At 43.4% G+C, this 114,301-nt stretch overlaps 6 protein-coding genes across 7 annotated transcripts in view; 3 read left to right on the forward strand and 3 right to left on the reverse strand.

The window, feature by feature from the left end:
- The window catches only part of LOC306706757 (dual specificity protein phosphatase 7-like), a 3,823-nt gene extending 3,275 nt beyond the window's left edge, over window positions 1-548 (reverse strand). The window contains exon 1 of the mRNA XM_079173946.1: window positions 1-548. This exon is cut by the window's left edge and continues 174 nt beyond it. Coding sequence (XP_079030072.1) covers window positions 1-196 — 196 coding nt within the window. The 5' untranslated portion in view covers window positions 197-548.
- Window positions 549-4,259: 3,711 nt separating this feature from the next.
- LOC306707879 (5-aminolevulinate synthase, non-specific, mitochondrial-like) lies at window positions 4,260-15,396 on the reverse strand (the record flags this gene model as incomplete). The annotated part of the gene is made up of 24 exons (XM_079175521.1): window positions 4,260-4,421; window positions 4,602-4,764; window positions 4,875-5,143; window positions 5,239-5,403; window positions 5,538-5,717; window positions 5,857-6,041; window positions 6,142-6,361; window positions 6,467-6,598; window positions 6,742-6,918; window positions 7,031-7,236; window positions 7,434-7,507; window positions 10,050-10,163; window positions 10,631-10,742; window positions 11,124-11,200; window positions 11,533-11,570; window positions 11,938-12,037; window positions 12,113-12,222; window positions 12,486-12,522; window positions 12,717-12,803; window positions 13,232-13,340; window positions 13,452-13,518; window positions 13,861-13,949; window positions 14,571-14,684; window positions 15,359-15,396. 24 exons carry the CDS (start codon window positions 15,394-15,396, stop codon window positions 4,261-4,263), a joined length of 3,024 nt encoding a protein of 1,007 aa, XP_079031647.1. The 3' UTR covers window position 4,260.
- Window positions 15,397-22,331: 6,935 nt separating this feature from the next.
- On the forward strand, window positions 22,332-44,090 carry bmp7b (bone morphogenetic protein 7b). Its single transcript, XM_079167074.1, has 7 exons — window positions 22,332-22,961; window positions 36,238-36,430; window positions 38,192-38,340; window positions 40,459-40,662; window positions 41,725-41,801; window positions 42,415-42,525; window positions 42,824-44,090. Exons 1-7 carry the CDS (start codon window positions 22,562-22,564, stop codon window positions 42,971-42,973), a joined length of 1,284 nt encoding a protein of 427 aa, XP_079023200.1. The 5' UTR covers window positions 22,332-22,561; the 3' UTR covers window positions 42,974-44,090.
- Window positions 44,091-45,593: 1,503 nt separating this feature from the next.
- irf10 (interferon regulatory factor 10) lies at window positions 45,594-51,227 on the forward strand. Its single transcript, XM_079174569.1, has 8 exons — window positions 45,594-45,985; window positions 47,382-47,577; window positions 47,757-47,830; window positions 48,252-48,309; window positions 49,058-49,162; window positions 49,252-49,638; window positions 49,817-49,935; window positions 50,848-51,227. Exons 1-8 carry the CDS (start codon window positions 45,821-45,823, stop codon window positions 50,950-50,952), a joined length of 1,209 nt encoding a protein of 402 aa, XP_079030695.1. The 5' UTR covers window positions 45,594-45,820; the 3' UTR covers window positions 50,953-51,227.
- Window positions 51,228-54,102: 2,875 nt separating this feature from the next.
- On the reverse strand, window positions 54,103-70,284 carry LOC306707264 (uncharacterized protein). 2 transcript variants are annotated; one of them, XM_079174657.1, is made up of 3 exons: window positions 70,057-70,284; window positions 55,359-57,098; window positions 54,103-55,081 (listed from the first exon to the last, which is right to left on the reverse strand). In XM_079174657.1, exons 2-3 carry the CDS (start codon window positions 56,937-56,939, stop codon window positions 54,608-54,610), a joined length of 2,055 nt encoding a protein of 684 aa, XP_079030783.1. In that variant the 5' UTR covers window positions 56,940-57,098; window positions 70,057-70,284; the 3' UTR covers window positions 54,103-54,607. The 2 variants fall into 2 exon arrangements, with proteins under 2 accessions (XP_079030783.1, XP_079030784.1); XM_079174658.1 differs by lacking the exon at window positions 70,057-70,284 and adding an exon at window positions 59,954-60,004.
- A 29,461-nt stretch (window positions 70,285-99,745) lies between these two features.
- cdh26.1 (cadherin 26, tandem duplicate 1) lies at window positions 99,746-109,153 on the forward strand. Its single transcript, XM_079178635.1, has 19 exons — window positions 99,746-99,813; window positions 101,971-102,030; window positions 102,144-102,236; window positions 102,336-102,491; window positions 102,582-102,726; window positions 102,827-102,996; window positions 103,104-103,232; window positions 103,322-103,507; window positions 103,595-103,851; window positions 104,332-104,477; window positions 104,583-104,813; window positions 104,906-105,127; window positions 105,563-105,684; window positions 105,799-105,873; window positions 106,604-106,669; window positions 106,888-107,007; window positions 107,633-107,671; window positions 107,857-107,928; window positions 108,392-109,153. The coding sequence occupies exons 1-19, from the start codon at window positions 99,787-99,789 to the stop codon at window positions 108,608-108,610; spliced, it is 2,535 nt and encodes an 844-aa protein (XP_079034761.1). The 5' UTR covers window positions 99,746-99,786; the 3' UTR covers window positions 108,611-109,153.
- Window positions 109,154-114,301: the final 5,148 nt, after the last annotated feature.

The following is a 114,301-nucleotide window of genomic DNA, read 5'->3' on the forward strand; positions in this document are numbered from 1 at the left end:
TGGTCCGGATCGGTATGTTGCCCTTCTTGAACCTCCGGAGCATCAGCCCCGGTATGGCCAGGTTTATGGCGGTCTCTATGTGGGACGACTCGTAGAGCTCGTGCGAGCGGCAGTCCAGCAGCAGCAGAGAAGTGGCCCCGGACTCCAACTCGAGTTGCAGCCATTCCACGCTTCTACTCGGCGTCACATTAGACATATCGGACTCAATATCATACTAACACGCAGAGCACGAACACTTACTACATGGTCCACCCAAACTACATTTCACCCGAGATAAAGACATAAAAGAAGCGTCAAACGTCGCTCCGCCGGTGCATGGCGCTTCTGCTTGAGCGAAGAGATTTCCCCTTTTTTTTTTTTTTTTCCTCTTCTCTATTTCCATCAGTCAGTGAGCCCGAGCTGCTCCCGGGCTAACGGAGACCTCATATCACACTTTAATTTACGAGACACGAGTTTAGATGTGAATGTGTTATAGCCAGTGATCGCCTTCATCAACTTCCACTACTCCGCATCGTACCAGGGTCCTCCATGCACATTCTCGTCTCACCATTCCGATGCATGGGAGGGTTTTTCTTTTCTTTTTTTTTTTTCTTTTTTTTTTAACTTGACAGTAGAGCTACTCGAGAGGGAGGAGTTTATTCCTTATGATTTAAAGTCATAGCAGAACTATCACAAACAAAAGTTTGGTCTCAATGGAATCACTCTGCCATGTCATTAATCATATTTATTAAACTAGTGTTTGTGATGTCATAGCAAGTTCAAACTGACTTTTAAGGAGGTTGAATGTCATCACTGACAATCATTAAATATCAGTCTTTTAATTGGGCTGAATTGGTTCTGTTCAGTGTAACCACATGCCCTTATGAAACTTTTCTTTTATGTATAGTTATTCATTTTAGCATTATAAATAACCCTAACGAGGTGTGTCAAGGTGTGCCACACAACAATAATCCCGCATCATATTTGCATATTTGCAACTTACATAATCGTCTGCTTATTGGGCGTGGACATGTTTAACAAATGAGCTACATGTGTGGCATCTTCTGAAGTGCTCTCATGACACCCATTTAAAAACAGAAATCCTGTGGCATACTGCACATAACTGTGTACCTATACAGTTATGTAACTTCACATAACAATACTAGTGATTCTACAACAATTATTCATTTATTATCAAAGCAATACAGTATTTACAATGAAATCACTATTCATTCATTATTTAGTACACAGCAACACGTGTCGATTGGTGAAGCAGCAGATCATTTCTCCACGGAAGTAAGTTGTCATATTTTACCGGTACAATAGTCGTTATCAGATCAGACACACCCTCGAAATTGCTCACTTCCTCTATTTTTCATCACCTTTTTCTTTATTTTCCCACGCTATATTACACGGTGTCGCTGTGCACGAGGGCCTTTCCTCACAATGCGACCACAACGCTCCCACGGTTGGCTACTGATGTGTATCCAGATGCAAGCGAGAGGGTGAATGTGGAGGAATACTAGAGCTAAACCTGCACACAAATGCTCTCAACCATGGACTGATCAGACAAAATAACAGGCACCTCACCACCATTTCAGCACCTGTCTTTGATAACCAACACACACACACACACACACACACACACACACACACATGCCTGTCCTCTTACACCGTTGCTGTTCCAGTAAAACTCTCATCCATAAAGTTCAGAGTTATTGGACCTGCCTTCAGATGTTTTGCACAAAAAAAAAACTGAGCAGCCTGCATCTACAAAAGACAGTGATGGATGAAGGAATTAACGCGCGGCAATGAGGTCGGACGACGCACAAAGGAGTACTTCCTGCCAACAACATCTTTCTGGAATTTTTTATCGAGATTTACTGGATTCACCGCACGCGAGGCACGAGTTATTTTAGGCGTAAGCATGACCTTGTTTATTAAATCCAACAAGCACATTATGCTGTTAGGCATGACCCGCTGCATACTATGTCTCAACTTCATCCAGACAGCTCGTATAACTGGAGAGTTGATTCATATTCTGGAGCAGAACTGTATCACTCGCATGATAGAGGTGCTGGTCACCTGACTGCTCCACTCCCACCTGTACACTTCGGTTACATAATGCAACCCAAACGTGATCTAAGGGTGACTGTGGTCTTTGATTTACAGAATCCCAGGTTTTGCATTGTCGAGTGCTGCTTCGAGGGCTTTTTTCACACATATACTGTATATATACATATATATATATGTATATATACTGGATCGGCACATGAACACATCCCTGTCACGTGCAGCTGTACAGCGGGAAGCACTGAGGCTGAGGCACTGAAGATGAGACAGGTGGGAGGGAGAGCTTGCTCTCCATTGATGTTTCTCTGCATGTGGGAGCAAAGGGCTTCTTATTGGACTAATTTTATCCAAACATGAAGATCAGAGGCCACGGGATAGGAAATGTCTAACATCAATAAAAATACAAACGCTATCTTATATGACAAACGACATAAAGTAACCAGGCTGCGACGGCGATGACGGATAAATCTGACATTTCATTTAAAATGCGTCTGTAATGTCTGCGACGCTGCTGCGATGTACACAGAAGTGTACTTGCTGCATTTTTATTACATATAATATGATCTCCCTTGCTGCATAGATGGGAAACACAATATCCTGTTCTCTATTGATAACATCTAGTGGTTCGTGGTAAAAGCTGCTGCACCAGCTATGAGTCATCTGCAAGGGGGGGGGGGGGGGGGGGTGTCTGGCCTCACAGGCCTCACAGCTCCGAACAGGAGAGCCAGGATGCCTCCGTGTGGTGAAAACCAAGAATGCCATGAAATGCATTTCATGAATGAACGACCAGATGCCCACAAATCTGCGCTTAAGCTGATTATACATGGTAACCACAAGGTTCTTCATTGAAAGAATTATTTTGGCATTTATCCAACATGTTGATTATGATAGAACTATACTCAATACAATCATTACTTTAGAAGGAAGACAATAACATGTATCCTACACCACCCTAGAGCTAAGCCGCATGCTTCTCCATCACCTGAGATATATATATCTACAGGAGGAAGCAATGCCACATTCCATCACATGTAATAACTGATGTGAGAGATAATCGTTCTGCCAGAGGCACTGCATGTAATGAAATAGTTCACATATACAGTACATGTATAGGGTTGACTGTTGCACTCCCGATACAGATAGCGATAGACTACCAGTCAGATACCAGGGTTTATAAACTCAAAGCCTAGCTGCATGGAAGTGGATCATTATTTTATGTGTAAGGCAACATCGGGCTTAACTTAAACATTGCTTTCCTAACTTTGTAAAGTATAACAAATAAATATAGGGAGATACAAACTACAGAATTGTTATTTATTATTGAAATAATAAATTATGCACCAGCAAGAATCTTCAAAATGACCGGATAATTCAAGTGTTTTTTAATGCAGCAACAAACTGGTCAAAACTTAAACAGGTATTCAACTTGCAGTACGTAATGTATACAAACATAGAATTGGATTGAATAGATCAGCCTCATTGTCACAGATACCCAGAGTCAGTATCCGTCTGCAGTCCAATATCAGTAACGCTGCATCCCTACGTGTGTGTGTGTGTGTGTGTAGCAGATATCCTGTGCGTCTGGATGAATGTTAAATGATAAAACAGTATGTAAGGCGTGGGTGCATGAGCGATTTGAGCTCTATATGTTCACTGGTTTAGAGAGAGTGTGTGATATGTCATGCCAATCCGTTATCTGATTCACTTCATAATTAAAGCTTATTCTAGCATGAAATGTTCAGATTAGATCTTTGTGTAACACATAATGTGCATATTAGCAGCAAATCAGTAAAACAACTCACATAGTACTCTAAGGTGAGAAGGGGTAATTATTTTCTTCAGAAAGGCAGCATAAATACTACTAGAACATCCCCCCTGCTCCGAAACAGCACTTTAAGAACCAATAAGAGTTAGTTAGCTAGTTAGCTCAAACACTTTGCATTTGCTTTTTAATAGAGGAATATAATTTACATTATGTAACTTACACATGGGACAAACCAATGTTCAAATATATGTATTCATAAAACTTTTGCAGTCATAATCAATACATTCAAAGTGAACACATGAAAGTCAATCAGCACTTAACCCACACATTTATTTGGTGCCACAGGACATTTTCTGACGCAGTGATAAGTTTAATGTGAATACAATAAATAGATTGAATGCTAGGAGGCGGGGCTTGTTGGGATTTCAGTGTTCAACGCGATATCAAGCCACTGCTGATATCGTGTGACTGAGGCCTGTGAAGTAGGACTTCTCCCTCTCACTCATCAGCTCCAAGTGAAGAGGCTGCCGACACAAGTCACACTCTGCTGAGGAGTGAGGCCTCAGCTCCATACCCACCTCCTTCCACGTCTTCACCAGCCGGTCTGTGGAGACGGAGCAGAGAGCAAACAGCTGAGGATACAACAATCTTTGACATAAATTATGGGTATGTTCTTCTTCTAATTGAGAATTTTTCGTTCATCACGCAATATAAATACACCTGCGACTGCTCAGCGCAACAGATTTTTTTTTTTTTCATGAGATAGGCATCATAGTGAGCATACCAACAAAGAAGAACATCATCTGGGGAGTGTGGTGTGGTGTGGGCGCGATGCGCAGCAGCTCCTCCCCTTTGGCCACAGTGGGGTAGTTGATCGCCTGGACGTAGATGTTGTAACGAGACATCATGATGTCGCAGATCTCGTTGTTCTTCTCTGCATCAGCCACCTGCCCAACAGATGCATCACGTGTCAGATTCACATTTCAAAGTTATGCAATTAAATAAGACTTGAATTCCTGCAGAGGCACTAATTGGACAAATGATTCATTTCCATTACCCGGACAGGAATAATGTGGCTCGGGCAGTGGACCACCGGGAGGCCCGAGTCCATCAGCATCTGCCGGAGCAGCTTGACGCTCCTCTGGTGTTTCCTCCGGAGCACCTGGCCCTCCTCACTTTTCAGGACCTTGATGGAGTCCTTCGCCCCTGCCAGCAGCATGGGGGGCAGGGAGGTGGTGAAGATGAAGCCTGCGGCGTAGGAGCGCATGGTGTCCACCAGGGTGCCGGTGCTGGCGATGTAGCCGCCCACGCAGCCAAATGCCTTACCTGGAAGGGAAACCCACAACAAGTCAGAGAGGCACATATGTAACTGGTGTCAGGGTGCTGCGATGGGTTTCACCCCCTTCGTTAGTTCTACTCACCAAGTGTTCCAGAGATGATGTCCATCTTGTGCATGACTCTGTCTCGGTCCCCGATCCCTCCTCCTCTGGACCCGTATAAACCCACGGCGTGAACTTCGTCCACAAAGGTAATGGCACCAAACTTGTGTGCAATGTCGCACATCTCTTCTAGTGGGCACACGGCTCCTGTAGAAGACACAGGGTTTATTAGATCACTTATCATAAAAATAAAAAGTACAAAAACTTGTTTTATCTGTTGTTTTTACATCTTTTTAAATGTCCTATTTAACTGACACTTGCATGGAGGGCTGTGTACTCACCGTCCATTGAATGCACCGTCTCAAAGGCAACGATCTTTGGAGTGGAAGGGTCAGACTTCTCCAGCAGCTCTTGCAGGTGGTTGACGTCATTGTGACGGAAGACAAACTTCTTGACCCCACTGTTTCTTATACCCTGGATCATTGAGGCATGGTTGCCGGCGTCAGAGTAGATTTCACAGCCTAGACGAGTAAACAAATGTTAAATACTCTACCACGGATGAATAAAGAAAATATGTCATCAAATACAATTGTTGTATCACAGCAAAAGGCATGGAACTTTAGGTCAAATGTAACATTTTCCAAGCTCAGTTTAATGTACCTGGCAGCATTTTTGCCAGAGTAAACAACGTGGAGTCATTGGCTACAAAGCAGGAAGTGAACAGCAGCGCAGCATCCTTGTTGTGCAGGTCAGCTAGCTCGTGTTCAAGTTCCACGTGGAATTTGCTCGTCCCCGAAATATTTCGTGTGCCCCCGGCACCGGCGCCGTGCTTTCGTAAAGTCTCCCTTGAAGAAAAATAACAAAGAGTTTCTTATATTAGAGTTTTACAACTATTATTCTCGTACCTCATCTGGGCTGACTCTGCATGTATGTGAGCCCACTCACATGATTGTCTGGGTGACTTTGGGGTGACGGCTCATGCCGAGGTAGTCGTTGCTGCACCACACAGACACGTCTCTCTTCACGTGAAGGGACTCCGAGTAGTCGTCTGCCATGGGGAACGAGGGGGCACTCCGGTTCACCGTCTTAAAAACCCTGTACGTGTGATCTGTCTTCTTGCTTTCGATCTTCCTTTCGAAGTACTTGTCGTACTGGAAGGTGACGACTGAAGGAGGGAAAGCGGGAGGAGGGTTGTTATGGAGGTTGAAAAAGCAAATCTGTTTGACTGTGAAGAACTGATTGTACATTAAGAAGAAATTGTCTTTCTTACCCTCGGGCAGATTGTCCTTTAGCAGGTGAGACACTTTGGAAGGCATGGGTCTAAAAAGGCTTTTTGGTGGCCCCGTGTTGGCCTCGTCTGCCTCCATAAGATCCACAACCGCTATATCCACGTCTTTCTTCCCTGTTTTAAGAAAGATGCACACCATTAACGATCTCCAAATCAATGCATGACATTCATTTCCTATGACTATTACATGTCACAAGGACCTTTCACAACTTACATAACTGACCTACTGTACGAGTATCCAATTACAGGTTGCTTACCTGTGCGCGCAGAGTGCATTTTGTGGACGTCCTCCTGCAGCTCCATACTGGCCTCCCTTACTACCCTGTTGTTGTTCTGCACCATTTCTGCAGCCAGGAACGGGCATTTGGAGCCTACAGCCTGGCCAGCAGGTGGCCTAACGTGACCCGGGGGCAACTTGACTGCATGCTTTTGATCTACAGAAGACAGGAATACGTTTCTAAAATCTGTCTACAAAATAATGAAAAAAAAACATCAGCATTTATTCAATTAACTAAAAACAGTTAATCAATATATAGGGTGCTTCACCATCATTTGTTGGAGTGCCTTTGGACGCAGACGCTGAAGAGGACAGAGCTCTGGCCGGAGGTCTGGAGGCCAGGTCCATCATCACGGGGCACTTCTGGGCATAGCTCACCAGCGACGACTTCCCAGCCAGCTGCAGGAAAACGCCGGGCACAGCGGTGAGGAAAGGGCACCGGCGGATCACTGCGTCCATGTGAGATCCTCTTGACCTGAATGAGAGGGAGACAAAAGGAGAAGCGTTAAATAATATGTCCAGATTGTTTTCCTGTGGGAAGAGACATCCATTGCATACAGTTTATACTAGCACGGGCGGGCAGTGTGGTTAAAAGATCTTCCTCAAAAATGTGACAACTGATGCAGTAAGATTTTCTACCAAAACTGCTCCCGCATAGTAATTGTTTTTTACCTGAACACATCCCAATCCACCCGGACGTAACAGATGAAAAACGTCTTGCGAAACATGACTGATTCCACACTAATCTGTGACCAGTGAGACTGGAAAGCAATGTTATATTTAATGCCCAAGAGACTACTTTAATCCACTCTGCTCTGTAGTCAGCTGTCCTTGACAAGTGGAAAAGGGAAGGCCTCTCGAGGACCTGTCTGGCAACGAAGGAGACGATGAAACATGAACTGTAGCAGACTTGAGCCCCCGCCATCCTGTTTATGTCAGAAACAGAGGCTGGATCTCATAAGATCCGCAACGTCGAACAAGACGCTCTCCGTTACATGTCTCTTTTCTGTATTGTTATTATTGTTACCAATTCATAAATACTTTGTTTCTAGAAATAAATGGCTCTGGAGGAAACTGACCTTGACCTAAAAACAAAATCATATTTTTAATTACCAAAAAAAGGACAACAGGTATAAGTTCTAGATAGATTGTGAACCATAATTAAATGCACACAAGAGCTAAAACCTGCCATTTACAGAGGTATATAATGTATAATAATATAATAATATTAATATACACAGTGTTCAAATGATCTCACAGTAACCAGTTGCTTTTAATTGGAAAATGACTAAATGATTGGTAGTCTGAAGCAAAAACTTCAACACAAAGATTGAGGAATTAAATGCCATATTTTGTTTAATCAGTTTTGATCAATAAAAGCTTATCAAGCCAAAGTTAAATTGATGGCAGACAAAAACAGTTCCTATCTTGAAGCCACGGACATCAGACTGGACCACATGGCCTGTAAACCATCCCTGTAATATTCCCTCATGCCGTTCTTATAATAACCCACCTGGTTTATCTTTTATAGTTTAAATGCAGCTCTTGTCTTCCACGACAGTTTCCCAAATTCTTCCCGATTCTTCTCTCACGTTGAGGAAACTCCAGCTGCAGATATTATAACACTTCGGTCACTGCGGTGACGTAGCAGCATTATGTTGCACAAGCAAGAAGCCACGCCCACCGGCCGTCACGTAATGCTGCCAAAGATCGTCTATTTCAAACCGGAAGCCCTCTACGTCCACTGAAGTGGACACACAAACTACTCCAAACAAGTTGCATAGAGCTGTTAAAATTAGCTCAACATCGTCCAACTATTTAAACTACTGCTCACGTGCGTCAATGACGTAATAGTCTGGAGTCGGAGCTGTCTGAGGAGGAGCAGGAAGTGGGAGGAGCCTGGCGGGATCAGACCTTATCGATAAAGGATTGAGTTTAGGTGTGAGCTAATTAGTCTACCTGCAGTCAACTCCACTGGCAACCACCGTTTGTCTGAGTGAAAATGTGAGTTTTCTTTACTCCTAGTACAGTTTGAAGTACTTTGATGTTTGTTTTAAATTCAGATGATTGTACATTGTGTGAATTCTTGTCAGTTATAAGATAGCCAGATATTTTCTCCTTATGTATTTCATTTAGTGTATATTAACAATAATACATGGTTCGCTTCCGTTCAGATAAAACCTCTGCTGTCCTACCAACAGTCCACGTCTACGATAAATCACAACTGAAGTGGACTCTTCTGCACGCGGCCCCTCCAAAGTGTTAATCACAGTACTTGGTTCGGCCCACCCCTCATACAGTCCGGAGTGGGGAATATTTTAGGGCTATTATGCATAAAACTTGTAAAATTGTGACTTTTTACTTCTTACTTAATCCGAACACTTATTTCACCATTAGTAATGGGCAATTTTTTAAATCATTAGTTTTTGTTGGGGTCCTTAACCCACGTTTCCCCTTTATTTACTCAATAAACTCTGATCTGAAAAAGCTGGTTGACAAAAGTATGGTTGACATTTTGTACTACTTGTCATTTCCAAGTGCCTTCATCATTTCAAGTGTTAACTGTAAAAATAAACGTTATAAGCTTTAACATTTTAGTAAATTATTTCCGAAGCAAAATATTTTCAGCACCATTTTTATTACTAATCATTGTAATCTACCCTTGTGTGGATATTTGTACTACAACAGCTATGGTTAAAGTAAAAACACGCATAAATAATATATTATTTATGCGTGTAAATGCTTCTTTATGCGTGGGAGGCAGTGTTCATATATGAACACTGCCTCCACCTGCTGGACGACAGACTGTATAAAAAGAACAGTAGCATGAGTTTATATATGTTGTGCATTAATTAAGCGATCCGCCTCAGTTACTCCAATTCCAAAACTACTGAATCATCCTTCTCATCTGCTCACATGTCGTCTTTGCACCAACATGCACAGTGGTGTTCAGTGGCTGTAAATCACGCAACACAATGCTGAAACAATTGTAGAATAATTAACTCCATGAATGAAAACCGATCCACACAGTACATTGTGTGTTTGGGAGCGTTGCAACAGCAGGTCCAAACATCTCTGGGAATATAAACAAGGCCAACAAGAACAGAAAAAAACCTAACAGGTTCTGACTTGTCAAAGGGGTTACAGGGTTTTAATGATGGGATGAGACATTTCACAATTACAAACCAACTTATTATAATTCAATCCATCTGACGAGGTCAGGACAGTTCAGTGGAAGATCTGTCTTCAGTTCCCTTATTCCACTAGGTGGCAGCATCGCGCTCATACCCAGCCCCCGTAGCGCAGCTTGTTGGGCAGGTAGATGCTGGTGAGGAAGTCGGGGGCTATGGCTGCCAGTGACTGTATTTCAGCCTTGACCTTACTCTGCTGCATCAGTTCCATCTAGGACGAGAGCAAACACGCAGCGTCAAGGAGCATGAAGGAGGAGGCCGTGCAAACACGCGCATAAATCCTCAGGCGTTTATCTCCGAGAGCCACTCCAACAACAGAGTGGCTCCTCTGCATCGGTCGGTACCCAGCGAGCTGAGAGTCCTCTCGCGCGCATTCCTGCGCCGTGTGTCACACGAGCAAAGACGTTACAACTGTATTAAACCTCTGAGTAAGAACACTTAGTGTCCTTTTGAAGGTTGTTTCAGACCAACATGTTCTCCAAGTAGGTGGAAGGTAAAGGTTGTGGGAAACTTATTTATTCAGACATGAGAACTACTCCCATATCTAAATAGGATAACGCTCGAATACGTTCATAAAATTAGATAAAAACTTTATTTTCTCTCAGCCTTACAACCAGTTTAATTGAAGAGATACGTTTCAGATACTTCAGTCAATTCTAAAGCAGCTTCCTGTCTCACCTCTCTCTGCCAGTCGGGTTTGCTGGTTACGTACGGCCTTTGGAGGAGGCTGCTGAGTTTGCTCTCATCTCTGCCGGTGAGGGGGATCAGGGCATCCTCGGGAACCCGCAGCCTCAAGAATGAAATGGGGATTTCTTTTTTACGACGCATAATAACATTGATTTCCTGAAAATGGCAGCAGGCGGTTCGGTTGATGGATGTCGTCCTTTCAGACTCGCGTTGAGTTATTATGTGTATGTTTAGGGAGGAACATAGGAGGGGGAACAAAAAAGTGCAGACTACAATTAAATGTATGTCAAAAAGCCCCTTTTGGCCTAAATCTGTTCGAGGGGACGTATACTTAAAACTCAATATGCTCTCGGATGCAGTTCCTAGAGGGAAGAGGAAAAGTGAGGGCGACAGCAACAGAAACCAAAACAAACAATCCAGATGTCCCCAGAATATAATCCCAATTAGAGGCAGGAGGAGGAAGTAGCGAATGTTGAGTCCAAACCTCTGGAGGTCAGAGGGGAGGAGCCCTAGCCACATAACGCTGGGGACGGTCAGACTGTGGGCCTCAAACGACATGGCCTGTGGAAAAAAAACACACAAAAAAAATGCTCATACACATAATGTATCTCAAATAAACACACTAATCAGCGCCGTGCCCACGGTGCGGTTAGGCCCAACACATGTTCACAATGACGTTAATGAACACGAGGATGATTACACAAACATCGCAGACGTCAACAAAGACACAAGATCAGTCAACGTTTTCACTCCGTACGTCGGTTTCAATATTCGTAGATGGATGAGTTTTTACTTAAAAGAGGGGAATAATTACACATTGCTAACCGGGAGACACTGAACAGGCCACATTGGATAATATACAGTATAGGAATAAGTGGCAGGGCAGGACTCACCACTGATCCGTACTTGTAGATGCACATGATCTCAATCCCTGAGAAAATCAGAGGGAGAGACACAGACACGCTGCAATCACCAGCATACCAGAGCAATTATCCTCCGAAATGTGTAACAGAGCTTAGAACAAAGTAAAGCATTACACATGTGTCTCGCCATGCCATGGGGAAAGGGTTAGAGGTACGGAGGCCGATTGGAAAGTGAGCTGTCCTGCCAGGACGAGATCACGCCAACGGAAATAACAGTCCGACGAGGCACAGTGACGTAGCGGACAGGTGCTAACATCTGCTGGCCTAGCTTCGTGTGTGTGTGCGGAGATGAAAGGACAGTCCGAGTGTTGTTAAACGGGTGGAAGTATGTGCGAGAGGTAAAACTGGTTTTGCACTCAGACGGAGGATGAGTACCGTGCGGGTCGGCGTCCACCAGAGCGAAGACGGGGATGTGCAGCGCATCCCAGAGCTTTCTCACCATCAGCCTGCTGTTCACGTCTGGCACGCCTTTACCCTAAAAACCACACAAAACGCACCCAGTAAGCATTCGAAACATTCATAAAGGCCTTTTTAAAAAAAGGAAACGCACCGTGATCATGATGCAAGGAGACATCTTGGTGCAGAAGTCGTCGTCCAGTAGTCTCTGGAACGTTGCGTCCTTCTCAACTATCATGATGAACTTTGCAGATGATACAATATCTGTAAACGATAAAGGAAAAGCAACTATGCAACTATGTAGCGTCCGCTCCACACACAAATATACTCGATATACAAGAACGTTGCGTCCTTCTCAACTATCATGATGAACTTTGCAGATGATACAATATCTGTAAACGATAAAGGAAAAGCAACCCTGCAACTATGTAGCGTCCGCTCCACACACAAATATACTCGATATACAAGAAATACATATGACATTCTCAGAGGTATCTAGTGACAATACACAGTGAAGCAAAGGATACTTCTAATCCCACGAATGTTTGATGAAACAGCAACAGCCTGAAACAAAACGTAGTGAAAGATGCCTAAACGTATTCTGTTATGTCATAAGCCTAGTGGTACTATCGTTTTTCCAAAATATGAATGTAAAACAAATATAAATGCTCCATAAAAACTCCTCAAGTCATGGTCGATGCAGAGTGTCTCTCAGTGCAGTAACATGAAGACTGTTTCAGTCGTTGGATGGAACTTACAGCCGAGCCGGAGCGGCAGTCGGTCCTCGTGCCGTCCTCCTCCAGATAACACAGATCCCCTGAGATTAAGCCCTTTGACGTGGCCAACTGGTGACATCACAGTTACACACACACACAAGTTAAAGCCTGCTCTTATTAACACTGCCTCTTTGAATTCAACTTTAATTCAATTTCTGTTTGATCAGAAACACACACACACACACACACACACAAACACACACACACACACACACACACACACACACACACACACACACACACACACACACACACACACACACACACACAGGTGTTTGTCAAGATAAGAAGCAGAAGAAAAATGCTTAAGAACACAGCACGGAACCAATTTCATCTGCGGGACTTGAACTAATAAAAACAAAGCATATCCAAAGGAATTTTGCTCCACGGTTTTAATGTCTGAAGCGTGTGTGTGTGTGTGTGTGTGTGTGTGTGTGTGTGTGTGTGTTTTCACACAGCGCACCGTTTCTCACACTAACGAGGACACACACGCTTACCACATGTAGTGATCTGCGAGGAACCTTCAGCATGCAGGAAATATCATCCACGATACTATCAACAGTCTTCTGTGAGCCAAACAGCTGTGTGTTGTTGTAGTAGATGTCTCTGTGGAAACAAAACGTACATCTTTTAAATTCACGAATAATTCAACGAAACGTGGATTTTATCGAGCTTTCGTGTTTCGTATGAAGCGTGAACTGACGACAAATAAATAACCTTTTGGTTGCAAACGAGTTGCTCTGCACAAGTTTGTAGATGACCAGGAAGATCTTGAGAATTTGCGCTTCAAACAGAGAAAACAAACTCAATGATTATAAACACTTTATTCACTTATCACATCTTTAAAAAGGACTCCAGTCTGTTCTTAATTAGGATGTGCATGTGGTAAACCGATCCCTAAAAGCCTCTTTCAACATATACTGTTCTCTGCCACTTTGTCACCTAAAACTAAGTCTGACTTTTACTGCCGTTAGTGCAGTTTAGGAATGTGTTCACAATGAAAAAAGAAATGAAAGCCACATGAAGTACAGTATAACTGTAAAGCCCTTTTTGGTTAAAAGGAATGTCGGTTGTCAAACAGAAAAGAGAAAACTTAACGGGAGGTGTGTGCGTAATATCTTCTCACCAAATTTAGCGACGGAGGACGGACGGTCGCTCCTAATGGTGGTGACGGAACTTCCTGAGCTCATCTGAAGCCCGACGGCCCTGTCAAAGCTCAAGTGGGAAGAACACGTGAAGCCATCAAAGAAGTCTACACAAACTGTGTATGCTACATTTAGTTTTAGAGCTTTGAAACCCCCCCACCCCCCCACCTGTGAGCCATCTAAAATTCCCCACACCCTGAGGGTGAAAACCTTTGGGGATTCGCACATTTGAAAGGGCTGAGAATGTGCTTTAAGCTGCGGCAAGGTTTGATCCAAACAAGACCAGACAGTCCGCTTTGTTCTGAGCATCAGGTCTCCGCAGCCTAGTCGCATTAAAGCCCTTTGTAAATTTGTGTTTGTGTAGGCCGGAGCTTTTCAATTCCTTATCACGCTGGCATCTTTTAAAAGCAGCAGGAAGTTATTTCAACTTCAATCTCTCTCTGATCCAAAGTTTAATTTTGTTTTTTCTACCACCTGGTTGCCCGTGCAGCCTGCTTACAACGTGTGTACAAGTGTGTATTAAACAGAAATCTGATCATCTTGTGTGGCCTATAGGTAAATGTTTATTTATTTCTTTACACAACACGACAGCATGTGTTTATCCTTTTAAAGGTCAGAAGGCTTAGACAGATGTGCAGTCTTCAAGGCGGGTAGGACATGTTTTCATGCAGCAGCGTGTTTAAATAGTTACCTGATGTTGGCCCAGCTGGATCTGTTGGGCAATGCCAGGACAGGGGCCTCGTCTTTGGAGAGACTCGTCACTATTCCCAGGATTACGTTTTCGATGCGGGTCAAAATGTCCCTCCTGGAAATAAAGATACAGTGCGATACTTCAGCAATATTGATAAATATTGTTATACTGTACAGTTCATTTGCTGGAAAATCTGAAACAGTCTGTGGTTAAAAACAATCAAGCAGGAGGGTGTATTTCTGAGTAATCCAGTGAATAAAATACCTATAATTTACTTTACTTTGAAAACTGTATATAGTTTGGATTCACGGAATATGATAGGACATTTTTAATTATTCAAACGTATTATTATGATTTATACATAAAACTAAAATACTTGTTACTTGTATAACCACTAAACAGAAACATATTTAAACTAAACGGTTATAATGTGGTCTACTTTGTGTGTGGAGTTACTTAGGGTTAACTAGATGTAGTAATTAAAAAATGCTAAAATGCTCAATTACAACAAGTAAAAAGTCTTACATGCATTTGATCATTATAAATAAGTAGCGGAATATGTAGCTACTCAAGTAGAGTATAAGTACGTCGAAACTGTAGATGAGTACAGTACTTAAGTAACGTAAAATGTAGGATACTTAGCTAACGTTACTTCTACGTGTAGCTTGCTGGGTACCCGGATGAACCGCTAACGTTACTTTTGCGGCTAGCTTGCTGGGTACCCGGATGAGCGGCTAACGTTAGCTAACCCAGTTTAACATCACGTTAGCTTAACAGCCGGAACTTACTGGCTGATTTCTTCCTCATTACGCCGGCAATCTGTCATTACTTCGACATTGTTCAGCAGTTCATTACGAAGGTTGTCAACTTCTGAAAACAGCTCTGCTACACGGGATGCCATCATGTATTTTTTTTTACGTAAGACGAGACGTAAGTGTATGTACAGAAATCATATTCATATGGATTCATATACACAATGTTCCCGCGTAAGGATATTGTGGAAATCTCGCGCGGTTTGCGCATGCGCAGCTGACTGATTAGTTGTTTTTTCCAGCCAGAAAGATTCACATTTGTAAAGTTGTTTTGGACATGAATAGACCATTAAAACTGAAAAATAATATATTAACTTCACTTACACCATGTTTATTACACATGATATGCATATATGTAGCTTATTTAGCATTTTTGAGTGGGTTTCAAAGGGAAAGTAACGTTAGATAAGTAACCTATATTTTTCGTTACTTAGGTACTGTAGCGTTACCTACAGTTTTGACTTACTTCTACTTTTACTTGAGTACATGTTCTGCTACTTAATGCTAATCTATTCGACTACATTTCAGAGCTAATGCACTTTTTAAAAGATCTTGCACTCCAGAAAGACTTATTGTAATGAAGTATTTTTGCATTTTGGAATTACTACATTTAGTTAGAACTAAGTAAAATCAAGGGCCAACTAATCTCCACACATTCAAAAATAGACCACATTATAACCGGTTTAGTTTAAATGTTTTTCTATAAACATGTCTTTTTGTTTTATTTGTAAACACCAAAACTGCTTAAAAAACCCCAATAAAAATAGTTAAAAGTGTCTTCAGTTGCAAGGGTCAATTGCTCCTCCATAATTAAGGCTACAGTTATAGTATGTTCTCCTTTGAAGTGTCTTTTCTTTTGCACCTGGTGTTTCCTCAGAGCTCTGACTGCACTATTGATCCTCATGAAGCACCTCTGAGCAACTGGTGCTTCCACCTGGCAGAGAAGATCACACAGATCCTTATTTTAAATATTATAGATGCACACACACACACATCTCCTGCATTCATAGGACAATTAAGTGTTGATGCCATTTCTTTAAAACATAAATCTACTCAGGAAGTGTAGTTGTGATATTATGACATTCTGCATTAGTAATATTTTTTTCAAACACATCCGTAGGTTTACAGCATTTAGCTGTACTTTCCTTCAGGGCTTTTCTCCTTGTAATGTGCTCAGCTCCACCTTTTCTCTCGTTCTCCTTTTCACCTGGCCTGAAGGGATCTGAGCACTTCTTCATGAAAGGCACAAAGTACAGGGTTTATATATACAGCCCTGTACATAGTTTATAAAATATAAATGCGTTGTATACTACGCAACAGTATATGACATATAGGCCTATACAGTATGTAGTATATCAAATCCTCATTACTTCTGAGTTTTGAATGCTAAATGTGCACTTTCTGTAAACAATCATTCAGCATTTGTGATATGCATGATGCTGCCTCTTCTAAATCAAACCAGGTCTCTTGTCTTCTTTACATGTTAAATCCTCTCCTCTATGGATTTGTGTGTTCAGGTTTTAGGTCGACGGATGTCGTTACAGCCGCATAGCAGCCTGTAAAAGACTGCAAGCAGCCACCAGGCTTCCTCTTCACGCTTACGGTCAGTGCGTATTTGCAACCTTCGTCCATTGTTAAGAGGACGAATGTGTGTGGGCCCGGTTAGTACCTCATTGGTGTAAGGTAGGAGACCTATTGCTGGCGGTGTTAAGAAAAATCCCCTTTAGCACCCTCTGTTTCACTCGGTAATGAGACCCTTCTTGTGAGCTTGCTACTACTTGTCCGAAAGTGTTTCTACTGTATGTGTGTGTGTGTGTGTGTGTGTGTGTGTGTGTGGTGGTTTGCGGTAGGGTGGGTGTGGGGTAATTGATAGCATTCAGAGAAACTAAATATTCTATCTGTCAGCCACATGGAAGTAATTTGTATATATATTTTTGACGATGGCTGTGTGTAAAGATAAAGCTGTGTTGGTTAGATGTTGTAAGTGTAGCTCATTCTGTATTGGAGCAGTTAAATTCACTATATCAGACAGTAATTGACTAATGACGGCTGTTCTAAGCTCCAAACATGTCAATGACACTACATGAATACGACACCTCGAGGGAATCACATATTGCTTCATCGACAACCTTTCAAAACCTGTTTTAGTCTCTTTGTTGCATTATGTTGCAGTCATGTCAATCTATTGTTTGAACAGAGAAATGTGCTTTAGATTCTAAAACTATTAGGTCATCCAGAGTCCCCACCTTCCAGAATTGCTGGCAGGCATGCTGTGTGTGTTTGCGGAGCCACTGCGGTCTTTCTTTCACAGTGTGAAGGCCTGGCCAGAGTGTGTGGGAGCCAGGATCTGAAGAGAAGAGGTCTGTGCCCCTGACCTGACCCTGAATATTTCCTAATGTGCAGCTTTACCAAAGGTTCCCCTTTCCCCTGAGTGGCTTTGACAAGCTGCTTCCGTAGTAATGGCTCTTAATTTCTGAGTAATTGCTATCTCTAAGTGATGAGGGACAACCCCTCACCCGAGCTGAAAAAAAAAAAAATCCTAACATGTGGAAGTTTGTGGGGGTCCTTTTTCTTCTGTTCCAGAAAGACTGAGACCCCTGCTGTTCCTTTGGGCCGGGAGAGATTTGTGTCGAGTGTGAGGCCCTAACCTGAGGAGACAGAGTGCAACGAGTCATGTGCTTGTCTCGGGACGAGTGTTTGTGCTGGGCAGGAGGGGGGAAGCATAAGGGGGCTGCAGGGTCAGAGGAAAGAGAGTGGGGGCACTCGCTGCAGGTGAGGGGGATTAGCTGCAGCTAGAGGCCCAAAGAAACTAAATACAGATCTGTCAACCTAATCCTCACAAATAGAAAACAGAGCTGCCCTCCCTTCACAATTCACATAGTTCAGCACATCCACCTCCTGCTCCTCTGCCCTCCTCCCCACTTCCACTTTCTTCCTCGGGCTCTCCAGCTCCTCTGTTTCTCATCAGCTCTTGGCCTGGGCCAGTCTGGCTATTCCGCCTCCTCTCTAATGGCTCCTCGGGCCTGCATCCACTAAAGAGGAGCTGACTGATCACCCAGGGTCCTCTCTGATTGACAGAGCAGCACAGCCTTACAGAGTGGTGAGAGCAAGAGTCAAAGGGGCAAGGCCTCTCTCTCTCCGCAGAGACAACAATCTAAACGGGACCTCTGCCTTGAGCTGCGTGGACCTGGGTATAGACCTTTTATCAGGCCCTCACACCTCAGTAATGGATGCTGATAAGTATGTGGCTAGGTGAAGAGACCAGCTCAGTGTCAAGCCTGGACTCTGTGCCGACGACACAAGTGACAGAACGCCTTGAGTGATAACATCCTGCGATGGATAAGCTTTACTAAGCCAGGCATTTTGGTAGGCTTAGCTAAAACGGTATCTCTGACTGTCAGTCACACCAACTATGACTGATGGGTCTGGCTGGACTGCTGAGAGCTATGAATCAGACCCAAGCGTCTCTGGTGTTCCCTCGTGCCATATCCGACTGCAGACAGACGCAGGTGTGACAGGACGTACCGGATACAGGCCAAAGTAGATACTGAGTGATGGCAGGGAGGATTACAAGGTGCAGCATTTCAAATAAGAGAATCCTGTATTCCTCAGCAGAAAATCTCTGCATGTCATTTTGACACGTGACGCTGTCGCGGCACTCATTTGTTATAGTAATGCCAAACTAATAATGCAGAAAATGACAATGGGAACGGGATTGGGTTGCAATTTGTATTTGGGTCTGAATCTTAGTTATAGTTATAGTTATAGATCTATTTCCTCTTATTTGTGCCGTCAGTACTGAGCATGAACAAATAGTTAGAACGCTAAATAAGTAATCTACCTGGCAAACCTTGAGTTTTTAGTTCTTTAGAGGAAGTGATGTGTAACTTGAATACATGCTAAACTAAATAGATGTGGTAAGGGGGAGAGCACCTGGATTCAATAGTTCAATAATGGATCCACGTTGTGTAAAATGCTATCAGACCCCAAACCTAAATGGAATTCGCAAAGTGAACTATTTTGAAGCTGTTTCATATTCCCACCCCCTCTCTTTCTTCTGCCTGTCTCACAGCTGCGTCTCATATGTTCACGAGGCCTCTGGAAGTGTGAGACACCAGAAGGGGGACATTTGCAATAGCTCAGCTCCACCTGGTTTGGCTGTTTTAACAGGCCGCTGGTTTGTGCAGTGCACACAGTGGGGTTACACCAAAAATGTAGACAAGGGCGGAGAGGATAGGCAGACAGGGTGGTGGGGAGGGGGGGGAGGGAAAAATGTGCTTCCACCCTCTCTTGTCCTTGCACCCCGACCTCACACTGCTTCATTTGAGGGTCAGTTTACCCTAAAAAAAAGTTTTACTGTATCGTCTGTGGGTCTGCTTGGTCAGACCCCCCTCCACGGAACCTCAGCCGCTCCCCCCCGCGTACACAGGCCTTCAAAGGACTGCTGCCTGCTGCTCTCTGAGGCAACACATGAAATAAATATTAATCTGACCTCTGACCGCGTGCTTTGAGCTCCTAAATAGAGATAAGCAGGCAGAGGGGAAAAGGCACCAACTCTTACCGTAGAAGAGAAAGAGAGAAGGATGTTATGTGGAGATGAAAAGTGTTATCTTGTGTCTCTTGTGGGGGGTTGAAAGAGGGGGTTTCGCTGCTCTGCTGTGTGGTCTCCTGTGGAGCTTAGTATCGTGCTCCAACCTGTTGGAGTGGGGAGGTGTGTATTTGTGCCGATTGTCTTAGATCATTGTGGGAAGAGTGTATGTGTGCACTCAAAGTCCCCGGGGCAAAATGCTGAATTTGAGCTAAATTTAAGATACAAATACAGCCGACAGAGAACAGGAAGAAGCAACCGATCATAAATATGACATGTAAACGTTTTGTGAGCTCACCTTTATAAGCCCTTGTAGTATAACACATCATAGTCACGGTTATACAGCTGTCCAATTCTCCACAGTTCTGCCCTCGAGTGATTTACTCGACTGGCTCTGCTGGAAGAAATGTGTCCACTGTCTTAATTTGCCGGGCAGCCATTATCAGTCTAGCCTATGCTTTATTTTACTACTTAATCGTCTTGAAAGTGTGAATCACTGCACGTCTAAATATGTCAGTGGTTGTCTGTAACTCAGACAAAATATTGAGTTCAGTGTGAAATACTTGAGAGAAATCACGTCCATTCTTTCGGCTGCTTTTTTTTCAGCTGTGTGTGTCGTCGACTGAAGGTTCAAACGCCATTTGTTTAGATTTTCTGCTTTAGTTTTCCTTGTCGAAGGCCCCTCAGTGCAGCTCACCCAGCCTGGCCTCAGCCTGTGCCCACTGTTTACTGTGACTGTCATCAGGCCCATGGAGGCCCAAACAAAGGGGGGTCTGTTCCTATTATTCTGCCCCAGGATCGTCAGTCCCTCTCTGGGCACAAACTGAGCCAAGGGCTTGTGGTTGTTGCAGGAGCACCGGGGGGGGGGGGGGGGGGGGGGGGCTCACCAACCTTACAGCAAGAGAATGAGTGTACGACAGCGAGAGTTAGAGAGAGAAAGAGGGGAAGATGTATAGTTATAACTGAAACCAGGACCGTTTCAAGTCCCCTGTCGGAAACTGCTGTAATGTAAACACCTGCGGCCATTAGCTGATTCTATCTGAGGCACCGGATAGAAATGTTTATATGTTACAGGCTACTACTGAAAGGCCATTTAAAAGCAAATAGAGGATTAGATATACAGAATGAGACGTGGCAGGCCATGTAAGCTTTCAGGCTTTAAGCCATGTTGAATTGTCATTGGGAAAAAAAGAGGAGTGTAAGGCCTTTGAAGGCAAGAACAACCACATTAAATGGGCAGGAAGGTGAGCTAAGTGTAGAAGACCCCAAGACACGCTCTGCCTCCTTTCCCTTCCTCTGTTTGCAATCATAGCTTAAGTCGTCTGGCAGCCTCTCTTGCTGTGCCATTGAAGTCTTAATTTTATTGTCGTAAAAATCACCTGGCAAGCCGTATAGCCCTAAAACATCTCAACTACAGAGGCTTTTAAAACTCCACTCCCTGCGCAGTGAAAATCTTTTCGGAGGTCTGTCTAGATAAAGCAGTGCATCTGAAAATCCCTCCGCCTGCGTCGCCCAACAGGGTCAGGAGCGTTCCATTAAAGTGTGGTGTTTAAGAGGTGCTGGGGCCAGGAGGGGCAGATGGAGGGATGAAGCAGCTGCCAAACATCTGCACCCCTGCTCTCTGTCTGCGCACCGCCGCCTTTGTCACAAACTTCCTGCTCCAGCAGTGGGGATAGGAAGCTTGGATATCTGCAAAAATGCAGCGTGAAATGGCCGTGGCGAGGCTGTGATACTGCCCCTTTGACATCAAAAGACGGCCGACTTTTACCATGAACCAAGGTATTCAGAGAGTGCACCTGCAGATCGCTGAGGGCAGTGAGGTTACAACTTGCATGTTGCAACCTCTCCCCCAGTAATGAAGTATACTCACCCACACAGGCAAATAATTACTGACTCATATGTAGTCTGTTATTTTCCATAAGCACACTAACACTGAAAGGCCTATTGTCACTGTCCGGACATCTGTCATTATTGAATCCACACAAACACGCAGGCCCTAGGAATTGTGGGAAAGGAATGACGAAATGTGCTTTTATCATAAACTGGAGCATCATGATACAAATCCCTTCCTGATCCTTTTTTTTTTATTCGTACAGCCACGAGTCTTTCTCAACTGGTAACAAAGGCCAACTTCGCTCTGTCCCCATTAGAAACCACAACACATACACACTCTCTCTCTCTCTCACACACACTCTCTCGCTCTCTCTCTCTCTCCCTCTCCCCCTCTCTCTCCTGCTCCTCCCAGCTCCCAGCGCCTCCTCACAACTTGTCCGTGTCTCTCCCGGTGAAACGCGTCTGCCCGCAGCCTCCTCTCTGCAGTTGCACGCTGCACTACAGTTGGTAGCTGTTGGCCGCAGGCTGCGGATGAGGACAGAAGTCCGCGCGAGCACATTTCTGCCCAGAAACCCGATCAACAAAAGGACTTTTGAAGTGCAGTTGGTGTTTCATTTGGGAGCACTCCCCTCAACATGAGGGTCCGTACCTGACGTTGGATATTGAACACAGGCCGCCTGTTGCTACAAGTTCAATATCCATTTTCTCCCCAGAGTCTCGGCGAACAGAACTGAGCGCAATTACGCACGGCGAGTACCATGGCACCGATTCTGGATAGACGTGCTCCCGCTTTGCTCTTGGTTTGGAGCTACTGCGTCCTCGCGGACACCGCCTTTACGAACTTTACGTTGGATAACGAGTTCCACTCCAGTTTCATCCACCGTCGGCTGAAGAGCCAGGAGCGCAGAGAGATGCAGCGGGAGATCCTGTCGATCCTGGGGCTGCCGCACCGGCCGCGACCCCACCTCCACGGAAAGCACAACGCTGCCCCGATGTTTATGTTGGACTTGTACAACGCCATGTCCACAGAGGGGGACGAGGACAGATACTCCTACCCCTACAAGCCCGTCTTCACCACCCAGGGGCCCCCGATAGCCAGCATGCTAGACAACAACTTCTTGAACGACGCTGACATGGTCATGAGCTTTGTCAACTTGGGTAGGCTTCTTATTCTCTCACCAAAAACTGTGAAAATACAATTTTACAGGATTTATAGACGTAGATGATGACAAATACGAAAGTCACTGTTATGCACCACTCAGTCCAGTCAGTCTTAATTCTCATGAAACATTTGAATAATAGTATTTTTATTATAAAAAAATACCACACTAAACTGTATTTTTAGTCATTAGGTGATTGTTTTTGACAGAGACATTAGAGGTGCCTAAAATATAAATATGAATGATTTTCCGACACTCACTGTTTTTACGTTGTTGGTTTGAGGGTTTCTGTAGCTGCTGTTAAATCTGTTGCTACATCTCTACAGGCCACTGCAACAACTTGAGAGCAATACTTGCAGTAAACACACTGTTGGTTTTTAGGACCCATCATTCTGTCAAAGGATATACGAGTCAAAGGTGATAGTTGTTGGTTTTTATCTTGTTACTTCCACTTGTATTTTTCTGATACATGCACACACAGGAGACCAGCACAACAACCACCTTTACAACATAATAACAATACCAAGAGTATCACATTCCAGTGTCCGTCTCTGTTAAACAGCTGTGCAACCAGCTAATGTCCAGGTGCTGCAGATGATGAACCAGCCAGCAGCTAATATGTCAACCATGTGTTATCTAAAGAATGAGTAAGTCAACAGTAGAATGGGTTCAAAGTGCACTGGGTCCTCCCCTCCACTCTAATCTGGAGACATCCCTTTAGACACTCGGAAAAGTTATTTTCAGTTGGTCACATTATCCACTGTTGGGTTGTGAGAGGCACATCACTCACATTCAATAGTTTTGTTTCGTTATGTGGTTGTTAAATGTTGTTCCCGGAACCAATGTGCTTATCTCATGATAATGTTTATTGAAATCAAACAGTCTGACAATTTTATTGCTGTCAGCAACAATCAGAGTTTGATAAGAGCAAATAATCCCAACATTAGCAGGCGGTGTCAGATTTATAGATGGATAAACACATCGTTGCCCCCCTCATGTTCCAGATAAGTACCTGTGTTTCATTTTAGTGTATTAACCTTTGCTATATTTTGGCAGAGAAAATAGCAAATGCAATTCTGAGCAGGTATTCTGCATTTAAATGTTTGAAATTCTCCGAGGGGTTTGAAGTTTGCGTTCAATCCTGGAAAGATCATTGTTGGAGTGTCTTGGCTAGAGGGAGGGAGGTGACACTGGTTCCTCCACTCACTGCACTGTGTAATTACTGCGGGAGCTGCTGCATTGTGACTATTTCTGACAGGCTGTGACACAGATGGATTTGACCACAGAGACTCGCAAAGTCGAGGACCGGGGCCACAGTAAGCTGACAAGGAAGAAGGGAGCTTTTGAAAGAGAGAAAGACAGACGACAGATGGTTGGGACTCGGTCAAATTTCTTTTTGCCAGGATGATGCTTAAAGCAGACAGAGAATGAGAGGAAAGATGGGTCACATCAGCTGGAGAGAACATTTAATTTAATATATTAGATGGATCATGAAAAAGAATAGTCACACAGCTTTTTCCTGTTGAGTCTTGTGGGTAATGTAATTACTGATGGCACTTGTCCAGGCTGAGTCTTCCTCACAATGGCACATGTGCAGTGTTTTAAAAATGCATCACTCATGTAGATATAAAGTGGGCATTTTGTCATTGAATCTGCCACGTGTTGCATCTGTCAGTAGGGTTCAGTGTTAGGTTTCTCATCAAATGTGTGTCCAGGCAGCTTGATTCAAAACAGCAGATACTAATCTGTGTCATTACCCTTCACAGGAGAGAGAGAGAGAGAGAGAGAGAGAGAGAGAGAGAGACACAGAGAAGTAAGCGATGGCTATCGAATGGATTGACTATTTCCTTTCCAAAATTCCTTCCTCTCCGCATTTGCTCATTGCGGGTTTGTTTTCTTATTTAGGTCGTCTGAGAGCAAAATGAGTGTGGCTTTTATTTAAAAACTGTCCCTCAAAGCTCTGCATGTCTCCATAACTGCCGTGCCAAGGTACATTACTCAGACTTTGTACACTGGTTGCTGCTTCCTGAGAGGCCTGCTTTTGTGCACTTTTAATTGTATATAAGGCTGAATACTATGGCAAGAATATATTTAATTTTTCTATGGATGCATCATAAAGCCACAGTGATAAACTAACTCATCGACTACATCTCAGTGCACCACACTTAATATTCCTATTTTTAAAAAGATTTGACTTGCTCTTCCTCTTCCTCCCTGAGTGCCACTGCTACACTTTGTTGTCAGCTTTCTGTGAGTGTTGCACACTCCAGTCCTGCTGCCAGCTAAGGCGGGCGTGGGGCTTTGGGACAGACCCCAGACCAGCGACGTCCTCTCACTGAGTCACCTCAGTTTAAAAGCCCAGCTGTGTAAATGGCTTACAGCATACATTCAGAATGTTCGCTGCTACACGAAACACAGGTCACCCGTGGCACTGGGTGTGTGCCGGACGTGCTGGGATGACACGCCAGCAAGTGAACGCAACACGCACATTCCCCGTCCCTCAAGTTGGCGACAGAAAAGTATAAAAAAGACCTACGGAAATAAAATAATAAAATTGGGCATTCTAACATGTCACTTGTCACATTTATATAAATCTGTCTGTCTGCACACACATCTATGCTCACACACACACACACACACACACACACACACACACGCATCCTTCTTGTAACTATTATTTAATGTAGTCCCAGTGGTCTCTGGCAGCATTAGCCCTCAGCCACTGTGAATTAAGGCATTTCCTCTTTAACAAACCACAGCTTCCAGGGTTTTTGGCCGCTTCTTTTGCCAGTGCTCCACTACAGTTCAGTTCAGTTCAAGTTAAACTCTCTCTCTCAGGCCAGCCACCATCCAGGCACACGCACAAACACTCACAACGCCCCAACCTGAAATTCCCATCTCCACCTCCCAGGCCACAGGAAACGGCTGTGACTTGGACGTCTGCTATTTGCATCCTGGATGACTGAAACGGTAGCAGCATCAACACCTGTGTTTGTGTGGGTGGAGGGGTTTGTAGTCTTTTACAGTAAAATGTAAGCATGAGATGTGTTAGTCACCGCTTCCTTATTTTGTCTGTACTCTTGCAGTCTGGCACAGATTAACGTAGCTTGAGGTGAGTGTCAGGAAACGTTTGTGTGTGTGTGTGTGTGTGTGTGTGTGTACCTATTGGGCTGGTCCTTAATTAAGTATATGGCTTATTCATCATCAGCGATCTTATCATGATATTGTTCTAAGTTAAAGGATAACAAAGCAACAATAAACACATTATTTTATTATATTGCCTGTCACTTTAATACTCTCTTAATCTCTGGCATTCAGCCCAAAGCCCATTTGTTTCTACTGAAACGGTAAATCCTTTAAAGGGAATAAATCACTTTAATTAGACATTCAACACTTTAATAACAGACTCTTATATTGTTTGTTTGTTTATCATATTCTATTGTAAGTTTTCTTTATCCTATTGCTCTGTGTTTATTGTCGTGCACCAAACACCAAGTAAAGCTTACTTGGCAATAAACCGTTTCTGATCCTGAATAATTTGTTGACAAAAAGAGAGCATATAGAATATCAGCAGACTTTTTAAAGATTCAAGGCTGTAATTCAAAACATACATAATTAGAGTTTGTGTGCAATTGCCATCACGACGTTGTAAATTACAAGTATTGAAAAAGTATCAAGCCATTGAAAGAAACAAAAGTGCGCTATACCCGGGTGCATTTAATTGCTGTGTTGCTGCTGTTAATCTGCACCAGATGTGATACATTTCACTAAACGGAGTTGAAAAGCAGCACACAAACAAAGCTCCTCAGCTCTCTGTCTCTCACTGTTCCACTATGTAACATTTTGCTCGTTATCTCACCAAATTCGAGCCACGACGTTGCACACGGTGACCAATTTTTAGTTTCAGCATTGTGTCGTGTCGAAAGCTTTGCCCTTATTTAACTGGTGAGTGGAGGCTGTGATCGGAGAAGGGAGAGCTATCAGAGCAGCCTTGGCTGCGTGAGTCAGTGCACTAGCAGGTAATTATCCTCTGCGTTACCTTGGTGACCTGACAGGGCACCACCTGGCCCTCCGCCATTCACGGCCCCTCCGTCTGCTCCCGTAGGAGTCTGCCAGTCGTCTCTGCTCTACAGAACGCGTTGACAGGAAGGCGACGGAGACCTGAGCTGCAATGTCCAACTGCTAGATTAGTTTGGATTTATTAGAGGCTTTGGCAGCGTTGTGTCACCGGCTCACACACACACACACACACACACACACACACACACACACACTCGCAGTGCTCGGAAAGCAGTTGTGTCACGCTGCAGTCACGCTAGAGGCACGCAGCTTTATTCTCGTATCTCCCGTTCATTCCCTCCCCACCATTCTCTCTGGTGCTCCTCGCATTCCTATTCACGTGGTGCTGAGGTTAATGCAGATGTTTCCCTCTCGCTGCAGGCCAGAGCAGCTGTGCAGAGAAACTTTATCTTTTCAGAGTCCAACTCATCTCGACCTCCACCATCACCGTCTGGCCCCGTCTCCAATCCGTCCCACACGCAGGACCATCTGATACCAAATTTCCCTCCCTACCCTCCTGAACAAACAGTATTGATTATCAGCACTGGCCTCCCAGTTTTAATTAGTGAGTTATCATACGGTCCCAGTGGTGTGGTGTGGTGTTTAGTCTCCAACCTCCTGCTCTGGCCCTCTACCTCCAGGGGTTTAAACCTCCCGTGCTTCCAGACATAAACCATTTCAACACTTTCTCAAGTTCTTTTGTGTGTTTTTCCACTCCCCACCTCTCTCTCTCTCTTTCTCTCACACATACATACTCTCTCTCTCTCTCACACACACACACACACACACACACACACACACACACACACACACACACACACACACACACACACACACACACACACACACACTTTGTTCTGAACCCAAAAACACAGCTTGTCCTTCCTCTCTACTTCATTCCTCACTCCGTCCCTCTCCCATAAACCCACTCACACACTCTTTTGTCCGTCGTTGAGCTGATGGACTTGTCCGTCTCGTTCTCTGTGTCTCACACTAGAAGCTGCTTCCCCTAATATGTTAGAGTTCTCATCACATGAGGAAGAGAAAACGAAAACACTAGCAGTGTTGAAGGCCAGTCATTCCACTGTGTGCAGCCTGTCCTTGACACTGTTCGTACGCCTTTCTCCCTCCCTTAGATTTATATAATCGCTTCTGTATACACTCCTAGTGAACCCAAAGCACATGCATGTGTGTGTACGCGTGCTCGTATGTGGAGTGAAACGCACACACTCTTTTGTTTTGCCCAACAGGAATGCTTCTGGAGCTAATTAGTGTTATTGAGTGCATGTTTTATTGCCTTCTGCTGGACATGGAGTGAGCAAAAGCAGAGGAATGTAACAGTTGGTACAGATAGCCTTCCTGTCAGGTAATTTCTCTTAATGCTCTCCACAGTTTGATGTATTACGCTGAAGTCTGGTGTGGAAATAAATAGCACAAATGGAGACAAAGAATCTCTCTTAAGCTTCAGGCAGCTTTACAAAGTCCTCAGCCAAAGAGATCCAGGAAAACGCTGGTTTCTTTCTTCCCTTTATTGTCTCTCAGATTCACCTGTTGAACCCAGGAGTCCAGAATGACATCTGGATGTACATAGCAGAGCCTCTGTGCTCTTGGCCAGGCTAAGGCACTTGCTGTGAGGGATGATGAAACACTCTGCGGGTGGGACTTGACAATGTGGCAAGTGGTCAAAAGGCCCAGATGTACTAAGCAGCGGGCGTTCTAGCTTTGTGATGGACGGAGCTCCTTCGCTGCCAGGAATGTTGGGCTCGCTTTAGTTTCTCTAATGATTTCACTCTCCTGCTCTTACTTTTTATTTGGTTTGTCTCCAAACGTAGCTTGAATTTGGTGTTAAACTCACATCATTTGTCCTTTTAGACAGTATGCGACCACTGCAAAATGCATAGAGAGAGCATTGATACTTTAAAGTCAGCTGTGAGATAACAGAATGAATAATATTCCCACCCGTTTAGCCACTTCTCTTTCATCTGGGTTACTTTGGCCTTGCCTTATCAGTGACCGGCAGCCCATAAGACTCCCCTGCACTTCTGTGACGGCGGGTACCAAGCAGTGAAGCCCAGAGAGCAGATGTGGGCCAGAGCGCAGCCAGAGATCCTGGGACCAACGGCTCCGCTGCTGCAAAAACAAATACAGCACTTTTTGCTTGGTATTGGGGCACTGAAAGGGCACAGGGGAGAGGAGGAAGGAGACAAGAGGAGCAGGAGAGGAGAGAGGAGAAGGGGAAAGGTGGATCAGGAATGTATGCCTTCCTGTATGCATTTCTTTAAACCGAGTGCATTTCTGTGTTTATTCCTTTTCCTTGTGGGAAAGTAATGTGCTTCAGAGTATTCGTTACGTGTGTGTTTGTGCATGGAAAACACTATTTTAGTGCCACTTACCCTGCCCAGCCACCAGCTGCACCGTGTGATGTGTGTTAGTTGTCCTAGCGGAAGATTGCGTTAGCGGAAGCCCGTAATGCCGACCAGATTCCTCAACAGGTTCCAACAGCCAAACCAAAGCTTGTAAAAGTCAAGCAACAACTGTATGTAAGTGATTTTAATAAGTGATGAAATTCTGCGCCTGTGCAGCGTGGAATATGAACTGCATGTGGCAGTTATCTGTTTATTTAGGCAAGCGTACAGCTGCGTTTCCTCTTGTGTTTCCTCCAAAGCTATTTTGTTTATTTAAAAAAAAAAAAAAAAAAAAAAAAACAACAGGCTGTAATTAAACAAAAATAAACAACAAGCTGTTCAAAATCAGGGCACCAATGTGCCCGTCATGTGTGCCCATGATGCCGTTCTGGGATGCAGGAGGAAATTGTAAAAAAAAAAGTTTAATGTAGACACCGGGAAATGTGTGTGTCTCTTTGTGCCAATGTGCGTATTGTATGTGAATTTTCCTGAGGTCTATAATAAGAGGCGGCTTGGCTGGTCGAGGAGGGTGTGGCCCCTGTGGCCACAAAATTAAAGAACATGAAAAAACAAGGGGATGAGGGGAAGAGTGCGAGGGGGGAAACGGAACGGCTGTGGTTCCACGTCTCCGAGTTGTTTTATCCTTTTAGTTAAGAGGAAGTGCAGATGGTTACTGTGGCATTAGCACAGAGAGATGCCTCGCTGCTTGGCACAGATCTGTCCACACCCCTTCATCCCTTTCTCTCAACACATTCTATCACGCCACAGAACAATGGCCGCTGAAGATTTAGGATGTGGTTTTCTTTGTCGTCACCGGTTGCCTTTCACTAAAGCCCAATCTCCCCTGACAGGCCTCTGAAGGGAACATGATGAAGTAGAAGTTTCCAATCTCGGAGATGACTCAATTTGTCCTGCAGGACCTTCAATCACCGTAGAATGGGCTCTTCAGACTCGCCGCTTTGGCTTACAGTAAAGAAGAGGTTCATCCCATACATTAAAAAACATAAAACGTACCACTAATGGTATCAAAGAAGCCTCGAGTTAGACGTGAAGATTGGTAATACTCTCTTGTCTGCCAGCAGCCAGATAACTTAACTTCACAAAGACTGAAAACTAAGGGAAAGACTTCGCCTGAATGCATCTGTAGGAAACAAAATGTGCTTCCCAGCACCTCTCAAGTTCACTAATTAACACGTTACGTTTCATTTGTTTTAATTTGTACAGTTTGGGTTTCTTTACAGGGTGTTATGTTATTAGGGATTGGCTTATTAGAGTCTCCACGGGTTGCCTGGCAACATAAAACCCTGCAAATTGTCGTTTTTGACACTGTTCTGCACGGATTGAACAAACACGATATTACTTGTTTATTAGGAAGCTTTAGAGGTGCTGGTAGGCAGATTTTGACCGAGTCAGGCTTTGTGCTAAGCTAAGCTAACCAGCTGATTGATATGAGAGTGGCGTCGCTCTTCTTATCTAACTCTCTGCCAGAAAGCGAACACGCGTGTTTTCTATAATGAAATTATTCTGCGTGGCTAGGGTACCAGTAAGGTCATTTGTGGTTCGGATGGAGCGACCCTTTAGCGCAGCTGCCGCGCCGGTTGCTCTGTCAAGGACTGAGGTGGAGGCTCTACAGTCGGACACATTCCTGTGAGTTCCAGGCTGTTGCGTATCCAGTATAAATCTCTGGTCCATGATGCCCAGCGAAGCATGAGGTGGAACCCAGCACTACAGTTTACGGGTGCAGAGGGGCGAGCATGTTTGATGGCTGCTGTGAGAGGGAGAGCGAGAGGTCACCAAAGCTGCTCAGAGTATAACCTCAGACCTCTCATTGGCCCTCAAGCTAGAAAACTCCGAAAGGTTTTGTTTGACCACAAGTCTTAAATGTAAAGACTCTTCTTCCTGTGGTTACTGCTTCTACTTGCACACAGGCTCAAAGGCGTGTGCACGTGATCATGCACACACACGCACACACACACACACACGCTGCGGTGAGTTAATGATCGTTAAGTGTCGGTAAGTTATAGCATGAAACTCCGCTGACCCTTTCCCAGGGAGCCAGCGCTGTCAGGCCTCGCAGCAGCACAAATACATCACACAGGCATGATGTCATCAGTAGTCGTCAGTGGGCAGGATGTTTCCTAACGTGGTAATCGCCCTACTGTGGGTAGTCACCCGGTACCCGAGAGATCAAACCCTCTGTACTCTTTATAGGATAAACATCTTGAGCACTCTGCCCCTTCCTTGCACTCCGTTTTTCTTCCCCACTCTCCATTTAGCTTATGGAAACTATGACTTACTTGTTCCCAACACTGTGCTTAAAACGTGGTTGAAAGGAAGACAGATTATTATGGTGCATCAATCAATTTTGCACGACTTTATGTAGTGTTACAGTCCGCTTCATTTACTTCCATATGGAATGATCTGACCCCAATTTGACTTATCGCTGTCCTAGTTTCTGGTTTGTGAATCAGGTGTGCTGTTAGAGTTAATAGGCTCTACAGGGATGCAGAATGAGGTGCAGATAATGGTTGCACAGTTATCTCAAGAGAACTGAAGGTGGGATGGGAGGAGGGAGGGAGGGAGGGAAGGAGGGAGGGAGGGGGGCTGAAGCTGTCGGTTGAGAGAAGTGAGAGTGGTGCCAGGGGTGAGATCCCCCTCCTGCAGAGCAGCGGAAGCGTGCGAGGCTGGACTGAGAGGTGTGAGGGTGCCGAACAGACGCTTGGGCTAATACGAGCCGTCAGTTTTGGCCGCTGCAGCTCCGGAGCTTGAGGTGTCGGAGAAGTGTCTTAGGTCTGCTGGCCCGGGAGAAAGGAGGAGGAGGAGGAGGAGGTGGAGGGAGGGAGGGAGGAGGTGGAGGGAGGGAGGAGGAGGTGGAGGGAGGGAGGAGGAGGAAGAGAGGGAGATACAAGTAGAGAGAAAAGGGAGTTACAGGATGGTTATATTTTTGAAAGTTCCATAAAACTAAAACCAACAGTGTGTTAGTACGTCTCTGAATACTTTCTGAATTCCTCAGCTTGTCAGTGGCCTCATGCTGCATTTGTTCTTATCAAAGAATAGATTTAGCTTTTTTTAAAAGGCTAGATGATTTCCCTTCACAAAAGAGAATTATAGTATTTTAGCAAATGTTACTCAAACAGGAGTAAATAGTGTATTTTTGGGGGACCATTTTCAGCTGCATATTTGGTGCGTTAGCGGGTTTTTACAGCAGTAGGATAGTGAACAACAAACGGCGGTGGCATAATCATGGGAATGAAGGAACACGTCACCCACTTTATATATATATTTAGTTTTTTGTGGCAAGAGAAATAAGCTCTACAATGCTTTGGCTACAATAACAATACTTGTAAGTAGTATAACATACAAAACAGACATGTTGAGATGGATTTTGATAACTAAAAAATATGTATAATATATAGTTAAATAAAAAAAATGGCTCTAAAATAGTGAACCTCAAATGTTTGTTGATTATTTTCTCGAAAAAGATCAGAGTTGTTAGCAGGCAGAGACTCTCGGTATTGAAGTACGTGATGAGGAAGCCGTAGGCCTTAAAGCATAAATCCTGAAAGATGCTAACGCAGTGTTCACACCGTAGTAACCCTCTGGTGACCAGGTGCTCTATAGGTTTAAAGGACCGAGAGGTCGTCATCATCCCCAACATCTCTGATGTGCGCTGCCGTGCACGTGTGTGGCCCACACAACTCAAATAATGTGGGCTAACTATGCACCGTCAGCAGTTTGTATGAAAAGCAAATCAGGCATCAGACCAAATGATAAAAGCAGCTCACTGTGTGTGTGTGTGTGTGTGTGTGTGTGTGTGTGTGTGTGTGTGTGTGTGTGTGTGTGTGTGTGTGTGTGTGTGTGTGTGTATGTGTTTGTCTCTTTTGCATGTGTGTGTTGTTGCATCTCTAATTATGGATTACAGAAAGCCATAATGATTGAGTTACCGTGCTGTGACGCACAAGGCCGCTCGCTTCACAGGAAACACTTTGTGATAGCTGTTTATGTGTGTGTGTGTGTGTGTGTGTGTGTGTGTGTGTGTGTGTGTGTGTGTGTGTGTGTGTGTGTGTGTGTGTGTGTGTGTGTGTGTGTGTGTGTGTGTGTGTGTGTGTGTGTGTGTGTGTGTGTGTGTGTGAGGAGCAGCAGCAACCGATCCGGACGCCGTCTCCTCAGAATGAAGGGCTCATAAGCCATGAGAGGGTGTGTTTGTGGTGTGCGCATGTGACACAGGTGGGGCGATGGCTACTCACATCCTCCCAGAGGAAGTCATAAATGCACCCGCTTGGCTTTGACTGTGCCTCTCCCCCTCATCTAATGGCTGCCATACTGCCATAATGGAAAGAGAGACAAAATTGTGGCAGAGGCGATACACTCTGTGGGCTACACTTTCCTTTTCTCCCAAACTGTAGAGATGAAATTCATACAATGAGGAGTGGAAATGGAAAGCGATGCGAGAGAAATAGTTAGTGTGGGAGTTGCACCGCGGCATCCAGCTGTTCTCACAAGCGAAAAATAAAGAGCTTTTACAGTGAAGGGGCGGCAGGGCTGGCTTTCTCCCCAGAGGAAGTGCACCTGCGCTCAGCTGCATGAGGAGGGAGAGGTCCCTGGTGTGGTGGAAGAAGAAGCCAAGCAACAAGAGAATGTGTGAGACGTGAAGTAATTGGATGGATAAATAAAATAGAAGTCCTTCCTTAATTATATTCATCTTTTGAACATTTGATCACAAGCCCAAAAGGCTGGAAACCAGTGGACAAGTGTTCAAGTCTAATGTTGTTCAGGGCAACACTTGGAAAGAGGGGGATTTGGTGAAAGCTGTGATTGACGGAGTGGACAGAAAGATTGGTATAAGTCGAACTCCATTGTGTCCAGAGTTGAACAGCTTTTCAAACCAGTCCAATGTGTCCCCCGTAGCAGTGGGAGCCCAAAGCTAATGGCCAACAGAGAGAAGAGCTGTCCCTCCATAGAAGAGTAACTAGATCCTTTTTTTACTCCTGCTCGGACCAATCATCTCTCAGTGCTGCCTTTTGTATAATGTCCTTCAGCAACTGGGTTTAATAGAGACATAAATGAAAGGGGGTGTAGGGGGAGAGAGTCCACAGGGAAAGCTACACAAGAGTGAAGAGGGGAAAGGAGGGCGGAGGAAGACAAAGAGGCAGGTGTGCAGTGAAAGAAATGACACGCACTGAAAGTGTAGTGAAACACGCATAACATTGCACACTTATATTAGTAACAGCTGGTACGCTGTGGTCAGAAAATTCTTTGGAATTGTAATGTGTGTGTGTGCGCACTAGTGTGACGATAGCTCGGCAAAGATCTTGCCTAAGTTCAGATACAGTCGACTCCGATAAAGAACTTGTCGAGTGGCAGTGGATGGTCGATGGTTGGCTGCTGGAGAGGGCTGTCCTCATACAGTTGATGTCTTGACTGTATTAGGACAGTAAACAATCATTCTAATGGCTCGAGGGATGTCTCTGTCAGTCTGTTGGTCAGTCAGAAGTATCGCAACAGCAATGAAATGTTGTAAAAACATTCGTGGTCTCCAGACGATAAATCCTAAATCATTTTGGACTTTTCTTTTTCCAGTAGCCAAATTATTGGAAATGTAATGTTCCCCGTATAGGATGAACTGTTATAACTTCTCTTTTTTGTCTAGCCTCATCATCAGGTCTAAAATTCAACGGTGTATGAGCAAATATCTGCAAAACTAGTGTAAGCATCAGCATGTTGGCATTTTAATTGTTAGCATGTTAGCTTGCTGATTTTGAGCATTGAGCTCAAAGCACCGCTGTGCCTACAGCCTCAGAGGGACTGTTGACCTTTTTTCTCGTTTCATGTAATCAATCATTTGGATATATAAATGTCAGGTAAACAAATATCAGATGATATTTTAAAAAAATGAAATGAAATTTTCCCAAGGCCTAGGGCTTGTTTTTCTGACCCCAAAACTCTAAGGTTAAATTTGCAATAATATAATATAATTTGGATCGCTATACTAAAAAAACTCAAAAAGCCACAGATGGTCTGGGTAGATGATGTAGTGTTTTCATGGTTTTCAACCGATAAATGATTTAGTGTGTATGTATGTGTTTGTATACGTGTGGGCGGTCTGTCTGACAGTGGATAAAGAGGGAGGTGAAGGGACAGCCAGGAGATGTTGAGAGACAAGGCGCTGACCCCTGGGATGTCCTGCTGGGACATGAGAGGAGCAGGGTCAGGGGGGCCACGTCTTGCCGGCTGCAGGGGGGGGGTGCTCGAAAAGCCGGGATGTGGGGATGAGAGAGAGGAGGGGACGGGGATGGGGTGCACCAAACAACGGAGCCCCCAACTCATGAGAACCAGATGAAGGGCAGACTGCATGACTCTCTGGGGCTACGAGAGGAAGAGAGCGAGAAGAAAGGGGCTCATAAAGCTGTCAGAGTCCGCCTGCATCTCTCTATCATGGCTCAGTGTGCACCACATGCATTGCTCCTAGTGCTGGTCTTCATGAATGTTTCAATCATAAGCCAACATGTGTACTGCACATCTATAGATGTTTTTAATCTGGGACTGACCCACGGTCTGACAAGCTTTATCAGCTCCTCGCTGACAGCTGTGGTTGATGGACTGTGTGGATAATATGTAGAAAATGGGAGAGGAAAAGACTTCGTTTTGTTTCTTTGTGAGATGCAACTCAATACTACACAGAAAACCTTTACTCTCTGTGTCTCTCTGCACACATTTTGAGGTTCTGCTCATGTGGAAAGAAGCAGCATTTTTTGTAATCCGTCTCATTTTTGTGGTTTAGTGTTTAACTTTTCATTTTTCATTTTGCAGTGGAGCACGATAAGGAATTCCTGCCAGTGCGGCGGCATCACAGAGAGTTCAGATTCGACCTATCACAGATCCCGGAGGGCGAGGCGGTCACTGCTGCTGAGTTTCGTATATATAAAGACTTCATCCACGAACGTTTTGACAATGAGACCTTCCGCATCAGCATCTACCAGGTGTTGGAGGAACACACTGATAGGTGAGCATTGTGTTTGTCCGTCAATCATGTCCAATTTCAATATCGCAAACTAACATGTAGATCTTTTTTTATGTTTCTAAGCAATAACTCTCTGGAATACACTTTCAATTATCTTGAATTTGTTTAAAACCAAATTCCTGCAAAACTAATGACATTCCCTTCAGTCTCCGTTGAAGTTTCGGTTCAGTGCTAATTAGCAAATGTTAGCATATTAACGCTTGAATCAGGCGCCAACCTCTGGATCTGAAAAGTGAAGCCAATGCTTTACTTTAAGTGCCTTAAACCTGCATTCTCTCTAATGGCCATCAGGGGGCGTCTCCTCTCGTTCAAAAAGAAGTCTGGTTGTATAGAAGTCTATGAGAAAATAACTCTACTTCTCACTTGATTTATTACCTCAGTAAACATTGTACACATGAGTTTATGGTCTCAATCGCTAGTCAAATAGACCATAAAGCAGGGTATGCTTTAGGGCGGGGCTACCTTGTGATTGACAGGTTGCTACCGCTATCAGAGCCGTATACAGCGTTTCTACGTCACTCCTCCACAGTCCAAATATACTCACCTCCGCTCACTGGTTTCAAAAAACCAAGATGGTGACGGCCAAACGCCAAACTCAAGACTTCAAAACCACAGTCCACTTCTTCTATACGGTCTATGACTTGAACCCAACTAAGATGGCAAACATAATAAACAATATACCTAAACGTCACCATGTAAGCGCATGCACGTTACCAAGACCCAAACCCACATCAGCTAAATGGAATTCAGCCATTGTTCATTTCAGTATTTACATCTGTGCCTTTCTCATATTTTATAGACAATAATACCTTTGTTAAAACATCTAGATATTCATCAGTGATTAAAATAAAGCATAAATTGTAGCCCTTATCTGGAAGTTTCTTCAATCGAAGGAGGTCTGAGCCCATGTGTCTGTAATCTGGTCTGTGCAGAAGGTGTATGTAACTCAGGAATGGCCCATGTCCTGCTCTCCTCAACCCCTCCTAAAGGTTTCTCTTGTCCAGGGGGAACAACACAGGCATTTATTCCTTTGCCAGAGACGGGCCTGGGTACATGAATGAACCAGAGCTCTGTGACACACTATCTGCCCAGTCAGAAAATAGGTCGGGACACATGAATGGCCACATGAAGAACAAGGGATTTTAGTCTCCGATGGTAAAAAAGTAGAAAATCCAGAGTTCAGTGTCGGACAATAGGACTGAATTGGATATGCACTATTTCACTTGCTACTTTTCACACAGTTTTTTCTCTCTTTCGCAGCTGTGTTTTTTTTCTCTCTCGCTATCTCTCTCTCTCTCTCTCTCTCTCTCTCTCTCTCTCTCTCTCTCTCTCTCTCTCTCTCTCTCTCTCTTTCTCTCTCTCTCGCTATATCTCTCTCTTTGGCTGTGTGGCTCTCCCACAAAATTCCAGCCAGTGATGGACTGTGTGTAGTGTATGAAAGGACCCGTCGTTTATAAAGCCATTATTGTCAATTAAGAAAATGAAGTGTTCCCCTGGGCCTCACCATCTGGAGCCCTCCCTCCCTCGCTCTCTTGCTTACTCCATCTCTCTCTCTTTGTTTCACTCCGTCACACTCCTCCGACTCCCTCTCTCTCCACTCTATTACTTTGCGCTCCGGTCACTTAGCTTTACACTCCATCCCATGGCTTCGACCTATCTTTTTTAATTGTGCATATAATCCCTGTTGACTTCTGTTCATCTCTGACTTTTAAAAGTGAATTTCTCTTCTGTGTCCTTCTCCAGGGAGTCGGACCTGTTTCTGCTGGACTCTCGGGTGATCTGGGCAGCAGAGGAGGGCTGGTTGGTGTTTGACGTGACGGCCACCAGTAACCACTGGGTCCTGAACCCTGGCAGGAACCTGGGTCTGCAGCTTGCCCTGGAGAGCACAAAGGGTGAGTGTCACTCAGATCAGGGTATTCCCATGGCCACGTAGGAAGGTGCTCTTTGGCGTGACGGGACTTGAAGCTGAAATGGATGGCGGCTTATATACAATAGAACGTTTTCAAATAACAAGCATTTGTTTATCGTGTTTTATTAAAGATCTTGTCAGTAATTGCAGAATTGAAATTCTCCCCCATTAAGTAGGCTACCATGAGGACGCCTCAGTGTTACAAATCAATCATTCTCAAGGTAGTGATCGTGGGCCAGCTAGTGCAGACCTTATTTTAGTTTGCATGTGTTGAACCCCAATGATCTGACGCAATAAGAAGCTGTGACATCTCCTCTTTTAACCCTTCCTTGGGTGATGAAGATGCATTTACACCCTTCTGACAGTGTAAACAAGAATTATAAGATTCATAAAGATATGATTTATTGCGCTGTTGTTGTATTTGGTTTGCTTTGCATTGCATATATATCTTAATTAGAAGTATTGTAGGTATTAGTTAAAGTCGCTAATTCAATACCACGAGTTATGCCCAGGCGGCAACCTCTGGTTCTGAAAAGTGAAGACAATGCTCAAGTGCCTTAAACTTGCATTCTTTCTATACGCCGTCAGATGGCGACTCCTCTGGCCGGAAATAGAAGACCTGTTGTAAAGAAGTTCATGAGAAAATTACCCTATTTCTCAATAAATGTATTACCCCAGGAAACATTGCAAACATGAGTTTATGCTCTCAATCGCTAGTTTCAAGTCTTCTTCAATACTGCATGATGTTCACTTCGTAAATTATGGTCCAATTATTTAAAATAGCTGGGTGTGCTTTAGGGCGTGGCTACCTTGTGATTGATAGGTCGCTACCAGAGCCATATTATACGGCGTCTCTACCACAGTGTCACTCCTCTGTATAGTCCATATATGGTCACTTCCGGTTGCCAAAAACCAAGATGGCGACGGCCGAAATGTCGAATTCGAGGCTTCAGAACGGAAAAAAAAAAGTCTAAAACAAAATGTGTGGTTTGCATAGCTGATAGCATTTATACTTAAAATGCAGTGATGAACACTGCTTTAATGAAAGCATGATTACAACAACAGTGAATGTAATCAGTTACCTGCATCCTTGATCAAACAGATCCAAATGAACTGCATCACTGCGATGTGAAGTTGATGGTGGTGTGACGTCTTAACAAACCTGAAGGTCTGCATTATAATACAACATGCACTGACTGAATCAGTTGATTCATTCCTAAAGCAAAGATAAATCAAACCCTGCTCCTCGTCATTCATCATCAGCCATTCATCCCCGTCTTCCTCCGTGACACCCTCAGCATCATCAGCAGGCTTTCACAAAACACACTGCGTTATCCCAAGGATAACATCTCAGCTGGAGTTTGTCATCACAAGGCTCGGGCTGTTAGTCAGTGGAAAACTTTATCAACAAACAAGAGCCCGTTTGAGAATATTATCTCTCTCTGGATGGCAGGATGTTACATGTCAGGTGATTAAAACAGACACTGTATTGCTTTCGTGTTGTGGGAGGGGAGTGTTGGAGAGGCTGTATCCAATCCACGAGTGTGTGTGTGTGTGTGTGTGTGTGTGTGTGTGTGTGTGTGTGTGTGTGTGTGTGTGTACGAAGGGTTATGGGTGAGCATGCACAGACAGGCACACGGGACATCCCGTCGCCGGCGGCGACCAGAAGCCTTGATTTACCACACATTGCCACACATATCAGGCACACATTCTTCTATGCGAGAGGTAGATAGACACTGCTGGAGAGCGCATGCACGAGCATGCACAAACACAAACACACCCACACACACACTCCCAACACAAGTAGAGAGAGGCTTTGATGTTCAGCGTTACGTTTTGTTCCCGGCATTTCAGAGGCGGAGAAGGGATGAGGAAAAAAGGGAAAGGAATTCACGGAGGGAAAAATTTGTGAAACAGGCAAAACGTGTGGTCGCAGTGAGGAAAAAGCAGAAAGACCACACACGTGCAAAATATACACGGACACGCCGAGTGGGCACACATTTATTCGATTTCAAGCGCATTGCCATGTATGACTAAAATCAAGATGTGTGTGTGTGACGCCAACACCTGTTGAACTGCGTCTCTCTGTCTCCCCCTGCAGGAGAGAGCATCAATCCTCGCGTGGCGGGGCTGATCGGTCGCAGTGGGCCTCAGAATAAACAGCCCTTCATGGTGGCCTTCTTCAAAGCCACTGAGGTGCACCTGCGAAGCATCCGCTCGGCGCAAGGGGGGGCCAAGCAGCGTAACCCCAACCGCTCCAAAGGGGCGAAGAACCAAGAGGCACTGAGAGTGGCCAGTGTGGCAGGTAAACACGCAAAAAGTGTGTGTGTGTGTGCGTTGTGTATACGGCCAGCGCTGACTCACGCTTGTGTATATTCCGTTTGTTGTTGAGTGTGTGAGGATGACTGGCCGGTCCACATGAGAAACTGACAGTGCAAACTCATTGGCATGCAAACGCAAGCTTCCACGATTACACAATACGTCCGGGCCAACAAAAGCACGCCGTTGGACCCGATGGGATTCCTGCAAAGACAAAAACACGTGATGCATGCTTTGCTTTAGAGGTGTGAGAGGGCTGTGTTTACGTGAAGCGCTGAAACATTAGACTGTAATGCCCGAGCTTCAAAAATCCCTCTGCTGTCTTTGTTTATTTGCACGAGCATTACAGAGCCGTCGGGGCCAAGTTCCCTGCGTGGAGGTGAGGCAGCGCAGGCTTTTATGGCAAGAACACATCTGCGTTGCGCTGTAGGGCAACCGGGGCCACAACACATGGGCCAAATGGGCCTGTTTGGAACTTTGGATAGCAGCGGTCTTTAACTGGATGATGAGAACCAGTTGCTCATGATCATTTCCAATGTGAACCGCTCTCAGGAACTTAATGTAGCGCAGAGCCCCAGAGGTCACCAGAGGAAGCGAGAGAGAGAGATACCATTAGATAGAAAACAGACGATTTTTTCTTTTTTTTAACACGTGGACGGGGTAAAGGGGAAAAGAAATGTTTGAAACGAGCGAAGAGAAAGGAGGGAGAATGAGTAAAGACTTGAGTTATGAAAAAAGGGGGACGAATCTACTCTGTGTTGCACATCTGTTTCATCCAGTGGAAACTCAAAGCCCAGCAGAGTGACCTTTTAAGCAGGGTGGCTCATTCATTTGAAACAATTACCAAACTGCTGCTGTATCTGGAGGTGATTTCCTTCAGCTATTGTTGAAATGTTGATGTTTTATATGTGGATATTGGCTGTGCTTAGGTCTGTTCTTTATCATCTCTAATTGGGGTTCTGACCACAGAATAGTCACTCTTGGAGCTGAATAATGGATAATAGCACACGTGTTGATGTAAAAATCTCTCTCTTGTCTTCTTCCTCAGAAAACAGCAGTACTGATCAGAAGCAGGCCTGCAAGAAGCATGAGCTCTACGTCAGCTTCAGAGACTTGGGGTGGCAGGTACGGAAAGCATTCCTCTCCCAGGTAGCCCAAATTCGCTTGCCCCTAACAGAAGCCTAAATCCGTCACTTCTGTTTGCAAGTCTTATCCAGGAATCCTGATAAATGGCGGACTAGAATCGGTCCACATAATACTTGAGTCCGAGCGTGTTGTTTCCAGCTGGATGTGCTCACTAAAATCTCTCTGAACTTTGTCCTCTCACTGTCCAGCTGCCACACAAGATGCGCTCTTGTGTCTGGTAACTGTACTCTCAGAGCAATAAGCTCAGGGTTTAATAAGCCCCGGGTTTGCTTTGTCTTCTCAGGGAGTAAACTTGACTTTTGGTCAGCCAGAACAAGCAACTGAACTATTTCCACTTGAGCACTTGCGTTTTTCCACATTCTTCTGACATTTTAAAGACCATTAATCAAGAAAAAAAATGGGCAGATTAAAAACTAATGACAATATTTGCACCTTTAAATTCATAGTTGAATTACTGACAATGTACTCTACTGTTTATTTAGTAAAGGGGCAATTACAACATAATCTATCATTAGAAAAAGGCTCATCAGGGGATGAAAATCCCACTTTCCCAGTTCTCCAAGCTGAATTTCTCTCCCACCCCCCCTCTCAGGACTGGATCATCGCTCCAGAAGGTTATGCGGCGTACTACTGCGAGGGAGAGTGTGCCTTCCCGCTGAACTCCTACATGAACGCCACAAACCACGCCATTGTGCAAACCCTAGTGAGTAACCATGAAAGACAGAAACCCCAGCAGTCATGTAAAGAGTCTAATCATCTCATCAACTGTCAAGACAATGTCGCCGCTGTTGGAACTTCTGCATTTAATGATCCAAAGCAGACGCAGATTGTCTTTTAGAGTAAACTGTCATCGGTGATGTGATACGGGATGACAGCTTAAAGGCTTTTATTCCCACAGTACTTTGAGTCAGTGTACGTGACGCATCCTTTTTAACCATTTGTCGACATTGATTCGTGTGGTAATGATGAATTTTAACATTTGAACTCCCCCCTGCTCCCAGGTTCATTTTATTAACCCGGAGACGGTTCCTAAGCCCTGCTGTGCGCCCACACAGCTCCACGCCATCTCGGTGCTCTACTTCGACGACAGCTCCAACGTCATCCTCAAGAAATACCGCAACATGGTGGTCAGAGCTTGTGGCTGCCACTAGACTGTTAGCATCTTCACATAGAGACACACACACACACACACACACACACACACACACACACACACACACACACACACACACACACACACACACACACACACGCGCACACACACACATAAGTAGAAAGGGCTTCCTCTTGCTGTCAGGCACCATTTGAAACATTGAGAGTGGATTACAAAGTGTAGTGCATGTATTTTTTATGAACGCTTTGAGAGTTCAAGACCGTCTGTGTGGGAGAGACTCGTTACACGCTTACGGCTGTCCTGAAGCCGACACGATGTCGTGTAAAACGACATTAAAACTCCCCGACACCAGTGCACACACAAACAAACAAACACGCACACACACACACACACACACACACACACACTCATGTTTGTGCTTTCTACTGTGTATACAAGACATTAAAAGCAGTGATTGTACTGTATATTCATTCACAGTCAACAATCTTTTGTTTATCTCAATAATTGTTATTGTAGTTAATTCTTTTACTGTAGATTTTATTATATATATATATATTTTTTATGACCCAGATGGATGTTCTGAAATTTCTTCTATGTACAATACCGTGTAAATATTTTTTTTTTTTTTCAAACAAAGCAAGAGCTGTATTTATTTCCTAGAATGTCACTTGGGGTCGTGTTTTCTCCCGTATGTAACGCTGCCTGTTCTCTTTCACACGGTAGTGCTCGCAAACTCTGAGAAAAACAAAGTTGACAGAAAACTGCTTTGACACGAATGTCGAGTTCAAACCCGATGCGCCTCTTTGTGCCTCACGAGTGCAACATGTACGCTGCACGCGGAAAGCGGGAGGCAATTAACGACAACTTGGACCCGTTCAAATGTCTACACATTTCATCAGTTGACGCGGTTCCATGTACCTGACGCACATTTTTATAGCAACAACCAGCTGAACTATCAGAGAGAGAGAGAGAGAGAGAGAGGGGGGAGCTTTGTACAAAGCATCTTGTTCTGTGTGCTAGACATTTTCAGGTTTATATTCCTCTGCTGTAACACAATCTGTCATATTTAAAAGGTCTATTTATTGAGAGCTGGCTAAGGTGTTCCACAGTGTGCTCCAATGTCTCAACCATGTTTTACTGCTGAACTGGTACAACAATAAACTGGGAGAAAAGCAACAAAGCCTCCTCGAGGTGTTTGATCTGGATACAAAGCAGAATTAATTTGACATGCTGGCTGGTCGTGCACTTCCTCGACACTTAAAATATTTGCTTGGACTATTGCTTCATCCTTTATCTGCTGACCTGAGATCTGTCTGAGAAGTGCTTCAATGTGCAAAAGTCAAGCTGTGTTTTCTCAGGTTTATGTTAAGGTGTGTGTGTGTGTGTGTGTGTGTGTGTGTGTGTGTGTGTGTGTGTGTGTGTGTGTGTGTGTGTGTGTGTGTGTGTGTGTGTGTGTGTGTGTGTGCGTGCGTGCGTGCGTGCGTGCGTGCGTGCGTGCTTGTGTGTGTGGTTTACGCCTGTGAGATGGATGTGGGTTTTTACGTCTTTGGCTGGGTGAATGTTTGCACGTGCATTTTAATGTATAGCACAGCTTCTGTGTTTCCGGTCTACTATAAAGCCATTTATAGTTATATTACTTTTGCCGTTGACGTGACAGAATTCATAAAAAAAGCCCTCGTTGAAGGTCTCAGTATAAATCCAATACAACAGTCCTGTGCTAATTATCCATTTATCTTTATTATTTTTAATTGTTCTCAATTGCCCTGGATTTGCATAACAAGCTGGATGTGTTTGCATCCTCCTCCGTACAGCATGTTAATATTATTTATTTCACAACACATTCTGCCTCTAGTACAAAGTTGCTTTGTTTAAATTAAATCAGGTCACTCTGTGTGGGAATAGGCAGTAACACACGTTTACATTGCCCTCTGCTGGGGAAAACTACTCACAGACAATGTCCCACTATGAGAACTTTTTTTATAGATATCTCTTATCGATCTGAACTTTGGAGTTGTATTGTCCGCCTGCTCAGTGTCTTAACCTGATCTGAAGAAACGAATACACCTTCAGTTGGCACCCTAAAGCCTGTGAGGAGGAGGAGGAGTTCACGGAGGGGAAAAAAAAAATCCCTGACACCCACATTCATTTTCACATGAGCGTTTCGGTATGAGTATGGCGTGTGTGTGTGTGTGTGTGTGTGTGTGTGTGTGTGTCGCTCTCATGCTGACTCGTTTTGGGAGGAAATGAAAATAGAATTTTCAAATCAAAAGAAAACATAACTTTATTTAGCAGGTTGTGGGTTATAAAGGTTAACTGCCTACTTGTATTGATTTACTCTTTCACTTTATCATAAGAAATATTTCGGCCGCTGAGTTTTGTGATCATTGTAATAATAGCCAAAAAGGGTGAAGACATGCTTTATGAAATGTTCCTCTAATACAACAAAACCCTGGTTATGTTTATGACTTCTTTACCCTTCAGGACAGTTTCTCTGAGCTAGTCCAGCGCCCCCCCCCTCCCCCTTCACACACCTGATAGAAAAGATTCAACTTTCGCTGCAACGCAGTTCGCAGAAGGAAACCGAAAGTATTGAACACGCCTAAAGCTTTCGCTTTCGCTTCCAAGAACGCATTTAACTTGAGTTGCGACTTCTGCGTTGAAGTTTGAGGTCTGTCTATTTTTTTATTATGTTTTATAAACTGCTTTAAATTATTAGTTTACAGCACTGCGATTCACCCCATTTTCGAAGCTTGAGCAGCATCAGAATAAAATATAGAATTGATTTGTTTCGCTTGCAAGGTGGGAACGTCGAGCCTCATGCATCTCTGACATTTGAACGTTTTTTTTTTTTTGTTCCTGTAAGACACCGGTCTCTGTGTCGAAAATGGAAGCTAAGATGCACATGAAAGAGTGGCTGGTAGCTCAGATAGAGAGTGGGAAATATGAGGGGCTGTGCTGGGAAGATGACAGCAAGACGATGTTCAGGATTCCGTGGAAGCACGCAGCCAAGAAGGACTACAAACAGACGGAGGACGCGGCTCTCTTTAAGGTCGGCGCTCATGTCATATTCTCTAACGTGGAAGTTTTGGTCAAGTACATTTTTAATTTATTATGAGAAAGAAATTGACCCAGAACGCTATGCAGTCTAAATTTGTAAAAGCGGTTGGATGAAACCAATTGTTCCCATTTTTTAGCTAAATGTATTTATTTAAAACCAGAACAAGTACATAAATTGACTGATGAAAAATAAAACCTCTGCACATTGTACCATGTTGAGCTACTTACTTTGGAAACAGGTTTATAGGCTAAATGCATATTAGTAGGTAATTATACATATTAGTAAGTAATTGTACTCTGGCCTGTTGTCTTGTTAAGCAGAAGTGCCTGTTTGTCTCCTTTTAAATCTCCCACACAGAAGCAACATGAACTGCCTAACTATTCAAAAAACATATTTGCTTTTATTCCTGATCGTTTGCAAAGGTTTTAAATAGCCCAAAGACAAGTTTACTTGCTGCCCCACCAAAATGTATTTGCCTCTGTCCAATAACTTTTTATTCATTTGTTAATTATTAATATTATTATTATTTCACTCTTTTTCAAAAAGGCTTTAAAATATAGTTGAACTGTGGGTTGATTGGAGAAGTTCCGTTCCGTTCTTTTTTTTTTTATTATGAAACTGTCTTTTTCTTATTTCTTAATATTGAGGAGTTACCTCTTTCTTGCAATGCTGTTTTTCAAGGCTGTGTTGCGTAAGTGTTTGGATTCTATTCCAAGAATAACCAGTTGGAAAAGACACTGTCAAAAGAAATGTGCTGGCACCTTTCTGTTTACAGCATTAACATGAGTGTCGACATTTAAATGCTTGTCACTGGGAGGCAGGAAAGCTTTAGATAATGAGTGAGGGAATGAAAGAAAGAAGACAAATGTGGTCGAAAGACTCTTGATTCTGCTGGTTTAATTCACTTAAAGGTATTCAGTATACTATAAAACTAAAATGTATTATCTTAGAATTAAGTACATTTAAATAACTTTGTTAGTTTCAATACATCTCACATTTTAAGTCATCTGAATCAGAGCCAATTCAGAACTTATTAGCATTAGCTAAAGTTGTATCAAGTAAAAATTACTAGATTTCCAACTCGTTCATCTAAATTAATTTAAGGAACAGATGATAACAAAAAGATTGGTGACTAATAGTTGCTGCTTTCACGCTGCTCTGGATGGAGCTTTAGTTAAAGCAATAAAAGAACAATATATATATTTCAGGTATATATACCCTTTAATTAAAGAAAAGACACTGCTATTACATTTGCTGCAACAATATAGTGTTCACATGTTGAAATATATGTGTTAAACCAGTTTTTTCATTAAATCATATTTGTTTGTTTTAAAAATTATTTAATTAAAATGATTTAAGTGTCTAAAATGTCAATGTTCACATTCAGGCCTGGGCTGTATACAAGGGCAAGTACAGGGAGGGGAGGGATAGAGCCGACCCCACCATGTGGAAGACCCGTCTCCGCTGTGCACTCAACAAGAGCACAGACTTCCAGGAGGTCCCTGAACGCAACCAGCTGGACATCACTGAGCCTTATAAAGTCTACCTCATCCAGCACGACAATGGGCCAGCCAGGCCAGCAGGTAAACACAAAGACAAACGCTCCTTTCCTTTCATATCGTCTTATTGTTTTTTTCCTTTTTTGGGGGGGGGGGGGGGGGGTGTCAATCAAAGCAAACAAAACAAAGATCGCCAATATAAAAAAGTGGCCTCTTTTGTGTGTCTTTTAATTGCTCTTATTGTCACTTGTTGCTCTCCTCAGAGTCTCCCCAGACTCAAGATCAAGTGATCCAGGATCTGAGGTCTGCAAGGAGCCCTGCCTTTCTGGACAAACAGGTAAGTTAATAACATAGAGCCAATATGCTATGAATTGACTAAAAGAACTTTGAACTTGCTGAATACTTAACACTGACAGTGACTTAATGCTAAGAATCAGTGTCTCATAAATAGGGCTCCTTATTTCTGTGTCTTCTGGTCAAATTTGCTTGTCTTTTGTCTTTTTTTTTTTATACCACTATGAGTCACCAAAACGTCCCTACCCTACATATGGAGCGTTCAACAATGCATTGTTTATGTAATTGCTTTGACGGACTTTGTGTTAGTGTCCACAAAAGGATTTCTTCAGACTATTGCAGCAAAAAACATTTGGGATGTGGCGAGAAAATCAAACTGGTGTAATCCTGTAAAAAGAAAAGATCTGATCCTTTAACTTTAACTTTAACGCCATGCTGTGCTAACCGAAATGTTGTTTTTGTAGCTTTGTTGTCAAAAGGAATCATTTCACAGAAGGAAAGAAGAAGTGAAACCATTCACTGGTAAGTGTTACGCACACAAACTGATCCCGTTCTATAGAATGCTTATGGAGGATCCAAAGAACAGGAAAGTCAAACGATCAAGTCATCAGAGGGTCACCATCCCAGTCGAAACACCCGGAGGAGCCAATTAGCGCTCACATCTAAAAGTAGTGAACAGTTACTGAGCAATCACAGACGAGAGCTGGTGCAGCTTGTTGCTGCAGTAACCGACTCTCTGGGTGTAATTGTTTGTTTATGTTGGAAACAGATTCAAGTTTGATGGACACAGATTTAAACAGGAAAAAAAGAAACGGACTGAGTGCTCAATTGGAAAGTTTTTCTCGGACTTTCATTTCACTTTGGCTGGGAATTAATCCGACACGTTCACGTTAATGAGTGCGTCAGTTAGCACCTCAGTGGCTTAAAGCGATGGCTGAGCCTCTATAACACCCCTGTGGGCATAGTTTTGGACATTTGGATCCCATTTGAGCGGTCCAAACAGAGCCATGGTCGCAGTGAAATCTCCCAACAGCTATTGGAATAGAATGCCATTCAATTTGGTGGACTCACAGTGTCGCTAACGTGGCTGCAGACTCTTGTTTGTTGCTTCCTGGACTCAGTAGAGTTTGTTTAAGGTGCTCTTTGGATAAGGATACATGTCGACAGGAAAATCAGAAGAAAACTCCAAGGCACTCTCTTTTAAAATACTTAAAATGAAAAAACAGTATGGATAAAGTTGTGATTGAATAATGTCTCTATTCTGCTTTAGATGATCTGATGAGGGAGCACATGTATTGTGAGCTCACAGAAAAAAAGACTCTAAATCAGAGCCCCGCTACTATAACCTTCCTCAGCCCTACACTTACTATATCAGGTAAGTTTACGGGATTATGCACAGAAAGAAAAACTCACTGGCCTTTGCGCTGTACGAACCTGAACACAAGTTCCCTTTTGTGCGTGCAGACTTTCGCATGCAGGTGACGTTGTTGTACCAGGGCCAGAGGGTGCTGAAGGTGACCACCAGGAGCCCAGATGGGTGCTTCATCCTGCAGGGCCGAGTCCCCTTGGGAAACGAACGGATCTACGGGCCCTGCACCGCCCAGCAGCTCTCCTTCCCCTCCCCGAGCTCCGTGTCCTTGCCGTCGTGGATGGCTGAAGCGATGAGCCGCCTCCTGTGTCACCTGGACAGGGGTGTGCTATTGTGGGTGGCCCCAGATGGGGTGTTCATCAAGCGGTTCTGCCAGGGCAGGGTGTACTGGAGCGGTCCCATGGCCCAACACGCCGACCGGCCCAACAAACTAGAGCGAGAAAAGACCTTCAAACTGCTCGATATACCCACATTTATCAATGGTAAGGCTGTGAATGCATGAAACAAAAATGTCAGCCACTGAAAAAGCAAAATATGATTTATTCAAAGAGAGGCAGATTATTTGGGATGCTTTATTGCTCACATTATTGCTCTATGCAAAGAGGGAATATGTCTGTGTGATCGCATCAGAATATTCCAATATGAAATGTTTGTGTGCAGAGCTCCAGAGCTGTTTACAGGGGAAGGGACCGACGCCTTCTTATGAGATTGAGCTCTGCTTCGGAGAGGAGTATCCAGACCCCAACGTGCCTAAAACCAGGAAGCTGATCATGGCGAAGGTGGGCAAATTTCATTATTTTTTTTCCGCTTCCATATTTACCCTGAACGCATATGTGCAGATTTGGGCTGTAGATGAATAATATCATGTTTAAACTGATGATTGACTCTCTGATAAACGCTCCCTTAAGAATTTCAGTTGCATCACATCAAACTATGTTCAACATTCTGAAGTCAAATTGATCCTCATCGGGTTCAGATTATTCTGTGGAATTACGATTACAGTTTTGTGGATTTAGCACCCGTGCAAAAGGATGTGTGTGTGTTTTCCCTTTTGTTCTCTCTCATGCCCGCATTTTAATTCTAAATGATCTTGTGTTGTAATTTTGCGGTGTGAACAGTGTGTCAGTGTAGTTTAATGACTTACTTACTTGGACTTACAAAGTTCTATATGATTTTTATAACATATTGAAAAGCATGCCAACTCTTTGATGAGAGATGCACCGATACTGATTCAAGATATCGGTCTGATGCTGACTCAAACAGCTGACGATGGGCCGATATGGTATTGGAAACCATTATTTCAATAAATTACAATTCCGTAAATTCATATCTATGTACTTAATTGTTACAGTTTGTTTTACAAAGTTAAGAAAGCAATGTTTCAGTCAAGCCTGATGTTGCCTTTCACATACAAGTATGATCCCAGTCTCTTCTAAGCAGTGAGTCGTGCAGTTTATTCATTTAATACCGGTATCAGATCGGTTCTCCGTATCGACAGATACCGAAAGCCCGGGCTGCAAAAGTCGGATCGGTGCATCCCTATCATTGACGTGCAACAATCCAGTCGGACGCTTCCTATTCCTGTGTGAATGCTCCCTGTCAGTGTGACGCACAGCTGTAGTATTTTCAAACCCCAGCAGAGGTCCTCGTAATCATACTGATCGTGTACCACGCTGTGTCCCGTTGGCCAGGTGGTGCCCTTGTTTGCAGAAGAGCTGCTGCAGAGGTTCAACTTCGGAGCGATTGAGGAGAAGCGGCCGACTCTCACCTCCAACACAGAGAGAGAGAAGATGTAGGACAGGGAAAGCTTTCCTGCACCTGGGCCGACATGAACAATATACAAGTGGATTAGTGAAGTTTTATTCCTTTTTCATGAGAGACATCCTCAGAGCTGAGCAAACAATACAGAGTATCATCAGTGGGAATGTATACATGATGACGAAACAATGGAGGCGTTGCATTGTAGACCTATTTGTGATGCATGAAGGGATTTTTTTTGTACCTTATATATTGTCCACAATAACTAATGGCAATAGGTATTATCTGTTGTTGAAGCAAAACTCTTCTTTAACCCAATAAAACATGTTGAAAACATCTGTCTATGTATGCGTGTGGGCCAAATGTGTGTGTATGCAGGATTGTCCTCAGGAGACCCCGCTCATCTGATCAAACCACTTCACACTTGGTGGGTTCATCGCTGGGGACCCCCGAGGGAGTGCCTTGACGAAGTTGGTGCAATTGTGACTCATTCAATATTAATAAACTTTGATTAAACAAGCGAACAGTCATCTGTGAAGCAGCAGGGGCGGGGGCGGGACTTCAGGGCACCTGACTCCTGGACGGTGTTGCCAGATTGGGCTGGTTTCCCCCTCAAATGGGCTACTTTTGAATTAGGGCTGATTTTGTTAACATTTGGTGTTTTTTTTTTTATATTGTGAAAATAATATCTTCAAACAAGCTGTCATTTTATGGTATAAAAAAAAAATATCAATGCAGTAAACCGTGTGTCCATTCACTCACATTATTTAATTTGGGAAATATTTGATAGACAGGAGTTGTATTAAATCGTCATTCGGGATAAATGAAGACCTGCTTAATTAACGTGACATCATCATCATTAGACAAGGGAATTTGTGTATTTGTTTGCACTCCTTGTGAGCTGCCTTAGCCTATTTATCTAATATTTTATCTTTGGTTATTTGATGCAGATATGAAGCTTTGTCTGCTTCTGTTCTGATTGATTGTTTTCAGTTTGACACGGATTTCTGGCACGGTTATGATTTGGGCTGTTTTTTCTTTCTTTCTTTTTATTAAATTGGGCGGGTTTTTTAAGTTGTGATTGGCCAAAAATGTGTCAGTCTGATCTGGCAACACTGGTCCTGGACCAGAATGAGTCCAACATGTCACCTGCAGCCTAAACAAACTAGTTCCCTGTTGCTGCGGGATACTTCACACAGATGGTGGATAAACTGGAGCATCAAAACAGAGTATTTCACCGGTGTGACCGTGAGTAAACTCATACTTGTATTTGTTTTTTTTCCCAGTCAGACTGTATTTCCTTTTCACACTGACGCTCTAACGTTACCGCCCGCAAAATACCTCCGCCACTCAGCCATTAAGGCTCTACTTTGAAAATCGCGGCGGTTAAATCAAAGCAAAGCGACTTGGACTGTTAGGAAATGACCTCCGCTAAGTGAAGGCTCGATTTCACTGATGTTTCTCACCGCGAGTAACCGCGATTTGGGTGTGTTTTTCCCGGGCGGATTAAGGGATTTATTTGGTGTTCCCAGACTGACGTCATCTTGCTTTACCTTTCGCCCTTTTTCTCCAACTGGAAATGTGTTTTACTTCATAAAAACTCACAATACCTGATGTTTGGATACATGTGAAGAGTGAAAGGGGGCATTAGGCACAATGTACAATGATTTAATAAATAATAATGCATCATATTTTATTTGTTGTGTTTTTAGAGTCATATATGATTCTGTCCAGTGACATTTCTCTGTTAGGTAAATGTAGTAATGTTGACTTCTAAAGTAGAAGTATACACTAAGCAGTAAGCTGTATAGTGCTTTTTATATAGTGAGTTAGAATAGTAACATATTTCAACACTTTTCATATCTAAATATCATAATACATCGATTGCTGTTGCGGGCCTTTTTAGTTGGGAGCTCCAGGCAGTTGCTTATCTCGCCCAATGGCAAAATCTGGCCCTGTTGTTGTCTCCTGTGAACCAGAGTGTATTTCACTGTTGTTTCTGACCGTGAGCCTTTGGTGTGTGACACAACTCTGTCATGGTAGCTGGATTGCTCAGGAGCAATGGAAGGTTGTTGGTGTTGAGCGGGAAGTTGTTTGTTTGAGCGGTTCTTGAAAGTTTGGCCTGTTCTGAACCGGCATGTTTTCAATGGTATTATTAATGAAAAATGTTGCCTGTTTTTTTTTTTTTGTCAACCTTATATTCAGCATCTGTATTAGATGATATTTTAGGTGTTTAGTACTTTACAACACATGCAGGGAATAAATTCACACCTCTAATTAAATCTATAAAGCTTTTTTTCCTTTATTTCTAGCGAACATCATAACAGATTCACAATTTTTAAAAATATACATTTTTGTAGCTATAACATTTAAAAAGAAAAAATCAACAGGTAAGGTTTTCTTTTTGAAAATAAAATACAAAAAAAACTAAAGTGAGATTGTGTGCTGAATCAGAGGAGATACCCGTATCTGAGTTTAAAATACTTTCATCATTTTCCCTGCCTTCAAACAAATACAGTACGTAAAAAAATGAGATGGGAACAGAAGCGTGCAGTACACGGGGGTCAAGAGTATTCACAAAGCATCATGTTCCAACGTGTTATTAGCACCATTACTCCTCAGCCATGCTGCACTTTTTTTACTCTTTCCATCATTCAGTTTTTAATGGAAAAACACCATGAGTGTCGAGGCGATGTGGCACAGACCTGTCTGTGTGGGTGGGATTGTCTGTTCCGCAGTTTTCATTAGTGTTCTCCCTTTCTCAGAGATAATGTTAAGAACATATTGGAGGGTAATGCCTTGACGAACAATCAATTGTTTGAAATGACTCCCAGTGATGAGAATTTAAAAAAAGGCGAAGAGTTGCTCATACATTCACCTTGCCTGCCTAGGCCGACATGTAGACATCGGCTCAGAAGCAAGAAAATAAAAAATAAAAAATAAATGCATTGCGAAATTGACAGAGAGATTGCATTAAATCTGTTTAGCATATTTACTGTATATAACATCTGTAATGTAATATATATACATATATATACATATATATATATATGTATATATATATATACATATATATATATATATATATATATGTATACGTATGTATATATATATGTATATATATGTATACGTATATATATATATATATATATATATATATATATATATATATGTCAACTTTTGTTCATATATATCTGCACTTCTTCAATAGCGTTTACTTTCATAACACTGATTGAAAATCGATACCCTGCAGAAAACACTGTCAGTAAGTAGGTGTGTGGGACAACCATTACAAAAACAGAGTGACCACAGACAAGTGCTTGATTGTCTCACCAAATGTCTTCAGTGTGTCAGTAAGGAGCCTTCTAGAGATCCTTCAGCTGCTGCTCCTCTCAGGGCTGTTCTAAGTAAGGTTGAGGGAAGGAAAGGAGAGGAAAAGGAAAGGAAAGGAGGATACAACTAGGGTCAGACTAGGATGGACTAGGTTAACATTTTGGGCAGCAGTGTGGACACCCGTAAATTGCGTTTTCTATTGTTTTTTTTAAAAATTCCTTCCCTGCAACCCTACCTTGAGGTCTCTCCATTGTTTGTCTTGGTGGGTGCAACAGAGACAAGGAGGGTGTGTATGTGCTTATGTGTGTGTGTGTGTGTGTGTGTGTAAGTATGCATGTAGACGTATGCATTTCCAAGATTCTACTGCCACTTCATTAGCTTGGAGCCATGAGGTAAATCCAGGAGGCTGTCATCAGTTCCAGTTGAGTGAAGGGTATCCGGGGCAGACCAGCGCCGTTTGCGTGGACGCGGCTGCTCCGGGGGGGGAGGCTCTACAGCCGGAGCACGAGGAGGAGCCGGCGCAGTAGGAGCTGGGTGGTGAGGAAGAGGGGGAGGAGGAGGTGGAGGCGGCATCTCCTCCCTGTGCGAGCTGCTGGGTTCTCCTGCAGCCTTGGAGGGGAAGAGTTGCGTGCGATGGGCCCTGGAGCCGGTACGCGTGTGTGTCCGGTGGGTTTGGGTTTGGGTCGGGGTGGGGGTGAGAGCCAGGCAGACATCCCCCTCCATGAGCTGGTGGCAGGGCAGGCCATACAGCTGCGTGGTTCTCTGGGGGCAGCAAGAAGACCAGCCTTTGTCCTTCACAAAGAACGGATACTCCACCAAGACCTTCAGTAACTCCTACACAAAACCACAACATTGTTACACACTCAACCAAGAGGTCTTTCATGACTTTCACTTATCATCACCACAATCTGACTTTGGTGTGAAAAAACACGTGTCAAGTGTTAATTAATTCCACCTGAGAACATCTGCAGCATAAAGTGTGACTGATTTGCATTAACACTCATCTTCATCATGCAGTTATTCATTATTAAATGATGTCTGATTATGCTTTAATGTAGATATCTGCCTCTCAAGTTATAAGCTGGAGCGAGTAACTAGAGAGAAAGCTGACCTGAGTGTTGCGGTCTGTGAGGTGGACCTGCAGGTGGCTGAAGCCTTGAGCGCTGCTGGGGGAAATCAGTAGCACGGTGCAGGTGCTGAGGTGGAACTCTGGGGAGGTATCTGCGCTCCTCAGGAAGTCCTCGGTCCGCAGCTCCTCTACCCGCTTCAATCGACCGCTGGCCAACTCGATCAGAGAACCCTTGGTGAAGTGAGGTAGGAGCGCGGGGGGAGATGGGTGAAGGGCCGGGGGTGAGGTGTGAAGATGAGAAGGAGATAGCTCCCTCCCTCTGTCTCTTTCTCTGTCCCGTCGCCTCTCGCGCTCACTGTCTCTTTCTTGGTCTTTGTCATATTGTAGGTGCTTCTCTTTGTCTTTAACTCTGAGTTTTTCTCTCTCTCTTTCTTGGTCTCTGTCCCGGTCTCTGTGCGACCTGTCATGGCTGTTAGGTAGACCCAGGGGTGAGTGTGGCGAGTTCCTTAGATTGTGCTGCCTGGGTCCTGGCTCCCTGTGCAGGTTGTACAGAGCTGTTCCTGAGGGGCTGTAGAGCGGGTAGGCCTGGACCTGAGGGCAGGGGTGGCACACCGATCCCAAGGAGTAGTAGATCTGGGCTTCAGCTGGTGTGACTCCGAGGGGGTCCAGCAGTCCCCCTCGACCTGCCCTGGGGACTGGTCCGAGAGGATGGGGACTGGTGGAGAGTAAGCTGGTCTTAACTATCCCATGCGAATGTCTGTCCTGCAGTGAGGAATGTGGCTCAGGGCCTTCCTGAGCTTGAGAGTCTGGCAAAAATGGCCCTCCTGTATGGACACGGGACGTTAGATCCTCCTGCAGTCTCCGTCCACCGTTGGTATGGGAGCTGTGTGGACCGATGTCCAGCCTGGTTCTGCTGCTGTCGTTCCCATAGTCTCCTGTGAGCAGAGGCCTGGAGGTCGAGGCAGTCCTGCTGCCTGGCCCGTCCAGGCCGTTGGGCCTCTTGCCCAGGTATCTGTGTCGGGCTTCGACAAAGCTTGGATCTTGAGGGTAGAGAGAGTGGTGGCTATACAAGTAGGATGGGGAGAAGAGAGCGGAGCTGTTGTCCCGCCGGCCGCTGTTAATATAGGACCATATCTCTCGAGAATCGGCCGGGAAGGGAGTCTTGAAGGAGGAAGCGGAGGAGGAAGATGGGGAAGGCGGCAAGGAGAGGGGCCCTTCCCCTCTAAGCCACCTGGAGTGGTGGGGCAGGGGTGAGGGGAGAGGATCATCTCTCCAGGCGGGAGACCCTGAGCCCCTCCTCTCGCCGACCTGCCCTGGGAAAAGGGGGAGAGAGACAGAGGGAGAGTAGCTCAGGTGCCATGGTAGGGGCAGGGGGAGGCCTGGTGCTGGAGCAGGAAGGGGTGGAGGAGTGTGTAGGAGATGGGGGTTTGGGTTAATCAGAGCTCGGCCCCTGTCACTGGCCTCCCTGCCTCCCTCCCCTCCTCCTCCTCCGCTGGACCGACTCCGGAGCGGCACGGGGGGTTTAAACTCGTCCAGAGGGATGTGGTGCTCTACCGATCCTTGCCGAGACTCCCTCTTCTTAGGAGGGAGGCACTCTTTGCCGCGGTCGGGGCTGGGATTCATGGGTGGGCTCCAGCGGCACTGGGGGGCCCCCTGTGTGTGGGTGTAGGCTAGGTCACATGGGCCTCACGGGAGAACGAGGGGCGCAGACAGAGGGGAAGGCTGCGACACAGCATCACTGTCAGATCACTGTTGAGTCTGTTGTACTGAAGCGCCACTCACCTAGAGAACGGATGAAAGAGGACAGGAACCGAGATGGGGGGGAGGTAAAAAAAAAAAAAAAGGAGGCAGAGGACGGGGACAGAAGAAAGAGAGATTAAGTATGAACATAGAAAAAAGGACAGTCTGTCAGGTCCTGGCATCAGCTGTAGTTAAGACCGTCAATCTGGTCAGACATGCAATAAAACATTCAGCATCAAACAGATGGCGAGAAATCAGCCAGTGACTCCCTCATATAAACTACTTTAGAAAGGTTAGAAACGCTTTCTGATAGCTGCCACTAAGTAGTCATTACCTTTTGTGCACTGCGGTGGGACTGAAACTACCTGACTTACTCGTTTCATTCAGACACATTACTCCCACATATGGACTAAAAATATATATTGCAGCCAATGAAGTTCAGAGGCAGTGCAGTATGTGTGAGTGTGTGTGTGTAAAAGCATAGACGCACACACACACACACACACACATAGATTGCTCACAGCAGGGGAGTTTTCATCTCTGACTCTCAGGGGATGATTGGAATATGTAGATATGTTTTTGTACCACTTTCATGAACCACCCCCACGACACCCCCGGGTGTTCTCTGTATTCTATACGAGCTTACTACTAGCAGCCCCCACCCCTTCTCTTTCAGACACGCACACGGACAGCAGCAGACACACAAATGCTCCCTCAGGCGGCTGTACTTACTCCCCCAGTGAAAGGCAAAGCTGGTCACCGCCCACCCAAAAGCTGACAGAGACACTGTTGATATTACCACCAGTTGTTGTGGATACAGGATATGTGTCTTTGCATATTAATTATGTGTCACAGCAGGGGTGTGTGGAAATGTGTGTGATTGTCTCTGTGTGTGTGCATGCATGTGTAATTTTCTTCTTTTATTATTATTTTTTTTTCCCGCGAGAAGTGTGTGAATGTGTTTATTTGTTTAGGTCTCCGTGTGTGTGTGTGTTTGTGTTCGAGTCCTCAAATGTGTCAGGGATTTTGCAGTCTTGTTTCATTCAGTGAGAAGTGCGGGGGAGCTCTACTTATTCTTCTCCAAACGTTTTAAATGAGCTCTTTTGAAGTGATGGCTGCCGCGCCGCCAGCCCAGCTGTTCCTTCCCTCCTCCACCACCACCACCATCACCACCACCACCACCACCACCACCACCGTCGCTGCTCCCGCCACCGCCACAACACCACAGCACCATGCTGCCACTCAGCCCCGCACTCACCCGCAAGTCTGTCTCAACAGCCTACCAACTCCCTGCCGTCTCACCATCCGCCACACTGTCTCCATGGCAACTGTGTCCACACACACACACACACACACACACACACACGCACCACACACACACAGCCACTCTGTTAGAGAGGTTAGATGGGGATACTCCATGGAGAGGCGGGTAAACTGTTGCTCATCAAGTGACTTGGTCCAAAAACAGAATAAGTGTTGGAGTGGAGCAAGCTGTTTGTGCATCTGAGTGGAAAAACTGCAAACTGGGTGGTGAGAGGAGGGGAATTAATTGTCCCAGACACTCGCATGATAGTGTGATGGAGTAGAACGTGGGAAACGCTTGTGATGGACAAAAAAAACATGTTGCTGTTATGATGTAAAACCCACGTCAAGTCCAATTTTAATTGATATCTTTTTTTCGGCTTGGCTTAAAGACAACACGGCCTTATGTGGGCTGAAAACAACCATTGACCTCTGGGGTTCATGACAAATTGCTACTCTCGAGAAAAAAATGCCCACAGACGGCTTCAACAGTCGGAAATCCTTCCTCGCGTAACCCGTACATATTGTTTCCATCATTTTCTTTCGAGAATAATCAGCTTTTCATCATTTAATTATGATGATTTTTATCAATCTATTAAATGTGACAGTTAAGATCGTAAGAGTATCACATCCAAACGTTTATAGAAAACTAAATAAAGAACTATAAAAAACTATAAATTAATTATCGAAATTCAATTTTGCCAATTGAGAAAAAGAGAGTCAGTAACAATACTTAAAACAATCATACATGTAATAGCTATATTCAAATGTTTTTTTCAAGTTCCACAGCGTAATCAAAAGGTCTCATCACAACTCTTCTCTGACTGCACAAGAACTAGAATCCAGATTTCTTACAACAACAATCTAGTTTCAGTATTCGTCCTCAAATGACTCCGACAGCCTAGTTTCGACAGCCCTTATGAAGAAGCCTGTCAAAAAAGACCGAATATAAACTCGCCAAAAAAAGTGGAAGAAAACAAAGAACATAATTGTGCATGTGGAGGAGTTTGCAGAGAAGTGTCTTCGAACAGAACACTCCTACACTTTGCAAACATGCACGCAGAGCTGGAGTTTAGCTGGAGCTATAGTGCATTTAAATATATAAAACCATACACATATCAGGCATACTTACATTGTACATTGCCATGTAATACAATTATAATATAAATGCAATACATCTCTTTAAGTTACTTACATTTTTTTAAGCTTCAATTAGCTTTTAGAATAAAAGGAACAGTTTGTTTTATATTACAAAGTGAAATGCTCACATTCTTCAACTTTCTCTCAAGGCATTGCCAATTTTGACACCGCTCCACCTCATCCCGCCTTTTCTCTAGTTGCATTTCTCAGGAACTGTCAAATGCACTATTTACTCATGACTGCAAACCTCACAAAAGCGGAACTACAGAATATTGCTATTTTTTTTCCTATTTTCGCTATCAAACAATAACATCAGCTGATAGTGTAGAGTTGCTGCCTGCGAAAGAAAAGCAGCAAATTACCGCTCTTTTAATCCGAAAAGAGCAGTTAGAGAATGTGGGAGCAGGTTGATGGGAGTTTCTACAGCACTTGCTGGGATGGGATGCGAGACTGACCTGAGTGCGGGCTGAGCAGACGTCCCAGTCTTGGCAGTCATTCATATTCCAGTCCTCCCAGAGGGTCAACCCACTCCTCAGCTCCTCACTGCGCTACGCTGCTCCTCAGCACCACTGCCACAAGTTCCAACACCCGCAGATATCTGCAGCCTCCAGCTACACGCTGCCTCTGATCTCTGCATGCATGAAATAACACCAGCGAGCCCAACAAACTGAGAGCCTGCTATCCGTCGCTCTCTCTCTGTTGTGTATGTGACTGTGTGCGTGTCAAGTGTGTGTGTATGCGACTGTGTGTGTGTGTGCAAAGGGCTGAGGAAATGAGTAATATCTAGCAGTGAGAAACATGTCTGCTATGCAGAGCCACACAGGCAGACCAGTTGCTGCTGCCGCCCACTTGCTTTAATCACTGTGAGGGATACAAACATGTACACACACACACACATTCTCACACAAACGTACACATACAAACAGTCGAGGATACAGCACATACAGATTATATACTGGGTGGTATATGTTAACTACATGCCCCCTTTGTACTGTCTGAAAGGTATGCTTTCCACTGAAGTTTCACCAGTTAAACTCTTTTTATTTAACATGAAAAAGTAATTAACAAATCAATTCAATCAATCATGAAATCGTTAATCTATATTTGTGAAGACATGTTGGCTCATAAAAGAGAGGGAGGGATTGGGGGGAGGCAGAGAGACCGTTGTTGAGAGACAGGGAGGGACGTGGTAGGAGGCTCATCATCCTACACACACTCTCAGACTTCGGCTGCCTCTGACTCAAAACCAAACCTCACATCCATCAAGCGCACACACACACACACACACACACACACACACACACACACACACGCATACATATACACACAATACTTCTTTTTGTTTATCTGTAGTTTTCGTCTGAATTTGTGTCCTTTGTTCTCATCAAAGCACTTTGTGACGAACCTGTTGTTAAAAGAGCTTTTATGAATAAATTTGATTTCACTTCATATTCACACACACACACACACACACAGAAACACACACACACACACACACACATTCACACAGGCTCATACGCTAACAGGAGCGCCGCAGGAGTGCTCTGAATGATTTGCCTCAGTGATTCAGTCGGTGCGAGTGAAGTGCGTCGGTATGGCTCGTATGGCTTATTAGGGCTGAATTGGTGACAGCGTAGCTCATTCACGGCAAGGAATCAGAAGCCTGTCAGTATAGAAAGCTACAAAATAATAAACGGGCACAAGGTTGAAAATGCAACTCTATTACCCCGTCGGCAAAGAAACAAGGCCAAACATCAGTTCAGACGCACTTATGTTAATTATTGCTGCAGAAATGTAATAAAGGAAAGAAAACGTAAATTGCAGTACGGGGAGAAATAGGATTTAATGAAGCAATCAAATCATTACTGGTAGTGAATTGCGAGGTCGAATATTTCAATATAACCCAACCTTGCAAAGACAGAGCAGAGAGCAGACTCGTATCCAACAACGTTTTGGAGCTGGAGGTTAACCTTCTAACTTCTCAACCTCAACAGAGTGGAAAGCTAATCAGATGTGGAAGTGTGTGCAGACACACCAGCTCGAAGGCCACACTGAAACGTTCTCGGCGAGGTGGCAATTGCCAAGAAAGTCTCCTCTGACATTTAGGAGAAGATTACTTTTTTATTTGAAGCGAATGCTGTTTGAAAATGATGTGTGCTGAGGTTGTGTGGGCACAAGCGCTGTCTGCTCTGGCATTTGCTGTTTTTGTGTGGGTTTATTGCAAGTATCACAATTAAAAGAGTATACTGATTTTTTTTTTTTTGTGTGAGTTTTGGAGTGTTTTGGATTTTAGATTAAATCGTTTTGAGAGATTTTGCTTCCAATAGTTAAGGGCCACATTGTTAATGTCTTAACAAAAGTAAGAACAATGTTAATTGTTGGGCTACAAATAAATTAGAAGGAACAAATCTTCAAGATTTCAAGAAAAAGAAAATCTGTACATAAATGCATTCATTTATATGCAATAAAAGGGAACAAAAGGCCAAGAATTCAATGTTTTTTACTTATTTATAAAAGCTGGTTTACAAACAGGAAATTGTTTCTGTTACTGTAATTATAATTTGTTTAAGATTTAAAAACCTTAACTAATTTGAAAGTTGGCATTATTTAAGAATAAAGCTGCCACTATAAAAAAAGTATTTTAAACCCATTATTTACTCTGAAGGTGACAGAGTTGGATTTTCAAATTAAAGTGTCCAACAAACGATCACACAAGACAACAAATAAAACATTTTATAACCAATATATTAAAAGTCATGGTTGCAAGTTGGTGAGAAATCATACTTTGTATATTAAAACATATAAAGGTACTGAAATAGGAAATAATAAAATGTAGTAAAGAAAATAAACTAATCAGCCTTTCGTGCTAATAACTAAATAAATATATTTATAAATAAATAGTTCTGCATAAATCATATCAGTGTTCGATATAAATGTCGACATAATAGTCCAGTCATAGTGAAAGAGGAGCAAATAGAGCAAAGACCGGGTTCATCAAAGTTCGTTTACTACTATAAAGAGATAAAGAAATGACTGTTGTGCTCCACTTATGCATGCACACTTTGATATTCAGCATATTGAACACACACACAGATCAACACCAGCTAAAAAATCAACACCAGCAAATACACAGTGGAGTCCCACTGTGCTGTCAATCATTTATGTGCACCACTGAGACTTTTCCTCTCTCTCTCTCTCTCTCTCTCTCTGGCTTACACAAACACACACACACACACACACACGTACAGGGTCGGGCCTAGACAAGAAAGGTCAGATGAGTCACCCAGCAAACCGAAGTGTCAAGTAGCAAAAGGGGTCAAAGTAGTCTCCTACAGCTTAGATTTGACATCGTCTCCTCAGCAGATTTTTATTGAACACGGGAAACGTTTAACGGTCTTAGCTTCTGCTCCTTTTCTTTTGCAATTAAAACAACATTTTGCCTCTTCTTTTTCTTTTGTTCTTTTTTTCCCTAGTGCGTAGCCTCGTATGGGGTGTCTGATCACGTTTCAGGCTGAGCGGGGGATCTATGATGGACGTCTGATGCAGCAGAAATTTGTTGCTGAATGTAACGGATCTGAAGAGAGGGGAGAGGAAGGGGGGTAGGGTTGGTAGAGGACACAGATAGATAGATAGTTGGAGTGGTGAGGGGAGGAGGGGAGTACTACTAGCCGTGTGTGGTGGCTTACTCCACAAGGAGCAGGGCTAAGCTGATAAAGGGACAGGGTGATACGGGCAATAGCTTATTGGGCAAAAGGCCAGGTCAGCCTTCAGGGCACTGGCCCATTCTACGACAGGATGAGCCAGCAGCCCGGCACGCAAAGATCCAATTTAAGAGTGACTCTTTCTGGATATGTGCTCAGTCATGAAAAGACTAGCACACGTTTTGCCTTTTGATGAAGGATATGAGATCAACAGTCGTGTGCCATCGGTGCAGCAAAAAAAATGATACAGAATACACCGCCTTCTTGTTGTCAACAGAGGATGCTAAACATTGCAAGAACAGAGCTGATTGGAGGAGAGCAGTACAGCGTGAGTGATGCAGACGAGAGGATGACGGCTGTAATGTATTGCCGGGTTAATCCCCGTGAATCCCAACTGGTACGGCCTAAGGAAGGCTTAGTATAGTTCTGGGAGGAAATCCCCCTGTGAAGTGGTACAGGCCATTAGCCCCTTGGGTATAAATAGGGCAGCTATGGCTCCTTAAGCTGGCTTTTACGCAATATCAGTTAAAAATATGACTTGACTAATTACATGCAGGTCAGCCAGTCAGCAGAAGCAAAGAAAAAAAAAGATCCTCCTCTTCCTCTGACCAGACTGCTGCAGAGTCTCTCGTCTTCTGCGCGGCGCATGCGAGTGTGCACGCAGAGGTCAGCAGGGAGCAAGTGGAAACATTAATAGGTATTCTGCAAACCTTGTGGGTGACATTAACTTGTTGTTTGTCATTCATTGACATTTAGGTGTCATGAGGAGTTTCATTTTTGCACTTTTCCACTGCCTCAATCTCTTCTGCGGCATTTGCACCAGCTACATTTTCAACCACAAAGAGATGACTTGGGTTTCATTTTGTAGGTATCGTAAGCATCGCAAAGTTAAAAAAAAACTAAACATGACACAAACATCACAAACAAGTGTGCCACTATTGGTTAAGCGACGGCAATTCTTACGCAACTGTAGTGATGTCACGTTCTGCTGATGCACAGTCATGCTTTTGTGTTTCCAACCTTGCAGCTCACTCGTTTTTTGTCCGAACTAGTTTCCCCTGCTTTTCAACATGCCCGTCTCACAGGTGACAGTCCCTCTCGCTAGTCTGTGACACGATTAGGACAAACTCCTCGCGCTTGATGCGAGTAGTACTCTCACGCTATGAGATCAGTGGCTTACAATTGGGGGGTGAGAGGGGAGAGAGAGAGAGAGAGAGAGAGAGAGAGAGAGAGTGTGAGACAGTCTGATGGGGGTGGAAACAGCTCGAAAAGAAAGAGAACAAGTGTGTTTGTGTGTGTGTGTGAGTGAAAGAAAAGAGGAGGGGGGGGATTACTTTTCATTTCAAAGATTTGTTGTTTTTGGCACTGTCCCCATGGCGACCGACAGTCAAACTGGGTTTTCTGTTAGTTCTCTAGTTTAGCAGCAAAATGTCAGCGAGCTGCATTCATACACGGTGATGACTTCTCCACTGAGAGAGCATGGCCGGGTCCCTCCTCTGAAGCTCAAGTGCCATTCATTTGCAGCGAGACTGTCTAGACTGGCTTCACAGATGCTGTCTGGATTACATTTAGCACTGCCGAACATTCAAGGCAACATTGCTATACACTGCCATTATTGCTATCGCTCTACAACCCCTCCCACATCAGATCCGCTGGCCAGCCACACGCTTGTTTACTCAACGCGCGGCGTGTGCTGTTTGTTGCAGAGGGTGCTGCAAATGATATTGAAATAGGATTGAGTGGGCTTAATGCTTGTTTTTAAAATGAAAATAGGGAGAGTCCCACTTGAGAGGGAACCTTTGTCACGCAGCTATTTATTAATCTCTGCTAATACCTACAGAAAAGAAAAGAGTTGAATTAAATTAGAGGAAGATGTTTTGCTGAGTGATTTTTATGTTGCGAAGGATTTAAAAAAAAAAAAAATGAATAGAGAAGCAAGGGCAGGGAAGGTAATACGCGACTTCGGGACAGGCTTTCAGGACACTATTGATGCAATAGGCTACAGGATGTCTCAGATGTTACACTTTCTGTACAGCGATGCCAAAACCGATACGGTGCAATTTGTTGCGTTTGTGCACGCTGGGTCTGTCTGTACGAGGGAGCAGATCTACTGATCCACTGGGCTCCGGCAGGCGGAGAGAGGCTGAAAAAAAACAAACTGTGGGTGTTAAGTAGTGGGTGGCGGGGTTGAAAGGTCGTTGACCCCTATTGTTGATGAAGTGTGGAGGAGGAGGAGAACACACTGCCTGATCATACGCAAGGGTTGGCAGGTCGGGGCCAAAGAAAACGGTCCGTGTGAAAGACAAAAACTTTGATAACTGACAGATTGCACTATGCACACACACACAAACACACACAGCGTACACATATCTTCACAAAGTACTTCACACTGTATGTGCGTCTGAACGTAAATGCATCATATGCAATCCCACCTCCCTCTCATGGGACACCCCCCACTGATAGGTGTGTCTGTCACCTTAAAGTAGTCTGGCGCGGTGTCAACTGTATTCAAACACCTGCCCCTGTTTGGGATTATTCATCACACTCCTGGCTCCTCGGCTGAGCTCCCGAGCCAATTCTCATACCCTTCAACGGTGAGAGTGCTGATCTGGGAACAAGTTGGCATGGAGGTTCCTTCTTGACTCATGAGCAAGTATCTTCAAAGAGATTTGTGCCAAAACAATTAGACTGACTATAAGAAGCAGACGTAGACGTCTCGATGTCACCCGTTTGTGGACTGCCGTTTTTAAGCCTCGAGTTTTTTGGCCGACGCCATCGTGTTTTTTTTGCAACCAGTGAACAGAATTGACCATATTTAGACTACGGAGGAGTGACGTAGAGACGCCGTATACGGCTCTGGCACCGACCTGTCAATCACAAGGCAGCCCCGCCCTAAAACATCCCCTGCTTTATGGTCTGTTTGACTCTAAATGGACCATCATTTACTAAATGAACATCATGCTGTATTGAAGACTTGAAACTAGAGACTTGGAAAAACGATGTGAGCTGCACTTTTCATATCAATTAAATGAAGTACAATACGAGCTTGTGTTAGGGCGGCACAATTTCCAGAAATGTTGCCAAACTTGACTCCCTCTCCGTCGTACAAGAGGATGACACGCAAGACGTGTTACCTGTTGGTTTGCCCTTACTGCAGGTGTGACTTTGTGTGATAGTGAGAGTGATTGTACATCATGCATCCTGCAATGACCCCGGCGAGCGAGAATAGGAAGCGGGTGATAAAGAATATGAATACAGAAGTAAGGTTACACGGGGTCATGAAGCCTCAAACGGGGTGGAAGACGGGAAATGTGTGTCAGAGCGAACGTAAATCATACGGCCCTAAAAACAAATGGACAGATCCACGTGATCATGCAAATGTGTAGTCTCTGCGTGAATGTACCCTTCACTCTCGAAGTTTTCCCTCTCTGTCTTTCACTTTCAGTCCCCCCCCCCCCCACCCCCACCCACCCACTCTCTGTCTTTCCCTTTCACTCAACTGGCTGGCTTTTTGAGAGCACACACTCAACGTGGGTGAGAGTGCTAGAGTATATGACTGTCGACACAAGGTGCAGTGTGTGTGTGTGTGTGTGTGTGTGTGTGTGTGTGTGTGTGTGTGTGTGTGTGTGTGTGCGTGCCTGTCTGTGTGGTGCTGTAGGTGGAGAGGCACAGCAGGGCGTAAAGGAGCACTGCGATAATGACAGACCATGCATTATATAACATGCAGATTGCATAAGGAGAAGATTATTTTAGGTCCAGATATTGAGGATGTATAAGTTATTTTTTTATTTTTTTGTTACGTGGGTGTGTACAGCACTATGTGCACCTCTAAGTGCAAGGATGTGTGTTTGTGTGAAAATGTTCTGAAATGTGCTTTTTCTTTTTTTTTTTGGTGTCTTTCGAGGAGTGTGTGGGTGTAAGTAAACTAAGTGTATTATGTGTTTGTAAGATGGGGGCATGAATGTTTTCAGATTTCTTTCATAGCTATCTGCATATCAAAACAAGTATGTGGGAATGTTGGCACATTTGTGCACAGTGTGCATAAGGGTGTCTTTATTGCGAGCTCCCACTCATTATCACTTTTAGACTTCAGAGAGATTCACTTTAAAGGGGCTGATTCTCCTTGTCGGGCGCAAACCTTGTAACTTCCAGATTTAATGATTTTCTTGTTTGAGCTTGCGTTGAAAAAAATTATAATTTAAAAAAACAGGCTCCTCTATGGGCTGAACAAGTTTTGTGGATCTCTCTCAGGCACAAGTAGGAGTAGGCGGTATACCGGTTTCATCACAAGGTTCACGTTGATTTTGCAACACCGTCATCACCGTCGTAAACACACATTTTGGTTTGGCAAACACACCAGAGGGAGACACGACACCTGATGAACTACGTCACCTCTGCGCAGGTTATACTGTCTATGGTTACGTACAGGCAACCTCCGTTTCCGTGTCACGGACTCTCCTGCTTTTCATTTTGCTTATTTGCTCGCTTTATCTTTTGCTGAATCTCTAGATGAACCCATGTGGCCCATGTGTCTTTTGTACAGTACTTGTCCCAACAGCGTCTACTCTGCAAACTCTGTCTACATGTAAAAGATGATGTCAGCTTTCAGTTGCTTTAGAGATGTAAATTCTTTTTTATGTAATATTCCCATTTTGGCTGTGGTGAAATAAGGGACAAGAATAATAATAAAACAACAGTAAATATGTGTACAAAAACCCTTCTTTTCACCCCCTTAATATTATTTATGGCTCAGCAATACACTCACAACACAAAACAACAGCACAGCTTTTGCTTTTAAATCTGAATGAATCATATCACATTTATATTATGGGGCAGGCTTCTCCTCCCAAAACATATGTAGGACTTAACCTCATTTTGTATTGTTATTTAGACCAAATAAACACATCTGTTATTTCCTTCCATTGCTAAGAAAAGAGTGTAAAGAGATTCATGTTTTGTATCTCTTTTTAATTTCGTAATACCGTGATATGAAATAATACCGTCGACGCAAAAAAAATGAAACAAATGACCCCCGTGATATACGTTTCGGGTCACATCGTCACAAGGTTGTGGTCGTACAGGGTGTGTTGTGTGGAGTCACAGAAGTGAGGCAGAGCAGATAGTCTCCGTGTGCCACTGCCTTCTCTTTGCGCCTCGCTCCATGCATGAGTGTGCCCCTGTAAAAATAGACCTCTTAAAGGGCCAGCAGCCACTCAACCTTCTCCCACAAGCCTGTTCTGCTCTTCAGGGTGACAGTACTCTAAGAAACATGGGATGGGAGAACATGCTGTATTTTCCCATTCAGCCCACAGAGACGAGTTGTATTTCTGTTTCCCACGAGACACAGAAAAATACCCACATTCAGTATTTTCTTTATCCTCACCATTCATGAGGGCACTTCTCTGTTACAATACCAGGGTCATAAAGCTTCAGTTTTATATAAGTAAGTTACCACAGTACACATATTAAGCTCTATTCAAGATCTGGGTTTTGAAGCCACCTGACTACAGCGGAGCCCCACCTTGGCACAAATTCTCACTGTTACACCACAGAGTGTTTTGCTCCAAATCGGGTAGAAATTGCTCCTTTGCATATGAGTCACACTTTGCAATTGTGCACTCAAAAGGAGCATTTCTTGAAGCAATCTCTCTAAGTGACACAGGACTTCCTGTACACTGCCGAGGCTCGTCGTCGTAATTGCGATAAGTGAATTAAGTCAGCGGGGACAAATGTTGTGCATCTCGCTTGAAAGACGTCTATAGCTGGGAACTCTCTGAACCTGTGAAGTGTTCCTATATGCAGCATATGGGGGTATCACTGCAGCAGAAGGACAGCGGCTGCTGTAGCAGAAATAGACATACAGAAATCATAATCGTGCACACCGGCGTAGTGTTTCTCCTGCGAGAATGGCGAGAAAAATGAGGAGGGCTTCGAGTGGAGTCGGTAATAGAACCACAAGCGATGCAGGAAAAACAAGACAAATTCGTGCGTTGACCATGTGGTGTGAAGTTGTGATTACAAATTAAAAGTACATCTCCTCTCATGTATCTTTGTACACTGGTTGAATAAGAAGTTACAGTAGATATTACAGATGCCTGATGCACACCTGCGCATCCTCTATTTTGATTGCACGAGACAACATCTGCACCTCCTATGTTCTCTCTCCTCCTTCCTCATTTCCCACCTCTTTCCAAATTCCCCCCCGCCCCCCCCCCCCCGCTGCTCGACTAACCCCACCCTCACCAATCTCATATCTGTTCCTCCCAGTTTAAGCGGGCTCCTCCAGGGCCCCTGGCTATCTCTGGACCAGGGCTATTTAAGCCCACTGCTCTAATTCTGAAAGTCCTGATCTGCCGTCATGCTGAGTGATGAACCTCCACCTCTCTCTCTCTCTCTCTCTCTCTCTCTCTCTCTCTCTCTCTCTCTCTCTCTCTCTCTCTCTCTCTCTCTTTCTTTCTCTCTGTCTGTCTTCGTCTTCCTCACACACTCCTTGACTGTGGATCTGTCACACTCTCCCTCTTGTTCACACTCTCTCTGTTATGCCCTTCCACGCGCACAAACACTCCCACACACAGGTGCCGATTTACATGAGGGTATACGCTCATTCACACACACACACACGCACACAGACACACACACATGTCAGGCACATTTTCTCTCCCTGTAATTAACCCAGCTCACTCTCGAGATGACCTGATGACAGACACCCCTGAACCTGTTTCCTCAGAGCATTTAAACGCACACAGCTCAGTGTGTTTATCCCTTCATTCAAAGTTGCTAACACACCTGCGCTCCCTCTCTCCCACACACACACACACACACACACACTCAGAGGAGGAAGCGGTGTGGTCACATACCTCGCCGGGTGCCTTCGCGTAGCAGAGAGTTTACTCATTGGACCAGTAAGCAGCAGGCACGTAGGAATATCCAGTTTTGAGTCTGCAAGCCTCTTCTTCCTCTCTACTGCTCAGCCTCCCCTTCCTTCATCCTATTCCTGCCTCTCCTCCTTCTCACTCTCTAAACGCCTCTTTGCTCTCTCTCTCTCTCTCCCTCTATCTCCCCGCGAGTGCGCTCTCTTTCTCTCTCCCCAGCTCGCATGATCTCTCCAACCCCCTCCCTCCCTCCTCCTCTCTTGCCGTCGCTCTAACTGACACACACACACACCTTCTATCTCACCCCTTACAACTTCAATCTACACTCATCCCTCTGAGTAAGTCTCTCTGACACACGGTGACACTTGATAACTTTTTTCCTTTCCCCTACCTAATATGCTCCCTCCCTTCCTCTCTCTCTCTCTCTCTCTCTCTCTCTCTCTCTCTCTCTCTCTCTCTCTCTCTCTCTCTCTCTCTCTCTCTCTCTCTCTCTCTCCCTCCCTGGGAGTGTATAATTAGACAGAGCTCAGTGGTAATACAGTCAGGCTCATTGTGGGAGCCTTAGCATTGCTGCTCATGTTTGGCTGATAGCCCAGCGGCTTCACTCATTAACCTCCCTCGAGCTGCAGAATGGGCCAGCCCACGGGCTCGTGCTATTTGCTGCAGCACCTCAGCCTCTTAGCCTGTCGGCCAATCGCAGCCCACGCGGATGATGGTTGGGGGGGGGGGGGATAAAAGGTGTGCCGGCCAGGCTCACGGTGTCGTAGGTGAGGGAGCTAAACATAATCACTAAGCATTGACATGTTGCTGCAAGTGAAGCGCAACACCAGCTGGTCAAATCTTGACACATCAAGGATTTCGTTCGCAGTCATAAGGAGTCACTTCTCTTTTAGCTTTAATCACTTGGTCATGATCTGCGTGCAGTGGCATCATGTGCTTTTCTTTGAAGCGTGAAACCACAAAAGACCACTCACACATCTTATTGTGAAACCACTGTGAGGTACGGGAATGTCCTGTGTGTGTGTGTGTGTGTGTGTGTGTGTGTGTGTGTGTGTGTGTGTGTGTGTGTGTGTGTGTGTGTGTGTGTGTGTGTGTGTGTGTGTGTGTGTGTGTGTGTGTGTGTAGCAATAAGTCATATGCTCTCTTCACTGTACTGCCTCAGTTCCCATCACAAATGACTTGGCGTTACTCTTTGAACAATTAAACCTTTCTATTAGTTTAGTTTATGTTCATTAGAGTTAAATGATATCCGGTCTCGTCTGAACTGCTCTGTGATATTATTGATATCACAATTGTCTAACTCGCTGACAAATATTTGCTTTGTGCCACACCTGGGCGAGTGCTTTCGCACCTTCGTCATCGTTGGGCAAAACATTTGACTCAGGTCCAGGAGCTGGAAGCGTCGGGAGAGGCCGGGCCATGAGCAGCTTTCAAGGCTGGGGTCTCTCTACAGGTCAAAATCTATGACCTGCAGTTAAGTGTGACTGTTTGTTTGCCTGTGATCGCAGTCCTCCCTGCTGGATTGAGCAATTGCCCTTTTTTATTTCTTACTATTATAATTGTTGTGTTTCGGGGTTTTTTTTGTGGCAATTGTAACCTTGAAAATAAATAAATGAACGAGACCAGCAGAGAGAAGATGGCTGTTTTTATATAGTTTGCTGCGGTAAAACAAGAGGTTTTCTAAAGGGAATCTGGTGCTCGGAAACACTACCACCTTCGTCCACAGGGGCCGCCAAACTTCACACACAATGAGAGTTCCTTGTAGTAGCTTTAAGTTCTGGGTAAACATAACATGATGTTGACCATAAATCAATATCAAGTGATGCCTTTCAAAGCCTTTCAAAGCTCAACCCACATTTGGTGATGACATGACAGCACCACTGTAACAATACCAGAAAAGAAAAAAATTGCACAAAGACAAAGAAATATTGAGCAGCGTATCAGTCAGAAAAAGTGCTCACACTCTGTTTAAACACTAAGGAAAATACAGTACTTTGATTAAAACAGTTGTAGTGAAAATACGAAAAAGTTCCATCCAGTAACATGGTTTAAAATATCTTATATCTCATATTTCTAGTACTGTATTTCATAATGTTGTTTGTACTTTGACAGGCAGCTTGAGCCTCAGTTGGGTAACTTTTAAAATAAAGATAGTGTCAAAGTGTCAGAGCCATAATTGCAGCTTCATGAATGCCTTATAACCTCACAGATCATATTCTCTTTTAATCCGCCTTGTAACAGTCATAGCTATTGTAAGCTATTCGCTCTTTAGACTTTTGAGTCATCTCAAACACATATACTTTTTTATGCTTGAAGAAAATAATTTTTGTTCCGTCAGCCAAAAAAAAATATCTTATACATTTTATTTCAATAAAGGTCATCATCATGTTTCTGAAAGTTTCTGTTTGACTGGAGCCCAGGAGTAGGAGGGAAGATTGTGATCAAACAACCAGAAAGAGTGGGAGGGTGTGACTACAGCACTAATCAAGAGATCACATGGTGTGTGTTTGTGTGTGCGTGTGTGTGTGTGTGTGTGTGTGTGTTTTGCTCTTGTGATCATTAGGCACCTCGCAGGCTGAACGTCTTGGTATCATTTCCTCTCTCCTTCTCTCTCTCTCCCATTCTCACTTCTGCATTCACACTACAACATCCGATAAACACCGATGTAAATAGAACTGGGAAGAAAAACGTTACTCTGCTCGCTGAGGGAAAATTTGTTTAACGGTCAAAAGTTTGAGTTGGTTCTTTAGCGCGTTGATGATGCTTCTGAGTCTGATGGACCACCATGGCCCTTATCTCGATTAAAAAATACGTACGGTAGTCGACATGTAGAGACAAATATTTCTTTGATCATGTTTGAAATGTGCCATGAATTACACACCTGACGTTTATCAATTCAAAACATAATTTTGCATGTCAAGAGAGTAACATTTTGTCGTAAAACTGTTGACGTATAAGGCTGGGAAAATACAGAATTAGTAAAACTACACACCCAAAAGGCCCTATTCACAGCAGCCATGTTGACATGTCATAGCAGAGTAAAAATAGGTGTGATTGATTCAATTAATCATACATTTTTTTCTATTTAAAATGTCAGTCATTCCAGTGAGCCAGCATGCACAGTACCACAGCCCTGGCCCACCTAAACGGATCAGGGCCATAGCTATTGTTATAAATGAATTACACCATGTTTTTACCCTGAGGCTGTGAAAAGGGGCATATAGTCATGTAGGTGACGGCTCTCGGTGAAGCTACGACGCCTGTGTGTTTTGTACCAGGATGCACTCGCATCAACTACGGGTCTCACTCGTTCTTTCGCTTCCTGGCTGTTAAAAAGAGTCGCTGGATAAAACGCATCAGGTGAGATCGTGTGAAATTTGTGCGTGGAACATAGTCGGGCTGGCTAGCAAGCCGAGGAAACGGCCATGTTGGTGTTATTGACGTGTAGTTTCACACAAGACTAAATGATACGACGACAAACTGCGATTTTCATTCGACGTACAATATTATCTTTTAAATTGACATTTTAATTCATGTAACACATGCCACATCTTTACCAAATAAGGTCCCATGGAAGACACCGGAAGGGGGCACTTTGCCTCTCGATGACAAATCACTGAACAAATACACAATGAATTCAGACGATCAAGGCACCTTCATAAGCTTATAATACTTAGAGAAGGTTGAAACTTTGAGGGTGAAACTTGACCCTGTCGACCATTAAGTCCGTAAAGGGCTGATAGAGGACTCCGTTCCATTGAGAGAAAGTGTCTGTGTGGATGTACCTCAAGCCATAAAGATGGGAAATGTTTGACTGTAATTTGTGTGGATAAATGGAACGGCACAAACCGAGAAAGAGAGCCAAGCACATGGCAGCGAGACACAAACCCGTGATTCCTGCCTAGACACACACACACACACACACACAGCAGTGACAAGGCCACCGTGAGGCAGTTTCACAATTATTTGTGTGTGTTCTGTGCCGTTGTATATGCATGTGTGTGTGCTTGTATGCGCATGAGTGCATGTTTGTGTGTGTGTGTGTGTGTGAAAGTGACTCACCCCGTGTCAGTTACTCCTCTACTAAAGTGTCCTTTCCTTTTTTACTTCACACCTCTACAGTTTGCTATTTTTGGTCTATATTAGCAGAACTAGTAGTATCCGGCACTCACACACACGCGCTCACTACAACATGCAAAGCCCATTGGGAGTGTTTTGGAAGAGCGAGAGAGAGAGAGAGAGAGAGAGAGAAAGAGAGAGAGAGAGAAGTGCATCTTTTATGGTGCACTGGTACAATAGCTGATTCGTTGGAGCAGACAGAAATATCCAGGGTTACTCGCAAAGTGAAAAATATCGTATTGCATAAGATGGTGAAAGGACCTGACCACGTAAATGCAACAGTAGCTCTCTCCCACAAAAGCACGCACACACATACACACACACACACACACAAGCACAGGTTCACATACACACTCACGCACACGCACACACACACACACACGCAGTGATGTCCTAATAGTGTCCTGCAGGCAGGCGGGCAGAGGCGGGCCAGGGTAGAGAAACTGGAGCCGAGGCAGAGTGCTGACTCAGGGAACAACCAGTGAGAGAGAGAGGGAGGGAGTGTGTGTGTGTGTGTGTGTGTGTGTGTGTGTGTGTGTGTGTGTGTGTGTGTGAGAGAGAGAGAGAGAGAGAGAGAGAGAGAGGACATTGTGCTACACAGAGGCCTCACGACTTGGGTGTGCAAACCCGAATGTCCCGACCAATCTGAGCACTTTATGTTGTTTTACCGTCACTTTGAGGTTATCTGCCTGCTGCCGTGGAAGAAAAAAAAACAAAGTCTTGTAAGAATTCCATTGAGAAAATGGAGAAGTAGAAATGAAGAAGTCTCTCTTTCTGTACTCTTAGTTGTATTATTTCACTCCTCATTTGCTCTTCTGAGTAAAATGCTTTGTCAGTGCTGTGACTCTCGTTCACAGAAGTCGGACGCAGCACGAAACACGAGCAGTCAGATGATCGGACAGATTTCACCAAACCGTGTTGAAAATACATTTTGATGGTGAAAGTATTGCCGAAAACTGTAAAAAAGAGCTTTGATTTGATTATTCATCTAGTGCATGACATATGAAATATCAGAAATTGTGAAAAAATAAAATTTTCCAAAGCCCAAAGTTGTCATGGCCTTTGCAGAGGCCCTTCTAGTTTCCGCTTCTTTTGCTTGAAAAACTATTAAAATGCATCAATGGATCATTTTTGTCGAAATTGTTGACGCCTAATCGGAAATCAACGCATCGTGTCAGCCCCAGATGTAAACATAACACAGTTTACAGGCCAGCGTTTACCTGGCATTTCTTGGACACCTTTTTCTATATAACGGGATTATTTTGGGTACGTTAACTTTAGATTTTTCCTCCCCCGAAAAAACATGCTTGTTCAACGGATCGTCTGACCACTGGGATCCCATCGGACTTTGCTGTAGCAATACTTTTTCAAAAGTTTTTATAAACTGGAATCATCCTTACATTTTTTTGGCAGCGTCTGAACTGCCGACATCAGTGTGTCTCTGTATTTAAGTGGGTGAGCATGACCATGAGGTGTGTAATACGATGTATATAGACTGTGCTCTAAACACAAGAGCAGCAAGTCAGCAACATCCAGGTGGTTTTGGTTTACCCTCCGATTTCACTACCCCCATCTCCCTCCCTCTCTCCCTCTCTCCCTCTCTCTCTCTCTCTCTCTCCCTCTCTCCCTTACCCATCCCCTTGTTGTCTCCCTCTGTCTTTCCTGCTTCATTATTTGTCCTTTCTCACCGGCTAAAAATACATGCTGCCCTGTCACTATAACAGATCACCTCAGAGTAAATTTGCAGTGGACAGTGTTTGATACAGCAGCAGCGCCACCCACTCCACTCTCTCTCTCTCTCACACACACACACACACACACACACACACACACACATGCCATGAGCCTAGGATCATAATGGTGTCAGTGGATTAGTATGTACGACTGTGGGCTGACTGATATATAAAGTGTGTTTGCGTGCGTGCTGGAGACAGGTGCAACCTCATGAGGCTGACCGAGCTGTTGGAGGGTCAACCACGTAGGTGCAATAGCTACATTAGGTCAGCCTCATGAGGGACGGAGGCTGGATACTATCTCACTTACGCACACGTACAAGGTGGCACCTGTGCTTTGCTATTTCAAAATAACAGGAATATATTGTGTGAGAGAAGTACCGAGCGGACTGATGCAGACAAAGAAAATATGTGCGAGCCAATGTCCACAAGGCTTTCGTGTGAAAATGTTTTTTTTTTGTATATACAGGAGAGGGAAAGAGAGAGAGAGAGAGAGAGAGAGTGCGAAAACGAGTGGGGCTGACGGGCCACTCGTAAGACAAATTAAATAAACAACAACTTCTCACTCCTGCTTTCACACTTGATGTGCAACTCAAGCGAGTGCGCAGGAGACGGCGTAAGGTGTCACTGTTTCGTGCTCAGGAGAATTTTCCTTCGTGTCTCCTGTTCCCATGGTAACTAAGCGGCGACCTGCGATGACCCCCCCCCCCCCCCCCCCCCCGAGCACCGGAGAGGGATGGAGGTGAAGTTGTCATTTAGCAGAGGCCAGTGGGCGAATATTATTGCATTCATCAGTTCTTGCTGGTGACCCTGCTGAGGTTGATAATCCGTCTGGAACGTAAAGTATTTCTCCCTCTTTCTTTCTCTCTATCTGTGTGTGTTTGTGTCTGTGTGTGTGTGTGTGTCTGTGTGTGTCTGTGTAAAAGCATGCGCCTCAGCCCTGCTACCTGTGTTTCAACAGGCCCTGTTGTCTCATTATCAGAGTGACATTTGTGCAGTCCTGTGGAGCCATCTGGATGCGTCCCACACACATGTGAGAGAAACCAGCCTGGGTTTGGATCTGACTCACATCAAACAGCCTCTCTGCCCACACACACACACACACACACACACACACACACACACACACACACACACACACACACACACACACACACACACACACACACACACACACACACACACACACGCGCGCGCGCGCTAACACACATACACACACCAAATGCAGACGGCACAAATAGAGCAGTTTCCAGAAGCCAAAATCTGACATTTAACGAATACTGAGGTGACAGAGAGATTGATACGAATTTTCCAACTGACACTTTACATCTTCATAGTTTCCAGTCACAACAATGGGGGCTCGCTGATATAAAGCTGCAGAGAAAGTGCCGACAAAAGTGACCTGTCAACTATACTTGTGTCCATCTCAGTGGAGTTATCTCCAATGTGTGTGTGCATGTGTGGGAGATCCCCACGACAAATGTGAATGTATAAGAGCCACAGGTTGGAGTTGTGAAACTGGCTCAGTGGCTCACTGGCACAGAAGAAGATGAACATCAGCTTGAGGTTAATGGGCCGCTTTATTGTCCAGGAAAGTCCCAAAAAATCTAATGTGATCAAAGCTGATGCTTCACTCTTTGTTTCAACAGTGAATGAGGAATAATACGGTATCGAAAGGAACAAGACAGTGAACACCTTCTACAAATAGTAATTCATGAAGAAGTAACAATCAAATCAAGGCAAGGAAAGTTTAAACAATTTACAGTTTACTTAATTATTATACCTTTTACTGTTTACTTACTTATTTGTTATACTTGATTTATTTCTTACTGATCTCTCTTGTTGTTGCACTCTCCCCTCTGCTGCTGTGTTACCTCATATGCCCCCACTGTGGGACAAATAAATAATCTTTTCTTATCTTAAAACTAAATTAATGATGGAAATGACATAAAACCGACTAATTAAAAGCTGCAGAGAAGACAACAGTCATTAGCTTTTTTAGTTGGAGAATATCTTTGTTCCAAAAAGAGCTGATTCCAGCAACACAGCTGATTTAACTCTTGGCAACACTAACCGACCAGTCGACAACAAAGAAGGCAATTTAAAAAAAAGCCATTTTTGTGTTGATGCTCAATGTCATTCTCAATTCCTAGAATCACTTCTAATTTGCCTCAGAAAAGCTGTTTGAGGTGCAATATGTGCATGATATACTGTAGTTACTCGGAGGGAATAGGACAAACAAAAGGCCCAAGTGACTCAAACACAGAAGAGTTGTGAAGACTGTTGATTCTACAACGCTGCTTCTGGACTAATTTTATATCCTGGTTTCGGAGCGAGCTGTAATCTACTGAGGGGACGCTATGACTGTTGCTCGACATCTGTGAAAAGACCCGATGCAGTTTCGCTATGACTGTGTCAGCGCGGCGAACCCATAGGAAAGCACACACACACACACACACACACACACACACACACACACACACGGGTGAACCGAGGGACTACAAAGTTAGCATACTGAGTCATTAGCAAATAAATGCTATTGGTGTGGTGGGAAAGGTGCATGCATGCTCAAAGGGTTCTCTCGGTTCCACGCAGAATTCTGGGTCTATTTCCTGAGCAGCTCTGTGCATGCAGGTTTTTGCCGAATGCCACTGTGATGTTCGTTGACGTGCTAAAGCTCGGCGGCATGCAAGGTAGGCCCCGCTCTATCCCCCCTTCATCTCGCTCTCTTTCCCCTCTCTCATCTATAATTGATTGCTCCCACTGTACCAACTTCATTTGCTGGCTGTGAATAATGAATGAGACACAGAGTGGAGGCGATTTTTCTTCTCCGCTGGTTTGATACCCGATTAGCCGTTTACACCGTTATCCTGTGCTATCTGTGACCAGGCCTGGGGTTCCCAACGTGTGCCAAGAAAAGCTGCTCTGCCCCGGGGAGAAAAGGCCGGACAATCATCCGTTGATTGTCATCATTTAAGACCATTAAAACTAGCATAATTCATGACCGAGCGACAGGCGGGCGCCAAAAGCGACAAGCATGTTGTTTTAATGCATGATTCAAGCAGGCGCTTGGTTCGTTGCATGGAAATGAAACCTGCCGCCCTCGGTGAGTGCATAATTCCCATTATAGCAATCTCGCACTCCGTAAAGCATCTTCACACACACGCACGCATTCACACACTTTTTTTTCAAATGCACACGCGAACCTGCACGCACAGAGACAAACTGTTCTCCGCCACGGTGAGATGTGCTCCTCTGAGGTGCACGCCATGTGATTCACATTCCGCTTCCCCCCTCCTTCGACACAGCTCAATGGACTTTTTCAAGCTGTGTCCAACACTCACTCACTCACTCACTCACTCACTCACTCAATCACTCACACTAGACTCACACTTAACCAGGATTAATAATAGCGTGTTTCAGTTCCACAATGTGCTGGAGAAGTGCAAGCAAAGCAATTTAGCGCTCTGGGGCCAAAGATGACGTTTTTCTTTTTTTAATTGTGGGTAAAGTTACATCAACCAGAGACCCAAAACAACTCTTCACACTTCCTGGAAGAGCTGACATGAGAGGCATGCCCCTCCGACGCGCCTCCTGTACCTTCCTCCCTTACTATCTTAGGCACATGCCCACACACACACACACACACACACACACACACACACACACATATCCTCATTCATGAAGAAAAAAAAAGAGAGATTTGCTGACACAGAGATGCACGCAAACCGATAAAAGAGCCACATTGTTAGCAGTCTGCTGTTGGAGAAAGTTGCAAACCGACAGAAGGGGCTCGGTGTGGGCAGCTGAGGGCTAACGACACGGCGGCTGTTCCGACTTTCTGCAACCTGATGGAGTGAGCGCGTTTGTGTCCTGGAAGGCCGTCGATGGCGACGAGATGATGAGGATGATGATGATGTGGAGGAAGATGGCAGTATGGAGGCGGAAGAAAGCGGTGAGGAGAAGGTGCGGGGTTGGATATGAGGATGATATCGGTGGTGACTCCGTCCTCAGCTTCAATACAAGTGAAATGCTTAGACGTCTGAAAGAGCACCGACATCCTTTTCTTTCAACCTGCACCCCTCCATTCATCTCCTCCCTCCTTCACCTCCGCTCGTCTGTCTGCCTCTTTCTCTGGCCACATATCGACGCGCTGAAAGAGACAACCCCTAACACAGAGAGAGACCCTGAGTGTCTGTCTGAACCCTATAGAGTTAGAGACTGTCTGAGTCTGAATAAGTCTTGATCTGCAGAGGTAGATGCACAGAGGCGCAGTTATAAAGGGAGGCGGAGGAAGGGCTGCGAGAGAAAAAGACGAAAGAACACAGGAGAGCGTGAGTGCGTGAGAAAGAGAGATGTACTGTAGGGAGCTGGAGGGAGAAAGTAAGTGAGAGACGGAGGGAGAATGAGCATGAGAGTGTGTGAGAGAGATAAATAGAGACAGAGCGAGCAGGAGGAGGGGGGAGAGTGTAAACAGCAGAAGGTTCACTGGGTTCAGTGTGCAGTAGAGGAGCTGAAAGATGGGCATCAGAACTCAAAGCCCAGGAGGCTGGATAGTGGTGCGTGACTCACATACTCATGCATATATTCACGCACACACACACACACGCACACATATGCACATTTACGCAGAAACATTCAAATGCTATTTTATTTCCAATCATGAACCCTAACACACACACACACACACACACACACACACACACACCCAAGGGAGACATTAATAATAGAGCCATTTTAAAAGTGTATCATATTGACACCTTTTCTTTCATCTTTTTATTACCGTACCACCGAACAAATTTCTCTCACTGTTTGTCATTAGTATGATGATCAATTGACTAAATTATTTTCAGGAAATTGCTTCAGCATTCAGCTTCACTGTTACATAACGTAAACGCCTTGCTACAATAGACTCTGCTGTGTTTTTGTTGTTGTTGTGTTGACTCACAAAATACAATATCACACACACACACACATGATCTGACATCTTCACCGACAAGAAACACAAACATAGTTTGGCATTTATAATCACCCTTTCCTTTTTACTGTGCGGTTTGCCTTTTTTTATTTTATTTTATTTTTTTTTTGATGCGACAATGACTAATATCCACAAGAAAATACTTGGTTCAGTGCTGTATATCAGTGGCACGGCTCAGCATGACGAGTCAAACCGATACTGTCAAAGCAGCCTGTTCTCTCCACATGAGTCACTGGATCTCATTTAGACACTGAAAAACACTGCACACACACACACACTTGCAAAAAAAACAACAAAAAAACTGACATCACAAACCATCACGTTAACCCAGATCTGATGCCTCCAAGTGCATGCTTTCACAGCTCATCGGCGGAGACGCACAACACGCTGAAAGAGCTGCGACTATTTCAAATTCCATGACCTCACTGAGTGAACTACAACACGCATCACACAGAGAGAGAGAGAGAGAGAGAGCGGGGCGCCGACACACGGCCGAGACATGGCGCCGAGCTCGGTGCTGCCAGAAAGTTTGCATACCATAACAGGCGTATACTGTAACAGAGGGGTTTTTATATTAGCTGTATGGGACATTGCGGCTGTTGTCAAAGACGCCGTCGCTCACAATGCTGCAAGACAAAGCTCAGTTTCACACAAACGGCTGTGCATGTCGGAGCTGAAGCAAGCGCAATCCTGACAACTTTCCTGTCTCACAAGGGCTGGCTGGCTAATTAACACCTTGACGGAGATGCGTTCTCCCCTCTCTGAGAACAAAGGCATCGCTACTGTCGCCTCTCCGTCCTGCCACATTTAGCGCACGGCATGTCTTAACAGGGACGCTAAGAGGCATATATAAGTTGGAACAGCGGCAGTCAGGTGTGCACATCCGCGCGTTTGGCACCTGGATGTCTGTTGCCATGGTGACCGACAGAATATCCCTGCACAATGTGATATTTTTAATGAAGTTCGAGCGCTCTTGACTTCACTGTCTGGTGCGACCGTGAAGATGAGAAGTGAAGATGTGAACTTTTAGTTTTGTTTGTTGTCTGTCACTATGTGTGTTGTTCACCAGAGGAACTCCAGCAGCTTATGTCAGCAGCAGGCTCACTGTGTGTTGCTCAACCAAAGCGTAACGTGAAAGGCAAAGGGAATACTATCTGTAGTGCCCGTGAATAGTGTGTGTGTGTGTGTGTGTGTGTGTGTGTGTGTGTGTGTGAGTTTGTCCTCGTGTGTGTGTGTGTGCATGCGCAAAATGTGTATATTTACCACAGTATGACTCACAAGCCACATCAGAGACTGTGCTGTAGAAGATTGAGACAACACAGTTTCAAAGAGGAAGCCAGCACTGATAGTGCTGAAAGAGCAACATGCACAACACACACACACACACACACACACACACACACACACACACACACACACACACACACACACACACACACACACACACACACACACACACACACACACACACACTCATAATGACACTGGAAATCCCCTTTTGTTCACCTGAATGAAATAAACCCGGGAGTGCCTGAAACCTGTAATATACATTTTAAATGTGATTACGATTGTTTTTCCATTTCCCAATGAAACATCTGATCAAAAGCTAACACTTGGTCTGTTGTTAAAATACTCGTAACACCAGTGATTGTTATTTGTGGCATTTCTCTTACAGAAGTGGAAAAAGTCCTTTTTCTATTACAAATTGTTGAGGCAATCGTCGTGCTGGTACAGTGTAGGCTACTGCACACAGCGGGCGCTCCTTCAGTGTGAGCTAAAGTGTAATACACAGTGTCCTCCAGCAGATGCCAATGTTGACTCACCAATGAGGATTGAGATTTACTGTACACTCTACAGTGGTGCGGGCACATGCAGTGACGGGGGAAGTCTTCTCTCACATCAAACGCCAAGTAGAACAGGCCGTAAATCATTTCATATTACACTCCTCTATCTCCAATACGTAGTCTGAGTTTTCCATGACATTACACTGGAGCAGCCTCCTCCAACTCCACACGTGATGCAACTGGCTGTTTGAAGTCTCTTATTAAGGAAAGTGGGGAGTCGGGGGGCCTGCAAGAATCCATGCTGCTAAGTGCCTATTAACCCCCCCCCAAGTGTGACAGTTACAGTGCGCTTCTGCAGCAGTGTGAACACCTGCATTTTTAATGGTGCCTTCGTGTGTGTGCACGTGTGCTTAATTACATGTTAGTAGTACATCCTTTGGTATGCTGTTGTTCACGCCTGCAAGCCAAAGGCGACAAGAGGGATCGGTTTTGATTTGTTGTTATTGTTTTTATTCAATTCTACCAAAGATATGCACAAATCTCTGCAAACTTACTCAATAGTTTAAAATATCAGCGCGACCTTCTGCTGCTATTAATACATAATTGATGACGTGCTTTCTAATAACACATCAAGCCTAAATGTTATCAAGTCATCAAAAGAGGGCAATGACTTTCTCACCTTTTTAATTAGCTGTCTGCAGATGTAAATGTTGGCAAGTTGTGAGGATTCTCTGCTGCTCTTTTTCAGACGGTACGTTTGTCACACTGACCATTAGACTGGTGTAAATTAAAACATGATACAAAAAGACACAGACGAGCCAGAGGAAACCAGCAAATGGATTTTTCTACAAACTGGGATCTCAAAATTGCATCTATGGTTTATTGTTAATGCATTCATTTAGAGTAGCTGATTCGTTAAACGGTTAAAGGGGAACGTCAGTGATGTCACTCAAGCATCGTGGAGAATAAACTCCATATGGAAAGAGTCGTATAATGTCTTTTGAGGCTCTAAGCTGAATTATGGGAAGGATCCAGATTCACCCCCACCTCAGGATGAATCATACTGACTTAATATTATACAGATGGCTGTAAAATGTGCTATTCAAGGTCCCTCGAGCACACATTTTTAAAACTTTGGTGGTTAACCTGACCTTTTGTTCCATAACCTGGCCAAATCAAATTGCCCAATACTGAAAAGTAAATGAAATTCCCATCAGCCTCAGCTGTACTTTGTGTTTAGCATGCTAACAAGTAAAACTAAGACGTTAAACATGGTTCACATTATACCAGCATTTGCATGTTAGCAATTCCACCCTGAGCCTGTTAGCATGGCGGTGTTAGCAACACTGTATAAGTACAGCGCCACAGAGCTGCTAGCACGGCTGTAGAAACATAATCTTGTTCAAGATCAAGAATTTATGTATGTACGTATATCTCCCAGGAGGTCCCAACAAGTGCAATAATACATTCCTAGAATACTCTTTTCATAAGGCCATAACTTAAACCATGTACCTAATTAGAAAATGATGCTGTTAAAGAGAAAAGTTAAAGAAATAACAGAATTAACGCATAAACAAACAATGAACTTAACATGAGATCATTTGATGTAACACATTCGTTACATCTTTTATCACAAAGAATATAAAGCATTTTTTCCCCCTATATTTTAATTCATATTAATATGCAGTGCCTCCTCTCTTATCACAGTTAACTTCTAAAGCTTTCATCCTACAAAGTGAATACATAAATACAATTACATAAAGCAAAGGGGAGGGGTGGTATTATGTAAAAAAATAGCATATGCACTTCCTTATCCTGTTGACCCCCTCGTTATCACCAGTTGGTACAGGCCACAATGCCGTAGCCCACTATCACTCCCCCCCCCCGTCCCTAAGCTGCACAGTTCCCTACAACCCTACAGAGCCTGACAGAGAGAACAAGAGCGTGTGTGTGTGTGTGTGTGTGTGTGTGAGACACAGAGAGGCAGCCGAGATGAGTGTGAAGCAGTGAGAGGGAAAACCTAGAAAGAACAGCAAAGGCGATCAGAAAAGGGGGGGAGGGAGGCAGCGAACAGAAAAAAAACAGGCAGTGCAGAAAGAGAGGAGAAGAGGGGAGGGAGATAAAGTGTTATGTGAATGTACTATCTTTGATAGTCCTGGTGCCAAAGTCAAAAGATGTAATGACTAGATGAACAGCCACTACACGCACCAGCATCCTGTCCTGGAGCCTTGACAGGAGGGGACAAGAACAAAAAGCCACACTCACTAAAAAAACGCTCTCTGCAACCGGGTCCCACATCCACGGGATCATGTCGTCTACTGGGTCAACCAACCACAACAAGCGTCTGGCATGTAAGTAACCAACAGTGTAAGTAAGTTAACAGAAAAGTAGTACCGAGCAGACTTGAAGTACTGCACAGTATAATAACTTAATGTCCTGTATAGTTTACTCTACATCGCTTTTGTTATTTAATACTTTATGTACTCTTTTTTCATTCTGTGCAGGTATTTACTACATTCATTTATACAGTCCCTTAGGATATATATATAGACACACAGTATATCTCTTTTTTGTGTGCGTATTTTATAATAAAATTGTGCAAAGAACGGTATTAATTCCCTACTACTGGTTCAGCTCTACATGGGGTGTGATTCACCATTCACAACAAAACTTATCTTATTATGCAAGCAGTTAAATTCAGCATTAGTTGGACAGGATAACAGATCAACAGTACTTTATGTTACATTCAGTGTGTAATTAGGTACTGCATGGCTGTTACGTCATATTCTCTTACTGAAAACTGGATCCGAGGATTCATCATATTATTACTCACTTAAAAAAATAAAAGCTGAATTACACATTGTTCAGTTTGCCCGTTCACTTCATGGTCCAACCTTGAACCAAACCTTGTTAGCAACTACTGTAAAAATCTAATTGTCTCATCTGTTCGAACCAAATTAGCCTGACGGCCTCGATGGTGGTGCGACACTGCTGGTGCAGATGAGGTTTAATCACAGTGGAGAGATAACAACCACTTCTTAAGAGTCCGACTAAGCTACAGGAAGAAGGTCTTTATATAGAAACAGGGAAGACAAGCTAACAGCTACCTGCTTGTCAGAGAAGCATCGTCTTGCTTTCTAATTGAATACATGACCTCACCAAGAGCTGTTTTTAAGTGTCAAGAGAATGATCCGCCTGCTGCTTTTAATGAATAAGGTTATCTGCAAGTGTTTGCTAATGTGTACAGACTAGAGGCAGAGCACTACACATGAGCTCTGTGGAGACTACTGAGTTGTGACTGACCTAAATTGGGAGCAGTGGGCATGACTGGAGGTCATCTTTGCATTTAGCCCCGAGTGAAGTGCCTTAATGGATTTGGGAATGGGAATGGGAATGGCCTGGGAATACACTATCTGATCAGACACTCGCAGAGTAGGTCGTCAGACGAGGTTCAAGACATAATCACAGCACTGGGATCGTAGGAGACTGAAGATGAGAGTGAAGTAGTGATGAAGACTTGATCTAGACAACGTGTTGATGTGAAAGTAAAGCATTTACATTATGATGACGACAATGATGACAGTGGGTGTTGTGGAACAGGTGGGTACCATGGTATCATAAATCAGCTGTCTGGATTCACTTTCCACTACATGGCTGTGTGTTTATGGATATGTGTGTGAGGGGGAGTGGGGATGCATGGCAGGGGGAAGGTGGCTGTTGTGGTGCAGTGATCTCACTCATAAATGATTTATGCTTGATGGACTGCTGTGGCCACGAGGCCGGCAGAGGAGAGCGATTGGCTCGGTAAATAATAGTAGTAATATCTAAAAAATGATGCGGCTGTTATGCTGCTGAGAGCCGGTTGACACCATCATCGACCCCCGGGGGGGGGGTTAGGAGATGCAGGAGAGTAAGGATGGAGTTTGAGATTGATGGGCTGTCAAATGAGTCTGGCCATGCAGTTCAACTGCATTACTAGCTCTCTCTCTCACCCAGTCTCTCTGTTCTCTCAAAAACAGAAAGATGATCATGGGATTTCTTTCCACTTGCCACAAGGGGACTGAATGCTCCACCATGTGACTCCTTGGTTCAATGGGAACATTTGTTCCCTGCTTTCTTTTGCAGTTCCCAGGACTCCCGATGTATGACTGCAGCATTAGAATGACACAGAGCTGGGCTAATGACGCACGTTTAATGTTTTCATCGCAGAAAAGATGCTGATAAGGTCGACAGAAAAACAAACAGCAGAGAGAGAGAGAGAGAGAGAGAGAGAGAGAGACGAAATGCGCATCGCATGCTGGGGCGAAATATAACAACACGAGAGAGGCCGGTGTATGTGATTTGGCAGGTTATAATGGGAATGTAAGCAGAGCAGTGGAAGTCTCTGAAGGATCAGACCGTGGAAGAATAATCAGAAGGATTGAAAAAGTCATGTGCTTCAGCTCAACTGTCACCTCTGGCCCTGGATCAACTCCCCCCCCCAACACCACCTCCACCTCTACATCTTGTGTTAGAGTCCTAAATATAAGTGCTAATGATATGAAAGATAGCAATGCAAGAGTGGAATCGTATAAAGGAGAAATAATTAGAATGTGGAAATGAGGACTCACAAAGAGGATAAAGAACAAATGGAATTCCGTCTATTCAGGGCTGTTTGCCTTGACACACAACAAATGCACAAAATGCACGGCCTCACTGCACTCTTGTGTGTGTCAGTATGAGACTTAGCTGAGGCAAGCAGACCCAGTAATGCTCTTTCCCTCAAATCACTGACACTACAGCTACTTTATACCGGGAATAATGCACAGCAAGCTCAGGTTGCATAACACCCCGTTCTCCTTTCTTTGACTAACTCCTTTTTCCTTTTCTTTCTCCCTTTCCTACAAACTCAGCCAACACAGACATGCAAGACATGTACGCATAATTACGCCGTTCGTACATTCCTGCAGTTTAGTGTTGTTGGGTGTGCAGTTGAACGATTGCACCAACATTATGTAACTGTAAGCCCTAGATAATTATGGTTCAGTGTGGGCTGAGATGGAGCAGGGATTGCTGGGTAGGGGGGCATGGGGTCCTGTGACAGATCAAATGTGTTTCAGAGGGCCGCCCTTAAAATACTGTGAATCTTAACTCAGTTATTGTAATAAAAGATTTGTCTTTCTGTCTGTCTTTTAGTGACGTGAGATAAACAAACAGGAGCCTCTGAGGTGAAAGAGCGTACGAGTTCAGTATTACGTTGTTACATTGCATCTAAAAAAATAGCATCTAAACCAGGTCAACCAAAGGTCTTTTCAGCCTCCTCTGCTCCTCCAACGGCACCTGATAAATGAGTCAGGCATTTGGAATTTTTCAGAAATGTGCCACTCATATTTACCAACTTTAGGAGTCAATAAGTAAAGCAAATACTCTATAAGCTTTGGTCTATCTAAAGCTTAAGGTCCCTTAAGCCTTCTCTCCAGAGAAATTGACAGTTAAATCCTTGTATCCTATGTGTAGCCTTTAAAATCAAAAACACAAGCTATCTGCTCAACCCAAGGCCTCTGGCTCAGGCCTTGCTCGAGGATTACATGGTCAAAATGAATACAGAATATCTCTGCAACCACAAGGTCTTTTCAAATCATTTTGGTATTATAATAAAGGTAACACTGCAAAGGTGTAAGCATCCATCTATATTTCAAAGGGTATATGTAAACAAAGGTTAAATATTTAATTTCTGCCTGACAAAACTGTACACTTTTAGAGTGATGCAGTTGCAGCCCAAAAACCTCTTGCAAGCCACAACATCTGAACATTACCTGTGCACAGACCGATGCTTATAAAGTGAAGCAGAGTAGCATTTGAGGGGTTTTTAGTTGAGGCATCTTCAAATTGGCCATTTGGGTACATTTAAAATGTTGTCAGATAACTCTAAAACACATTTAATGTGATTTACATGTCACTAAAGGTGTTTATATTGTTATGTCATTTAATTTAAACACAACTGTTTTTGGCTTTGTTGAAGCTCTGTATTTGAGCTCAATGCCTTTAGGATGAGTGCAGTACCTTGATTCATCCACCAGATGGAGGCATAGAGCGTGAGGATAGGCTGTTGGATGCTGGAGGAGGGCAGACTACTCCTCCATGCAAATGAATAAAGACGGGTAAAAAAAATCGACTCAAAAATTATCCAGAGACATTTGAGTAGTCATTAGCAGTGCTGATATGCCCACGAAGACAACTTTTGTGTTGATCACAAAACCACAATATTAAGACATAATTTATGATTATGGCTGTACAAAGTGAAGTTTAGTTTTTCTCTTCATTGGCTGACGCTAGTTCAGTGATTTCAGACCTCGAATGTGGAGTCTCAGCTTTCAGAATGACATATTGTCTGTCCAGACCATGTGCATCTATAGCACCACTAGATGCACATGCATCATTAGCATTCTTTTTGCTGTGTGCTCATTTGGTTGGTGTTGGAACTGAATGTTGTTTTAGTAGAATTGGTTTTCATTAACTTTTGAGCTTATCTCCACTTTGTGGATGAACATGTTGCTACATGTCTAACATGTCCTTATACGGTGTTTGTTGTGGTTCAGCAGTTTTTAACATAGCTCCAAACATTAGCATATGGTTAACTAGCTAACTACCAACAAAAGACATCCTCAAATCCGTCAGTCATCCGGGCTTCAATTGAAGTGAATGGGAGGTTGGTGCTTATGTAACTGCACCTTAAGGGTAAGACATAATGATGATAGCAAAACTTCAATCTAATTCTTTTATAAGGTGGACATGCTGGTGCAGGTCCAGCACAGAAGCCTTAAGTCCTCAGACTACGCCTTCATACTGTCGGCTTTGCTTATGAAAGTAGTTGTGATCCCTGAATTGACACTATTCCAGTGGTAACGTTAACAGCACTACAACTGTGTCATAGAGTAATCATCAGTAGAATGACACCACGAGGGCACACGGCACTCATACTGAATTTTATGGTTTTCTTTTCAAATATTATTGTTTCAAATTGTTTTTAATTTCGTGTCTATCTGGTAAATCAGTGTGGAACCAGCAGAATTGAAGCCCAGTACCTCTCCTCTCTTTTGCATTTTCTTCTTCCTCTTTTATAAGCTCTGTCTCTCAATATTCTGAGGTCAACAGCTCTCGTTCCTTGACCGACCTGCAGTGCTGTACATGTAGTTTCTTGCCTAGATAAGAATAAAGCAGCGCTCTAAAAGAATGGGTGGCCTCGTCTGACGTCACTCATTAACTCATGCACAAACTTGTCTTGTCAAACTGAAGAAATAAATACCCCAGTGCGTGCTAATGACAGGTGAAGCTTATCTCTCCTGCTGCTGAGCTGTGCCTACATCTACCAGGATGCATTGCCTGCGAGCTTTGATTTTGTCACATCAGATAGATAATGAAAATAAACCTAAACCCAAGAAACACAACCGTACACCTTCTGAATTCAAGTTTCTCTTTCACACCAAACTACAACAGGCTTGATTGCCTTGTTATTTCATCGTATTACACACTTTATTCAAACTGGTTAGTCTTTTCCACTATTCAGGTTTGGGGCAAAACAAATCTGATGTGAAAAAATGCTAGCTCTACACGCTGTTTTAAGAAGGTCAGCAGCACATCTGTGTCTGATCGTGGAGGAAAACTGCCATGCATACTAATGCACACACGGCCATCCTCTCTCAGGGTTGTCGTCAGCGACAGCATCCAACAAAAACTGCCAACGCTGACTTTCTTTACAGCAGAAGGATTCTGTTTCTGTTGGCATCGGTGGGCAATTTGAGCAAAAAGCTCCACCGGTCTGTGTTTGCTCTTGGCAGCTCAGATTCTGGAGGGTCCCCGAATATCCGAGTCAGCCAAAAATACTTGTGAAATCTACACTGTAAAAAAATCCTACTCCATAGCATCCTCTGCACTCATATTTTGTGATGCCATTTTCATAGTCGGAAACTCAACACAAGCTTCGAGAACAAGAAGAGGTTTTGAGTGGCCTTTTGCCCCACAGCTATTAAAGCTGAAGTAGCACTCGATAGGTTACAGTGTTTCTCTCCACTCGGTTAGGTATAGAGATGAGATTAAGAATCAGCAAATTTTCCCTTTTAACCAATTTGCATGGAGACCTCCTACACGTCTTGCGCAGCAGGGTGGTAGAAAACTCAGAGGTTATCTGGATGAGTCAGCTTTTGACATGCATGTTTTTGCCACCACGCTGGGGCAGACAGATGGAGACATGCCGCTGAGCTCGTGCGTGGGTTGTGCATGCCCACTTGAGTAGCAAAATTTAATTTTGAGAGAGAGAGAGAGAGAGAGAGAGAGAGAGAGAGAGAGAGAGAGAGAGAGAGAGAGAGAGAGAGGAGAGAGAGAGAGAGAGAGAGAGAGAGAGAGAGAGAGAGAGAGAGAGAGAGAGAGAGAGAGAGAGAGAGAGAGAGAGAACCCCATCTCAGGCCAGCAGGCAGAGCTGAAGTTTACGTAAGCTCTGTAGTTCCATCATCAGTAGTCTCGTCATTGCTTTAACAGCCTGTAGTAACTGGTTCATTTCTCTCAAGCTGCCCGCTGCTACCGAATAACAACTGCTGAATGATCATAGACACTGGCAGGTGGCAACTAGGTAGCAAGGCAAGAGGTTTTGGCAGGTTGGCATGTTGAGGCAGAGGGTCTCCCTAAAGAGCGTGTCTCTTAAATTTGATGACATAGCTTGATCTGCAATGCCAAATACTCTGCAAGAAGAAAATCAGTCACGCTGTTCATTTCGCTGCACGTGCCATCATGCTGGACTGATGGGACACGGCTGGGGCAGAGGACTTATGCAGTGGGGCGTCTATATTTCTTGGTGGATACATTACTCTACTTTTTTTTTTTTTAGCCTTTATTAATGCAGCTGGATAATAACAGGAGAGGGGGGAGAGGGGGATGACACGCAGCAAAGTGAAACTCACAACATTTGATGATTCCGGCTTGTGACGATCTGATGCTTAAAATGATTGTAAACTATTTATTTTTTGTTATTTGGGCTGCTGGTCAATCAAAACAATTGATTCAATGACATTGCATTGGAAATTTAGGCAGACACATTTCTGATGTTTAATAGCTCATCACATCTTCCAGGATCCCATCATGACATCATCAAATGTCTGTTTTGTGCGGCCAACAGTCCAAAACAATCGTTATGGTCAAACAGGAACAAGCAGTAGATTCTCACCTTTTGAGAATTTGGAGCAAAAATCTGCCAGAAAATCGTTTTGACTGAAGCTGGATTGGTCGCTTGTCTCCAGCTGGAATTATAAATATTAAAATATATGTTCCGCTAAATCAAAATTACATCGTTATTATTTACACGTTTCACGTCAGGATACTGGTTTATATTTAAAAACAGTGAAAGCTTTATGTCGTTGACTTCGTTAACAGTTGCTTCACCAACTGAAATATCAGCCAGGGTGACAGTGGACACACACACACACACACACACACACACACACACACACACACACACACACACACACACACCCCTCCAGGGCTGGGGAAGAGTGACAGATGGACTGGTTCTCCAGAGATTGAGCTGTCTGAAGGGGGAGGCTGGGTCATACAGACCATGGAGGAAAGAAGAGAAGTGGATACAGCATTTCAGGCGAGCTTCCCGCGCAATCCTATGGAAGTTGCAAAGAGGCGCATAAAGCAAAAAAAGTTTAATTTCCAAGTTTAAAATTCTGATTAAATATACGCAGATACTCAGGCGATCTTCCTCATCAATGGGCCCATAGAGCAAGCACACTAGAGTGTCCTTTAACCCCTCCTACAAGTCGTTGACCCAGTTCTCGTTCTCACACTCATTCACGTGTGTGTGTGTGTAGGTGTGTGTGTGTGTGTGTGTGTGTGTGTGTGTGTAGGTATGTAGGTGTGTGTGTGTGTGTGTGTGTGTGTGTGCGGAGGAGGGAAAATAACTCTGGACTCTAATAGTGCAATTTACAACTTTAGGGACCAAATGGTTAAATAATGGCTAGCGTGTGTTTGTTGGAGGAAGTTGATATACCCGAGTTACAGACATTTTATTCCCAATATAAGTCTAATAAAAGTATGTTTGGGGCCCCGTGGCATCACGTGACGTACCCGGAAATTGTAATCCTATCATTTGGCCACGTTGCTTTAAAGCCCAGCGCTCATAGGGTCTTACAAACTTGTTTATTTTCAAACAAGAAGAAAAGTAGCACTCAAATGGTCTGCAGATGAAGTAATGTGCATGTTGTTACTGTGCATGCTGGATCCATCTGCTGGCATCATGCAAACAAGTTAATCATGGAAGCCTGATACACACACTGGGTGACAAAATGAGCATAAACTAAATGCATGCATCAGCAAAAGCATGAATACATAAGCACACAGTCGTACAGTTTATGTGAACATGCTCATGCACACACACACACACACACACACGCATTGAAATACTGGTGACATGAATCAAAGTGTCAGCTCTTGGAGCCCAGTGGGAGAAGGCACAATGTGTGCTGAGAGGAGGATGTAGCACAGTTACACAACCACAGCTGGTCATCGTTGCAGAGGTCGATGCTGGAGGTAGACCTGAGGACAGATGCTCTCTTGTTTTTCATAACATGTCTGTATTGTCACGCATAGAAATAAAAAAATATCAAAGATGCTCTGCAACAAAGATGACGCATTTCAAGCTCCGCCAATGGCTGGAAATGGTATACACTTCCTGTTTACTATGCCCCCCACACACACACAAACCATTATTTGCATAATGTATATATTTATTCCTGCTAACATTATATATTAACACATCTCCATATTTAGCATCATGAAAATGAGGGGATCGAAAAAATGATGAAGTTCATGGTTGATGTTAATCCCGATCCTCTAATCTGAAACTAAAGTGACAGTTCCTCAATACAGAGTAAAAGAGATTATTTTGACTCCACATACTGTCAAGAAAAAGCCTTTCTTTCTTTGCATTCAGGTGAGCAGCTACGTGAAACAGGAAGTCTGCAGTGCATCTTTGCTTTACACTTTCTGTGTAAAATGCAAGTAAATGGACAAAAACTATGAGTTTAGTCCTTTTCGGTGAAGAACGTCAGTGAAGAATGTTTTTTTTATGTGTTCGTTTTGTTTTTGGTATGAATCTCGTTTGGGTGGCCAGCGGAGACGGACAACTCCCAGCGGGTGTTGGACAATGATTCTGCGCAGCACCTGAAGCTGAGGGAGAGACAGCGCTTCTTTGAGGAGGTCTTCCAGAATGACGTCGACAACTACCTGCCCTCTGCTCACCTGCAGGTCGACTGCAGGAAACGTGAGTGACTGTCCAGTCACCGGGACCTAAATCCCTTTTTAACATTTTTATTGAACTGGTTGTGAAATATATTGTCTGATGGGCAAGTCATTTAAATCTGCTTTGCAAACTATTTATAGGTTTCAAATGTTTTAAAGTGTCACTGTTTATTAACACAATTTAAAAAGACCTGAACATTTACAAAACTATGATTCAGGTGACAGTGACTCTGGTGTGTATTCATGTTATATTCGCTGTCCTGCATGTATACGCAGCCCCCATGGGGAGCATCTCTTCTATGGAGGTGAACGTGGACGTCCTGGAGCAGATGGACCTGATGGACATCTCTGACCAGGAGGCCCTCGATGTGTTCCTCAACTCAGGCTCAGGAGCAGAGGAGGGAGCGCTGGCATCTCCACTCCCAGGTGCACTGAAGGCCTCTGAGCCTTTAATCGACCCTCCTGTTTTACAAACGCAGGCCACTAAGCGTGGCACAACTCAGAATGTCAAGATTTATGGCTGATATTCTGTATTTTATATTTTACATATTTTACATTTTAGGTGAGGAAGAAGAAGAAGAAGAAGAAGATGAGGAGGATGAAGATGCCGAGGTTGTGTACAGGGAGCGCGCGCCTTTGAAAGGGCAAGACGAAGTTCCCCGCGGCTCAAAGCCCCGCATGTCCTCCACATCATCTGGTTCCAGTGATACCAGCGGGGGGGGAGTCGACACGCCTGTGATCCAGTCGGACGATGAGGAGGTCCATGCCGACACTCTGCTGCTGACCTCTGTTCCCCATGCCAGGGATGAAGAAACGGAGGAGGAAGACGAGGAGGAAAGATGCCTTGCGACTAAATCTCCATAAAGACTGAATTTTACTCTCTTGGTAAAAACGTGGGTAAAAAGAGTCGCTCTACATTTGCATTCCTTTCTTTTGGGGGAAAACCCTAGCATGGTTGACCTGGCTGTGAGTTGCTCCTCCTGTTTGTTTCCGTGAGTACATTGTAATTTGTTTGTACAATCTAAAACCTTTGTTTGTTGAAACTCTTGGTGTCGTTAAACTCATATGCAAATAGCATGAGTCATCCCGCTCGCCATGCACTAACGTGTTTCAGCTGAGAGGGAAAAAAAATGTTGCTCTCGATGCCAGAGGGAAATTTCTTATCTTGAAAGCAAGCGTGCCAAACAGCCATGTGAAATATCAAGAACAGAGTAAAGTCCTATTCAGTGAGAATACATTGAAAAAGGGAAATCCAAGGCAATCTGTAAAAAGCAATCAAAGCTTTTTACCTTCTGCTGACACCTGAACTCTGAGGCCCTTTGATTTCACTCTTTGTTTTATTGGCGTTTAGATGACAATACCTGGCATTCCTCTAATAGGAGTTACCCAACACCACAATGACAAATTAACTAATTAACACGTCAGACTGACAGACGTTTCACTCTTTGGCTTAAAGAGTGATCGGACTGGAATGGATCGACTTCAAAGGGGCAAAGATGCAGTTTGATTACGAATCTTCTTTTTGTGTTTCAGAAGATCAACATGAGGCAGGAATTCACAGGAATTCACAGTTAGAAAAACCCAACGACAAGTTGGATTTATTGCCATGTGAATGTGCAAACGAGTTACAGTATCACGAATGGAACTGTGTTTGTAAATGCATGCCATTTCGTTCTTGTTGGTGACTGCATTATACATTATCAATCATGTAACTACAGAGTGTTGCATTACTGTACTAAATACCGAGTTACTCCTTTGGAAGTTTGATATATTTGACGATGTGGCGAGTGGGTAGTTCAGCTGAGAAACACTTGTTTGTTTCTGCACAGCGTATCTGTTTGTGTGAGTATGAGGGATTTGTGCGTGTGAGTTTGAGGGTGTGGATGGTAAATATGGCAAAACAACAGGTGTTCCCCTGGTCGAGCCTACAGCATCGTTAAAAACGACCTTTTTACAGTGTTAAATGATGTGTCGTATATCTCTTCCCCACTTGAACTGAACTATGAACTAAATAAAAACCGTTTAAAGACTTTAAGTATTCTGTGCTGCTGTTTCTCAGCCTCATTAATAGATCGTAACAAACACGATGGAATTCTTTGGCGCTGGAAGTCAACGGGGAGATTTGCGATCGAGTGGCGATTGCCCTGAGCGGCAACAATTTAAGGAGGGATGATCACAGTGTTCACACGGAGCTTAACTATAGGTTTAAGACGTATAATTGAATGACTCATTTCAGAAGCTGTTTATAACTGCTCAGCTTTCACCTGTATCATATCGTGCAAGGGACAACATCTTTTTTCTCACAGGAATAATTTGAATGTTAAATGTCCCGAGGATATAAGGCACTGACTCATACTGTTGTTTCTCTCCTCTCTCTGCATTGAGCTTCGTTCTTCTAGTTTCACAAGTTTGCATTTTCTTAGACACATAAATGGTCATTTAATCTATTGTATTTGCCATATATCATGACACGGACTGCTGAAAAGCTTAGCGACGCTGCATTGTGCGCTACATGGTTCGTTTCCTCGTCATCCATTCTATGACTCAGAGCGTTTCTCTTGAATTTCCTGTTGGCAAAGAGCCTGGACATATTCTGTTCATTAGAGACTTATGATTCATGATTTGTACGAATTTTAACTTGATAGGCACGTAATCATCAAAACTCTCCAACATAGCGGGAAACATACGGAAATACTTCTTTACCCTGGGCAGACCAAAATGTATGAAGGATGTTCGATAAACTACCTTTATCGTTTGCTTTGTCTCCCACTGGAATAACCGCATTCCTACAAGACAGAATTACAAACCATAATTTATCAACATGACATCCGAGCAAGAGGGGCCCGGGGTTCGATCCCGGGCTGGACGGCCCTTCTGTGTGGAGTTTGCATGTTCTCCCCTGTGGCAGTGTGGGTTCTGTTCGGGTTCTCCGGCTTCCTCCCACTGCAGTCCAAAGACAGCAGAGGTGAATTGAGGACTCTAAATCGTCCGTAGGTGTGGATGTCTCTATGTGTCCTGTGATAGTCTGGCAACCTGCCCAGGGAGTACCCTGACTTCGCCCAATGTCTACTCTTAAGTCTTCCAACAGGCACATTCAACCTTTCCCTCCACTATTGTCAGTCAAAAATGAGTCCAATGAGCTCCTAAACCCAGAGTCAACAGTCAGTTAATTCCTCCTTTCCAGATCTACAACTTTGCCACCTCTCATTTCTTTTTCATCCGTAAGCATGGACCCAGAAACTCCCTCCCTCCATCACTGAGGTCGCCCAAGCTGAGACTGAGAACGTTCTGCTTGATGAAACAACCCTGTTGTGCCTTGAATCCTTAAAAATGCATAGACTCCACAAACGTGCTGCAACAGGCACCAATAAATGCTTGTAAATGTGTGTGTGTGTATATATACACTGTATACCTCAAAGAACTCATTCTCAACTACATTCCCAGAAAAGTCTTAAGTCAAATCCTAATTGACATTCAATTAATTGACAAACTTGTAGCCTATTGTATTTTGGCAGCAGAATCCACTTTGGATTATCATTAAGAAAGACGGTGTGTACTTGGTGACTACATTCGCAAACGTAACGTACCCGAAACTAATGGCATACAAACTGGTTTTCTTTAACGATGCATGCATAAACCGTTGCCTGCTCCATGCATGAGAAAAACAAAAGAAGGCTTAAGGTTACCTGAGGCTAAATCCATAAAATAAAGCTGTTGAGTTGATCAGAAAACAATTTTATTACATTTCAACAAAGCCAGGCAACTGACTAGCAGAGCAGGTTTGAGTTTGTTTCCTGTCCTGCATGAAGCCCATTTCAAATCGTTTTTAGCGATGTAAAATAATATCTATGCCCAATTTTGTAATGGTTAAACGTTCTTCTTGCATCCCTTGTAGCCTATTTTAATATTATCTCTTGACATAAATCTTCCCTAATCGTATTGCCAAGATCCTTTTGCCATATCAATCTCAGGCCTCCGCACATTGTAGTTTGAATATTTGACATTTTTCTATCAAATATTAAGGCAGAGTGTAAGGTACAGAAAACATTTAGAAACTCTTGAATCTTATTCTCTTCCTTCTCCTCTCTTTTTAGTCCAAACACGAACCCTATGCTGCTCCTCAACTGTAAATACTTCCAGAAATCCCGCCTTCTTATTTAAATTGTTCCTCTTCCCTTTATGAGACCCCTTTAATATCCGCTTTGGCCAAAGTTTCCAACTCCTATTGGGTTGAAGAAAGGTGATATCATTCCGTTTGTTATCACTGCTGCTCGTGGATTTGAATAGATTACACTCACCCATTTAAAAAAAAAAAGCTTCCCCCAAACCCAAATATTTTGAGGGTATGCCGCAAGAAGCTCCACTCCACCCTGTCGGATGCCTTTTGAGCATCCAAGGTGGTTTCATCCTGATTAAGATGTAACAGACGTCACTGTCAGTGGATGACCTTCCCTTTGTGAATCCTACTTGTTCCGCATGTATTAAGTGCGGTGAAGAAGCTGCGGCCGCAAGAGGGCAGAGCTCCATGTTCAGAGAGGTGACACTCCGGAAATCAGGCCTTATAAATGTTTGCGTTCACGGGCCGTCGAGTTCACGAGCTGGGGCAACTTCAAGGAAACTTAAATTAAGGGTCACATATGGGGTTTGGTAATAAACAGCATTATTGTACCCATAGCATGTTTTTTTAAGTGACAAGTGACACACCCAAGATGTTCGGGATCTGCCATGCTGGGTCTGGAGAAATGTTAGCTAGTAACCTCTCCTTTGCGGTAATGTGTGTGTTTGTCGGAGTTTACATGTCCACGTTGTCTGCTTTGGTGATGTTTTTTAAATAAAGTTTTCAGGCGCCGTTGTGTCCATAGCTCGTTTTTTTCATCGTCAATCATATTTGTTTAATTGTCTGGGTTTTTCTCTCTTCTGGTTGATTCTTGCGAGGCTACACTGAGGGGACATTTTTTATTTTTTTTATCAGCATAACAAACAGAATGAATATGTAAAATATATAATAAGAGTTAAATAAAACTAAAAGAAGAATAGAAGTAGACTGAAAAATAGAGACTATATGCGAGAACACTTAAAGACAAGACTGCAAGTTAAATATAGAGTGGTGTGATTCATTTTATAGTATGATTTAATAAATAATCTTAGTACAATAAAATATATAACAATATACAACAAAGCATCATTCCTACTGAGAGACAATGAAGAGGTTAGGAATAATGTGTGACATTTACATTCCAAGTGACGTATGACAGCAGACATGTCTGGATCCGTAAGGCGCCAATCAGTGAGTGTATGTAATCATGCTTGTGCAAAAGAACATAATGTATTGAATGTATGTGACAGTGAGTGTCAGAGTGACTTACACTGCACCTGTGGGTTTAAAATGTCCTTTCAGTCACTATAAAAAAAAACTCACAGGACCCATGAAATTGGGCTACCTTTGCATGTGATGCAGGTCAGTCATAAATAAGAAATAAGACATGGTAACGTGAGCTATGGAGCTGGAGGGGGTGCACACCTGAGCCGAGCCCGGTTTCCTCAGCACAGCCGGAAAGCCCAATAACTCCACATTATCTTTCACAAAATATATTTACATATAGTACACTCCTACTGGTCTTGCCCTAATATTTAAATAGGAACATGGCATTTGACAGACCACATCGCCCACAATTGCACACCAGGACAAACAGCCTTTTGTTAACTGCAAAGTCAGCCAACCTGTTGCCTGCAGGCATTGTGGGCTGTCTTCTCTGCACTCTTATTCAAGCTGACTTTGACTCTCCTGGATCACTCCCACACAGGATATCAAGCAGAGTGGACCGAGATGAGGACCATTTCCCTGCTTCTGTTGGTAGGCATGACATTCTTAATCATCTACAATCATAGCAAGGCGCCATACAAGCAAATATTTGAATGACATTGAACGCGAAAAACAAAGTAAATGTTCAACTTATTCGGTTTAATCGCAAGATGTTGAGAGTTGTTGCTGCTTATGATTACTTGTAAACGTGAGAATAAAGGCACATGCAGCTATTCAGGTTAAAAAGTCAGCAAGCAAACATCAAGCAAAACCTGTCATGAGTTGTGTTATGTAAACGCAGGGCATGTGAACATTGTAACATGAGCCCAGCCACGGTCTCAAACCCTGCGGTGTTTTGGCTCACATGCGTCTCACCTTTTTTGCGGTTGTGCTGCAAGGCGGCTACTATTTAGAGAGGAAAAAAAGAAACCGGCTTTACCAGTGTAGTCCTGTGTTCTGGAGAACTTCTTTCATTTAAAAAGATCCCTCAGTTCTTGCATTGTAGCTTAGTTCACTGGAACATGTCATACATCTGCCTGAATGAACTAACTAATGAGCACTAGGTAGGTGTCACACCTTAAATTCCAGTAAAATTGGTTTTAACTGTTCCAAAATTCCTTCGAAAAGGTTTTTGTAAACACACACCTATTCTAGTATCACGCTGACTCATAGATCAACATTGGAGTCATGAGGGGAAAGCCACATGCATGAGCATTACACCTCTGAATCTCTGCCAACATTTCGTTCAAGTTTAATGAAATGAAAACAAAACTGCTTTCACTCTTTTGAATCACTTCTTAAAAGAGACTGGCTTTTATGTGATGTTGTGTCTTTAGTGCTTTATTTTATTATTGATTTTACTAAATTATTTAACGAAATTATCTCATTTATTTATTTCTTAGTTTATTTGTATCGTATCGATTGGTTTTATGGTTTTATCTATTGTACTGTGTTATCGGGGTTTAACTCTTCCCGTAGTTTGTTTGCTTTGTTGGGCCTCACTGCTGAGCCTTCTGTTGTTTTATTGCCTTTTATCTTGATTTTGCTGCTTTGTCTGTCAAAGCTCTTTGTAAACTCTGTTTTTAAAGGTGCCATATAAATAAAGTTATTGATATTATTGAATCAGATTATCAGGCCTAAGTATGATGTTTTCCCTGTGGTCACAGTGCAGTGAAAAACGTATACATGCTCCACCCTATGTCAGTCAGATGATTGGTAGCTTTTATCCAGAAGAAGGCAACATGCTGGTTGCTGGTTGGCGTCCGGCCTGAGACCTTTGTTGTATGTCATTTCCCATCTTTCTCTCCCCTCTCCGTTCCTGTCACATCTCTACTGTCAGCTGTCTAAAAAGAAAAGAAATAATGATAGAAAATTCTGAAAATCAAGGCTCACTTACTAACTTCTTTTTTGAACTTTTGACCGTGGGCCATGGAGTTCAGCTTTAAGTAGGCCGTGGGATACGATCGAAAGAATGTAAAATATAAAAGTGTACGTGATTCTCACATCACTGTCAGTAAAAGGGTCAGTTAAATAGGAAGTGGCTGTGGGGTGACACTGTGGCTTAGGAGTTAAAACGCACAGAGCAAAATCCACGAAGTTACCGATTTGTATCCAGGCGGGGACATTTACGTGTCTCTCCTTCCCTCATTTCCTAATTAACAAAGGCATAAAATATCATAGAAATGAACAATAAGAGCAGTGACTCACATGCTTTGCTGTTGATTGAAGTTTTGATTGATGTTTTTTCCATTATAGCTGCTTTAGGGGTTCATCTTCACTGTCCGTAAGACTGATTTCATCGAGACATGCTGTTATTTTCTCTCACTGCTATTACCGGTAATTACTGCGCTAAACATGATGCGCTCCTGCTCAAAGGCAAACTGTGGGGAATTGGTTGGTCGCACTGGTTTCCTCCCAGAGTCTAAAGAAGCGCAGCTTGAAGTTGTTCTAAGTGTGTTTGCTCTGTGACAGAATGTTCTCCAGCTTCCCATGACAGAGAATACGAGGGGATAGAAAAGGAATGAATGGAGGCATCTACGTTCGTTATCCCAGCAGCGAAATACAGTGAAGGAGAGTCAGAGAGACAGAAAGTGAAAGCGCAGTAATAAATGTATCACTAAAAGAAAAAAAATTGAGTAAATGAGTAGTGAATAAAGCGTGACGTGAGGTACCTGTCATGGTGTTTTATTATCCCTTTTTCTGTTGTAGGTTGCGTTAACAGCCCTGGCAGAGTCTCACCGCGAGACACACATCGAGCGCGCAAAGCGGGTAACTTCCTCATGTTTGGAAATCCAAACTCCTGCCAAAATGTTTTCCTTCCAACAGAACATTTTTACAATTTTATGTTTGATATATATATATATATCTGCTGGTTTCAACAGGAGTTTTTGGTGCGTTCCAAAAGAAGATGGGTTTTGTCTACAATTGAAATTGACGAAGAAGATGATGGGCCTTTCCCGAAGCAACTTTCGAAGGTGAGGACATCAGTTAGAAAATTAAATAACCAATCAATATCCTGGCTGGGCGAAATGAAGGAAACAGTAACAGCTCCATGGTTTTTGTCTTGACCCCAGATGTATAATGACAAGACGGTTGTTTCGGGGCAAAAGTACCATATAAGTGGGATGGGTGTGGACCGGGAGCCGTTTGACGTGTTCTCCATCGACGAAAACACCGGAGTCGTCTATGCACTCAAATCTATCGACAGAGAGGAGTTCGAAATCTTCCATGTGAGCTACCAATCCCTATGATGATTAATACATTTTATGCAGATTTATAACTATTACAAATCATTTTCACACGTGTACCTTTACCCACAGATCCAGTTTGATATCTTAAGCAAACTGACGGGCGAAAGAATAGACAACGAACTATCTTTCAATGTAGAAGTAAATGACATCAATGACAACCCGCCAATGTTCGAACCTGACTTGCATGCCGATGTGGATGAAAATGTTGCAGAGGGTGAGTAGCACAAATGACTCATAGAGTGCGCATATTATCTGAGTGTAGTCACTTCTAAAACACATTCACCCTGTTTTTGCTTCCTCCTTACTTCTTGAAGGGACCGCTCTGGTGCAGCTGCTGGTCACGGACAGAGATAAGAAGAAGACGCGCAACTCTACGTTCACCATCAGCATGATTTCACAGAACCCGCAAGAGCCCAAGATTGAATTGGTCGTGTTGTCTGAAAGCATTGCCCACCTCTCCTTTAAAGGATGTTTTGACTACGATGTGAGACTTACTTACATGATACCTACATCAGTGGACAGCTGTATGTACATGGAAACACACACACACACACACTCTCTCTAAAATATCATCTTTTCTATATGTTTCAGAAAATAAAGAAGTATGAAGTTATTCTTATTGCAAGAGATCATGGAACACCGTCCCTCTCCTCCACTGGCACTGTTACTCTCAACATTATTGACAAAAACACTCATCTGCCGACGTTCAAGAAGGAGCAGGCACTGATTCTTTTAAAAAATTATTATCATTAATTAAGTTGCTTTTTAGAATGTTTGATGTTAAATATGAAACTGTTCTGCCTGTCCAGTACAACGGTGAGGTGAAGGAATCAGTCACCAAGGACAATGTTGTGAGGATTGCGGTAGATGACAAAGACACTCCCAAAACTCCCGGTTGGCGTGCCGAATACTTCTTCATAAAAGGGAATGAGGGAGGAAACTACAAAATTGAAACTGACCCCGTCACTAATGAGGGTGTTCTGAGTGTCATCAAGGTAATTCTGCTTCAATTGTTGACAGTGGGCCAAGCTAAAAGTACAAAATATAAACAAAGCAACCTAAACTTGCGTGTTTCTTTTCAGGCCAAGGACTTTGAGACGACAACTTACACTGAACTGGTGGTCGGAGTGAAGAATGAGGAGGATTTGTTTGTTTGTGGCACAGCCAAACCTCCGACTCCAAATACAGTCAAGATCAAAATGAAAGTGATTGATGTCAATGACCCACCTCGCTACGAGAAAGATTTGTATAAGGTGTACGAGGAAGAGGAGGAGGAGCCAGGAAAGGTGCTGTTGATTCCGAAGGTTTACGACCCCGACTCCAATATAACCCGTATCAGGTTGGTGTCTACATACTGAATTATGCTTCCTTGGCACATTGTCAATAGAGGCCGACACATGCTGGATTTATCAGGTGGTTGCCAATAAAAAATGTTTGAAAAGATCCGATAACAATATGTTCAAAATGGTGACCAAAATGTGTAATAAGATCATTTGATTGCTCTCCGGTGGACCAATTATGTAATGGTTCCACTGTTTCTAAACTACTGCAAACATATTTGCCAGTTTAATATTGGCGAGCAGACTTCATAACCCAATATTGATATGTCTGCAATAACCTGCTGATTCATTGCTCGGGGGCCTAATTACGAATGTAACATCAAACGTCTAGTGGAAAATGATCTGACGAATTACCTGGCATACTGTATACAACAAAAATGACTTACACTGGTACCATTTTGATTTGGTTTCCAGCAGCTGCAATTAATGCTTTTAAATAATATGTTCTGCTCCTGTTCCCCTTTTCCTTCTGTGATCAGACATGTGCTGTTAAAAGACCCAGCTGGCTTGGTGAAAATAGATGAGAAAACAGGAAAACTCACAACAATTAAGAAGATGGACAGAGAGTCCCCCTTTGTCGATGAAGATAGCGTTTACACAATCATCATCGGAGCCATAGATGATGGTACAAAGGAGCCCTACTGGTTATTCTAATCAAATACAAGCTGGATGATGTGTTCCACTGGTAAACTTAATGCTTTTTTTTTTTGCCTTTGCTGTGGCTACACAGGTGAGCCTCCAGAAACAGGCACAAGCACTGTTCTGGTCTACCTACGGGATATCAATGACAACGAACCAGGCCTGGTCAACGATGGCGTGGTTTTGTGTGGAAACAAGGGCAACAAGGCCATGGTGCCTGCCGAGGACGCAGATGTCAATCCTTTTGGTGGGCCCTTCACTTTCTCCCTGGGTAGTGATGACAAAGATGTGACGGAGCGATGGAAACTAGAGCCTTCCTTTGGTCAGTACATATCTGTGAACCCTCCTTACTACACACACAGAATTCTTAAAATGGAAGGGACTTTACACACCTCTCTTTACACCCTTCACCAGGTGAGGAAGCTGGGCTCGTTAGCCTGGGGACACTTCCTTTTGGTAACTACTCAGTGCCCCTGGTCATTAAGGACCAACAGAGCTTGATTGGACTTCACACCGTGGAAGTGATGGTGTGTGACTGTGGAGAGGGAGATGTTTGCCTCAGCAAAAACCCGCCTACGTCCAGCCTTGGGCCAGCGGGCATTGGACTTCTCTTTTTGGGACTCTTATTACTTTTGCGTGAGTATGGTAATCATTGGCAACATTTACAAACTCATAAAGTTCATGGTCAAAATGCAAATCAACTTCTCTGAGGAACTAAAATTGGTCGAGAATGTTTTTTTTTTTATTTTTTATTTTGGGCTATTTTGCCTTTATGATAGACTCGACAGATTGACTAGAAAGGGGAGAAAGTGAGGGAATGACGCGACTGTCAGTTAAGTAATAGATGGGTGAGGATTCAGTATTTATAACAAACCAATCAAATAGCTCAATTCAACCATTACAAGACATTTTTTTATAATCTTAAAATTAAATATAATTCTGTCCTCGTAGTTTTTTGCCCAATGGTTAAACAAAATGCGTGAATTTTTTTTTTTTAACAACCTTTATTTGGTCGAGGAAGTTTCAGGAACGCCTTGACTTTAACAGTGTCATTTTAATGTGTGTCTGCAGTGCTGCTCCTCATCATTAAGTGTCAGTGTGGAGCTAAGGATTTCCAGAAAATGGCCCCGGTGCCTGAGGGCAACCAGTCTCTCATCAACTACAACCAAGAAGGAGGGGGGTCCGCATGCATGGTGGGTTGTGTTGTGCGTGCGCAAATTACAGGGAGTAAAACAGTGACAGTATGTTAATAAACCAGTCACACCCATTTCTGGGATCTACTTGTTCTTTCTATCTCTTCTCTGCAGAATGAGCCCATTCTGGTCATGACTCCCACAAACGGCATGACTGTGACAGATGGCCTAAAAATGGGCACCATGCAGGTACTCCTCCTCCTCTCCCCCCTCGGCCTCTCGCTCCCCTTTCTGTGGTTGACTTTTTCTCAGGCCTCAGGTGTGTTAGTGTGGCCGCAAATTACAAAAGGGTGTGTCAAAAGGCAAAAGTCATAAAGCACACAAGAGAAAAACACACAACACACATTATTGCGGAAAAGTTAATGACAGCTATAATCCAATTACTTTCGATACTGTTTTTTGGCTAACTGAAGTGACGACAGATAGACAGGTATGTGACACATTTATGGCATGAATTGCAGGGTTTGCACAGCGTTGCGTAACAAGTAGCTCAGAAGTTGACTTTAAGCAGTACTGTGATACAAAGAAGACATCTTGTATTGTCTGGAGTAGTTTGCAGAAGGGGATTACCTGAGATATTGTGAAGGCACATATCACATTTACTGCAGTTAGCCGCAAAGCATTATGAAAGTTTGAATGTGACATAAAGTTTGGTTGTGCACCAGCAGACATATAACTGTGTCAGGAGTTGATTGAATGTAATGTAAAGTCTTGATGACATTTCAGCTATTAAGAATTGCTGCATATGATTCAAACCTACAAGTTTTATTTTCCAAGCGTTGATCTTGTGGCTAGATTTCCCTCATCAAACACAATGCTTTGTTCAATACCGTTTAAAAAACAAACAAAAATAGAAGGGAATTTTTTTACCCGCCTCTGCTTGCAAGGTTTCTTTATTATTTTTGCATCTCTCACCTAGAAGACCCAGACGGCTCCAGTAATGGCCCAGGACACGTCTATGTTCAACAGCTCAGCGCCCGCCATGGTGAGTACCAGGACTATAAATAGACTCCTTTGTGTGTTTGCTATTCTACAAGACAAAGAGTCACGATGATTTAGAGTCACGTTTACAGCAGCTGACTGAACTTGTTTGAAGGATGATTTAGTAGCTTACTGTGGTGGGTGCGGATAAGACTTACACACCTGTAGTTGGTATTAGGCAGGGCCTGTTGCTGTCCTAACCTGACTCTGTGTCCTCTACAGATGAACTCTAACATGAACTTGCAGGGCATGCAGCACCAAAGAGACACACTCAGAAGCCAAGGAGGGCAGATGAGTGGTAGGCAGATGAGTGGTGGGCAGATGAGTGGTGGGCAGAGCGTGGTGAGTGACTGCAGCTGTGATTACAAAAGTTGCCTTTTTTTGCCACGTTTTCAAGTGTTTTATCGCGTTGCTCTGATAGGTGTGTTTTGTAGAACGTCTGCACACAACCTCCTTTAATCCACAAGGAGGCGCCACCACATTTGTTTTAACGCTCCATGAGCAACGACTGTTTCCCACAGTCTGTATTGCACAGATGCCCCCCCGACCGAGTACAAGCAGGAGGCTTTTTCTCTGGTCCCATTGGTTTGAATGTATGAAAAACAACCTTACCAGATTTCTTATGATACACACTATCTACTTGTATCAGAACATATAAAACACGTGTATGTGTAAATACAGCAGTTTAAAATATATATAACTGACTATACAATCACATGTATACACGCGTATGTGATTTACGGTTCTGTTTGATTTGATTGCGTTCCACTGAGATATGTTTCTAATATTTACTCTCATACTTACTCTACCCTTACTGATAAAAATGAGGTGAATCCTGATGCAGGTTAAAACTGTTTCTTTTTGGCATGCTTTTCCTGAAGGCGAACTGGTTTGTTTTTAATCCACAAATACAGTGACTGTAAGTGAGGGTAATAAAGACTGAATCTGTTTTTTTCCTTAATTTCAGTACGCTACATGGGCTTCAAACAAGACGAACGCCTATCAGGTAAATAGTGGTCTTCATTGAATTAGTATATTTTAATAAGTAGGTCAAATATAAACATCTTTGACTGCACTGTAAACACTTTCTAATGCTTATGCACTATTTTAATTAAGAAGTAGGAAGCTAGTACATGTACATTATATATATTTACCTATGGGTATACATTATAACCTCCTCTCTCCGAACAGGGAGGCTCCTCGGGATACAACCACTCTGTAAGCCTGTTGTCAAGTAAACTCATTTCAGACCACATCGAGAAGGTAAGAGAGCCACATGTTGAAGTGTCTTTGGACACCGTAGTAAGACCAGCACATTGCATCTGCATTAAACTTCAGCAATGCTCATTTAGAGTTGGTAACATGGATGAAAACAAAATCACGACAAGGTGGTTTAAATCTGCTTTAAGCAATGAAATAAGTAGAAGGTTACTGCGAGGAACTTTAATTAACTGGTCTCAATTTAGTACTGATGCCTCTGTATGATTTGCATAAGTAAACATGACCATCAGCGGGAAGATTGGCTATTTCCATATAGTTATTCTTGACACAGGGATGTTCACAGGGACTGCCAGAATCAACACAAAATGAAAGTTCCTCGCAGTCACTTTAAGTCCCATAAATATAAAATTATACTTCCAGACTGAATGTCTTAATATATGTATTTTTGATGTATGTGTTTGACAAAATGACCCAGAACTCTTTTTATGATTCCTCAATCCCACAGAGAATGCAAGAGATTGATGGAAACCATGTAGGCCGGCCAGAGTACCAACCCTACGAGTACGCCTACGAGGGACAGGGCAGCACAAGCGAGTCGTTGGATGAGCTGTCACTCGGCAACCTGGGGGATGATTTGATGTTTCTGAATGATTTGGGGCCAAAGTTCAAGAACTTGGCAGGCATCTGTCACCAGACAATTGAAGAAAAAGACATACAGCTTTAAAAGGCCACTGCTGGACTGAGATTCTTTTACCAAGAAAGTTGCTCTTCGACTCAAGTTTTAGATCGTGATTATGGACTGGTCTGACTAGATCTTTGGCGAAAAGATGCACCACAATGGTTGGATTTTGTACTCGGGCATTTTGGACTTCAACATCCCACACATTTAGAGTCAGATGTTGTGTATTAGCATCAACCCATGAAACAAGGATTATGTGGTAGACGCTGTATTTTACCCGCTTGAAGAGGGGATTAATGCACCGAACAAACTGTCATGCTTTGGTGATTTTGACATGTTGGGCTTTGACAGAAACAGGGTGTGTTTGCTTGTTTTTTTTACTTTGCTGCTTTAGGAATGATTGGGTGTCAGTGCTGGAGGTTGTGTCATAGCACTATTTTTTTTAAATATTTGTATGCTTTAAACTGTGTGTTTATCTGTGGAAACTGGAATATTTCATAATATATAAGATATTTTGTTCCTGCCAGTCACACTGGCTGGAAGCCTAACAAAGAGAACCCTTTTGTTAATAAAGACCAGCAGAAATCAGCTGAAATCAGTCCTGTTTATCAGTAATTGGCCAGTGGTATACTGTGTATCTTGCAACGATACATAGTCCATTACTTGCTTTGTTTTCTTGTATGCTTTTTTTGCATCTGCTGTCTGAAACATGCATTCTTTGAAATGCTGTATTTGGGAGGACATTGGCCATCACTAAAGGATGTGCTGGTAGCAACCTTTTGGGGTGAAATCTTTTTACTTTTTACTATTAGAATAACTATAATAAAAATATACAAAAAAAACATACTGTTTCAGTAGTTACAACCGATGTTTGGGAGTAGTAATCTAATTAAACTAGTAGTTCACTACACTTTTGCAGTTGCGTGCTGATAGTTCAACTACATTTATATTTGTATAGCTATTCAAGTAGTTAATTTAATTTTGTGTCTTTTTTTTTTTAGTTAACTACTGAAACTACAAACAAAAATGTGCCATTCATGGAAAGTGTGTTTTTATTTTTATGCTACTGTGGCTTCTCTGCTGTCATTGAACCAGGAGCTAAACCTCAGGGTCAGAAAAGTGAAGCCAATGCTGAAGTATTTCCATCTAATGGCCATCAGGGGGCGACTCCTCTGGTTGCAAAAAGAAGTCTTATTGTATAGAAGACTGTGAGAAAATGACCCTTCTTCCCAGTTGTTTTATTACCTCAGTATACATTGTAAACATGAGTTTATGGTCTCAATCTCTAGTTTCAAGTCTTCTTCAAAACAGCATGATGTTCATTTAGTCCATTTAGAGTCCATTTAGTGTCAAAGTAGATGATGAAGCAGGGTATGCTGTAGGGCGTGGCTACCTCGTTGTTGACAGGTTGCTAGCTCTGCGTTGTCCGGTCTGGGAGTTGTCTCTGTTTTTGTTTTACAACTTGAACCATTTCACATTTCATGTGTTTTGCACTCATGAAAGTTATTTCTAACATTCTGGTTGCATCAAAATGTCTTATTCAGCATTGTACTTAGCTCCAACCGCTCGTGTCACCACTGGTTGCAAAAAACCACGGCCAGAAACCAAACATGAGGCTTCAAAACGTCTCGGTGACGGCGTCATCTTCTTCAGCAAGTTGTTAAGATTGTACAAGCCTGATGTCACAAACCTGACAAGTAAGACAACAGGACGAATGCTCAAGTTGGTCAAACGATCTTGAAAGGTGCAAGTCATTTCTTTCTTTTTTTTGGTTTATGTATGATTCATGAACAAGTGAACACATTTAAAAACTAAATTATTAAGTGGCATTTGTTGCTGACGTGTGACTTTTTTTTCACATGCCAGCAATATGACTTAAGAACCTGTAGTTGGTATTAAGCAGGGCCTGTTGCTGTCCTAACCTGACTCTATGTCCTCTACAGATGAACTCTAACATGAACTCGCAGGGCACGCAGCACCAAAGAGACACACTCAGAAGCCACGGAGGGCAGAGCATGGTGAGTGACTGCAGCTGTGATTAAAAAAAGTTGCCTTTTTTTGCTGTGTTTTTCTTGACAAATGTTTTATCACGTTGCTCTGATAGGTTTGTTTTGTGTAGAAAGTCTGCACACAACCTCCTAAATCCACAAGGAGGCGCCACCACATTTGTTTTAACGCTCCATGAGCAACGGCTGTTTCCCACAGTCTGTATTGCACAGATTTTTGTTTCTATCTATTCTTTACAGAACCACAGAGATTTTGAAAAACAACCTTACCAGATGTATTATGATATACTGTATCTACAATCAGAACATATAAAACACGTGACTAATAATTGTCTTCCCTGAGTGCTATCTGGTTCCAGTTTTTTTTCTTTCTTTTTTTTTTTAAATCCACAAATACAGTGACTGTAAGGTCAAGTGAGGGTAGTAAAGACTGAATCGGTTTATTTCCCTAATGTCAGTACTCTACACTCTACAGTCAGATGTTACAAACCTGACAAGTAAGACCACAGGCCCATTTTTTAAACAAATGCTCAAAGTTGATCAAACGATCTGAAAAGGTGCAAGTAAATAATTTTATGTATGACTTGTGAACAAGTGGACAGTTTAAATTAAGTTGCATTTTTTGCTGGTATGTGACTTTTTTTGCATTAGATTATTTTATATTGTCACATCACATGCACTTTGTCAATTTGATCTTTTATTTTCTTTATCAAAGTACGATAAACTAAATTTAAGTAGCTTTAATTAACCAAACTATATTTCTGTCCAGGGCAGCTTTGCTTCCAGTGTGAAGTTAAATGGTAGCTTGCAAAGCAGCTTCCCCAGCGCTGGTTAAGGATGCATACTGTAATTAAAGATTTAATTTTTAACGACCATCATTACTTGTATTGATTCATCTTTTACACCTGCTAGATGAAGAGGTTGTCGGTGAGGGAGTGGTGACAGCAGAAATGTCATACAGCCTGAAAGGTTATAGAGTTGAGTTGGGTTGACTGTTCTTTCATCCTGCATATCATTCAAGTGATAATCCCATTTAACACTGTGTTGCATACCTCAGGCAATTTCATTACCCATGACAGCGGCTGTCTACAGTGTTGGTACTGTAAGAGCTACATGATGGTTGTTTGGTTGCCAAACAACCATCAAGTTGTTTGGCAATCTTATAATAATAATAAGTTTAATTTTGACTGTTCCCTGTGTACACTGTTGAAAGTTATCGTAAATGCCCTTCAGTCTTTTAGCAGAAGTGGCAGAACTTGTTTTTTTGATTAATCTACATAACTGCATCAAATAGATGCCAGATGCAGTTAAGGTGTGGCATAAAGAGTCATTAATAAAAAAATCTGACAACCTGACCTCATTTGATTTGCTAACTCAGTAACAGAGGACATCCCTGCAACTATACAGGATTTTGGAAAACGTTTTCTGCAGCAAAACAGCATAAAAACACAAAAAAAACATAATTACACAATTGAAACACAATAAGACATTGAAGATACTGGCAGCAGGAAATACGAAATATATAAGCGCCAAACAACAAAACACATTATAAAGACTGATGAAAACCAAAAGACACAAGGAGGCATGGAAGTACTTCAAAGAAACCTAAAGTCCACTTTCAGTTTTCTTTGGTATTGATGTGGCAAATACTGGTTTTGAATCACCCACGCAGGGTGTTGGTCCGTCACAGTTCTTGCCTTTTTTCTTGAGAAGAGACACCATCGAGGCTGCAGGTAAAGGGTTTCGGATCTGCCTTGCGTAACAAAGGAAAAAAAAAGGGCAAAGAGGTGGAGCGTGGATGAAGCTTGGTTGCTGAGACATGCAAAACTAGCTCAAAGCTACCAAGCTAGCTAAGGCTAACAATCCAGGATGTTGCTACACGGCTAACATTAACCCTGCGGTCTTTTTGCTCAATTAATTTGTCACAAGAAATGTTGCAAATCCAATGAAATGCGATGACTTGACTTTGTGCAAGCTCGTTGACTTTGTGCATTAGCATTAACGTCATTCACCATAAAGCACACGCGTCCTCCTTTCTTCTCGCCAAAATCCTTCAGCTACGTTGCGTGAAAGCCCACACATCGGCCACCAGGAGCCTTATTATATGTCCGATATTTGCATGAAGAATTCTCCAAAAGGCACCATCACCACAAAGACGGAGCCGAGGTTAAGTCCAGTGACTCGAATTAGCCAAGGTGACGCCTAGCAGACAGCTAGCGCCTGCGAGGGCACACCCCTGTCACTTGAAGCGGCCATTCCCTTAATTATACACACATTTAAGCCTCAATATGATTCAAGCAGGTGAGTTAATTTAAAATTCACCCTCCGCATAGTTATGAATGGGGATATTAGCTTCAGAGACCAAAACCGTTTTTTTTTGTATCATGTATGTTTATTTCTGTTGTAAAGGTGTGCATTTTAACATGGGGGTCTATGGGGGTGGACTCGCTTTTGGAGCACTTCATCAGCACTTCCGCTCTGTCTTCATTGCCGCTTTGCTGGAACATTTACAGTAAAAAAGCTGCTGTTTAGAGTTCCTCCTAAACTAAGAGATTGATGTGGCGTGCCATGATCAAAATATGAGTCACTTTCACCCTCCCAACGGTGCAATATAGAGCTTAACGAGCCTGATTTCATCTCTGTAGATTAAGGTTCCCATGTTACAGAAGTAGCTTACATTAGACTGTGCCAAGTCCACTGGCCCCAGGTGATCTAATATATCTGCTAATGAATAATAGCCACATATTAAACCACAGCTTAATTAAGGTCTGTGCTGTGAAGTGGTAAACAGTTGCGTAGTAATGGAACACTTCAAAGGTTCCTTCCCTCCTTCCCCTGAAAAAGCAGCAAATCCAGTAACTGACGGATGCTTTATTCTGTGGATCAACTCACAAATGGGTGTCTTTTGTGAATCCAACAGTCACTTTGTTGTCATCCAGCATACTTCCTGTGCAATGGCAATGAGCACAGACAACACAATATCCTCGTTATGTATATTATAGATATAGACATTGAATTACATCGTGTTGATCAACTGGAAATAATACCAACATATTAAGGTTGATGCTGTGAAATAAATAAAAGTAACTCAAAGTTGACAGAAACAAAGGTTTAGATGAATCTTCATCAATGCAGCGAAGCAAGAATAAAAGGCCTTGTTATAACAAGTTTGGGCTGAAATGAAATTAGTAGATTGTAATCTGACTTTTAACCCATCCTCATATAATTACATGAACATGACAGCTTCCTTCTTTGTCTAGAGAGATTGATGTGCCAATTAAACTACTAAATAATGGAACACGGTATGAACAAAAGAAGAACAAAAACATGAGTAAATCATTTGCTAATTGTGTGGGTATAGAACTGTCCAAATAATAACCAGTCCTCATATATCTGCTTATTCCAGAAGGCAAGTCTGGTCGAGTTTATTTGAAGATGACTCAATAAGCTTTAATGGAGCACTTTAAACTAGAATTGAGCTGTAATGTGAGTACAAAACTTAAATGTTTCACAACTTTTGGGGACATAACATTGACTTACATTCACTTTCTGATTTATGTCACAACTCCTGAAACACGCCTACCTACCTACACTCACACACACACACTCACACACACACACACACACACACACACAGGTAGTCTACTTCGTAAACCCGGAGTCTGAGCCTGTACGGTGTTTCATCTACAGTACATTGAGGCTGTTTACAAACTTTCGAATATTTTTGGGT

The sequence above is a fragment of the Pholis gunnellus genome, assembly GCF_910591455.1.
Source record: "Pholis gunnellus genome assembly, chromosome: 2".
In the NCBI taxonomy this organism is placed as follows: Eukaryota; Metazoa; Chordata; class Actinopteri; order Perciformes; family Pholidae; genus Pholis; species Pholis gunnellus.

Bases quoted from the DNA above. Each gene is read 5' to 3' on its own strand.
- bmp7b (XM_079167074.1), top strand. From the start codon at position 22,562: ATGGCACCGATTCTGGATAGACGTGCTCCCGCTTTGCTCTTGGTTTGG. The intron at 22,962-36,237 runs GTAGGCTTCTTA...TTCATTTTGCAG, and splicing joins CATGAGCTTTGTCAACTTGG to TGGAGCACGATAAGGAATTC. The intron at 38,341-40,458 runs GTGAGTGTCACT...CTCCCCCTGCAG, and splicing joins TGCCCTGGAGAGCACAAAGG to GAGAGAGCATCAATCCTCGC.
- irf10 (XM_079174569.1), top strand. From the start codon at position 45,821: ATGGAAGCTAAGATGCACATGAAAGAGTGGCTGGTAGCTCAGATAGAG. The intron at 48,310-49,057 runs GTAAGTGTTACG...ATTCTGCTTTAG, and splicing joins AGAAGTGAAACCATTCACTG to ATGATCTGATGAGGGAGCAC. The intron at 49,639-49,816 runs GTAAGGCTGTGA...GTTTGTGTGCAG, and splicing joins TATACCCACATTTATCAATG to AGCTCCAGAGCTGTTTACAG.
- LOC306707264 (XM_079174657.1), bottom strand. From the start codon at position 56,939: ATGAATCCCAGCCCCGACCGCGGCAAAGAGTGCCTCCCTCCTAAGAAG. The intron at 55,082-55,358 runs GTCAGCTTTCTC...GGTTTTGTGTAG, and splicing joins TCACAGACCGCAACACTCAG to GAGTTACTGAAGGTCTTGGT.
- cdh26.1 (XM_079178635.1), top strand. From the start codon at position 99,787: ATGAGGACCATTTCCCTGCTTCTGTTG. The intron at 99,814-101,970 runs GTAGGCATGACA...TTTCTGTTGTAG, and splicing joins CCATTTCCCTGCTTCTGTTG to GTTGCGTTAACAGCCCTGGC. The intron at 103,233-103,321 runs GCACTGATTCTT...CTGCCTGTCCAG, and splicing joins CGACGTTCAAGAAGGAGCAG to TACAACGGTGAGGTGAAGGA.